General features: G+C 42.8%; 2 protein-coding genes across 3 annotated transcripts; both read right to left on the reverse strand.

Annotated features, from left to right (window-relative positions):
- Positions 1-27,215: 27,215 nt before the first annotated feature.
- On the reverse strand, positions 27,216-73,272 carry cpz (carboxypeptidase Z). Of its 2 annotated transcripts, none has more exons than XM_055645255.1 (11): positions 73,141-73,272; positions 52,149-52,172; positions 49,997-50,365; positions 48,279-48,476; positions 45,235-45,431; positions 39,763-39,924; positions 33,018-33,176; positions 32,800-32,935; positions 31,029-31,168; positions 28,919-29,018; positions 27,216-27,878 (listed from the first exon to the last, which is right to left on the reverse strand). In XM_055645255.1, the coding sequence occupies exons 1-11, from the start codon at positions 73,226-73,228 to the stop codon at positions 27,541-27,543; spliced, it is 1,911 nt and encodes a 636-aa protein (XP_055501230.1). In that variant the 5' UTR covers positions 73,229-73,272; the 3' UTR covers positions 27,216-27,540. The 2 variants fall into 2 exon arrangements, with proteins under 2 accessions (XP_055501230.1, XP_055501224.1); XM_055645249.1 differs by having other exon boundaries at positions 48,279-48,482.
- A 988-nt stretch (positions 73,273-74,260) lies between these two features.
- Positions 74,261-86,258, reverse strand: LOC129703072 (G-protein coupled receptor 26-like). Its single transcript, XM_055645266.1, has 3 exons — positions 85,255-86,258; positions 83,904-84,017; positions 74,261-74,500 (listed from the first exon to the last, which is right to left on the reverse strand). Exons 1-3 carry the CDS (start codon positions 85,920-85,922, stop codon positions 74,266-74,268), a joined length of 1,017 nt encoding a protein of 338 aa, XP_055501241.1. The 5' UTR covers positions 85,923-86,258; the 3' UTR covers positions 74,261-74,265.
- Positions 86,259-144,179: the final 57,921 nt, after the last annotated feature.

Raw genomic sequence — 144,179 nt, forward strand, 5'->3', positions numbered from 1 at the left:
TAGTTGTTGAAACCCAGGCAACATTCTAGTAAATCTCCTCTGTACTCTCTCTATTTTGTTGCCATCCTTCCTATAATTGGGCAACCAAAATTGTACACCATACTCCAGATTTGGTCTCACCAATGCCTTGTACAATTTTAACATTACATCCCAGCTTCTATACTCAATGCTCTGATTTATAAAGGCTAGCATACCAAAAGCTTTCTTTACCACCCTATCTATATGAGATTCCACCTTCAAGGAACTATGCACGGTTATTCCCAGATCCCTCTGTTCAACTGCATTCTTCAATTCCCTACCATTTACCATGTAGCACCTCACATTTATCAGCATTAAACTCCATCTGCCATCTTTCAGCCCATTCTTCCAAATGGCCTAAATCACTCTGTAGACTTTGGAAATCCTCCTCATTATCCACAACACCCTCTATCTTGGTATCATCTGCATACTTACTAATCCAATTTACCACACCTTCATCCAGATCATTGGTGTACATGACAAACAACAAAGGAACCAACACAGATCCCTGAGGCACCCCACTAGTCATCTGCCTCCAACCCGACAAACAGCCATCCACCATTACCCTCTGGCGACTCCCATTCAGCCACTGTTGAATCCATCTTGCTACTCCTGCATTTATACCCAACAGTTGAACCTTCTTAACCAACCTTCCATGAGGAACCTTGTTAAAGGCCTTACTAAAGTCCATATAGACAACATCCACTGCTTTACCCTCGTCAATTTCCCTAGTAACCTCTTCAAAAAATTCAAGAAGATTAGTCAAACATGACCTTCCAGGCACAAATCCATGTTATGTTTCATTCGCAAGAAGAAGTTGTAGATGACACTCAAATAGGCATTATCGCACACAGTCTTCTTCTTTCGTGTCATCTTCTATGTTTCAAATGTTGACATCGCTGTCATCGTCCGTCCTGAAAAGGACGCAAGCTTCTGACGACAATCAATGGGAGCCATCACTTGTTGCAATAGGTGATAGCAGAATTAGCTCGGGATACTTCCAGTTTCCAGCCCCGCGATGTGGATGCTTCTGCTATGGGCCAGCGTACACAGTGAAGATGGTTATTAAGAATTCCAGCAAGATCTTCATCAGCAGGACAAGTGGGCTGAAGAATGGCATATGGAGTTTAATTCTGATAAGTATGGGATGTCACATTTTGGAAGTCAAACCTGGACATTGCCTTCAATGGTGATCAGTGGGGCCCTGGCTGATATTGTAGAGTAGAAGGACCTAGGAGTATAATTACATAGTTACCTGAAAATGGTATTATGGGTAGATAGGGCAGTGAAGAACACTTGCCTGCAACAGTCAGGGAAAATGAGTATTTAGGTTAGAACGTTATGTTACAGTTGTACAAGACTTTGGTAAAACCACAGGAAACTAATACCCTGCCTTGCCTCTCTCTTTCCCAAGCTCCCCACACCCACTGCAGTGTGCTCCTATTGCCCCCACCTTGATCGTTTCCCCTTACTCATACACTCATCTCGCATATCTTCATGTTACAGTTGGTAACATAATGTTGGTGAGGCTTCACTTGGAGTATTGTGTTCAGTTTTAGTCACTGTACTACATGAAAGGCGCTATTGAGCAAGAAAGAGTGCAGAGAAAATTTATGAGGATGCCACCAGGACTCGAGGGCCTGATGAATTCTTTGGGGCACAGGAGGATGAGGGGTGATCTTATAGAGGTGCATAAAATCATGAGGGAAATGGATAAGGTGAATGCACAGTCTTTTTCCTGTGTATGGAAATAACAAGGATTAAGGTGAGAGTGAAAAGGTTTATTTAGGAAACTGAGTGGCAACCTTTTCACACAGAAGGTGGTGGGTAATTGGAATGAGCAAATGAAGTAATTGAAGCAATAACAACATTTTAAAGATATTTGGACAGATACATGAATAGGAAATGTTTAGAGGGATGTGCTTAGAGGGTTGGACAGTCTAGATGCAGGAAGATTATTCCCGATGTTGGGGAAGTCCAGAACAAGGGGTCACAGTTTAAGGATAAGAGGGAAGTCTTTTAGGACCGAGATGAGAAAATCATTTTTTACACAGAGAGTGGTGAATCTGTGGAATTCTCTGCCACAGAAGGTAGTTGAGGCCAGTTCATTCGCTATATTTAAGAGGGAGTTAGATGTTGCCCTTGTGGCTAAAGGGATCAGGGGGTATGGAGAGAAGGCAGGTATGGGATACTCAGTTGGATGATCAGCCATGATCATATTGAATGGCGGTGCAGGCTCGAAGTGCCGAATGGCCTACTCCTGCACCTATTTTCTATGTTTCTATGTTTCTATGCACCAAATGCAGGTAGGTGGGACTAGCATACATAGGACGAGTTGGTTGGAGTGGAAGAGTTGGGCCGATCGGCCTTTTTCCACTCTGTATGAGTCTCTGACTAACAGGAAAAGCTTAGAGGGATATGGACCAAATGCATGTAAGTGGAACTATCTAATGCAGGGATCTTGATGGACATCTATAAGTTAGACTGATGGTCCTGTTTCCTAGACTCTCATGTTGGAGGCTGTGAGGGGAGACCTTCTGAAGTGATGTGATCTGTGGTTGTCTGGGAAGACAGTGCTCTGATGCTCGAGGTCATCGTCCAGGGAGAGGTATGAGGAAATATAGAAAATAGGTGCAGGAGTAGGCCATCGGCCCTTCGAGCCAGCATCCAAAATCAGTACCCCATTCCTGCTTTTTCCCCATATCCCTTGATTCTATTAGCCCCAAGAGCTAATTCCAACTCTCTTGAAAACATCCAGTGAATTTGCCTCCACTGCCTCCTGTGCCAGAGAATTCACAACTCTCTGGGTGAAAAGGAGATGTCTGCCATCTCGTCTGGCCCATGTAAGCTTTGGTTCCATGATACTGAGTTTGTACATAGTCAATGATTGCTCCTGATGGTTTCAAAATATAAAGTTTTAACAATATTAACGTTTTATGGTTTGACCAATGCCAATCAGGGATATCTACAATTGGTTGGGTCATTATAGTATTGCATCACCTTTACAACATTTCTGGAGGAAATTGGAGTGGACTGGGTAAATGTTGTGCATCCTGCAAAACAACATTTCTGGCGAGAACTGGGGGCATTATCTTTGGAGGGCAGAACTGGCAAGTTTCTGCCATTATCTTTGGAGGGCAGAACTGGCAAGTTTCTGCCATTATCTTTGGAGGGCAGTACTTGCGCAAAGCAGATGTAGTGGTCCGCACATCAACGGTGGTGCTTTTGCTTGACTACTTCAGAGGCTCAAGGACACATCAAGAATAATTAACCATTGAGAGATTAAACAGGTGCATTGCATGATATTCATTGATGGAGCAAGCTTGATTGGTGTTTGCTTAAGGAAAATAGTTCTTAGGAATAAGATGGACCAGCATACAGTGAAGAAAGAAGTATGGACTTCCCTCATGATGTACATTAAATGTTGCAAACAGCTGCAGGCTCTCTCGGTGAGTGATCCTGTTTGTTTTTCATGCAATTGCAGTGTGTTTACAGGATGGGGCTGTTATTATCCATTCCTGATAGCCTTGACCTGAGGAGGCAATTAAATGGGCCTGGTGTTAGTAATATGGCAGACCAGGTATAGATAATATGGCAGACCAGCCATAGAGACATGAAGTCATAAGGCGCAGAAACAGACCGTTCAGCCCAACTCACCAATACCGACCAAGGATGCTTCATCGAATGGAATCGTTGGTCCTTTTTGGCTGATATCCCTCTAAACCTTTCCAGTCCATCTATCTGTCCATGTGTCTTTCAAATGTTGTTATAGCACTCATTTCAGCTACCTCCTCAGGCACCTTGTCCCATATATCCACCAACCTGTGAGTGAAATAGTTGCCCCTCAGGTTCCTATTGAATCTTTCCTGATCTCCTTAAAACTATGAATTCAATTCTGTACCCAGTCAGCTAGCTCTCCCTGGATCTCAGGAAATCTAATCTTCCAGAGTTGCCTACCATACGGAATATTATCAAAGGCCCTGCAGATGTCCATGTAGAGACAAAGTCTATGACCTTCCCTCATCAAACGATGCAGTCATATATTTTTCTCTAAAAGTACGTGAACTATTTGAATTTTAATAGGAACCCAGAAATGTCATGGGTAACAATATTTATAATGGACTTACTTTTAAAATTCCAGATTAATTTAATTACTTGAATTCAACAGCTGCTATGTTGGAATTTACCACCCTGGGTCAAGAGTTCAGAGTTTGGGCTGTAGTCTGGTAAATTTACCATTACATTGCCATAACCACCATTTGAAATTGGTTTCCATTTTCAGTCTGAAGAAGGGTCCCGACCCAAAATGTCATTTACCCATGTCATCCAGAGCTGCTGCCTTATGCCATGAGGTCCTCCAGCACCTTGGATCTTTTTTCTCCATTTTCATCTCTTCATGGAAGTGCTGTCAAATAGTTCAGTACATTCCTTAGTGGAAAACAAAGGTTACTTAGTACCTTGTGGTAGATGTGGAAGACGTATGGGGTGCTTGCCTTTTATCAGTCGGGACATCGAGTCATGAAATATTGTTGCAACTCTATAGGACTTTGGTTAGGCCGCATTTGGGAGTATTATGCACAATTCTGGCCTCCCCATTTTAGGAAAGTGTGCAGACTTTGGAGAGAGTGAAGAAAAGGTTCACTAGATGCAGTTTGGATTAGAATGTTTTACCTGTAAGAAGATGTTGGGCAAACTTGGATAGTTTCCTCTGGAACTTCAGAGGTTGAGGAAAGACCTCATAGAAGTGTATACAATTGTGAGTAGCATTGATAGGGTAGACAGTCAGAACCTTTTTCACAGGCTGGAAAAGTCAAAGACTTGAAAGCATACCTTGCGGTGAGAGGGGCAAGGCTTAACGAAGATGTGCGCGGGTGTTGGTGGGTGCCTGGGACATGCTGCCTGGAGTAATGATGGATGCAAAGAATGGGGAGATATGGATCATATAAGCAGAGGAGATTATTTTAATTTATGCTCAGCGTGGACATTGGGGGCCAAATAGCCTGTTTCTGTGCTGGACTGTTCTATGTTCTATGTCTATGGCATATGTTATGGCACAATTGTTAAATGTTCGAACAACTACAATTTTCAAAACAATTAATACTTAACATTCAATGGAGCAATAGATGAATATTTTCATAATTGCTGGAGGGATATTTCTAAGACCAGAGAAAAGCATTTTTTTCCCAGGGTTTTCTTGAGACAGCTTTTCTTTAAAAAAAAACAAATGGCATTCAACTGTAACATTTTTGCTTGAGGCACTGGAACAGATGATCAATGCTATTTGTAATATGATGGAACCTTGAATACCATGCTGATCCTGCCAGTTCTACTTTACTACTCCAATAAAGCATTAAGAACCCAACAAGAGCACAAAAAATTCAAGGACATAGAGGTCACTTGGCTTATTAAAGATATACTCACCGCCTCCTTAAAACACTAGTCTGGCATCCAACAAGCTGCCATAACACTAAACTTTCCCTCACCCAATCGACTTTAAGTGAATGTATTTACATATAAACATAGAAACATAGAAAATAGGTGCAGGAGGAGGCCATTCGCCCCTTCGCACCACACCGGCATTCATTGTGATCATGGCTGATAGTCCCCAATCAATAACCCGTGCCTGCCTTCTCCACATATCCCTTGATTCCACCAGGACCTAGAGCTCTATCTAACTCTCTTAAATCCATCCAGTGACTTGGCCTCCACTGCCCTCTGTGGTAGGGATTTCCACAAATTCACAACTCTCTGGGTGAAAAAGTTTTTTCTCACCTCAGTCGTAAATGGCCTCCCCCTTATTCTAAGACTGTGGCCCCTTGTTCTGGACTCGCCCAACATTGGGAACATTTTTCCTGCACCTAGCTTGTTCAGTCCTTTTATAATTTGATATGTTTCTATAAGAAACCCCCTCATCCTTCTAAACTCCAGTGAATACAATACAATACAATACAATTTATTTGTTGTCATTTGAACCCAGAGGTTCAAACAAAATTTGGTTTCTGCAGTCACACAAACAAGAAGAAGAACCAAGACACAACACAATTTACACGAACATCCATCACAGTGAATCTCCTCCACACTGTGAGGGAAGGCAAAGTCTTATCTCTCCCCTGCACTCCTTGTTCTCCTCCCGATGTCAGAGTCAAAGCCCCCGGCGGGGGATGGTAAATAAGTCACGCGGCAATTATCAAACCGCGCCGGGTGATGCAAGGCCGCGCTCTGGGTCTTGGTGTTGGAGCCCCCGGCGTGCACTAACAAGTCCCGCGGCCATTTAAAGCCGCGCCGGGTGATGTAAGGCCCCGCTCCAGGTCATCCTCAACCCCGCAACTCGGGCGGGAGAAGTCGCCGTTGCGGAAGCCCCGAAAAGCGGTCTCCCAGCAGGGACCCGCGGGCTCCCGGTGTCACCGTCCACCGGGCCGGCGGCTGGAGCCTCCGAATCTCCTGGGTCGGGCCGCAGCAGCGCGCCACCACAGCTCCTCCCGCTCCGAACTCGGCCAGTGATGGTGAGTAGTCCACAGCTCCACGGCTGGAGCCCCAGGTCGTTCCGGTTGGAGGCCGCTCCACGGTGCTCGGCCCCAACGACAACGGAGACCCGACAGAGAAAAGGTCGGGTTCTCCGTGCAGGGGAAAGATTTTAAAAAGTTTCCCCACCCACCCCCCACCCCCCGCCCCCCACACACATACCCAGTTTAAAAAAATAAAATAAAAACTACATACAAACGAGACAAAAAATGTAAAAAACGACAGACGGACTGCAGAGGCCGCTGCGACGTGAGTCGTGCCGCCCACCTGAATCTCAAGCCTAGACTTTTCAATCTTTCCTCATAAGACAGTCCCGCCATCCCAGGGATCAATCTCATAAACCTATGCTGCACTGCCTCAATCACAAGGATGCCCTTCCTCAAATTAGGAGACCTAAACTGTACACAATACTCCAGATGCGGTCTTACCAGAGCCCTATACAACTGCCAAAGAACCTCTCTACTATACTGAAATCCTCTTGTTATGAAGGCCAACATTCCATTAGCTTTCTTCACTGCCTGGTGTACCTGCATGCCAACTTTCAGTGACCGGTGTACAAGGATACCCAGCTCTCGCTGTATCTCCTCCTTACCTATCCTAACCCCATTGAGATAATAATCTGCCCCTTTGTTTTGGCCATCAAAGTGGATAACCTCACATTTATATATACTATACTGCATCTGCCACGCATCTGCCCACTCACTCAACCTGTCCAGGTCACCCTGCAAACTCCTAACATCCTCTTCACAGTTCACACTGCCACCCAGCTTTGTGTCATATGCAAAATTGTTAGTGTTGCTCCTAATTCCCTCTTCCAAATCATTAATATATACTAGACCAGCAACACACGGGAGGGCTGGTCACCCAACGCAATATTCCACCTCTCCAGCTATTCCTATATTGTTGGCCAGTGGGAGGGGCTTTCTGTTGCGCTAGTATGGGTGTTGTGGGCTGAAGGTACTGGTTTCCAGAGGGCTAGTATAGACATTGTGGGCCGAATGGATTCTTGGGCTGGCAGCTCAGTCACTGAGGCCTGGCAGTACAGTCACTTGGATCTGGCAGACTGGATGCTGTAAAGCTGCCAGAAATTCTGCCCAAAACAGGTTGCGGACTGTGAGAGAGAAGGGGGAGAGGGTGGGCTGAATGGATTATGGGCTGACAGTTCAGTTACTTACGGCTGGTGGGCTGGCAGTTCATTTACTCATGGCTCGTGGGCTCGCAGTGCAGTCACTCACACCTGGTACGCTGGCAGTTCACTCAGTCACCCCTCCTCCCTTCACCCCTCCCCCCCTCCACTCTGCTCCAGAAGTAACTTCAGAACGTGTTGAATATACAGTGTGTAAAACGATTGTTTAAAGCCTCCTGTAGAGGCTGCTGGTGCTGAAGCAAAAACATGCTTTAAATAACATCCAACAAACACACACACTATCGACAGGGCAGATCTCCTGAATTATTCAACGGCGCCTGCACTCGGTGCCATCTTGACGTCACACTCTGAGTGAGCCATCACATTTCCGGGTTTTATAGTCCCACCCCCCTGCCGCCAGCGGGGGCAGCAGGGAAAATGGCATTTAAAAAAAAATGTATATCTCTCTGATTTTTCATCAATGGGAAAAATCCCCCAGTCCAGTCCGGCGGTGGGGGGCTCTGAGCGAGGTGGCCAAAAATGATAGCCATAAGTGTCCCTGTTCTCTTGGAAATCACATCACAGTGAGTCAAAAGTGGTCAAGATCTTACTTTTAGTAATATAGATGGTAAACAGTTGCGGCCCCAACACCAAGCCGTGCAGCACTCCACTCGCCACTGGCTGCCATTCTGAAAAGGACCTGTTCACTCCTACTCTTTGCTTCCTGTCTGCCAACCAATTTTCTATCCATGTCAACACCCTACTCCCAATACCATGTGCTCTAATTTTAGTCACCAGTCTCCCATGCGGGACATTATCAAAGGCTTTCTGAAAGTCTAGATACACTACGTCCACAGGCTCCCCTTCATCCATTTTGCTTGTCACATCCTCAAAAAATTACAGAAGATCAGTTAAGCATGATTTTCCTTTCATAAATCCATGCTGATTTGGACCAATTATTTTATTGCTATCCAAAAGCCCATTTATTACCTCTTTAATGATTGACTCCAGCATCTTTCCCTCCACCAAAGTCAGGCTAACTTGTCTGTAATTCCCCGTTTTCTCTCCCACTCCTTTCTTGAAAAGTGGGATAACATTAGCTATCCTCAAATCCAGAGGAACTGATCCTGAATCTATTGAACATTGGAAAATGATCACCAGTGCGTCCGATAGTTTACCTAATTTACCTCATAGTTTTAACATTATTGTTCAACGTTGGGGATGATCAGCCATGATCACATTGATTGGCGGTGCTGGCTCGAAGGGCCGACTCCTGCACCTATTGTCTATTCTCAATTCTTATCTACAAATTAACTGCTCGACTCAGTTATGTATGGATGGGAAGGGAATGGAGGGTTATGGTCTGAGTGCAGGTATATGGGACTAGGGGAGATTATGTGTTCAGCACGGACTAGAAGGGTCGAGATGGCCTGTTTCCGTGCTGTAATTGTTATATGGTTATTATATGGTATCTTCCAATTTAACCGTCATGGAAACCGAGTTCCTGGAGGCTTTAGCACAGATGGTGCTCATTTGGTGCTCAGATGGTGCACATTTGCCCCTCTGGAGAATATGGGGGTCAAACTGCACAAAGTCTGCAAAAGACTGGTGCTTGGTCTTCCCCTGCTCTGTTGTATACAAGGGCTTAGGCAGGCCTACCGATACAACAAGCAATTCATTGTACCTAGCCATCAATATTATACTCTGCCCTCATTTGTCCTCTTCAAATTCTCAACAGCAGAACCCAAATGGCATTTTGCCTTCCTCCAAGTATGGATATGGGCTACACTTTTCCTGGCCTTACTACTGGGCATTTGTGCCCAGTGATCTGGTAATGCTTTTTCCACCCCCAACAAGACTTCTACTGCATCTTTTTCTCTATTTGAGCTGTTGGCCAATGGCCTTAGGTCAGGTGCCTTCTACTTTCTCTCTAGCTGATCAGCCATCACTTGGCCTGGCCACAATAGCTATGGTGTCTGCATGATACATGCAGCTAATGAAAAGCAGTTAGGGCTGACTGCTCACTAAAATCAAATCACGTGGCTCCACCAAGTTAACTCGCTCACTGGAGGCATTCAGGAATGGAAGTCTGAGTTAGGTGGGTTGCATTGACAAGCCTCTTGGTATTGTGAATAGTTATCTGTGCAATTATATAGTCATAGAATCTTACAGCATGGAACAGGCCCTTCGGCCCAACTTGCCCACATGGGCCAACATGTCCAAACAACACTATATCCCTCCAAATATGTCCATTCCATGAACCTGCCTAAATGTTTGTTAAACATTTTGATAGTACCTGCCTCAACTACCTCCTCTGGCAGCTTGCTCCATAGGTTCCTATTAAATCTATGCCCCCTCCCCAATGGTTCTCGATTCCCCTACTCTGGGCACAAGACTCTGTGTGTCTACCAGAAGATAGGCACAAAATGCTGGAGTAACTCAGCGGGTCAGGCAGCATCTCTGGAGAAAAGATATAGGTGATGTTTTGAGTCGAGACCGATCTTCAGATATCTCCAGACTTTCAGTCTGAAGAAGAGCCTCGACCCGAAATGTTACCTTTTCCTTTTCTCCAGAGATGCTGCCTGACCCGCTGAGTTACTCGGGCTTTTTGTGTCTATCTTCAGCTTATAGTGTACCAGCTTGTGCAGTTCCATTCTACACACACAATGTTTTATGAAGATGCGTCATAACCTCACTACACGTATATTTCATGACCCAGCTAATATCCTGTATGCCTTATTTTACCATCTTATCTATGTATGCTACCACCTTCAGTTATATTTGGATGTTGTACAACAAGGTTATTCCTCTATGCACCCTTGCCTCCTACCATTCATTGTGGATGTCCTATCTTTATTAGTCAATCCTAAAATTGTATCACCAACTATCTGAGAATTAATTTCCATCTGTCATATTCTGTCCATATTACCATTGATCATCGTCACCCTCTAATCTGCGTCTATCCTCACTATCAACAGCACAAACCATTTGGCTTCTGAAAATTGTGTTTTATTTAAGTTGAAATTGGGAAGCAAAGTGTTGGAGTAACTCCATGGGTCAGACAGCATCTGCAGAAGGAATGGATAGGCGACGTTTTGAGTTGGGACCCTTCCTCAGTCTGATCCTTCTTCAGACAAATGAGACCTGAAACGTCATCTATCCATTCCTTCCACATATGCTGCCTGACCCATTGAGTTACTCCAGCACTTTGTGATTTGCTCAAGCATCCAGAAACTGCAGTTGCTTGTACTTTCAACGTGAATAAAGCTAACTTTATTGACCTAATCTATATTTCTGCTTCACAATCTCTCCTTCTATCATGACTCAAATGTTACTTGCTTGAATAAAAAAAAACTATTTTGTACTTCTAGTGGTAATTTTTCCAGATTCTTTGAATTAAAACAACAAAGTCTGTTGAAGATCTGCTTAAACTCTCTAAAATTGTCCATTTATAATTTGAACATGCATACGATAAACCCAATACAAAGAAATATTTTTTCTTCGGTTGGAGAATTTCTGATGGTTTCTAGATTCAGTGCCACTTTGATTATATTTACATTATTTCTTTAATTCTTATCTATTTAATTCCGTTACTAGCTTTGGCTAAACATACATTCTCTATAGTTCAGATAAATTGCTTTGTTACACTTGAAGTAACTAAAGCGATTATCAGCACAATCTATGGAAGAGTGGAAATAATGTTACCATGATGTGCCTTTTGCTCTCGGCTCTTTACAGGGGGATGTTCATGATTTATTCTACCAAGCCCTATTACAACTCATTTTGCATTTCATTCGGGTTTCCTCAATTAGATATCCTGGTTTTGACTGTCGTGATTGAGAAGAGTACATTATGGCTTATGTTTTTGCAAACATCAACAGTTCAAATATACCCCATGGCAAAGAGATATCTGACTAATGTGGCTTCAGCAGTGAGTTATGGGTGGCATAACAGCTAAAATAAGCAGTTTCCCAAGCTGTAAATCATGATTAATCCGCATGAGTAATTATTATTCTAATTCCAACTGGTTTCATCGGGATTCACAATTAGGTGCTCGAATTTTGCTTCTTGTCAGCTGATCTTAAAATGATGGCGGAATAGGAGTTTTCTGATTCAGTCCATGTGAAATTTTATTTAATTGACGTCAGAAACACGAAGAAGGCTGATACATTAGAATAGAGATACAATCCATAAAAACAATATATCAAGGAGAGCTTTGACTTTGACTTCTTAATGCTGTCTCATTACTAAATTGCAATTGACAGGTCATTTACAAAATTACATCTTCTTTCTTCTCACTGGTCCCAGCAAGTGTATTTTATCCCAGATTTAAAATAAGATTCAAAAGGGCAATGTTGTAGCGAAACCAATAATTATTGTTGTCTTCCCACACCACAAAGAGAATGCATTCCCCAGAAACTCATGATCTTCTTCTTGAGGGAGAAAGACCTCAGGAAGGACACAATGATCACCTCCCTTGATCCAAACTTCGAAGATATTAGTAGCAATTTCCAGGAGAGGTTCCAGAGTTAAACGTGCATTTGGAGCATTGTAAGCAGGTTTGGGCCCCATTTCCGAGGAGGGATGTGGTAGCATTTGAAAGGGTTCAGAAGAGGTTTACGAGAATGATCCCAGGAATTATTTGGTTAATATATGATAAGCATTTGATGGCACTGGGGCTGTACTCGCTGGAGTTTAAAAGGATGAGGAGACACCTCATTAAAACTTACTGAATAGTGAAAGGCCTCGATAGAGTAGTGGAGAGGATGTTTGCACTAGTGAGAGAGTCTAGGACCAGAACACAAAGCCTCAGAATAAAAGGACGTACCTTTAGAAATGAGATGAGGAGGAATTTATTTAGTCAGAGGGTGGTGACCCTGTGGAATTCATTGCCACAGACGGCGGTGGAGGTCAAGTCAATGGGTATTTTTAAAGTGCACATTGACAGTTACTTGATTAGTGTGTGTATCAGGGATTATGAGGAGAACGCAGGTGAATGGGGTTGAAAGGGAAAGATAGATCGGCCATGACTGAATGGTGGAGTAGACTTGATGGGTCAATTGTGCTCCTAAGTTACAAACCTAAGAACTTGTTATCCATTCGTTTTCCTGTGGGCTTGAAATGGCATCTGTATAAATCTGAGACCTAAATGGAAATCAGATTGCACGAGAAATCTCTATTCACTCTGATTCCCAACTGAACCTGACCCGACCCAAGCCAACCAACTCTATTGGAATTCTTGCATCATGAGCAGCGCCCTTGCTCACCATTCTGTTGGATCTCCTCAATAGACTCTTCCATCTGACGCAGTGGGTGGACTGTTGTCCGATCATTCAATTAAGCTGGCAGGAGGCCTCAGGTGAAAAGTCATGTCAAGGAAGCCTAAACTGTTAAGATATTTCACTTGGCTACTGCTGCAATTCGGCATTAAGGGCAATGACGGTTTAATCTGTCACTTGGATATATTCTAGTTCACACATTGAAAGGCCTTTGATAGACATTGATATCATGTTTCCAACTATTTACAGCAATTCTTTAAATATATATTTTTGACATAAGAACAAATTAATAATGCACTGAAATATTTAGAAACATAAAACAAATATACAAGTAGGCACTTTATAGCTTTATATGGAATCATTTCATTTTGCATGTTGATCTCTCAGTAATGGCAACTCAATTATTTGATATAATATGAACAATTAATATAATTACCATCATTTCATTCACTGACATCATTTCCACTTAGGTCGCAATTAGGTTTTGAAATCTACCCCAATTGTACTATCTCCTGGAAAAAAAGTACTGGTGAAGTTTATTGTGTGCATTCAAATGAGTGAGAGAATTCGTCAGTAAATTCTTCATTTTGCCATGCTGTTGCTTGGATTTTCAGAAGAGACAGATGGAAAACAAGTCATGGGTCCCAGGTCATTTTCTTCAAAGCAGGAAACCCTATGCCAACCGAGACTGACCCAATTAAATCTGGTTACAGACCACCCTGACTGAATCTTTGCACTTTAATCAGTAGCAAGCATTTTGTCCAGTATCATGTTCACACCTACCCTGTGTGTGTCCTTGATGCCGTTTCCAGATGCTGCAAAAGACATGTTTAATTCTGAAGTAGTTCGCTTCAACGTGATGCCACGGCATGCTTAGCAGGTACAAGAAATTGAGATAGTAAAACGTGTTTTTAAAACTCCAGTAAGTAGAAGAGAATTACAAATACCAAAAGCATTCTTAGAGCTAATGTGTGAACCTTGATTCTCGTTTTCCACTTGAAAATCCTAACCAGACATAGTCAGTGAACAATTTTTTTGTGTCCTAATATTATAATACACTACAGCTGTTGATCTACTAGTTCTTTGTCTAGGAGGCATTTTAGGCCCTGATTGCTTTATTAAGTAGTCAATTGTAAGTAATTAACTGTGGCACAGCATCAGTACATTTTACTGCTGCAATGAGCTTGTGAAGTCAACATCTTGACTCTTTATTGCATCCGATGTTTTCCAATTAACATAATTTCATCCTGAAGTAATCATGTCAAAGGATGATTAAATTCAAAGCATAAAGTTGTTTAAAAAAAATGGTAATAAATGTTGAATATTCCACACTAATGTGATAAAAAGAAATAAAAACAATTTGTTACTGCTGATTATATATTATATAGATCTTTCCAATTGTTCAAAAATGATTTAATGATGGCCCCAGGCACACAAGGAAACTGCATGATGACCATACCTTATCTCCCAACCCAGAAGAATGTGCTACAATTATTAATCCTCTCTTGTCGCTGAACGATAATATTACATTGGCCAGAGGGTGAATATCATGCTTCACTGATCTTAAGGCACAGCCCAGGCACTGTCATGTTTCTGCACTGCACCATCAGCAAACCCAGCTCCAGTCATTTCCATCCACAGAGCGAGCTTTCATCATGACCAAGTGGAACGGTGGTCTTGACTGAACGGTGAGCATGATGGTAAAAAATGGGAGCGGGCAGGATTAGACCAATCTTCATCTCGCACATGAGCTGCCATTCGATAAGATCAAAACAAATCCAATCATGGCCTCAACCCCACATCTCTGCTCGCTCCTCATACATCTTGACCCCCTGCTCCCTGCCTTTTACATTTCTGACAGTCTTCATCTTGAATATATTTAGTGACACCACCTCCACATTTCTCTGGCGTAAAGAATTTCAACACTTGTGAAAAAATAAATTACTTCTCATGACCATCAGAACGAGTCAATACCTTGTGGTGCTTCAAGGTCCTTGGAGTAAATATCATTTGCTACCTGTACTGGACTGGCCATATCAAAGCAATGGACAAGAAAGCACACCAATGTCTCTACTCCCTTGGAAGACCTAAGAGGTCCAACAACTCTCACCAGCTTCTTCAGATGCACCCTAGAAATAATTTTATTGGGATGCATCACAACATGTTTGGGAACAGCTCTATCCAAGACCGCAAGAAATTGCAGAGAATTGCAGATGTAGCCCATACCATCACACAAACTAACCGGCCTTCCATTGACTCCAACTACACTTACGCTGTCTCAGCAAGACCACCAGTTTAATCAAGGATGAGATTCACGCAGGTCACTCACTCTTCTCCCCTCTCCCATCATGCAAAAGTTACAGAAATGTGAAAATGCACACCTCCAGATTCAGCCACAGTTTCTTCCCAGCAGTCACAAGGCAACTGAACCATCCTATTAACAACTAAAGAGCAGTCCTAAGCTACCATCTACCTCATTGGAGACCCTCGGACTATTTTTAATTGGACTTTACTGGACTTTATCTTGCACTATACATTATTCCCTATACCATGTAACAGTACACAGTGGACAGCTCGATTGTAATCAAGAATAATATTTTCGCAGTCTGGTAAGCACGCAACAGTAAGCTTTTCAATGTACCTCGGTACATGTCAGAATGAACTAAAGTAAAGTAAACTAAACTAAATAGGTGAACGTTTATTCCGAAACTATACCCCCAGAGGAAACATCCAGTCAGCATTCAGACTGAAACAATCAAATCACTTGTTAAGCGGAGCTCCCGGTGACCGCTGTGCAGCTGTGCTGGAGCGGACCCGGCCACCAGTGTGGAACCATGCCAGAGTGGACATGGTGGCCAGCTTGGAGCCGGTGAAGTGCCGCAAACAAGTCCGAGGCTGAAGTGACCACTGAGGACATGTTTGAACCCAGCGCCCAAAGTGACCAGCAAGAACAAGGACAAGCTGGACTAGGACGGACAAGAACCGCTGAGAGCAAGGTGGTTGCCGAGAACAAAGACCCAACGGCCACATGTAGGGGGAAGCTCAGCGGTGACGAACTTTAGGAGTGGGCCGGTAAGAGAAGGACCGGGTTAATGACTCCAGTACCTTCAAGGTCAGCTGCAGGAGGAGTCCCCTGGACAATAGAGGCCGTCGGCAGAGGAGACGGTTGTCGGCTCAGGCTCACATAGGCTTATCTGGATTGGGGGACCTCCAGAGCCTCCAACACATGGGTTGGACTTCGGACTGTTGTGTTTATTTTTAATAGTTGTGCTTATACATTTGTGGTTGTGCTAAATAATTTTCACCGTGCTGTGCGTGCATGACAATAAAGAACCATTGAATTTATTTTCAGCCATTTGTAAAACATTGGCAGTGGAGCTTACTCCTGTGTCAGCCCGATCAAGGGACCAAATGAGGTTATTCGCACTGATACAGGAGTAAGCTCCACCGCCCGCTGTCCTGTTATCCATCGCCCGCTGACCCGCTCTTGAGCTGGTCCCCTCACTGTCCGGTCTACATTGAAAGACACGGACCGGGCAGTGAATACCGTGCAGCGTCACCCAGGGCAGCAAATGAGGCCATGGCCTGCTCCCGGCGGCAGTCGGAATTTAAGGATTTGCAGGAAGGGGCTGACATGAGCGAGGCCGGCGAGCGTCAGGTGAGAGATGTTCAGACTGAGAGCACTGCCAGAGGTGAGCGTGCCAGCAGAAGGCGCTGAGGTGGCGGCCAGTTCCGCTGACCGGTCCCGGTGGCTGCTAGCAGCCACGCGAGCTACTTCTATCCCCGGCTACAATGCGGTGGCTCTGCACCCAGAGCTCCGTGGCAGCGGTAAGTGAGTGAGTTACTGACATGATCCCTGATCCCCTCCTTCTCAACGCTCCTGCCCTCCCCGCAACTTTAGCCCTGGCCAGACTCCCCACACACTGTGAAAGGAGCTCTCCCCACAATTGGTCCCTTGAACTAGTATTGTCATTGATTAAGATCACAACAGATTCTACTTGTCCCGGTGTGCTCCCGTTTTTCCCACCATTTCTCCACCTGCTGTCAACCTCCACCCCCCACCCATTTAGTAATTCAGAATGAAGGAGATTTGGAAGCCTTTGGCAAATTGAATTGTTACTTTCTTTCTTTTCATTTATTTTTTATTTTTTTGAGTGTGAGAAATTCAATGTCCCGCCAGCCATCTTTCAAAATTTAGCAACTCAAAATGTGGGTGTGTCTTCGACGCAGGTGTGTCTTCATTGCAGGAAAATATGGTACTTTATTAAGAGATATGGCTTTTGAAGACTTTATAAAAGTTGACTGACAGCTTATGGAGAGGAGAACAGTCTGCGCATGCGCGGTTTAAGAATTGTAAAAGGCCGACTGACTGCCTACCCTGAGTAATTACTGACGGCACGTGCTGGCAGGTGTGTGCCTTTCCAAATCATGTCCAAAATCATAATCAATGGAAACAGGATGAACCTGCTCAATTTTGAGTTAAATAGCAAAGGGTCTGAATACTAATGTAAATGTGATATTTCAGTTATTTATTTTCAATTACTTTGCAAAAATTTTGAAACATCTGTTTTTGCTTTTTTATTCTGGGGTATTGTGTGTAGAATGATAATAAAAAAAAATTCATCCATTTTAAAATAAGGCTGTAACGTAACAAAATATGGAGAGACAGAGACGGAGAGGGAGAGGGAGAGTGAGAGGGAAGGAGGGATTATTAGGAATAATTTGAGAGAGAGAGAGAGAGGGAGAGGGAGAGAGGGAGAGGGAGAGAGGGAGAGGGAGGGAGGGAGGGAGGGGGGGAGAGAGAGAGAGATAGAGAGAGGAGAGGGAGGGAGAGAGAGAGAGAGAGGAGAGAGGGAGAGAGGGAGAGAGGGAGAGAGGGAGAGAGAAGGAGAGGGAGGGAGAGAGGAGAGGAGAGGGGGAGGGAGGGGGGGGGGGGGGGGGGGAGAGGGAGAGGAAATATTGGAGGACCACAGAAACAGAGAAGCATAGACAATAGGTGCAGGAGTAGGCCATTCGGCCCTTTGAGCCAGCACCGATATTCAATGTAATCATGGCTGATCATCCACAATCAGTAACCCGTTCCTGCCTCCCCCCATATCAATTGACTACGTTATCTTTAAAGATCATGGCATTTGGCGAGAGCAGTATGACTGTGTGATGTGAACTTGAGAAGCAGTGCAAACAAGATATAGCTGTAACTATGAACATGCACCATTATAATTAAGAACGCTCTAGTCTGATAAGTTAAATTATATGTCCACGCGTAGTATTTGAATCCAAGCCATGGGCCTTGTGAAATAGTATATAAAACAATAAGCTGGAACTATGTGAAGTTACTTGAAGTATGCATGCTCAAGTATCTCAAGTGCTAATAAAAATTAAGTTGCATTAAACCTTGGGGTATAGTTTTTGTTCGACGTGTCATTCGATACCTTATCAGAGGTAATGGGGCTAACATCAGCAAATTTGAGAAGTGAAAACCACTTTCTGTTCCCCTTGTGTAAGAAGGAACTGCAGATACTGGTTTAAACCAAAGATAGACACAAAATGTTGGCGTAACTCAACGGCACAGGCAGCATCTCTGGAGAAAATGTCTTCTCTCCAGAGATGCTGCCTGACCCGCTGCGTTGCTCCAGCACTTTGTGTCTTTCTTTGTGGTCCCCTTGTCAGCTTTGCCTGAAATTCATCACATAACTGATGAGAACACAAATTTTTGTTCATATCCCCTGAAATTTAGTGTATAATTAATTCACATGTCTGAAAAAAGCCAATTCAAACCTTCAACCCTCTACTTTTTGTCATTAAGTAAGTTGCTGACTTGTTAGAAAAGTCGACCAAACCCTTCCACTATTTGTCCTATCAGCCAGCACATGTTCAGGAAGAACACAATTACGGGGGATTATTTAAAAAAAAAAATCTACAGCTCATCAAACTGCAGGTAATGGACAAAACTTTGACCTTTCTAGCATTTTGCTTTGCATCTTTCAACAAATTATCCATTGCCATCTGAACATAAAAGGTCTCTTGGTCAATTAAATTGCTATGTTAATCTACTCAAAGAATAGATGCGAGAGTGGCGTTTAAGAGCCTTTTAGATAGCCATTTGATTTGCAGTGAATTGAGGTAAATGGAGCACTTCCATGCAGATAAAATCTGTTCATCTTGACCTCATGTTTGGTACAGACATTGTGGCCTGAAGAACCTGTTCCTGTGCTGTTTTATTTTATTAAAATAATTTATCAATGGCATCCGTTGCACCATCTACAGTATGGTCAGATGTATGGCATCAGGGCCATACATCTGGCCTTTCGGTGATGTGAACACCTATCACCTTTCCAGAACACTAATGGTGCAGTGCTATGAGTGTCACAGGATTGACTTGGTGTGAGTGAATGAGCAAGAGATGCTTCCAAATTAGCCTGTAGCTGAGAACTGATGGTGCCAAACATGCCCAACGAATGACATATCTCTGGTGGCCCAATTATTGCAATTTTTTAATTCAATTTTAGTTTCATTTTTTAGTTTTAGAGATACAGTGCGAAACAGGCCTTTGGCCCACCGAGTCTGTGCCGTCCAGCGATCCCCGAACATTAACACTATCCGACACACACTGGGGACGATTAGCCCCGGCATTCCCTCGTTCTCTATCCCTCGCCCACCCAAGTCGCACAAGCTACTTATTTTCACCCGACAAACAGCTAACAAGGGCCTTTCCTTTATAATGTTACTTTTTTGCATATCTTTCATTCATTGTTCTTTATCTCTCCACATCTCTGTCGATATCTCCTGTTTCCCTTATCCCTTACCAGTCTGAAGAAGCATCATCCATTCCTTTTCTACAGAGATGCTGCCTGGCCCATCGAGTTTCTCCAGCTTTTTGTGTCTACCCTAGGGCCAATTTACACTTACTCCAAGCCAATTGTTCTACAAACCTGTACGTCTTTAGAGTGTGGTAGGAAACCAAAGATCTCGGAGAAATCTCACGCTGGTCACGGGGAGAAAGTACAAACTCTGCACAGATAACACCCATAGTTAGGATCGTACCCGGGTCACTGGCGCTGTAGGTCAGTAGCTCTACCGCTGCGCAACCACGCCACCCTTCGTAGCTCACCAGTAAGATACCGAGAACTGTCACCACAGCGTGGAAACAAGCCGTTCGGCGCAGACTTGGTGGGCCAAATGGTTTGTTTCCACGCTGTATCTTTAAACTCAATCTCTTTCATCATCTACTTTTCAGAAAATTACCACAATTTTCATGCCAGTTTGATACTGGCTGAAGTTTCATGTTTTGAGGTTGAAAGGAAAGGCATCAGAACCCTAACTCTGACTGCATTCAATCAAGAAAATATAAAACATTCCTTTTATAGAAGCAGAGTACACAGTTTCTGTCAGCATTGGAAGCTGCGTTGGTGAAATGTTTTCCTCAAACAGTTAATCTATGTTTTCAAAGTGGAGCAACAGAGACATTTCCAACTCTTAGCACTTCAATCGAACATTCTTGCAACTTTGAGCAAATCGCAAACTGCTGGAGTAACTCAGCGGGTCAGGCTGCATCGCAGGAGGACATTGGCCGGCAATGTTTCTGGTCGGGACACTTATCCATGTCAACCAGAGATGCTGCTTGACCAGCTGAGTTACTCCAGAACTATGCGTTTTGCTCAAGATTTAAGCATCTGCCGGTCCTTGTTTCCCACTTTGTTTTTCCCGCAGCCTTGATTGCTTTGGTGAATGAGATCCATTTAAAAATTACTTGAAGACATTGTTCATAAGTTCATAACTGATAGCAGCAGAACTAGGATATTTGGCTGATCAGGTCTACTGGCACTGTTAAATCATGGTTGATCTATCTCTCCCACCTAACCCCATTCACCTGCCTTCTCCCCATAACCCATGACAGCCATATTAATCAAGTATTTATCTGTCTCTGCATTATAAAATATCCATTGACTTGGCCTCCACAGCCTTGTGAATTAGACAGATTCACCACCCTCTGACTAAAGAAATTCCTCCTCGAAATTAAAGAAAGTCCTTTAATTCGGTGGCATGACCTCTGGTCCTAGACTCTCCCACTTGTGGAAATATCCTCTCCACGCCCACTCTATCCAGGCCATTTACTATTTGTGTATATTTTGTAAATCCTTTTGAGATTTCTATCTATTTTGTGACCGAACACAATTATTTATTTATTTGTCTTTCAAGCGATGTATTAGTTATTCCAGGTTACCTTCCACATTGCTGTAGAATACTGAAGGTTAACTCCGAGGGAAGCAAAGGTTCTAACTGAACTAAATTGGACCTACACTGCAAGGTTTCATTTAAACCCGTATTAGAGCAAAGATTATGTGGCCTTGCTCAGAAATGCAGGCATCCTTAATACATGCTTTGAACTTACACGCAACAGTTCTGCGATACAGTGTTCATTCCACATAGCAGTTAATACTATCTCAAGCAGAACATATACTTTGCAACTGAAGATAGAGACAAAAAGCTGGAGTAACAGCGGGACAGGCAGCATCTCTGGAGAGAAGGAATGGGTGCAGAGGTCCCAGCACTGATCCCTGCAGAACTCCACGGGTCACGGACCTTCAATCTGAACATTATCCTTCCACCACTAAACTAAGCCAGTTCTGAATCCATTCGACCGAGTCACTGTTAATTCAGATAACTTTAATCTTCTGGATCAACCTACCATGGGAGACTTTATCAAACGTCATACTAAAATCCAGGTAAACAACATTTACCGCCTTTTCCTCATCGATCACCTTTGTCACCTCCTCAAAAAACCGAATCAAGTCGGGAAGACACAACCTGCTGCATCCAAAACCATGTTGGCACATTCCCTCCAATTGCCTCCCGACCACTAACATGAGACTCACTGGCCTATAGTTCCCTGGATTCTCCCTACTTCTCTTCTTAACAAAGGAATATGTGAGACGCCTCTGGGTAGAGAAGAAATAAACTCATCAAGGCTCCTGCAATCTCCTCTCTTGCCTCTTGCAATAACCTGGGATAGGTCCCATCAATCCCTGGGGATTTATCCTGCTTAATGCTCATCAAGAGCCCCAACACACCCTCCTCCTTGATTTCAAACATCCCTTGCATATTAGATTCTCCACACTGATCTCACTGTCTTTTATCTCTTTCACTTCGGTGAAAACAGAAGCAAAGTATTAATTTAGTACCTCGCCTACATCCCCAGATTCCAAGCACAAATTCTCTCCATTATTCTTTAGCAGTCCTATCTTCTCCCTGGTCACCGTCTTGCTTTCAATGGAAGTATAAAAAGCCTTGGGATCTTCTTGAATCACACCAATGACATTGTGTGGCCCCTTATATGGGCCTTCTAATTCCCTGCTTGTGTTATTTTTCCTTTCTTTATATTTTTCAAAGGCCTTGTCTGATTTTATCGTCAAACCCTGCACGTGCTTCCTTTATCTTTTTGATCAAATTTATAACTTTTTTTGGTCATCCGAGTCACTTTACCATCCTTATCCCACCTGGAATGTGCTGGTCCTGAACTTGGATCAACTGACCTTGGATCAACGACTCCCACATGTCAGATGCAGACTTCCCCAGTAACAACTTGACTTACTCCAATTTAGTAATTTCCCACAATGTCCAGCCTTCTCCCTATTCAAAACACTGTCCCCCAAATGCTCTTCCACATGGTTGTAAGCATATCTTTGAGATGTGGGGGAATCCCACATAGAAAGTACATGCATGTTTCACACAGACAGCGCCCAAGGTCAGGATTGAACCTATGTCCCCGTCAGTTGTGAAGCGGAATTACTGACTGCTGTTCTTCCATGTTACTGGGACACTGTTGTGTAATATGGGAAAGATCAGTGCAACTTGACTTAAAATGATGCAGAACATAGTCATTTTCTGTTCCACATGAATCAGTTCTCTTTATGCAACGGTTTCATCCATCATGATGCATTCTTCAATAACAACTTCAATAACTTCAGCAGATATTTACCATGAAAATTCAGATGACTGCATTTTTTTTCTTACAGGGCTCTCCAATAAATACTGTCATCTTGACCTTGTACAGATGTGTACAAGTGCTAGGACACCATTCCACAACCAAGTTTAGTTTAGTTTAGAGATACAGCAGGGAAACAGGCCCTTCGGCCCACCGAGCCCGCGTCGATAAGCGATCCCCGCACATTAACACTATCCTACACGCACTAGGGACAATTTACATTTATGCGAAGTACACAAACCCAAGCCAATTAACCTACAAACCGGTATGTCTTTGGAGTGTGGGAGGAAACTGAACATCTCTGAGAAAACCCAGGCGGTCACGGGGAGAAGGTACAAACTCCGTACAGACACCCACCCGTAGTCAGGATCGAACCCGTGTCACGGGTGCTGCAAGCGCTGTAAGGCAGCAACTCTACCGCTGTGCCACCGTGTCATCCAAGTTCTTGGCTTTAAGTTAGAAATACTTGAGAACTCACTAAGGATGAGATTTTGTTCACTCTCCTCATGGAGTAATAGAGTGATACAGTGTGGAAACAGTCTCTTTGGCCCTACTTGCCCACACCGGCCAACATGTCCCAGCTACACTAGTCCCATCCATCCACGTTTGGCCCATATCCCTCCAAACCTGTCCTAACCATGTACCTTCTAACTATTTCGTAAACATTGGGCTAGTCCCAGCCTCAACTATCTCCTCTGGCAGCTTGTTCCATACACCCACCACCCTTTGTGTGTTAAAAGTTACCTCTTCTGTGTGCCTTCCCTTGGATGCCTAGAGATATTTAACTAACTTCCCAGACAATTGCTGCAAGAAGCACTAGAGGAAGAAGAAAAAGGAAGAAGGTAGAAGAAAAGGAGGAGGAAAGGGGAGAAAATATTGTGTTTCCTTCCAGTTGTTGCAAGTTTGAGGAAGACTGAGACACTGGGGCAAACCTGGCTCCATCAGCACCACCATATTATCCAGACTAGACTGCCAGGAAGAAGCCTTAGACGCCTATAGCATCCAGACAAGAAGCCTTTGAAGAATGCTTCAACCCGAGGCCAGGGCAAGCCTGAGATACTAGTGCCCCTTTTTGCCCATGAACAATAACAGACTGCATCCACACACACAGAGGCAAAGACTGAGTCATAAGGATAATCCAGAAACTGCCATTGCCACATCTTCAAGCCACACATCTGAGTCACCAGGATATGCCTGGGACCACCAGTGCCTTCGCTCGAGGCAAAGGTGCAGTGAGAAGCCTGAGTTCACTATGCCTCCTCCTTAAGACAAGCATTAAGCTGCCAGGACAAACCCGAGATTGCCAGCGTCACCAGATATGCACCCTGACGATGAGGAGAGAGTCCTCATGCGGTCTTGGGCTCTCTTGTCACTGTAAGTAAAAGATATCATGTGAGTTCAAACTGCATGTGTTGGTGTGGTCACAATGGCAGGCGAGTGCCACACCTGTCTATAACGCAAGGCTCAGTGCTGGTGCCCCAGCCCAAGTTACAATAACTGTCTCAGATCTGGGAGGGAAATGCAGGCAATATCTCCAATTTTACGTAAATGACACTAAGCTTTAGGGGAGGGGATGTTACATAGGCTTGGAAGGAGGATAACTTTGAGTACTGCAAGGTGAATTTATTTAAATAAAGCACATTCCACGAGACTCAGGGAGTTCTGCCCTTCTGTTATCAGACGTCTGAATGGCTCACCCACAAGGTGAGGTTATCCATTTTGGTGGCAAAAACGGGAAAGCAGACTATTATCTAAATGGTGGCTGATTGGGAAAGGGGGAGATGCAGCGAGACCTGGGTGTCATGGTACACCTGGTCATTGACCGGGTAGGCAATGCTTGATTGCATTCATCCAGTAAATTATCGGATGGTATGTTGGATAGCATTGCAGAAACACTTTCCACTGCGTCGTGTTACACATGACAAAAATAAACCAATACCAATTTTCTTTCCTCAATTTAATGCAGCAAAGCCCCACCAATTATAAATATTATATTGAAACAAGAATGAGCTACAATTCCTGACTGAACCAAGGGCAAATGTGGAGGTAAGGGCTGTGGCGGGGACTCTAAGATGCGGATGGTTTTGGTTTTGGTTTTAGTTGTGACCTTACCTTCTTTCTTTCTGCTCCATGTTCTGCCCTGGTTGGAGGACATGTGGCACTAAGGACTTAAGCCTTGTGATATTAAACTGGTAATTTGGAGAAGGCAAGGCAATGATGAGGTGGTCATCAGAAGCAATTTAAAAAAACACGTGGAAAATCTACTGCTGCATTATAGTATTTGTTCCTGTGGTAAAGAGATGATGCAGGAAGACGTGGTCCCCTGCTTCAGCAATGCATTGCCAACTGGGGTAAATTGGTGATGCTGCATTCAAAATCAAGAATGGATAAATGCAAAGTGCCAAATCCTTTGTAAATTGCAACTAGTGTATAGATGAGTTGTAGAATTGACTATGGACTCGTGCATCATGATATTAAATTGGTGATTTGGAGAAGGCAGGGCAATGATGAAATGGTCATTGTATAGAATGGGTGTTTGATGGTCAGTTCAGAGTCAGTGGGCCAAACAGCCTGATTTCATCTCAATAACTCAGACTCTGTGAGAAATGCTCATTGAATCACAACTAAGAATACCCTCTAGGTAGCGTCTTTAACTCCCTCTTCTCACCTCTAGCCCAAAAGGTTTCTATGTTTCTATGTCTGAGAGAAAAATATCGTCAAGGCAACATAACAGCAATGTAACAACATATCATGTGAGTTCATCCTACTGCATGTGTTGGTGTGGTCACCACCATCATCGTATTGAATCTAATCAATCATTTTTATCAGTGACATGAATGTATGGTGCCACGTGCCACCGCCCAAGTCAAGCATAACTGTCTCAGTCGGGCTCCAAAGCATTCTACCTTCCACAATTTTACAGTAAATGAACACTACTTCTGAACTTTAGGGGAGGGGAAGTTACATAGGCTTGGAAGAAGGATAAAATTTGAGGTATTCCTGTTGGAAATTAGTATAATTTATTTAAATAAAGCACATTCCACGAGACTCAGGGAGTTCTGCCCTTCTGTTATCAGACATCTGAATGGCTCACCCACAAGGTAAGGTCTAGTCCCAATCTAACCTCCCCAAACAATGCGGAAATCCTGGTCTTTACATCTCACCCCTGTCATGTTACAATGGTGGAAAAGTATACCTTCTGCATCCTGGTGATTTAGCATCTTGTCAGAGACCGGTTGTATTTTTCCAATTGCTTGATTGTATTCATGCTGCCTATGCATTCTCCAGTTGTTATTTTCGAGCATGCAGATCTGCAACTTTCTTAAACCTTTAGTAACTTGTTCCACACATGACAGCAAGAACGCCATAGGAGATTTTTCTTCCTTGTGGCTATTAAACTGCACCACTCCTCCCCCTTCTGTTATGGGGTAGACTGATTGAAACAAGAATGAGCTACAATCTTCCTGACTTAATCACCAAGGGCAACTCGTGGAGGTAAGGGTTGTGGCGGGGATCCTAAAGATGCGGATGGTTTTGGTTTTGGTTTTAGTTGTGACCTTACCTTCTTTCTTTCTGCTCCATGTTCTGCCCTTGTTGGAGGCCATGTGGCACTAAGGACTTAAGCCTTATGATATTAAACTAGTAATTTGGACATAAACACTGAGTAGCAATAGAGTTGTGACAAAAATTGTTCGAAATAAGGAAATCAACATTATTAAGATGTTTGTGGTCTTTGCCTTTTCTGCAGGAAAACGAATGACCAAACACTCATGAAGCTTGATTCCTGCAGCCAGCTTTCTGTCACTTTATGAACCAGCATAGTGCCTAAGCTTTACATCTTTCTTTTAAAAATCACATGATAACAAAAGAATTATTGCTTATATTGTGGTCTCATTATTTCTAATTCTGTCTATAGTTGGTTGAAGTAGTGTCTCTGCAATTCCCTTTTTTAATCAGTTACTACAAACTAAATGGAGACACAGGAACTGAAGATGTGTAGGAAAGAACTGCCGATGCTGGTTTAAATCAAAGATGGACACTAAATGCTGGAGTAACTCAGAGGGCCAAGCAACATTTTTGGAGAGAAGGAACGGGTGACATTTTGGGTAGAGACCCTTCGTCAGACTGAAGATGCAGATCTACAGATTAAAAAAAAGTGTTGAATTATTCCAGCATCTTGTGTTTATTTTTCTTTTTATAATGAAGTTCCACTATTGTGAAATTATGCTATAGGAACAAGATGATCTATTTTGCTAGATTAATAAAATGCACTGTAGGGTAAAGGTTTTGAGAGAAAATATATTTTAATTAAAAAAATCATACATGAAGTATCTCCCCAATCCCCTTCACTTGATTCAGGCAACATGTGCTATAATATGCAAGCATACATTGGACATTATGAGTTAGTGTTTATTACATACTACTGTGATCTATGATGCCCTCTTGTGTTAAGGGCACATAATTGCATTTGGCTCCTCCAGACTAAAAGATTAAAGAATATATTGTATCCCAGATTATTAGACGATATACTAAAGTAGAAATCACTGATGTACTGGTTAATGCAAACTTGCTGATGTATCCTCCATTTAATTTGATACACACAGCAACAATTACATGGTTCTTAAAAGCCAGTCTGGCATACTCTGTCCCATATTTGCAAAGAAGGACCACCACCAAGGCTTTTCTTCATGTGAATATTCATCTTCATCTTCGTATCTCCCCTCAATCCTCTCGTGATGCTCGATCAGATCTATTTCATCCATTCCATCATCCAAGGGCTCAGTTTCAATATCAGGTTGCAGGCGACGCAGAATGAAGTCCACACGACCAGCCCCTTCCATCTTGACAGGTAAATAGATTTTCTTCAAAACCCGTGTGTGGCCATGTGCAAATGCGCTGACATAGTATGTGCCTGATGGCAGCAGTCTCCAATACTCCCCATTAGCAACTGAAGCCAAAATGAAGAAAACAAACATATGAATGAAGTAAAATGCATTAACATGTCACAGAGTCATAGGGTACCACAGCACGGAAACAGCTCTTCACTCCAACTCGTCCGTTTTAACTTCTTGTCCCATTTACCTGTGCTTGGCCCATATCCTTATTAACCTTTTTCTATCCATGTACCTGTCCAAGTGTCTTTTGAATGATGTTATAGTACCTGCTTTCGTTGTCTAAATGCATTTCGTTGTCTGTACTGTACACTGACAATGACAATTAAAATTGAATCTGAATCTGAATCTGAATCTGCTTCAACTTCCTACTCTGGGAGCTCATTCCATATGCCCACCACCCTCTGAGTGAAAATGTTACCCCCCAAGGTTCCTATTAAATCTTTCTTCTCTAACCTAAAACCTATGTCCTATAATTCTTGATTCCCCTACACTGGGAAAAAGACTCTGTGCCTTCACTTTATCTATTCCCCTCACAATTTTATACATGTCTAAAATATCACCCCTCAGCTCCTGTGCATCATAGCCTGCCCAACCTTTCCCTATAACTCAGGCACTCGAGTCCTGATAACATCTTTGTAAAACCTCGGTACTCTTTCCAGCTTAATGGTGTTCTATGGCAAGGTGACTAAAATGTGAATACAATCCTCCAAATGCGGCCTTGCCAATGTCTGGCACAACTGTAACATAATGTTCAACCTCTATGCTCAGTCCCCTGCCTAATGAAAGCCAATGAATCAAAAGCCTTCTTTACCACCCTATTTACCTGTGGCACCACTTTCAGGGAACGATGCCTATACTCTGCTCCACAATACCACTCTCATTGCCACTGTACGGGGTCTCAACATTTTGGATCAAATTGGGTTTTAATTGTGAAGATGTTAGTATTGCAACCCTGTAAAAAATATGCCTATTTTCTTTGTTAACATTAAGTGTGGGCATCACACCATTGGTAGCAGGCAGTGCCCAACATTACTGTCTATGGCAACTAAAGGAACGCCTTTCTTCAAAACTTGGCCCACTTTTTGATTTTTACCTGAAAATATGTCATGTCGGATCCCTCTAACTTTGATTTGTGCTCCTTTAATTGTTCTTCCTCTGTCATCCAATACAACGCCTTTTATTCCTCGGTGCACCTGCAAGATCAACATAGTTGTGTAAGTTAGTTCCAGCCCAATAAGAATAATTCGCAAGTTTCTGGAGGTTCTATGGAGGAGTTTTAATTGGGAACTCACCACCAAATGTTTCATTGATACACTGGTTCAATATTTTCTTTATTGTCCATGTGTACCAGGTAGAGTGAAATACACTTTATTTCCATACAGCTCAGCAAGACTGTTCCTGTACATGAGCATCAATCCTTGGTCAGCACAGTATGCACAGAACAGCCCACTGAATCCACATGCAAGAGGCACCATTTTGGCGTTTTTTAGTGCCAGTTGCAGCTGGCCACAAAGACCCGTTGCAGCCATCGCCGCTATTTTGGTCATCCCGTGAACCGATGTCCCTCTCCGCTCCTGGCCCTCTTCAGCCCTTGTTCCCCAGGGACCGCTGCCCCAGGATGCGGCAGGTAAGCCCCATGGTTCTCAATGGGCTCCTTGTCCAGCATTTGTCGCCATCGCCGTCTCTTTCCACCTCCTCTCCAATTCCTGGTCCAAGGGGCGAACAGCGGCCGGGCTTGGTGCCCTACATTCTCTGGATGAGCCGTGCCTGCAGTTGGGATACAGCCGTGGCTCGCCGGACCCCTGTGCCCAGTCCCAGGTTGCTGCTGGACCTCCACCGTCTCCTGCTACCATTCTGCTTACCGGCACTCTGTCTCTCCCCTCTCCGGTTCATGGGGTGAGCAGAGGCCGGGCTCGGCGGCAACTTCTCCGCTAGCCAGGCCTGTTGTCAGGCATGGCTGCGTCCATACCCGTCGGGAGCAACCTTCAAGTGGCCACTGGGGTCTAGGCCATTGGAAATCCAGGACATGGTCTTACATGCTCACTTCACATACCAGGGCCTAACTGAGAAATCCTGGACCCTACTGCAATTAATGATCCATTTCTCAGTTTATGAGAGTCTTCAGATTTCCACCTGTGCCTTGGTCATTTTGATAGGTCGGGTGATGTTTTGAGCAGGCTGCTGAAGTTCGTTGTACTTTCTCATCAACATATCTGAGATTGCATGAGAATTTATGGGTGGCAAGGTCATCACTAAGTGCCCTTGAAAGGCTGGAGGTCTTGAATCACGGAATAACTTTTGGTCGGGGTTCTGCCACAGTGCTGTTGGGTATGCAGTTATTGGATTTGGACCCGATGATAACGAAGGATCAGTGATCAGTTTGGTATTTGGTAGCAATCTGAAGAAGAATTCCAACCCGTAACATCACCCATCCTTTTTCCCCAGAGATGCTGAATTATTCCAGCACTTTGTGTCTATCCTTGGCATGACTGCCAACGTAGGATGGTATGTGACATGGGGAGAGAAGTACAAGTGGTGTGTTCCCATGCTGCTGCACTTGTTGGTGCAGATGACAGAGGTTTGGGCAGTGTTATCAGTGTAACAACTCCCAAGTTGGCGATATGCAGTGTACTGCCCTGCCGACTACAAATTCAGAAGGTTCACGTTCAGAAGGTAAGTTTGATGAGTATTGTAGTATGCGGGTATTAAGAAAATAAATGGTTATGGTGGCGGATAGAATACTAATTGAGTGGGCTGCATTGTTCTGACAATGTTGAGTCATATGAACATTGTTGGAATTGCAATTTTTCTAGAAAGTGATTGATATTACATATAACTTAATGGTATGTACAATGAATCTTCATATTTTCCACGGTTACCGTGTGACATGTGATAAAAACTCAAAATGATCAGTTTTCCAACAACATTCCCACAAAAACAAGAATAAAAGACAATAATAATAGATATACTTATTATATTCATACCACAGATAAAGTGAAGGTAAATAAGGTGATTTCACAGCAGATTATGAAAAGGTTATAACAAAAACATATATTTAAAAAAATAACTCGTTTGTAGCAGCAGGTCGAGATTCGAAGTAAATAAAAGGTTTGCATTAACATTGATATTAATAAACTATTTTTTTTGCCCATCAATTCCTCTGCCTTCTTTCAGGGTTCATTAATGAAACCTTTAAAAATTACCATTTCCATGTAGGTCAAGAGGGCTTCTTTATTTTCTTGCCAGGCTGGTTGGAGATCGTCATCACCAGGATATTTGTCACAGCTGAGCTCCAATGTTATCTCAAAACAGTTTGTGTGTAGATAGTTAAAGTCCTGCATTCCTGAAATTGCAAAATGAACAACGGTGTCTCTTATTGACGATTATCTGCTGTAACTGAGTAAGGAATTATCATTGTATGTAGTTGAAACAAAGAACTATTCAAAAGGACAAAAAAGTGCTGAAGTAACTCAGGGGTCAGGCAGCATCTCTGGAGAACATGGATGGCATCCGGACCCCTTTTCAGATTGATTCAGCCTGCATACTCCAGCACTTTGAGTAGTTTGTGCTTAAAACTAGGCGCCGATGCTGCTGGTCTGAACCAGTGAGCTGTTATTCACTGGTTGACACGGCTTCACCGTTGTGGCGGCTCGCGTTGTCGCCCCCGACAGGACATTTTCCTCAGGCCATCACTACTGATAGGACACCCATAGTAACTGTGGGAGTGTACAAAGTGACGTGAGAAGAAGGAGGGGGAGGCGGTGGAGGGGGAGAGAGACCAAGTGGACCAAGCGATGGCCAACAGAAAGAAGCCTTAGCTGGAGAGAGGGGAGAGAGCCGGACGGTGACCGAGCGCATCCTGTCGTTGGCAGCGGCCTGAAGAAAGCGCTGTCCCCAGGGGCTACAACGTGAGCCGCAACAGCAGCCCAATCAACTGGACCGTGCAGTGGGTGAAGAAGGGCTCGCTGGAGCACCTCGTAAGCCAGGGGGGGATGGCCTCGAAGCTGATGTAAAATTATCCGTTATAAAAATCTGTTAAAAGCAGGGTCTACAGTATATAATATTATGAGATGCAAAGGTAGGCCAGACAGTCAGAACTTTTTCCCAAGGATGGAAATATAAAAAATTAAAGGGCATAGCTTTATGGTGAGAGGGGGAAAGTCGAAAGGAGATGCGTGAGGCAATTTTTTTTTAATACAGAGGGTTAAGTGCCTGGAACACACTGCCACGGGTAGTGGAGGAGGCAGATATAATAGTGGCTTTTAAAAATATTTTAGTTAGGCACATGGATATGGCGGGATATGTTTTGTGTGCTGGCAGATAAGAATTGGTCTTGGTATTAGGTGCCGCACAGACAAGGTGGGCCGAAGGGTCTGTTCTTGTGCTGCACTGTCCTAGATTGGATGTAGTGCTCCATGTATTTATCTTGAAGCTGTCGTGCAATGAAGATCATGCACACTGGGTCTACGGATGGATTCAAGGCATGGCTCGACGGCTACTGGGGAAGATGGTTGTTGTGCGAACATAAAAAACTCTGCAGATGCTGAATATCCAAAATAAATGCCATGACAGTGTCCATGTAACCTAGCAACTTATTGTATAAATACATAATGAAATATGCATAAAACTTGCACATCCATTTTTTTTACATGGACCTATGGAACTGTTCTACCATAGTTTAGTTTAGTTTAGACTTACAGCGCAGAAACAGGCCCTTCGGCCCATGAGTCCGTGCCAACTAGTGATCACTCCGTACTATCACAATAGCACTATCCTACACACCAGTGACATACTAGGACAATTTTACAATTTTACCAAAGTCCATCAATTAACCTACAAACCCGCACATCTTGGAGATGTGGGAGGAAACCATGGGGAGAACGTACAAACACCGAACAGACAGCACCTGCAGTCAGGATTGAACCTGAGTCTCTGGCGCTATAAGGCAGCAACTCTACCGCTGCGCCACCATACCTCCAGCAAAACTATACCACTGTGCTCCATTTATGATGCCCCCATCTTCAGCAAACGACCCTCCGCATCTTTCCGTTAACGTGTCCGACATGACAGGATGTGCATCAGCATAGGTCCTAGCCAACAACTTGAACATCTGGAATCATAAATGCAACAATTAATATGTCAACCAATTTACTTCAGAGCAAAGAACTATGCAGACATGGTGAGTAAAGTACCTGCTCATCTGGAGTGGGTGAAAAATACTTGTCTTCTGTTGGAAGTCTTGATAAATCAAAAGGATAACTTGCCACTAAATCTCCACCATGTATGCTTGCAGAAAGAACAAAAGGTATTTTCTTCAACCATTTTATCACTGCCCGTGTCTCCGGTGCTACCTATAAATATTGCAAAAGAAATAGAACATAATGAAAGTTAATGTCACGTTTAAATACTCCATAAACAATCACAACAATGTATATTTTCAGCAGATTAACTTTCAGCCAGGGGGAAGCAGCAAAAGCCTGGATCTTAGAGTCATGGACTCATCAAGCAGGGCATCTTTGGTCCACTATTCATTAAGTATCCACCTATACAAATCCCATTGAACAAAACTTGGTCTTTTACTCTCAATGTCTTGGTGTTTTAAGTGCAGATTCACATACGTCTCAAAAGTTGTTAGACTATTTGCCTCTATTACTCTCTGAGGCAGTGCATTACAAACTCTAAGCCCCCCCGGGAGAACAAAATCTTCTTTACACTGCCTCTAAACTACCAGCCTGTTCATATTCCGTTCAGAATACATAGAACAGTACAATACAGAACTAATCATGATGCCAATTTAAACATGATCAATATCCCTTCATTTCCAGTATATCATAGAAACATAGAAACATAGAAATTAGGTGCAGGAGTAGGCCATTCGGCCCTTCGAGCCTGCACCGCCATTCAATATGATCATGGCTGATCATCCAACTCAGTATCCCGTACCTGCCTTCTCTCCATACCCACAAGGGCCACATCTAACTCCCTCTTAAATATAGCCAATGAACTGGCCTCAACTACCCTCTGTGGCAGAGAGTTCCAGAGATTCACCACTCTCTATGGCAATAATGTCCTTCCTCAGATTGGGAAATCAAAACTGTACGCAATACTCCAGGTGTGGTCTCACCAAGACCCTGTACAACTGCAATATAACCTCCCTGCTCCTATACTCAAATCCTTTTGCTATGAAAGCCAACATGCCATTTGCTTTCTTTACTGCCTGCTGCACCAGCATGCCTACCTTCAATGACTGGTGTACCATGACACCCAGGTCTCGCTGCATCTCCCCCTTTTCCAATCGGCCACCATTTAGATAATACTCTGCTTTCCCGTTTTTGCCACCAAAATGGATAACCTCACATTTATCCACATTATACTGCATCTGCCAAACATTTTCCCACTCACCCAGCCTATCCAAGTCACCTTGCAGTCTCCTAGCATCCTCCTCACAGCTAACACTGCCCCCCAGCTTAGTGTCATCCGCAAACTTGGAGAGATTGCCTTCAATACCCTCATCCAGATCATTAATATATATTGTAAATAGCTGGGGTCCCAGCACTGAGCCTTGTGGTACCCCACTAGTCACTGCCTGCCATTGTGAAAAGGACCCGTTTACTCCTACGCTTTGCTTCCTGTTTGCCAGCCAGTTCTCTATCCATATCAATACTGAACCCCCAATGCTGTGTGCTTTAAGTTTGTATACTAATCTCTTATGTGGGACCTTGTCGAAAGCCTTCTGGAAGTCCAGATACACCACATCCACTGGTTCTCCCCTATCCACGCTACTAGTTTACCTTTCGTAAATCCATGCTGACTTTGTCCAATGATTTCACCACTTTCCAAATGTGCTGCTATCCCATCTTTAATAACTGACTCTAGCAGTTTCCACACTACCGATGTTAGACTAACTGGTCTGTAATTCCCCGTTTTCTCTCTCCCTCCCTTCTTAAAAAGTGGGGTTACGTTTGCTACCCGCCAATCGTCTGGAACTACTCCAGAATCTAAAGAGTTTTGAAAGATTATTACTAATGCATCCACTATTTCTGGAGCTACTTCCTTAAGTACTCTGAGATGCAGCCTATCTGGCCCTGGGGATTTATCGGCCTTTAATCCATTCAATTTACCCAACACCACTTCCCGACTAACCTGGATTTCACTCAGTTCCTCCAACTCCTTTGACCCGCAGTCCCCTGCTATTTCCGACAGATTATTTATGTCTTCCTTTGTGAAGACGGAACCAAAGTAGTTATTCAATTGGTCCACCACATCCTTGTTCCCCATGATCAACTCACCTGTTTCTGACTGCAAGGGACCGACATTTGTTTTAACTAATCTCTTTCTTTTCACATATCTATAAAAACTTTTGCAGTCAGTTTTTATGTTCCCTGCCAGTTTTCTTTCATAACCCATTTTTCCTTTCCTAATTAAGCCCTTTGTCCTCCTCTGCTGGTCTCTGAACTTCTCCCAGTTCTCCGGTATGCTGCTTTTTCTGGCTAATTTGTACGCATCATCCTTCGCTTTGATACTATCCCTGATTTCCCTTGTTATCCACGAATGCACTACCTTCCCTGATTTATTATTTTGCCAAACTGGGATGAACAATTTTTGTAGTTCATCCATGCAGTCTTTAAATGTCTTCCATTGCATATCCACCCTTTTAGAATTAATTGCCAGTCAATCTTGGCCAATTCACGTCTCGTACCCTCAAAGTTACCTTTCTTTAAGTTCAAAACCATTGTTTCTGAATTAACAATGTCACTCTCCATCCTAATGAAGAACGCAACCATATTATGGTCACTCTTGCCCAAGGGGCCACGCACAACAAGACTGCTAACTAACCCTTCCTCATTACTCAATACCCAGTCTAAAATAGCCTGCTCTCTCGTTGGTTCCTATACATGTTGATTTAGATAACTATCCCACATACATTCCAAGAAATCCTCTTCCTCAGCACCCCTGCCAATTTGATTCACCCAATCCATATGTAGATTGAAGTCACCCATTATAACTGCTTTGCCTTTGTCGCACGCATTTCTACTTTCCTGTTTGATACCATCTCCAACCATATCCATGTGCCTATTCAAAAACCTCTTAAACACTATGCCACAAATCACCACATCTGGAGGCGTGTTCCAGGGATCCACCACTATCTGTATAAAAAAAACCCTGCACATCTCTTTAAACTTTTTCCCTCTCACCTGAAAGCTATGCCATCTAATCCACGCAGGTCTTTGGTTAGGCTGCATTTGGAGCATTGCATGCAGTTCTTGTTGCCCCATGACAGGAAATGTGTGGAGGCAAATACCATAGTGGCATTTAAGAGGCTTCTGGATAGATACATGGATATGCAAGGAATGGGGGAAAGGGATGATGGGATAGGGATAAGGATGCAGGCAGATCAGTTGGTCTACACATCATTTTGTCACAGACATTGTGGGCCGTAGGGCCTGCTCCTGTGTTGTACTGTTGTCTGTTCTATGTTCATTTATATTTCCACCCTAGGAAAAAGGTTATGAATGGCTACCATCCCTACATCTCTGATGATTTTATAAACTTCTATCAGGTCTTCCCTCAACCTCCAATGTTGCAGAGAAAGCAATCCAAGTCTGCCCACCATTTCCTGATGTGTAATGCCTTCTAATCCAAGCAGCATTCTGTTAACCTCTTCTGTACCCTCACCAAAGCCTCCACATCCTTCCTATAATGGAGTGACCAGAACTGCACACTATATTCCAAGCGTGGCCTAAACAAAGTCCTATAAGGCTGCAACATGACTTCCTGGCTCTTGTATTAATGCCCTCACCAATGAAGGCCAGCGTATGATACAACTTCTTTACTACTCTATCTACTTGTGTTGCCACCAATACCACAAAATTTTGTGCCTTCGGTAAATTTACAAACGGTGGCTTGCATCCCCAAAGTATAGGTCAAAACCTAACTGCAGCCCCAGAGGATGAACTATTCATTGTTCTCTAGTCAACCATTCACCACAAACTCCTGCCATCTGTTTATTACCCAACCTTGTAAGAATAATATGTACCTTTTGTATTACAGGCCCCAACTTCATCCTTTCCAACCAAATCTGGTGAAACCTTTCTGCATTATGTCCTTGACAACTATTCCCTAAATGGAAAATACAGCCTGCCCTACTTAGCTTTCTGGCATTTTCCATTTTCTAGTTTGTTTTTTAATGCTCCTGGACAGGACAGATTTGCGAGGGATATGGACCAATCGTGGGCAGGTGGGACTAGTGTAGCTGGGACATGTTGGCCGGTGTTGTCAAGTTGGGCCGAAGGGTATGTTTCCACACTGTATCATGCTATGACCCTATGACTCTATGACTCTGTCTTAGACTGCTGGGTAATTCCTAACACCTTACCAGGGTGCAAGGTGGTGCGGTGGTAGAGTTGTTACCTTACAGAACTTGCAGCGTTGGAGACCCGGGTTCGATCCCAACTACGGGTGCTGTCTGTATGGAGTTTGTACGTTCTCCACAAGACCATGTGGGTTTTCTCCGAGAACTTCAGTTTCCTCCCACACTCCAAAGACATACAGGTATCTAGGTTCATTGGCTTGGTGTATGTGTAAATTGTCCCTAGTGTGTGTAGGATAGTGTTGGTGTGACGGGGTCGCTGGTCGATGCAGACTCAGTTGGCCAAAGGGCCTGTATGCGTGCTGTATCTCTAAACTATACTAAACCACAGCATTAACAACAAATAATTTTCAAGTAGGTTGATGTGTTGATAACTGTTGCCATTAAGCCATATCAAATCAATCTATCATCCTTTTGGTCTCCAACCACCGCCACCTTCCAATTTCCTTCCAACTGCAAACCCAGTGCTCATGAAGTGTTGCAGGCCCATAATATTGATGGAATTTCTTTCCATTGATGCTGCCTGACCTGTTGAGTTTTTCCCAGCACTTTTTGCATTCATTTCCATTATCTTCATCTTCTTGCACACGGCGTGCACAGCCTAAAGTTGTCGGAAAACTTGTTCTTTTTAATCTTATTTGATTGTGCACGCCGGGTTGATTGTATTTATCGAAACAGGGTGGACCGCATGAAGGTTTCAATCTCTCACTCCATTCCCATTCTCCATTCCCTGTCACTTTATCTCCAGCCATTGTAATATATTACTAACGTATTCAACACCCTTTTATTTGAAACTTTATGGAACATCATTTGGAAAGCCAAATACGCAAATCCCTTTTATATATCTTCAAAGTTCTCTAGCAAATGTGTTAAGCTCTTTTCCCATAAAAAATAGTTATTTTTGAAACTTCCTAATACTATGTGGGTTTTCTAAATGCCCTTCTATTTCTTTCAAAATTATGAACTCCAGCGTCTACTCAATGACAAATGTTAAGATAACTAGCCAGTATGCTCCCGGTTTTCAAACTTCCAACAAATTAAAAACTCTTGATTTTTGACGAAAGTAAAAGATGAAAAATAGTAGCCCCTGCAGTCTTAACAAGCAACTTAGCAGCAGTAAATGAAACCAGTATCTAGCAGTATCTGGTTAGGGACCATCTTTGGGAGCTTCGACTGCCCCGAGGTGGGGGCTTCGATCGCCAGCTACGGGAGATTCGATCGCCCTGACTGCACATGGTAGGTATGTTACAAAACCTACCTGAATCGTGGCTGAGCATCTGCCCTACCCCGTGTGCGCGATTTTGGCGCTGTTTAGAGGGGGTGGGTTTAAAACGCGATTTTTACTAGGCTGTTGCAATCGAAAATGTTCAGCCTAGTAAATCATTAACGGAAAATCGCTGAAAGACCCCGTCGCAAAAGGTATTATTAGTTTTTATGGCCTTGTATAATAGTTATAGTTGTTTAAAAATCACTCTCTATACTCGCAACCTCTCGCAGCCCCAGGATTTTATAAAGCAAACAATTAAAGGTATGTACCTTATTTTTACATTAAATGGGGCTTCTTAAGAACCCTGTATATAAAGTTTTCTATAGAGAGTAGTTCATTTTGGGCTCTTTATATCCCGCAGTATTTTTCTGGGCACTTGAGGGAACAAATCCAGCGCAATGTGAACGTTCTAAACCAACGCGTTCAATGGAACCCACTAGAAAGCTGATTTAAATGGACTTTAATTTACTGCAATTGAACACTAAATTCCTTCCATTTGGCCTATACATTGATGTAAATGAGATTTAAAAATCATGTTTTATTGTGAATTATTTGTGAATATTATTTGGACACTTGGGCTATTTAAAAATGTTAATCATTTATTAAGAAATGGATAGATGTTTAGATCTAGTAATTGAAGTTTGAAATTAGCTACAATTGGGTAACTAACTAATTATATGCTTTAATTTCAGATCATCCAAGTAAGATTATTTTATATTTGTATCAGAATGCTTCAATCTATGATAACTGAAAATTTCATTCAGTTCTCTTAATTTTTAAGAAGGTTATGGGCTTTTGACTGTCCACGATCACAGCTTTTTTGTTATGTCCATAGAAAATCAATAGGGAACAAGATGCTAATTTCCGAGTATGAAAATGGCCATAACTTTTTTATTACTTGAGACATGAAAGTGAATTAGGTGTCAAATTAAATTTATTGTTATGCTTTATCTGATGGGATAAATTGCAGACTTGATTTTTTAAATCTCAAAATTTTGTAACATTGCTACTCATGGTTCGACTGCCCCGTCCGGGGGAGAATAAAGAGTGAAGAACATTAGACTTTATTGCCTTCCATCACAGTGAAGAATGTGGGGAACCCGTTGTGGTTTATGTTAACTTTTATGTAGTTGTGTTTCTTAGTGCTTTTTTTAGTATGGCTGTATGGTAAATTTAGTATCACTGTACCTTAATTGGTACACGTGACACGCTTTGAACCTTAGATTTTGTCCAATGAATGAAAATACAATTCATCATTAGATGTAACAGAATAGGTCTATTTTTTGTTAACAGCTCATACCTTACCATTCCAGTATGACCTTGGAATTGGGATATGATCAATACGACTTCCCCTTCTTCTTCTATCTCGATAAAACTGTGTTGTTAGATCGGGAAAATTTCTGTTCAGGTCAAGGCCTTGAATATTCGTTCTTCCAGTAGTCCATCCATTGTACCCAGGTTCCTGCATTATTGGAAAAAAGAAACATAAATATTTGCTTGGGCATATTTGCTTGGGCTAGAGATAAATAAGTTTCATTAATTGTAATGTGTAGGAAGGAACTGTAGATGATGGTTTAAACCGAAGATAGACACAAAATGCTGGAGTAACTCAGTGGGACAGGCAGAAAGAATGGGTGACTTATTGGGTCGAGACCCTTCTTCAGATTGAGAGTCATAAACGATGATGTGGAGAGATATAGAACAAATGAATGAAAGATATGTAAAAAAGTATCAATGATAAAAAAAAACAGGCCGTTGTTAGCTGTTTGTTGGGTGAGAACAGGAACCTGGTGCAACTTGGGTGGGGGAGGGATGGAGAGAGAGTGAGTGCAGAGTTTACATAAAGTTAAGAGTAATCAATATTCATACCCTTGGGTTGTAAGGTGCCCATGCAAAATATGAGATGCTGTTCCTCGAATTTGCATTTGGCCTGACTGACAATGGAGGAGGCCTAGGACAGAAAGGTCTGTTTGGAATGGGTGGGGGAGTTAAAAGTGTTTAACAACCAGGTGATCACATAGGCCCAGGCGGACTGAGCGAAGGTGTTCAGCAAAACAATCAATTTGGAAATGCGAAGGGGAATTGGAATTAATATTCATTGAACCATGTTATTCACTGAAGTGTTCCACTGATTGTTCTTTTCCTTCCCTGTCCTCCATAAATTTCTGGTCATACAAAATACCGTGCCTTAAATCCAAGCTAAATCCTGCCTAGACTTTTTCCAGTTGTCCCTGGCCTCCACTTTTCCATCCTTTGTCTCCTCATTCAAGTATAAAATTCTTATTCATGTCATCATTTAAAAAAAAATGCTCCTTGAACATTATCCATCCCTCTTGATGGAATTATGGACTTTGCCAGAATTGGAAAGCTCACAGCAGCAGTAGTTCATTATAGTTTTAATATAAAAATAAAAGCATCTAATTATTAATATAAAATATTAATATAAAATATAATATCAAAAACAGAATGCATAATAAAATGCAAATCCTTTTCAACCAATTTATTGTTGTTATCAATATGATTATTCCATCCTAAATTGGTAAATTCCATTTGCTATAAAGGCTCATGTTAAATTTATTAAAGTCCATTAAAGTCAACATTAACATGTCTCTCACTTTGGGTTAACACTGCACAATTGCACTACACCATCCATTACTAAAAACACTTCTAGTAAATGTTTAACGCCTCATAATGTGATGTTCTGTTTTTATGTATTCTGTGTTATCTATATAAAAACAATGGTGAGATTGAGAAATGGACATAACGAGGTTGTCCTTAAATATGGCAATAATTCCATCGTGCCACCAAACCTTTATTTGGTCAAACTAATTGCTTACTTCAAAACACAAAGTGCTGGAGGAATTCAATGGGTCAGGCAGCATCTTTGGAGGTAATGAACTGGCAACATTTTGAATCGGGACCCTTGTTCAGACTGATTCATCACCTGTCCATTCCCACAGACCCTACCCGAATCTCTGAGTTCCTCCAGCACTTTGTGTTTTGCTGAAGATTCCAGCAACTGCAGTTCCTCATGTCACAAGATGCTCATATCTCTATGATGGTACAGGTATTATTCACATCATTTTTAAAAATTCCACTGGCAGCATTTCAGTTATAAAATGATAAACTTTATAGATTGTTTCTATTCAGGTCTGCTTACTGTTTCAAGGTGTTAGATGTTATGGCCTTGGCAGATGCTGTTGAAGAGGGGCTGGTGAATAGTTCCTGTGCATTTTCTAGATGGTAACCAATGTAACAACATTGCATCCGTGGTGGTATGTATGAATATTCAACAAAGTGATTAGAAATTGTGAGTTTATTGATTGTTGTTAGCATTGCACTCGTTAAGTTAAGTGGAAAGTGTTTTAAGTGGCAGATAGACTTTAGGAATCTTGATATGCAACCTCCACCCTGCTTTCATGGTTATGTGACCATCCAGATAATAATATTGTCAATATAACATGACCTCATGGTGAGCAATTAGGTGATGATAGGTCCACCAAATGGAATATGGAATAATTAAATATGGACAATGGAAAACTAATTCATTAAACTCCCTTGCTCAATGGTTATAGTCACTTTTGCAGCATGAATCTTAACAGTGACTTAAATTCCCATTCCTGAATTATACACAGGTGTTGCAATATACAAGCATGGACTGCTTTATTATTAGTAGAGTTGCAAATGGAATTGCATATAAGCAGTTAGTGACCATCTCTACTTCTGTCCATGGGATGCCACGAGTAATACCGATGAGGTTGGTAAATGCCCTTGTCAATGCCATGAAAAATTAATCCCCCCCAAGGTAAAGAGAATTGGTCTGCAACAAGATAAGCATCCATCTTTATGCTGTGTATGACTGCTTCCAGTGGATTCCTTTCTCATCGATTCCAACTGAATACAATTTTAACAGGATGCCTGATGTTACATTTAGTTCCATAGTCACAATATTGAGGAAAGCCATTCTTACTACCCCCTCTAGAATTCAGACATTTGGTTGACATTTGAACCAATCTCCCAAACCTCCATTGAGCCAAAAGTATATTTATTTAATCTTATTTATCCTATTCCAGTTTGCAAGTGACTCAGATAATAATCCAGACTCAGATAATAATCTAGTGATTATCATCTGGGTGGTATTGGTTTTCAGTTTTGTTCCAGGTTGTCCATGATTCTTCTGCAGAACTTCCTATCTAATCTTATCTTTGTCATTAGTGTTTACATGGACCACAACAACTGGATACTCCCTTTCCATTTTGTTCTCCATAAACCCAGAAGAAATGTCCTTATCCCCAGGTTACACAGACATGACTCCTAGTCTTTCCTGCAGAGGTCAAGCATCTGTTCCCCAACTACACTATGTTCTATGACCACCACATGGATGATAGTGGGCTGGATGTGGATGGTGGCGTGAGTCCGAGACTGATGAGTGACTATGAAAACCTGTTGCATGCAGCAATCTGAAAGTAGCTGGCTGGCTGCAGCTATTCCCCCTACAGCCTTGTGCCCACTCTGGTGAGGCCAGCTGCTATAAATGCAAGTGCAGTTTCAGCTCACCATACTGTGGCATTCACTGTTACACAAGTGAAGTCAACATGAGCAATACACACTTACTGATACCACTGCTCAAGCCCATGGGGCACATACAAAGTAATCAAATAATATTCAAATGCAAAATCGAAAACATGCGGTGAAATTAAATTTTATATCATCCTTCATATTTGCATTTGCAGGGTAGACATTCAACTTCTTAATGCAACTCTAAGGGCAGAACACAATGATTGCAGGTGCATGTAAAATCTAATACAGATATAAATTGTTACACATTGTTGAAAGAATGTACAAAAATTACAAAACATTCAAAACAGTCTATGGTTCATATTATTTGGTCTGGTCTGTCAGTATATTTTGTGACTCACAAAACTGATTGAGAGTTTTGAAGATGTGATGAAAATGTTTGATGAGGGCAGAGTTTTGTTCAGACATTTGTATTGCCAAAAACTCAGAATTATGTTCTACACAGCTAACATGTTACATAAGCAGCCAACTTACAATAATTATACTAGTAAACATATTATCCACAGTAATATATCAATCATAAATAATACTAGCAAATATATCATATTCATTCCATTATGTGTGGATGTTTTGCTATCACTGGGGGTTATTACAGTGGGATAACATTTAAAGGAAGAAGTAATAAAAAAAATGTATGCAGAGGGAACAAAACAGAATTACCAATTAGCTCATCGGCAAATATAGAAGAGATGGTTAAATGGCATTGCAATTGGCAAAGCTTGCAAGGAAATGCACATTGCTGTAATTGTAGGTAATGAGATACATGGCAACAAAGCATGAAAACCTGGCGGATAGTTCACTGGTTCTGAGATGAAAGAAAGAGCAGGTCAACACCAAAAGTGCAGTGTACCAGTGCAGGAAAGAACTGCAGATGTCTGAAGAAGGGTCTCGCCCCAAAACGTCACCCATTCCTTCTCTCCAGTGATGCTGCCTGTCCCGCTGAGTTACTCCAGCATTTTATGTCCAGCTTCTGTGTGGTGTATCAAGTCAACACACTGCTCCCACAGAGGACTGTTGCACAAAACACCAACACTTGCAAAACTTAAGAAGCATTCAGATAGGTTCATGGATAGGACAGGTTTAGTGGGATATGGGAGAAATGCAGGCAGGTGGGACAAGTGCAGATGTGGCACGTTGGTCGGTGTGGGCAAGTTGGGCTGAAGGACCTGGTTCCAAGATGTATGACTCAATGACTCTACGATTCTATGACCCCAACTCCATCTACCACTCCCTCTCCGCTCCCGAGCAGCAAACCCATCCCATTCCACCACATCACCGTCACTCACTGCCAAGAGAGAATAGTATCTATAGTTAGACTGGATATTATTAATACAAAAAGTAGAGACAGCAATTTGATTGCTAGGCTCCCTGGGTTTGTCTTAAAGTTTACAGAAATTAAAACGTTGATCTTCCCGTGATTCCCATGAAGTCCACTTTGACCCACCTACACTAATTCTACTTGTTGAATACGTGTATCAGGAAAAGAAAGCGGGAGTTATTGGTTTGCAGCAAAAATTAATTAATCTATGCGACAGACACAACGAGCTTTTGTATTGTTTACTTTAGGAGTTAAACCAGAGAGGTGGGAGGGTAGAGAAATAAGGACGCATTGAACTATTGCTTGAAAACTCATTGAGAGGCAACAGGTCATTTGGAGAGAATGTGGAGTGGGAGTGTACATCAGAGGGAAGAGGAGATGGTTAGGGGTATACATTTAGAATGTGTTGTGAGATGAAATCAGAAGACATCCTGGCATAAGTGAGACACAAGGAAGTGTTGGTTTACAAAACAAAACAAAGTGCTGGAATAACACAATAGATCAGGCAGCATCATTGGAGGACATAGATAGGTAACGTTACAGTTTGGGTCTGAAGAAAGATCATGGCCCGTACTATTGCCTCTCTGTGTCTTCCAGAGAAGCTGCCTGACCTGCTAAGTTACTCCAGCACTTTGTGTTTTCCAGATGTAAGTATGGGAAGCTGCTGTGAGGTGGTGTTGGGAGACAGGGAGGAATTAATTCAAGATAAAGATAGTTACATTTAATAGAACAGTGCGAGGATTGGTGCAACAAGAGACACCATCAGACATGCTTTTAACAGTATAATCTGCTCCACATGATATAATCAATTTCTGAGCAATTCCACAATATATCGATTGGTATTTGTGTTACTAGGAGCCTACAAAATAACCATACCTCTTCAGATGCTATTTCATATCCATCAGGATTCATAGAAGGTAGAAGATGGATTCTGGTGTTATTGATTAAAGTCTGAACCCTTTGGTTTCCACTTAAATACTCAGAACACAAATACTGTGCGAGATAGATCAGCATCTCTCTTCCCAATGCTTCATTGCCATGCATATTTGCAATGTATTTAAATTCTGGCTCAACTGAAAAATAAAATGAGTTTTATAGTTAATACACCACTTACAGGGTTAGTAAGATTTATTTTGTGAATGAAAGAGGCGACAGTACGGGCCAGTATCTTTCTTCAGACCCAAACTGTAACGTTACCTATCTATGTCCTCCAATGATTGAAATTGAAAGGAACAGTCTGGACTCATATTTGCACCCAAAGTCAAAGGAAAAGGAAAATCTGTGCCTGTCCCACTTAGGCGACTTTTTAGGCAACTGCAGGAGACTATGCAGTCGCCACATGGTCGCCACATGTTCGCGGGTGGTTGCCTGGGAGTCGCCTTCATGGTCATGAGGAGTTCCAGCATTCTGGGAACTAGTCACGGCCTCATTATGGTCACCACAAATTTTTCACCATGTTGATAAATTAACGGCGACTAGAATGAAACCGCCATGGAGAGTAGCGAGAATTCTTGTGTGGTAGGTGGGTCGGCAGGAGGTCCTAGTGGTTTGCCAGGAGGTCGAAGGTTCTCGTAGGTGCTCATAGGTTGTAGTCGGTGTTGATCGGTGAATTTCATTGGCTCATTGGGAAAAACATGTTAGCAGTAGTTTTCAGAACCAAGGATAACCGACCGGTAATGTTAATGTCCGCCAAGCTTTATAGCCGTGTATCTCTGGCTTCTTAAAAGTTGTTTCCACACCTTCTCCCCCCTATCACCCCCTTCTCCCCCTTCTCCCTCCTCTTTTAAAGGACTTGCCGTACACTGTGCTTTTTAGCTTCTTTTAATTACAGTGCCAACCTTCCTGTTCATCACGGTGTGTGTCTGTATCACATTGGCTTTGCACCGTGTGAATTTTACTCAGGCAGTGCTCCCTCCGCTTGCCAAGTCCCCTGCCCGCATAATGGGCTGGTGAAGGAAGTGATGTGTGTGTGTTCCACTCTGACAGTCGCCGCTCCACTTGCCGGTTTTTCAGGCGACTGCCAGCAACTTGACAGTCACCAGCAGTCGCCTGAAAAATCACCTAAGTGGGACAGGCCCATTACTCCATTGGTTTTCTGCCAAGCAGGTAGATTAACTTTGAACAAAGAGATTTCAGTTTGGTTTAGTTCAGAGCTATAGCATGGGAACAGATCCTGTGGCCTGCCAAGTCCATGCCAACCAGCGAACACTCCTACAATAGTTCTTTTCTACACACTAAGCACAATTTGCAGAAACCAATAAATCTACAAACCTGCGCATCTTTGGGATGTGGGCGGAAACACTTATGTGATTCCTCCTAATGGATAAATCAGACCAATTCATAACGAGTTGGTCTCCATTCGTCGTTTTTTTGGAATCATATGGTGCAACAATATTGTAAAAAATAACTGTTTCAGGACTGGACGAGGGTTGGTCAAGATTATAAATAATGATCTCCTTTTCTTTTTTATTTTCTTTTCTTTTCACTATTCTCTCTCTCAACTTTCTTCATTTACTCGTTTTCTTTCTTCACACACTATATATTTCACATCTTTCTATCCTTTACTATCTAACTTCTTTTTCTTATTCTCATCTTTTTTCAATGTAACAAAAAAAAAAAAAAGTTGTACATAAAATGTATTATGAAAAAATATATTAGGCACTTTGGTGCCATATGACTGTACTTACTTCTAATAAAATAAAATATAAAAAAAAAAAAAAAAATCTTTGGGATGTGGGCGGAAACCGAAGCACCTGGCAAATACCCACACGGTCACAGGGAGAATGTACAAACTTAGTTAAAATGGCACCTGTAGTCAGGATTGAAGCCACGTTTTTGGCGCTGTAATGCAGTAATTCTACCGCTGCACAACTGTGCTGCCACTGTACCATCAGATCTGAATAATTTTGTTTTCTATTTAGCTTAAATAATTTAATGTAAAATTGCACTCTGATTTTAAGCTCCCCTTCGTACGCCCCTGGAATAGGGTTTTAAAAATTCCACTTCCAGGCTCCAGGAGATCAAAGGGGGACACGGTGTGGGGGAGGGGCACTCTAGTTTAGAATCCTCTGGCCAGGGGATAAGTCTGTGTTTGTTTGTTTGTTCGTTCGTTCCGGTGAAGGCGCTGTGCCCACAGCAGTCAGACAACACTCGCTTGTCTTTTTCTTTTATTTCACTTTTAATTTAATTTTAATTTCAAGTCTTCGTGTACCTTGCTGTATGTTATGACTGTGGGCAGACCAATTTCCCTCCGGGGATGAATAAAGTTCTATCGTAGCGTATCTTAAATCGCTATTTCCCAGGCCATTTAATTATTACTTTCCCCAGGTGCACCCCTTGAAAGCCTCATTCAAAAAACAGGTAGATGCATAACTCAACTCCACAACAGGGGAAGTCCCTCTGGCAACTGCCATAGCTGATACAAGTCAGGTTAATTGAGTATCAAAGATCAGCACCTGGAGAACTTGTTGCAGGCTGGAGGCTTTAGGGATGTCCATGCCAGAGACCTTGAGGGCCCAACCATCCCTGGCCACCCATCCCTGCCCACCCATCCATGGGCACCCCTCTGATCCTGCTGGAACCCCTAAACTCTCGAGACTCTTTTCATTAGTTCTTAGCCATGGTCTGCTGTTTTTATTTTGTACTCCAAGTCTTCCTTGTTGTGAATATAAGTTAATTAAGAAGTTATTTAAATGGTGCCATGCTTCTGCAATGCTGTTGAATATGGCATTGGGTTTCGTAAGGCAAATGCTAAATCCTCAGATCAATTTGAATAAAATCCACTATGGTCAAATAACAGTGACAACAATATGTAATTTACTTTTCCCCAGGTTTGAGTAAAATTACTCCACAGAATAAAGAAAGACGCTGAAAGGAAGGCTGAGAGAAGAAGCAGCAAAAATAATAAATGAGCTACTCACACATTTCATGCTGCCCAGGATTGTTTGAGAATTCAATTACAAAAAGTTCTTTGCCTTCAAAACTGCGGCCAATACTGTACAAAACTGAGATATCTGCACACAACGAGGCTGTCTGCTTCAACAGCTTTGACATCTCCATGTAATCGTGGTGTCTGAATTCTAAGGTGAAAGCTGGCTCATCAAGATCATCTGTCAAGCCTGTATCTGTCAAAAGAAAATTTATATTCCAAACTCCAGTATGTATAATTTTGACAGATTAACCAAATTGTTTGTAAATGTACAACAAGTCTGATGTGTTCTATTCTACCCTGCTCGATTAATTTTCCTTTTAGGCATTGGTCAGTTTTGCACATGGATTTAGCGAGTGAGAAAATATCCCCCTTATTTCTTACAAATCAAAAATCTGGAGATCTGTACAGTAGCGTCTGATCTGACATTGTCCTACTTACAGCTTGACACTAGTTCGGATAAACCACAAGTGTTTTCAGACCACGTGGCTGATAGGAACACGAGCTACTGTAGATAAATTGGCAGCTTGACTTGCTACAGTAATTCTGCTCAAATGCAAACCAGCTAGCTTCCTCTACTGACTAAAAGAATTTGGGGGAAGGGGGAGCAAAGTGCCAACTCAGTTACCTGTAGGCCAGAAAGAAACAGTTTTCAAGACCCACAGATAAATACTTATATGTGAACAATTCATATTACGAGCGTACATTCATAGGAAATTTACATTTGGCTTGATCTTTCTTGATAGCAGTGTTTTATGAACAGTGATCAGGCCTGCAACAGTACAATACATTTAACAATGATTTCATGGGCACTACTCAGGATCATGCTGCCATATCAATAGTATTGGGCAGCCATAATGAGCTCATAACCAGGTAACTGTTCGGTTAACTGCTGATACTGAATTTGAGAGACTATTCAATGCAGGGTAAAAATGTACAAATTGTTTATCAAACTGTATAGTGTGTGCAGCATTTAAAAGTTTACAATCGTTGTTTTAAAGAGTTGTGCAGGCATGTTTATTTTTACACAGACTCCAAGTGCTTGGAATGCTTTGCCAGGGGTGATGTTGGATGCAGATTTAATACTGGCAGATTTGATTGGAGGCTTTAAGATAGGCACATGGAAATGCAGAGAATAAAGGGATATGGACCACACGGTGGCAGAGATAACTTCAACCTGGTATCATGTTTGGCATGAACATTGTGAGCATCTCTTACATGTCACCTTTGCCTGACGCATGTTCGTTCTGATGCTGCCTGACTTGATTAGCAAGTCTAGGGTTTTCTGCATGAAGTTTAAATTTGCAATATGTTTCTTTGTTTAAGAGAAAGAGCATGGAAAACAGGTCCTTCAGCGTACCGATTCCATGCTAACCATTGATTAGCCATTCACACTGATTCTATGTTAACCCACTTTCACATCCACTCCCTACACGTTAGGGGTAGTTTACAGAAGCAAATTAACTTACAAACTCCCATGTTATTTGGATGTGGGAGGAAACTGGGGCACCTGGAGGAAACGCACGCGGTCACGAGGAGAATGTGCAAACTCCACATAGACAGCACCTGAGGCCAGGGTCAAATCTGATTCTCTGGCACGGTGAGGTAGCGGCACTACCAGTTGTGCCTTTGTGCTGCTGCTATGTGGAAGCTGGTAAACAAATGCTATTTTACAATAATCTATCCCTTGTTAATTGAATATATACCTACCCGAGTATTTCCCCACAGGGTCGTAGCATCCCTCTTCTTCACTTACAAAGAACCGGTCGCAGTCCAGGAAATATGGCCAAGCCATTTTTATCATTTCAAATGCATGCTGGCAGTCTCTTTTAAGTGCCTCGCAGGAATATCTGCAGGGTTTCAGAAGCACATTGTTTTCACATCGTGGCGCTAAGATGGAACAGCCCAACAACTTGAGGTCGAAAGTGCATTCCCCATTCAGCAAGTTGTCCAGGACACTAATGAGTGCGTACTCTGCACTCGTCTCAACTTCTGCTCTTGACAGTTGACCAATTAGGTTGGGAAACAAAACGGTTGGGTAGGACGCACAGTAGTTTAGATGGTTGGTCACGCATTGTGCTGAGGAAACATAAAATGCATTAAGCGGCTTAGGTAAATAATGCAAAGAGTTTCACTTAAATCAGGTTTGATGATATTATTTAAATGAATATACACCAGACATTGCAGGAATTTTAAAAAGAAAATCATAATAAGCAGAAGTGCCTTTGGTTTTGTGATGTGTTTGATTAGTTCACATTTAGACACCATCCATTTCAAAGGCAGGCACAGGATTTTCAATTTAGTTTGCAAACTTTGGAAGTAGCATGCACCTTCCTCTGTAGACATGGGGCAAGGTGTGCACACGCATTCACAGCTTTAGGCGGTATATCTCTCCCCCTTCCCCTCTCCCTCTCCATATATCTAATTATAATCATAATCGCAATTTATCTATATCGATATCTGTATATCTATATCAATTGTTCTCAATGTTGAGAGGTGGGACTCCACTTGCTAGCTCCCTCTCCCCATCTTTATGTACCTTTTACTGTTGATTTGATAGAACGATGGAACTGGTAATGAAAAGCACCATTCAGGAATTAAATACTTGTCACCATTTTACAACACCAGATTTACATCACCAATATTGTGGTACCATGGTATTTTGTTCTGGACTTTAGTATTTTTGTTTAGAGATACTGTATGGAAACACACATTTGCCCCTCCCGCCTTGAGTCCACACTGAACATCACAGTGGTTCAATGTTATCCCCATATCCGCAACCACTGCAATTTTGCAGAGGTCAAATAACCTGCAAACCTGCATGACTTTGGGATGTGGGAGGAAACTGGAGCACCCAGAAGATGCCCATGTGCTTGCAGGGAGAATGTGCAAAATCCACACTGACAGTATCCAAAGTTAGGTTTGAACCCGGGTCTCTGAAAGCTACTCTACCAGCTACGCCACTGTGGCACTTAAAGTGAAGCAGGCTTAAGTGAGGGCATGATTTTTTGAAATGAAATACATTTATTGTCATTGCACAACAACTGTACAACAAAATTCCATTGCATCTCCTTCGGTGTGTACATAGAAGACACAGGATAAAAGATTTAAAAAGAACAAAACACAACAGCCATTGACTCACATATACACCAGATCAGTAAAGAAAAATAATAAATAGGTATTAAAAATATTTTAAAAGAATATTGCGCATTATCTTGCACCCCGAATTATATTGTGCTTCCCCCAGTGTTCTCTGTTAGAGTTAAGTTATTTTATCGCACCTGGGTATAAACTATTTTTTAGTCTACAGGGACCTGTTTCAGAGACCTGTTTCACCTCCCAGAGGGTAGCAGAGTGAAAAGGTGGTTGGCAGGGTGGGATGTGTCCTGCTTGATGTTTGTGGCCTGGCGCAAGCATCGGGCCCTGTATATGTCATCCAGGGAGGGCAGTTGAGCGTTTGTGATGCTCTGTGCAGTTTTAATAACTCTCTGCAGCGCCCTCCTCTCAGCCACAGTGCAGCTAGCAAACCACACCAGGATGCCATAGGAGAGGATACTTTCCACGGCACACCGGTAGAAGGACAGCAGCAGCGGCTGTGAGACGTTTGCTCTCCGCAGAGACCTCAGGAAATACAGCCGCTGCTGTGACTTCTTCACGAAAGTGACGGTGTTCATTGTCCATTTGAGGTCCTGGGAGATGTACATTCCCAGGGACTTAAAGTCAGTGACTGTCTCCACCATGTCTCCTTTGATGTAGAGAGGAGCAGGTTCCTCTCTCCTCCTCCTGAAGTCAATAACAACAGCCTAGACATGTGACATATATTTCACCAAAAAATTTCAAAGCTAAAAACATGTGCCCTTACCTGTCTCAGCAGACTGACATCGACCTGAAAGAAATAAGAGTAGTGTATAATATAAATGGATAAAACCCACAGGAGGGGAGACCATCCATGGGAAAGAAATCCATGGGAAAGAAATGTAGGAAAGACACATAACATAGATACATAGATGCATAAACAATAGGTGCAGGAGTAGGCCATTTGGCCCTTCAAGCCAACACCGCCATTCAATGTGATCAAGGCTGATCATCCCCAATCAGTACCCCGTTCCTATTTTCTCCCCATATCTCTTGATTCCGCTAACCCTAAGAGCTCTATCTAACTCTCTTTTGAATGCATCCAGTGAATCAGCCGCCACTGCCTTCTGAGGCAGAGAATTCCACAGATTCACAACTCTCTGGGTGAAAAGGTTTTTCCTCATTTCAGTTCTAAATAGCCTACCCCTTATTCTTAAACTGTGGCTCCTGGTTCTGGACTCCCCCTACATCGGGAACATTTTTCCTGCATCTAGTCTGTCCAATCCCTTAATATTTTTATATGTTTCTATAGGATCCCCACCCATCCTTCTAAATTCCAGTGAATACAAGCCCAGTCGACCCATTCTTTCATCATATGGCAGTTCCGCCACCCTGGGAATTAACCTGGTGAACCTGTGCTGCATTCCCTCAATACGAAGAATGTCCTTCCTCAAGTAACAAATAAATAAAATTCACCCAAAGTTAAAGTATATCCAAGCAATTTAATTAATGTCCTGTATTTCATTGTTGAACATCATGTGCTATTTATGAACGAATATTTGCTTTCGGAAGCCATAAACTGGCAATATGTAATTCAGCTCCCACCTCTGCTCTTTCCTCAGTTCAGGCAAAGCAGGTACTGCATCTGTAAATGTAATCCAAACTTATGGGTCAGACTGAACTACCTCACAGACTGCCACCCATCTGGCCCCTCATGGGCACTTTGTCTTCAGATTCTACTTTGTTGCATTGATGCAGCCCCCAGCAAGCAGTGACCATGATGGAAACACAAGATGCTGCAATCTGGAGCTAAATAAGTCAAATGCTGGAGGAACTCATCGAGTCGAGCAGCAACGTTTGAGGCAAAGAGATAGTCAACCTTTTTCGGACAGGACTCTCCATCAAGACTGAGCGCAGAGGGAAGATAGCCAATATATATATAGAAATGAGATGGAGTGGTGAAACGCCAGCAGGAACCAGGCAACAGATGGAAACAGATAAGGGTGGTACGAGTTGATGGGCTGATGGAGCAGGTGGGAGAGAGATAGAGGTTGATAGGTGGGAACTTACGAAAATAGAAAAAATAAAAAAGATATTCGGGAAGGGGAAGGGGAAGGGGAAGGGGGAGAGAGGGAGAGAGGGAGGCTGGCAGGTGAAAGGTGGAAAACGTTGTGCAGATGGAACCACATGAGGGAGGTTCATGTGGTTCCATCAACCTAACCACATCAACCTAACCACATCATTAGGTTGATGAGTTTAGATAACGGGAGAGCGAATAGAAAACGTGAACACAGGGAGAGAAGGAGAGTTTAGGTGGACTGTTGGGAGTGGGAAAATAACATACATGGTGTGGGAAATCTGAAATTGGATAATTTGATGTTCATACTATTAGGTTGTTGGCTGCCCAAGTGGAATATGAGGTACTATGCTAATTTGCATTTGGTTCCCCATGGCAGTGGAAAAAGCTGAAGTCAAACAGGCTAGCATGGGAATGGGAAGGGGACTTGAGAAGACTTACAATTAGAACCTCAAGGTGGAGGTGCTCTGCAATCTGTTCCACTCTGAGGGACCTAACCACATCAACCTAACCACATCATTAGGTCACCTGGAGGGACCGTTTAGATAACCCTGGAGAGCTAAGGGATAAATGTTGAACCCTAGTTGCAGCAGGAAGTAACAGAATGTGAAGCTATGTAGGTGGCAGCTGCAGTTGGGAGTGGAAAATAAAAGTACAGTTTCGCTCTTGGTTTTGGTTTTGATGTACCCATCTTTATTTTGTCAAATATATGTTATTCATAAACCACAATTTAAGAGTTTTGGAGGGATATAGATCTGCAGGTAGAGATAAATTGGTCTTGCATCATGTTTGACACATAAATTGTTTAATATATTAGGTTAGTTTTAGAAATAAACATGGAAACAGGCCCTTTGTCTCCCCAAGTCCTTGCCAACCAGTGAACCCCGCACATTAACACTACCCTAGACACACGCGGGATAATTGTTACATTTATACCAAGCCAATTAACCTACAAACCTGTACGTCTTTGGAGTGTGGGAGGAAACCGAAGATCTTGGAGAAAACCCACGCAGGTCATGTGGAGAACGTACAAACTCCGTACAGACATGCACCCGTTGTCGGGATCGAACCAGGGTCCTCTGGCGCTGTAAAGCAGCAGCTCGACCACATTGCCACCGTGCCGCCGTGCACTTGCTCCTGTGCCATTTTCTAGGTGCTAATTAAATGTGGTACCCTTTTATTGTCAAAAATTGTTGTTATTATTTTAATCAATAGTTTTTTAACTGCCTCTGAGAAAACTATGAATGATTCCTTTGACTACAGTGAGCTGAGGTTTCCGCTACCCGAGGCCTTGTTAGTGCTGGCGGCCCATTCTGCTTCACACAGTGGCCATGGAAGAGGCTTCCAGCATGCCCTTCTTGTTGGGGCTGCAGCAGAGTGGTGCACAATGGACCTGGCTAGATTGGTGGGAGAATGATTTGCTGCAATGGCACACTCATGAACGGCCAACAACGCCATCATCTTTAATTAAAGTGAACATATACCTATTCACCAGTCAAATAGTGTCCTAATTAGTGGTGTATTAATTTAAATTTGTTTATTTAGGCAGGACACATTGAACTCAGATTTTGTAGATATATGTGCATGCGCATCCATTATTATCCCATTTATTGATACTAGGGTAGATTTTTGGTAACCTGCGCGGAAAGCAGTCTTTATATGTTTTTAGTTTAGAGATACAGAGTGGAAACAGACCCATCAGCCCACCAATCGCCACACATTAACAGTATCCTACACACACTAGGGACAATTTATATTTCTACCAAGCAAATTAACCTACAAACCTGTACGTCTTTGCAGCGTTGGAGGAAACTGAAGATCTTGGAGAAATCCCATGCAGTCACGGGGAGAACGTACAAACTCTGTACATACAACACCCGTAGTCATGATTGAACTCTGGTCTCTGGCGCTGTAAGTGCTGCAAGGCAGCAACTCTACCACTGTGCCACCGTGCCACCCTTACTTTCCTTTTTGTTCATGCTGGGTTATTTTAATGTTGGGAGATTCAATAATTAGTCTTGGTTCCCCAGAGCTACAGAGGAGATTATTGGCAGATGCATCAATCCTTGGTAAATATTCACGAGGCTGGATACAGGCTGGGATCACAGAGCCAGGTATCACTTGAGCACCCATTGATAATAGGGAGTCAGGCAAACTCATGGATCTGGAATTCTTCCTGATTTTAATGCCTCATTTAAGTGAAGCTGTGTGGTATGTTCAGCACTGACAGGCAGGCTTTTGCATTGGGACAAGAATTTAGCTGTGGGAAGCGCCCACGAACGTTGCTCAAAGATGTCAGAGCAGCAAGAGGAAGGCTAAAGGCATGATGGTGATAGGAAGAGCTGAATGGGATTAGCTGAAATGTGAGGGTAGAAAGCTTAGAGATTTTCATTGGCGAGATGATGGAGGTGGGTAAGATTGCTGCACACCTTGCCTGTTGTTGGTCCATGAGGAGATTAGAGATATGCATAATTGTAAAATTCAAGTGATCTAATTTAAGCTAATGACTGAGTTATACAACATTGAAACAGATCTTAGGTCCAACTGAATCTTCTTCTTCTTCTTCTGAGCTTATAGTCGGCAGGGCAGTACTCTGCATCTCGCCAACTTTTATGGGCCTGGCCCGCTTAGGTGATTTTTCAGGCGATTGCAGGTTGCTGAAAAACCGGCAACTGGAACGGTGATTGGAACAGCGACTGTCAGAGTGGAACACACACACACACACACACACACTGCTTCCTTCACCAGCCAGTTATGCAGGCGGGGGACAGGGCAGGCGGGGGGAACGCTGTCTGAGTGAAATTCACACGGTGTAAAGCCAATGTGATACAGACACACAACGCAATGAACAGGAAGGTTGGCGCTGTACCTAAGATGGTGAAAGCACAGTGCACGGGAAGGGTCACGTAAGTCCTTTAAAAGAGGGGGGGAGAGGGGGGAGAAGGGGGGGAGAAGGAGTTGAGACAAATTTTACGAAGCCAGAGATACACGGCCGTGAAGCTCAGCGGACATTAACATTATCGGTCGTTTAACCTTGATTCTGAAAATATTGTTTATGGTTTTTTTTCCCAATGAGCCAAAGAAATTCACCAGTCAGCACCGGCAAAAACATATGACAACCAGTGACAACCTTCGACCTCCTGGCAACCCACTCCCACTACGGCACGAGAATTCTCGTTACTCTCCATGTCGGCCTCAATCTGGTCTGGTCTGGTCTCGAAGGAGGAGGCGTGGTGAACTCAGGCTCTTCCTGCAGTTCACCCTTTTCTCAAGAGGAGGCGCTGGTGGTCTCAGGCTTATCCTGGTGACCAACCGAGTCCACGTCGACCTGCAATCCCCTTACACTGACGCTATCCGACTTACACTGGTGTCAATTTACAATTATGCCAAGCCAATTAGCCTACAAACCTGTATGTCTTTGGAGTGTAGGAGGAAACCAGAGATGCCAGAGTAAACCCACACTGGTCATGGGCAGAACGTACAATCTCCACACAGACAGCACCCGTAGTCAGGATTGAACCCGGGTCTTTGACGCTGTAAGGCAGCAAGTCTACTGCTGCCCCACCACAACGTCCAAAGTAGGAGAGTCTAAGAACAGAGGGCAACCTCAGAATAAAAGGATGTTCCTTTAGAATGGAGATGAGGATTAATGTATTTAGTCAGAAGGTGGTGAATCTGTGGAATTCATTGTCACAGACGGATGTAGAGACCAGGTCAGTGTATATTTTTAAAGCGGAGATTAATAGATTCTTGGTCAAAGGTTACAGGGAGAAGGCAGGAGAATGGGGTTGAGAGTGAAAGGTAGATCAGCCATGATTGAATGGTGGAAAAGACTCGATGGGCTAAGTGGCCTAATTCTGTTTCTATGATTTATGAACAGCAATACTTCAAAGCCAATGTGTTTTCAACTGCAGAAATGTCTATATTTCAGAAATATCCTATTGGTTGTTACACATTCTAGGATGTCCTGGGATTGTGAAAGGTGGAATCATGACACAGTGACAGAGGATAGCACTACTGCTGCCTGCATGGAATAGTTACATTCTCCCTGCAACACTGAAGCTTTCCCTTGGATACTGATGCTTCCAAACACTGGCAGGTAGGCCCTTTTTCTCCAGTTTGATTGAAAGATACAGCTTTGAAACATGCCCTTTTGCCCAATGTGTCCACGCCAATCATCGATCATCAGTTTTCGCTAGTTCTATTCTAGAAAGTAATTTCTCATCCAATCTTTACAAGTTAAGGGCCTGTCCCACTTGGCCATCATTTGCGCGCATGGTGGGTGATGACATAGGCAGTGACGTGCAGCTGCGCACAGCGTCGCAGGATTTTGTGATGTACAAAATCTTCCTGCGCCATCTGCGTGACACGCAAATGACGGTCAAGTGGGACAGGCCCTTTAGGGGCAATTTACAGGGAGCCAATTAACCGACAAAACTGCATATCTTCGGGGCATGGGAGGAAACCAAAGCACCCAGAGGAAACCCACGCAGTCACAGGGAAAATGTGCAAACTCCACGCAGGAAGCATCTGAGGACAAGATCGATTCCCGGTCTTTGGCGCTGTGAGGCAGAAGTTCAACCGCTGTGAAACAGTGTAGAAAAATCAGATGTGAGTTGGGAATGGGCTGGTAAATTATAGTCATAAATTGATACAGTGTGGAAGCAGGCCCTTCAGTCCAACTTGCCCACACTGGCCAACATGTCCTAGCTACAGTAGTCCCAGCTGCCTGCGCTTGGTCCATATCCCTCCAAACTTGTCCTATCGATGTACCTGTCTAACTGTTTCTTATACGTTGGGATAGTCAAAGCCTCAACTACCTCCTCTGGCAGCTTGTTTCATACACCCACCACTCTTTGTGTAAAAATGTTACCCCTCAAATTCCTATTAAATCTTTTCCCCTTCACCTTGAACCTATGCCCTCTGGTCCTCGATTCACCTACTCTGGGCAAGAAATTCTATGCATCTACCCGATCTATTCCTCTCATGATTTTATACTCCTCTATCCTCCTGCACTCCAAGGAATAGAGACCCAGCCTACTCAACCTCTCCCTATAACTCCGACACTCTAGTCCTGGCAACATCCTTGTAAATCTTCTCTGGACCATTTCAAGCTTGACAATATCTTTCCTATAACATGGTGCCCAGAACTGAACACAAGACTCTAAATGAGGTGTCACCAACATCTTATACAACTGCAACAAGACCTCACAACATCTATACTCAAATTGATAAAGATGTGACAGGAAAATATATTGTATGGATTATTGTGGATGGGTGCTTGATGATTGGTGTGGACATGATGTGTCGAAGGCCAGTTTCCTTGCAGTATGACTCTTTAAATAGAAATATTTCCTTTTTCTTCCAAATCAGAAAACTAACGTATAATAGGCTCCTTCAAGAACATCCCAAGGGTGACTGTAAAATTGGGCATGATTGTTAGATTAAATATTCAAAGAATTAAATACCTCAAATCTACTGGGAAGGTGATAAAATATAGGCAGTTGAAGACAAATATCCTTTTCATAACCCATTACATTTGGTACAGATGTACTAATAATAGCTATGATAAATTATTGTCACTAATTTGATTGTGATTAGCCTTTACATTGCATAGACTTACCAGTGGTAATGAAAACCTATGCTGAGTGTACTTTAATGTGAATTCCCTGAACTTGTAGTCTAATTACAAATTTCAATATTTCAATATGACATGGAACAAGGCCATTTTAGCCCATTGAGTCTGTAACAGAGTAATTCCATTTTCAAGCAATTTTCTCATAACTTATTCTCTCTAATTTCCCACCAACTCTCTCCAGATTCTCCCACTCAACTATGCACCAGGGAAATTGTACAGTGGACAATAAGCAGACCAACCTGCATGTCTTTGCGATGTGGGAGGAAATCCAAATGGTCACTGACAGAGCACGCAATCACCAAACGCAAAGACGCCAGTAGATCGGCGACATCAAACGCAGACCACGTGATCGTTTAGCTGAATACCTTGACTCAGTCTGCCTGGGTCGATGCAATCTCCTAGTTGCTAAACATTTTAACACCCCCTCACATTCCCACACTGTCCTTTTTTTGTCCTGGGCCTCCTTCGCTGTCAGAGTGAAGCCATTGGAGGAACAGCACCTCATATTTCGCTTGAACAGCTTACAACCCAGCAGTACGAATATTGATTTCTCTAACTTCAGTGAATATTTATGAGGCAGAGATAGATAGATTTTTGATTAGTACAGGTGTCAGAGGTTGCGGGGAGAAGGCAGGAGAATGGGGTTAAGAGGGAGAGATAGATCAGCCACGATTGAATGACAGAGTAGACTTGATGGGCCTAATGGCCAATTCTACTCCTATCACTTATGACCTTATGACTTTATGACCACCGAATAAACAGGCTACTAAATGCATCTTGTTTATAACTGCTGTCTTTGTGTGACAAAGACATGAATCAGTCCTGAGTCTGCTTTTCCAGTCTGAAATCCACTATTTTGTTCATTCATGTCTTCAGCAGATGACTCACAAATTGCCACTTTCAAACGCTCTCTATTTTGCTTCAGGGTTCCAGTGACACACAGAAGGCAAGTAAAACAATTTGTTTATGCCAAGAGCCATGCCATCTTTTGTTTCTCAATCAGAACACACTTGAATGCAACAATCCTTCAAAATATATATTTTTAAAAGAGCCACATGTTCTTTTGTAAGAACAGTACTGTATCCATGGCATTTGAGTGTAAATCTGCCGTTCACGGTTTCATACAAGTCATAAATGTGTGGATTCAGGTGCCACATGAAGTCGATCCTGTCAACACAATGCAGTAAAGTGAATGCAGGAATCAATGCTGCTATTACGGAAAGCATGTCTATAATTGAGGAGGTGACAAATGAATTAACAGCAACATTCCAGAAGTAACTGGAAATCACGAATTGGAAAGTAATGCCCCTGTCCCACTTAGGAAACCCGAACGGAAACCTCTGGAGACTTTGTGCCCCACCAAAGGTTTCCGTGCGGTTCCCGGAGGTTCCCAGAGGTTTTTGTCAGTCTCCCTACCTGCTTCCACTACCTGCAACCTCCGGCAACCACCTGCAACCTCCAGGAACCGCACGGAAAGCTTGAGTGGGGCGCAAAGTCTCCAGAGGTTTCCGTTTAGGTTTCCTAAGCGGGACAGGGGCATTAGAGAGGAACTCAAGAATTACAATTACCAGGGCAGACTGATACTGAGGAGCTCTGATTATCTGATTTGACTTGTCTCTGGGCCCTGATGGACTTTAACACAGGACCTTAACAGAAGCGGCCTGTGAGAAAGCCGATGTAATGCTTGTAGACTTTAGATTTTAGACACACAGCGCGGAAACAGGCCCTTCGGCCCACCGGGTCTGCGTCAACCAGTGATTACCCCAAACATTAACACTATTCTGTGGGTTTTTCCAGATGCATTGCTTTCCTCCCACAATCCAAAGACATACAGGTTTGTAAAAATTGGAAATTGTTCCTAGTGTGTAGGGCAGTGTTAGTGTACAGGGTGATCGCTGGTCAGCGTGGACTCAGTGGGCTGAAGGGCCTGTTTCCACGCTGTATCACTAAAGTTTAAAGCCGCTGCCTCACAGCGTCAGAGACCAGGGGCCGATCCTGATCTTGGGTGCTGTCTGTGTGGATTCTGCATGTTCTCACTGTGACCGTGTGGGATTTCCTTTTGGTGCTCTGGATTCCTCCCACATCCCAAAGATGAGTGGGGTCGTAGATTATTTGGCCTCTGTAAATTGTCCCTAGTGTGAACTGGTGATCGGTGGTCGGTATGGGCTTGGTAGGCTGAATGGCCTGTTCCTATGGTGTATCTTTCAATCAATCAATTGGAGGTTGACTGGCCAATATGAAACAAAGATCTCACAGGATATAGTGCACCATAGGAATCAGTGGTGGGGACTCATTTTATATTACAATTTACATAAATTACGTGGCAGAGGGCACAAGGGGTGTATGCTCAATTTGCGAATGTCTCAAAGACTTAGATAGGTAAATTGTGAAGAGGATGTTAGGGGTAGTCAAAGATTCATTGAGTTAAACAGCAGGGAAACTGGTCCTTTGGCCCGTTTTGCCTTGGCTGACCAGGATGCAAATCTAAGCTAATTCCATTGGCCTATGTTTTGCCAATATCCCACAAAGCTTTCTTTTCTATCTATTACATTATTCCCTTTATCAAGTGTCTGTACACCATGAGTGGCTCGATTGTAATCATGTATTGTCTTTCCGCTGACTGGTTAGCGCACAACAAAAGCTTTTCACTGTACCTCAGTAAAAGTGACAATAAACTATTTGTTAAAGTATGGTAATTGTACCTGTCTCGACTTGCCATTGCCACCTCGTTTGGCAGATTGTTTAATATACCCATCACCCTATGTGTGAAACATTTTCTCCCTCAGATTCTCTTTAAATCTCTCTCCTGTGAACGCTAACCTCTGCCCAGTAGGTTTATGCTAGGGAAAGGACTGTGGCTTGTTGGGGAATATTCAGGAGTTAGAGAAATATGTGGATATGAGATACATATTAAAATAACAACCAAAATGCCAAAATAACCTGTTTGCAAGTTAACGTGTAATAATAATTTAAGCCTCTCCACACCACTTGTTGGGTGAGGGACATTTTGATCAGTGTCATTGAAGACAATGGATGAATGCACGTGGCAATTAGCCCTCATTGAAACCTCCATGATGATGAGATCAAGGAAAGCATTAAGTTGCCCTGTTGAACATTAACGCACTGTTAAAAGCATTTCCCTGTTTATGTGGTCATTTAATAGTTTGATGTTTGTGTATCTAAGGAGCCATCCATCAACACTGTTACAAAGGAGGTCTGAAGAAGGCTCTCTACCCGAAATGTCATTTATTCATTTTCTCCAGAGATGCTGCATGACCCACTGAGTTACTCCAGCATTGTGTGTCTATCCTTGGTGTAAACCAGCATCTATAGTTCCATCCTACACGTATTTTGGGTGTCCGGGATCTGTCCACAGATGCTTCCAGACCATCCATATGAATTACTTTGTCCCAGCAATTGAGTGTGAATATTCAGAGGTGTTTTTGCAGTTCTAGTAGGCAACCAGAGTAAACATGTATTTCTGCAAAGTTACCTGCAACATTCAAATTGTTAAAGCTATGTAGATATTAATAGCCATTAAAACTGTAATTAATCATTTATTGAGTAGGAAATAGACAATAGACAATGGACAATAGGTGCAGGAGTAGGCCATTTGGCCCTTCGAGCCAGCACCGCCATTCAATGTGATCATAGCTGATCATCCCCAATCAGTACCCCGTTCCTGCCTTCTCCCCATATCCCCTGATTCCGCTATTTTTAAGAGCCCTATCTAATTCTCTCTTGAAAGCATCCAGAGAGCCTGCCTCCACTGCCCTCTGAGGCAGAGAATTCCACAGACTCACCACTCTCCGTGAGAAAAAGTATTTCTTCGTCTCTGTTCTAAATGGCTTACTCCTTATTCTTAAAATGTGGCCCCTGGTACTGGACTCTTAAACTGTGGCCCTTGGAACGAACTGCAGATGCCGGTTTAATTCAAAGATAGACACCAAATGCTGGAGTAACTCAGCAGAACAGGCAGCATCTCTGGTTAAAAGGAATGGGTGATATTTTGGGTCAAGACCCTTCTCCAGATCTGATCTAAATGATGTTAATCATTTATTGTTGTCTTTGTGTTTAACAAAAATATAAAAATGTGATGTACTTTGAGTTTAGAGATTACATCGAGAGGATCTCCATGAGAATTGTGGTTTGGCTTGATGAACAAAAGGTTTTCATAACATCCAGCTTCAGTCTCTGGGTGGTTTCGTCCATGTTTACTCCCACGCCTTTATAAACATCTATAAGGTGACTCTTCAATCTCCTTTGCTCTCAGAAAAAGAATCCCAGTTTATCTGGTCTATCCTTACATCTCAAGCCTTCTGGTCCATATAGACAGTTAATGTGAGTGGAAATGATTCTGGCAAATGGAGAAATGTAAGAAATGTGAAATTAGCCATTTTGGCAAAAAGACAATCGATTTTAAAAATATTGTGAAAGATTTAATACTTTGGAGATGCAAAGTATTTGGGGGTCCAATTGCACAATTGGCAAAAGGTTGTATTTTCAATGTTCTGGCCATAGCTTTTATTCATATCAAATAGTAAATGATGTTCAAAACTTGGCACTTAAAATCAAAGCTGGTTCATTTTTAATATGGTCTAAATGAACTTAGATCTTGTTTCCTTTTCAGTGGTATTGTCCACTGCAGACACATTGCAGATACCATTGGCAACAGTAGCAAAGGTAACCTCAATTTAAGGCACACCCAGAGAAACAGATGGAAGTGTGCAGGTTGAAAGATAAACAAAGGACTTGACATTAACTGTTTTTTATGTAATCGCAGTGTTTGACCAAGTGAGTCATTAAGGCACAATAGTAAAACTGGTCAATGGACAATAATGGGGAAACCCTTCCAACATTTGGTGTCATAACTTGCACAAAGGAAGCTGACGACACAGTTTTTTTGTTGTATTTCCAACTCCTCAGCAAATGAACCAGCACATAGCTAGACACAGCAAGTCTTTGACTCCAGTCAGGCAAGAGCTGTTAGCTGGAAAATTAGATTCACCCCACCAAAATTCCAGGAAATGACCATCTCTACCAAAGACAAATCTAATCTCACACACTTGGCCATTGACTATACAGTACCTGGTGCTTCACCAATGACTAAAAAATGTACTGGACTAAAAAGAGAAGTAGGCCAACAGCACCTCCCAAACTGGGAGGTCTACTATGAAGAAAGGCAAGAGTAATAAGTGTATGGAAAGAGTGTTACCTGCAGATTCCCCTTCCCGTTGTGCATGATCCTATTTGGTAATTAACCTTTTACACATACTCACTTCCATGAATCTCAGGACATGGGGAGAAGTGTCAACCAATACACATACTGAATATTTATTTGGTTGAATAATGATTCAACCAGTATGATTTATTAATAAATAATTTGACTTCCTTGAAAGCCAGTTCAATTAGTTCAAAAATTCAGATAATATTTTGATGGATGCTTTTGTTCAGAACATTTTCTACATTTATTGTGGGCTATAATATTATTTGGCTTTGCATTTGTCAGTCATGTGATAATGGTCAATATTGCACCATTATTTTCAGGGTCATTATGTTAATGCATTTTTTTTAATTCAACTATTATTTCAAATAACTTCAGTGAAATGTCCCTTTATGACTTAAAATAATCCTGACATCCTGTTCTGAGAGCAAAATATGAATGGTGCAAAAATGACAGTTTAATCCATAAAGAACTTGTAGCGATTGGAAAGGTTGATTTTCTCTGGCACTTAGAAATTGCTGAATTGTTGACCTGTGTCATGCTTATAAATAGCACACCTGACAAGTAGAAGTTGAGTTCCATTAATATTTTATACAGTGTGTAAATGCTGACTTTTTTTGGGAAGTCTTTATTGAGGATGCTTCAACCATCATGGTTTGAAACAAACTTGATGGAATAGCTGACCTTTTCACTTTTGTCTGCTCTCGAACTCTAGGGTAAAAAAAAAATCAAATCAAACAAAAACAAAAAATCAGCAAAACTCTGCAAAGTATTGCCAAGAAATGAGCCAACAGCATGATCCTTTTGAGAGAACTAAGATAAATAAAAAGTTATTACATTGTGAAATATTGAATATAAACATGATCATTAATATGTACACAGCATAAAATACAGCAGGAAAGCTAAGAGATAAACATATTGATTCCAGAATAAATAACACTCTGTTTGCAATCGTGATAATGCAAAAATGCATGGAAAAGCCGAGAAGCGAATTGTCCCTTGCCTTAAAATAATAATCAAAAGTCAAAAGTACATTCTAATCGTATTTATTTTGTGTACGGGTGGTATCCTCACAAAATTGCTCAATGTGAGTCTTGGGGCTGTATTGTGATCGTATATATAATAAGGCCCCAGAGATTGGAACATTAATTAAGTTGGCAAACGTATTAAAGGGAAAGTCATAGAGTACAATGGGAAGGTCTAGAAGATCACAAAAACAGTAGTAGAACCACCCTCAAAATATTTACATACTACAATAGTTGCAAAGTGGCATTCCTGTAAAATAGTTTAAAAGATTCATGAAAATTCATTTCAGTTTGAGTGAGACATTTTGTTCTTGGAGGATTTTAAATGTAGAAAAATATATATTTTTTTGTCCTGGCAGGAAACTTTTTTTTTTTTTGGTCCTGGCAAGAAACATATTTTTGTTATCAATATAAATCACATCAGGCTGAAATGAATGACTAATTGAGCAGACCTACATTATTATTCAAATGACAAATTGGCGGACTATAATTCCCAGTATTTACCTCTAACTGTTTGATATACAACAAAGATCAGTTACCAACAGGTAGCATTATAGATTCATAAGCAAGGAAACAGTGTCTTCGGCTCAACCAATATCCCCCATCTATGCCAATGCCATCTGCCCTCATGTGACCCATATTCATCTAAACTTTTCCTGTCCGTGTACTTTTCCAAATGTCTTTGAAATGTTCTTATTCTACCTGCCTTAACTACTTCCCCTGGCAGCTCATTCCATATACCCACTACCCTCTGTGTAAGATAAGATAAGATAAGATACATTTATTGTCATTTGGACCCCTTGAGGTCCAAACGAAATGCCGTTTCTGCAGCCATACGTACAAACACATAGACCCAAGACACAACATAATTTACATAAACATCCATCACATCGCTGTGATGGAAGGCCAAATAAACTTATCTCTCCACTGCACTCCCCCCCCCCCCGATGCCAGAGTCAAAGTCAAAGCCCCCGGCTGGCGATGGTGATTGTCCCGCGGCCATTAAAGCCACGCCGGGTGGTGCGAGGTCGCACACCGGGTTCTTGATGTTAGAGCCCCCGGCGTGCGCTCGCAGAGTCCCGCGGCCATTCCAAGCCGCGCGGGGCAGTGATGTAGGCCCCGCTCCAGGAGCTCTTCAACCCTGCAACTCGGGCGGGGGAAGTCGCCGTTGCGAGAGCCCTGAAAAGCGGTCTCCCTCCAGGGAGCCGCGGGCTCCCGGTGCCGCCGTCCACAGACCTGTCGTTTGAGCCTCCGACTCTCCGGTCGGGCCGCAGCAGCAGCAGCAGCAGCAGCAGCAGCAGCGCTCCTCCACCGCTCCACCCGCTCCGGACTCGGCCAGCCCCGCGACGGCAACGGTGAGTCGTCGGCACCAGAGTCCCCGGCTTCTTCCTGTTGTAGGCCGCTCCTCCCACCCCACCCCCCACCCCCCCACACACTCACCCCAACAAAAAATAACAAAAACTACATTAAAACACAGACAGAAAAAAATAAAACGCGGACAGACTGCAGAGGCCGCTGCTGGCCAGAGCCGCGCCGCCCACCGGTAAGAGAGTGTCCCCTCAGGTTCCTATTAAAATGTTTCCCTCTTGAACGTATGCCCTTGAGCTCTAGATTCCCCAAACCTAGTAAAGGTTTATGTGCATTCTCCTCCTGATACACATCTGTAAGATCACACCTAAGCCTCCTGTGTTCCAAGGGAGAAGTCCTAGCTTGCTCAATTGCTTCCAAAAGCACACATATTCGAGTGCCAGTAATATCCTCATGTCTTTTCTGCACTTTTTCCAGTTTAATGGCATATTTTCTGCATTAATGGCATCTTTTCTTGACCAAAACTGAACACAATACTCCAATGTGGCATCACCAGCATCTTGTACAACTGCAACATAACATACCAACATCTGTACTCAATTGCCTGACTGAAGGCCAGGAAACTGTGTACTTGCACACTTTGATCCTTCTGCTCTATTAACACTTAACAGAGACCTACCATTCACCATGAAGTCCTGCCCTGGTTTGACTTCCCAATATACCACACCTCGCACTCACCTGAATTAAACTCCATGAGCCATTCCTTGGGCAAGTTGGCCAGCTGATCAAAGTCCAACCTTAGTTCTCGATAATCAACGCCACTGTCTATGATATAATTTCAGTGCACCTATTTTAGCTAGTTTAGCTTCAAGATACAGGCAGGTGTACAACGTAAACTGAATATGATAGAGAGCAGAAATGTTGTAATTGTTTTTTATCATATGTAATTAAAGATGTAATTTTCTTTATTTACCATCAGTATCTTCTATGGTTTTACCACATTATATAATTTAAATAGAAATATATATTTAATTCAGTCATAATCAAATTGGTGGTTTCTGCAAAACAAAATATGATGGCAACTACTTCAGATGGTTGCAAAGAAAAGATTTAAGTGGATGGGGATCTTTCTGATTTCATTATTCTCAGCAAAGCAGCTTAATTTATAGTTCCCTAATGTTATACAGCCATTCAGTCCAATTCACCCATGTTAATATAGATGCTTATCTACACTAATCCCATCTGCATGCTTTTGGCCAAGATACCACTATTCCTATCCAACCAATGTACCTATTTGTTTGAGAAGATTAAAAACATTTAAGATTGTTTTTAATGTGGAAAATACAATTGAAATATTATGGTATTCAGATTTAAAGAATAATGTTCCAGGTATGCACAGGTTTTAGAGATATGGGATTTTCCATTATACAAACCAAGTTCATGCCAGAATATTGAAATCCAATTCATTGTCCACCAAGGCCCATAATCAGATGAATATTTTGGCAATTTGGGCCCAAACTTATAATGATGATACAAACTTCTTATATTCAATGGTAACTGATACTGAAGGGAAAATATATGAAGGAACAGAAACTTTGTACTGAAGGTGATTTGGTTTGTTGTATTGTTTAGGTAACAGAATGTTACATTAGGCCTGGTTACATTAGAGCCCCTTTGTACAAATACAGGAGGTGGAATTTAATTCCTAAAAGCAAGTTTCATTTAAACTTTAAAAAAAACAAAACTGAAAAGTTTCATAATTTTGTTGGAACTACCAATAATTTTTCCTTGATGAGGAAATAAACTAAGGGAAAGGGAAAATGGAGTCCAAAGTATTTATATGTTGTAAGAAATTATAAGAGAAATATATATATATATTTGGATCTTTATATCTCATAAATGTATTCAACGAAGATATTTCAGACTTTTTGAAGAACCAACTTCAAGGTCGACTCCATCAACAGTGGCTTCATATTTTGCTTCCCTTCAAAGGCAACCTTGTACTTTCTCCAATGCTAAAGTTCCCTTCAAGAAGCTCAATTTTCACTTATTTTTCAGCATGACAATGTGTATCTTCATTTCAATCTGAACTCAGTCTAAGACTTCAATAACATCTCATATCTAAGAAAGCCATTTTACCAATTCTTTTGTACTCTTGTATCAATTATAAGCAGAAAGAATCAAATAGGACCCTACTGTACTTTTCTACTATGCTGTTGTTCCATTCATTCCCTTTCAACTATAAAGCCTTGCATCCAATTTATGTTAATTTTATCTCAGATGTGTTGCTTGCTTCTCAAATGTCTTCCTTCCCAACACCTCAAATATTAAAGTTATTCATGTTCAATCATTTTGCCTTTATAATTGGACTGACTTTTATAGCAAGTGACAACTTGTTTTTATTTAACATTTTAACATTGTGCAACAATGTGCACACTGTTTCTGTGCATGAATATTAATCACCGGAATTTTACACTTCCCACATCAAACATTAAAGTGTCAGACTACTTCATAGCAATACAGTTTAGAGGTAAGGAGGAAAGACTGGTATTTCTTACTGCATTTTGTAACTTGAAGGATTCTCCAATTGGCCCCAGAATATCCAAATACAAGAATAAACATGTTGCCTTAAAAGGATACAATGCGGAGAACTATTCTGCACTCTGTATCTTCATCTTTGCTCTCCCTATAGCACTAATTCTTCAATAATCAGGAACAACGGGTGGCGCCGCAAGACGGAAGCCTTGCCAGCAGCTGTTCGTCCTTTCCACTTTTTTGTTGTTTTTAGTAAAAGTGTGTTTAAGTGTGTTGGTGTGGGTGTGGGGGGGGTGGGGGGTAGGGGGGGGGGTTTGGGGGGGTGTTTTCCAGTCACTTTCGGTGGGATGCGACTTTTCTCCAAGTTGCATTTCGCCCTCCCTCGTGGCCTAACAGCTTGGATTGGTGCGGCCTCTCCCGGAGTCAGGCCCAGAGCTTCAGCAGCGGGCTCAGCGCGGACTTTCCATTGCGGAGCCGGGCGATCCCTTGCCAGGGGTTGCCAGAAAAAGTGCTCGGATCGCTGGCCCGCGGACTATAACATCCTGAAGCTGCGGTCTGCGGAGCTTCTAGCCACGGGCGCGGTGTGGACTTTCCATCAAAGAGCCTGGGATCCCTTGCCGGGGATTGCCAGAGAAGAGCTGCGACCGTCAGCCTGCAGCCTGTAACATCATGAAGCCCCGGTCTCTGGTAGGAAGCGGCCAATTCGGGAACTCCAAGCCGCAGAGTGTCCATCCGTCCCAACGTGGGAGTTTCAAGCATCCTGACGAGAGGGCCTGTACATCGGGTCTCCATAGCGATGACTGCAGTGGGTTCATGGTCCCGACCACGGATACAATACAATACAATACAATACCGTTTATTTGTCATTTGAACCTCACATGAAGTTCAAACGAAATTTGGTTTCTGCAGTCATGCAAGAAAAGAACCAAGACATACACCAACACAATTTACACAAACATCCATCACAGTGAATCTCCTCCTCACTGTGATGGAAGGCAAAGTCTTGTCTCTCCCCTGCTCTCCATTCCTCTCCCGAAGTCAAAATCAAAGCCCCCGGCAGGCGCTAGCAAGTCCCACGGCCACTTAAAGCCGCGCCGGGCGATGTCAGGCCCTGCTCCGGGTCCCGATGTCGGAGCCCCCGGCGGGCGCTAGCAAGTCCGCGGCCATTTAAAGCCGCGCCGGGCGATGTAAGGCCCCGCTCCAGGTCACTCTCAACCCCGCATTTCGGGCGGGAGAAATCGCCGTTGCCGTTGCCCGCAAAGCAGTCTCCCACCAAGGACCCATGAGCTCCCGGTGTCACCATCCACCGTAGTCGGGTCGCAGCTGCGCGCCACCGCAGCTCTCCATGCTCCGAAGCTGGCCAGCTCCACGATGGTAGGTCCGCAGCTCCACAGGCTCCGTGACTTGAGCTGTCGTTCCGGTTGGAGGCCGCTCCACGGTGCTAGGCCCCAACGGCAACGGAGACCCGACAGGGAAAAGGTCGGGTCCCCATACAGGGAAGAGATCTAAAAGTTTCCCTCACCCCCCCCCCACACACACATACAGTCAAAAACCCACCACAAACTGTACACTCAACAGGACAATAAAATGAAAAGAGACAGACGGACTGCAGATGCCACTGCGACATCGGTCGCGCCACCAACCCACTCGACCTATGTACAAAGGAGGAGGACTGACAGAAAGATATTGCCTTCCACCATAGTGAAGAATGTTGATTCCACTGTGTTGGATGTTCATGTTATATTCTATTGTGTATTGTACTCTCTTGTTTGTATGGCTGCATGGGAAGTCAAATTCCACTGTACCTCAATTGGTGCATGTGGCAATGAATGTGAACTTGAACTTTAACTTGAACTATACTTGGGTTGGCTTGATTGTAGTTATGTATAGTATTATCTGATTTGAAGATAGACACAAAATGCTGGAATAACTCAGCGGGCCAGGCAGCATCTCTGGAGAGAAGGAATGGGTGAAGTTTTGGGTTGAGGCCTATCTGAAGAAGGGTCTCAACCTGAAACGTCACCCATTCCTTCTCTCCAGAGATGCTGCTTGTCCCGCTGAGTTACTCCAGCGTTTTGTGTCTATCTTCAGTTTAAACCAGCATTTGCAGTTCCTTCCTAAGTATTATCTGATTTGATTGGATAGCATGTAAAACAAAGCTTTGCAATGTATCTCAGAACACTAAACCTAATCCTTTCTATCTTGGGAGCAGAGGAATCAGATTCAGATTCAGATTCAGATTCAGATTCAATTTTAATTGTCATTGTCAGTGTACAGTACAGAGACAACGAAATGCAATACTCCATTGCCATTTAGTACACCCCGGACGTGATGGGACTGCTACATTTCAGTTATTATCACACCTCATCAAAATTAGTTGGCGATCTCAAGTCCAGATTCGTAAATGTGACCTAAAGCTGGCTGAAATGAAGGAGGTACAGGATCGGTTGTAACACTGGATGGTAGAACAATGTAATCTGTCTGTCCGGCATCTGTTCTTGTATAGAGTCTCACATCCGAGCAGTTTACAAGTTATACAATAGGCGCCAGGTGGCAGCAGAGACAAGGCCCGTTTTGAAAAAATAAAACTGGCAAATTAATAAAGGAGACAACTAAAAATAACCTCGTGAACAGTGGATGGAACTTTATGGGGCTGCAGTATTTAGTGATCAAAGCGAGGCAACGCGTTTAATATATTGATTGATGAGGAGAGTGGATTCAAGTGCCTCGGTATGCCATCTGGTCGCTTCGTTTTCTTCCATTTAAAAATCATCCCTCAGCCTTTGAAAAGACGAGGAAACTAGCATCTGCTGGACAATAAAAATGAGTCCGCACGGGACCTTTTGGAAGTATTTATGGTCACCCAGATGAAAACGTGCGCTTGGACTGTGTGCAATTAATTCGAAAATAAGTTCAAATCAAAAGCAATCGAGAAATGATATTCCTCAGAAGATGGATACAACATGCTGGAGTCACTCAGCGGGAGAGGCAGCGGCTCTGGAGAGAAGGAATGGGTAACGTTTCGGTTCGAGACCCTTCTTCTTTCTCAGAAACGTCACCCATTCCTTCTCTCCAGAGACGCTGCCTGTCCCGCTGAGTTACTCCAGCATGTTGTGACTGTCTTCAGTGTAAACCAACATATACAGTTCCTTCCTACACAATGATATTCCTCGGTCTTTAGTAAGGATATAACACAATCAGTTCTGCCGTTCTCAGCAGATTGCCAAGCACTGCTAATTGAATCATGAAGGCACTTTCAAGCCGTTGATGTTCAGCGCAGACTGAAGGAACCTCCATTAGTTCACTAACATCTGCTAGCAGCAACTATGGGGCGCAGTCTTTCTAAAATTCCCTCGGTTGGATTTGGAAAGGCTCCCGCAAGATATGGTTACTGAGTGACCCCGGCTTAGACATTTATCCCGTATTCAGAATTATTAAAAGGTTAAAAACTAAGAGCTCCACATTCTGCTAACGTGATCAGACCACTCACTCACTCACTCACTGCCACATCGCCCTAGTAATATGGGAGGCAAATGCTTTACTCTTTTTGCAACTTGTTTCATTTTGATTTTTGTGCAAACCGCACGAATGTTTTTTTGTTTAAGTTTTCAAACCAATATATCAGATGTGCGCAAAGCTGTGTGATTTGATGGTCGTCCTATAATTTCCCAATAGTTTCCCTGGGAGGGAAGAAGCTGTTCGCCTTCCTTCGTTGTTTTTGAATGATGAGAACAATGATTGCCTGAGATTACACGCCGTGGTTCGGCGGGACAGCATCTAGTTAAACTATCAGAACATGAACCAAAGTTATATAAATACGCCTCGAATATTTTCTATTCAAAAAGACACACACGTTCGGCATTATGACAGTGGTATCGAGGCGCATGGTGGCACGTTTGATGGCTAGTTTTTTACTCCCGGAATGCGGCGCTATATCAGACATGTATATATACAGTCGTTTCTCTTGCTTACCTAGTGCTTGATCGGCGGGCTCGCACCTTGGAGCACAATGTACTATCGTGACAAACAGGACGTGCAGAACAAACGGGACCAGGTTCATTTTTGCTCCGTTTGTCTGCACTGCTCTTTGATAACGCCGATAGACCACAGGCTTCTATAATGTGTACGTACAGCTTTGCGAAATAGGGACCTGAAAGGCAATGTGCATGTTTTATAAGAAATACGGCGGAATATCATGTTACCGTATTGCCACGTGGAAGTCCAATTACAATAGTGAATATTATAAGGGTGGGCGGGGATGCAGTAGATGGGAAGGCTAGTAATTGCAAACATTCGTCTCCTGACCAATGTATAAACACTCCGACCAATGTATAAACAGTCGTATCTGTAGTCGTATTCACGTGACACTATTGAATTGCGGTCAATTACTTTCATCAAACGACACACTCGCGTTTAAATAAAATTCTGTTCGACACAGTGTACTCATGAAAATTTATTGTTGCTTGGATAATCTGTCGTGAAGCTTACATAGAATGTAAACACCATAAACACATTGAGTATTAACTCTACACCTCCACCAAACCCTCACGCACCCATTCATCATTAAATATTGTCTCAAACAACTTTGACTCTACATTTGCGGACGCGTTTCAACCCAAGTGTTTGGTGGAGTTGCCCTGATCTATGACAAATATATATATATTTTTTTGTAGTTTTAGTTATAAACAGGAGGAACACGGTTTTACCCTTTGGCACAGGACCTGGACAGTTAATGAACATTTTCTCCTGCAGTAAATTTATTAATCCCGTAACAGCTCGATTGAAAGCTTTTTAATGGTTTAAGTGATACAGTGCAAACAGATAATTTCAATTCACAACTCCCCTTCTCAATGTACAAATACTCAAAGCTTGATAATAATTTGCACAAAACTGCGAAAATACAAATATTTACGGAAAAAGACAGAGATTTCACCATATTACATTCTTTCATAAAATATTTACCATAAAAAGACGCTTGCCTTTGGCTCTTTTAATTTTCCCCGTAACACTGGAATGATCAAAAAGTGCATGTAGTCTCCGTGTGGCCAAATTTCACTTACACTGGGTGAAAGGGTCACTACACAGCTGAGATGGCTCTCAGCTTCTCTGCAGGCAGTAGTCGTTCTCGGTATCCAGAGAACTGTTGTGTCCGGAGGACGGGTACAAATCTCTTTTGAATGTCCGGTTGACAATGTTGACCAGAGCCTTCTTGTACTGTTGGCGAAGCAGCGAGTAGACGAAGGGGTCGGCAGCTGCTTTGCAGTAGGCGAGGCACTTACTCACAACTCCCCAGTGATAGTTCATAGACACGAAGGACAATAGCTCTAACAACCTGGGGGGTGGGGGGGGGGGGGGGGGGGGGGGGGGGGGGGGCAAAATGGTACACGTTTTATTAGTATTTTGGACGCTCTGTCATTTACTTGCAGTTCAAAACAGAAACAGGTCATTGTGATGGAAACAAAGAACTGCAGATGCTGGTTAATACACAAGAACGCAAAGTGCCACAGTTGCTCAGCGGGTCAGGCAGCATGTCTGGAGAACATGTTCTGACCCGCTCGAGTTACTCCGGCAATTTTGGTCATTATGATGCCGTATTCTCATCGCGTAAACATTGCCACAAAGTATCAGCCCGTTCGGCCCACATTAAACGCTCCACACAAATTGCCACCCATTCTACTCTTTATCAGCCTCTCACTATGTATTTTTCGGCTGAAGGACCGAGTAGCGTTTTCAATTCTGTCTGGTATGCACAAGCACGCTAGAGATAAATGCATTCAATGTGTTGAATAGTTTCCACATGATTTGACCCGATGCATCATAAAGGGCTAACGCAATGCTAGATGATTAGAATGAACAAAAGCAGGAACATAATGCTGAGGCTCTAAAAAGGTGCTGGTCAGACCGCATTTGGAGTACAGTGAGCAGTTTTGGGTCCCATAATCTGGAGAAGGTCCAGAGGAAGTTTACCAGAATTAACCTAGGAATGGGTATGTTAACATATGATGGCATTGGGTCTCTAGTTTAGTTTAGTTTAGTTTAGTTTAGTTTAGTTTAGTTTAGAGATACAGCGCGGAGTCCGCGCCGACCAGCGATTCCCGCACATTAACGCTACCCTACACACACTAGGGACTATACACATAAGGATATCGACCCGATACGTCACCCATCCCTTCTCTCCAGAGATGCTGCCTTTTTGTGTCTACCTTCGATTTAAACAAGCATCAGCAGTTCTTTCCTAGACAGGGACAACTTACACTTACCAAGAGCCTGTACGTTCTTTGGAGTGTGGAACCGAACTGAAGATCTTGGAGAAAACCGACGCGGTCACGGGGAGGAGGTACAAACTCCGTGCAGACAGCACCCGCAGTCGGGATCTACCGCTGCGCCACCTTGGCCGCCCATGAATGGTCGGGTAGTGAATCTCTACTCGCTGTAGTTTAGAAGGACCTCATTAAAACTTGCCGAGTAGTAAAAGGCCCAGAGAGAGTGGATTTGCAGAGAATGTATCCACTTGTGGGAGGTCATCTGAGAATTAAAGGACGTTCCTTTAGGAAGGATACAAGGAGGCATTTCTTTAGTCAGAGGGTGGTGAATCTGTGGAATTCATTGCCACAGAAGGCTGTGGAGGCCGTCAATCGATATATGTAAGGCATAGATAGATTCTTGGTTCGTACAAGGTACACAAAAATGCTGGAGAAACTCAGCGGGTGCAGCAGCATCTATGAAGCGAAGGAAATAGGCAACGTTTCGGGCAGAAACCCTTCTTCAGACTCCCTCCAACTCTTGGTTAGTACAGCTGTCAGAGGTTATGGGGAGAGGACAGGAGAACGGGGTTATGACGGAGAGGTTGATCAACCATAATTGAATGGCGGAGTAGACTCGACGGGCCGAATAGCCTAATTCTGTTCCTATCACATTTGCTTGCTAATTCGTAGCTGAATTGTTCTTGCTTTGAGATGAGATGCACCACTTCCGCCTCTCTTCGTGTGCATCAGTTAAGTCTACCTTGTTCTGCTCTGAAACAAACTATCTGGTTTTCTACTACGCGGCCTCCAGCAACTTTTTCCAGCTGTTTCATACTATTCACTTTACAAAGGCAAGGCTTGGTTCGTGCCCACAGACCGTGGAGTTGCAACCTTGAGCACATGGCCTACATAAATATCAACACGAACCATTGTTATAATATTTGCATATGTTTCTCTCATCCCAAATACCAACCCAGCCCTCGATAGCAACAAGTTTTGTTTTAAATGGAATAAATCTGTTTTTAATACTGGGGATGGGGGAGGGTCATTTTTCCTATTTCAGTACCCCTAGTTAAGGCTAGGAAGAGTTTGAGAGTGAAGTGAATTCATTGGTGAAGAGAATAATGAGCTACCCTCCCTAATAATCTGCAAAAAGCGTGTCAAGATATATATAGAATCATAGAAAATAGTTGCAGGAGTAGGCCATTCGATCCTTCGAGCCAGCACCATTATTCAATATGATCATGGATGTTCCTGCTTTCTCCCCCATATCCCTTGATTCCGTTTTCCCTAAGCGCTAAATATAACTCTCCCTTGAAAACAAAGAGGCCTCCACTGCCTTCTGTGGCAGATAATTCCACTGATTCACAACTCTCTGGGTGAAACAGTTTTTCCTCATCTCAGTTCTAAATGATCTATCCGTTATTCTTAAATTGTGACCCGTGGTTCTGGACTCCCCCAACATTGGGAACATTTTTGCCTATGTCTAGCCTGTCCAATCCCTTAAAATTTTAATATGGTTCTACAAAATCCCCTCTCATCCTAAATTCCATTGAATATAAGCCCAGTCGATCCATTCTTTCATCATGTGTCAGTCCAGCCATTACGGGAATGAACCTGGTGAACCTACGCTGCAGTCCATCAATAGCAATAATGTCCTTCCTCAAATTAGGAGACCAAAACTGCAAACAATATTCCAGATGTGGCCTCACCAGGGCCCTGTACGACTGCAGTAGGACCACCTTGCTCCTATACTCAAATCCTCTTGTTATGAAGGCCAACATGCCATTTACTTTCTTCACTGCCTGCTGTACCTGCATGCTTGCTTTCAGTGACTGATGTACTGTGACACCAAGGTATTGTTGCACCTCCCTGTTTCCTAATCTGACACAATTCAGATCATAATCTGCCTTCTTGTTCTTGCCACCAGTGAATAACCTCACATTTATCCACTTTATACTGCATTTGCCATGCATCTGCCCACTCGCCCAACCATTCCAAGTCACCCTGCAGCCTCATCGCATCATCCTCACAGCTCACACTACCACCCAGCTTTGTGTCAACTTGGAGATGTTACATGTAATTCCTTCGTCTAAATCGTTAATTTATATTTTCAATAACTGGGGTCCCAGCACTGAGCCTCGACGCACATTACTAGTCACTGTTTGTCATTCTGAAAAGGACCTGTTAATTCCTACTCTTTGCTTCCTGTCTGCCAGTTCTATATCAAGCAAAAATGGCATTGTCCTATCTGGGACACATGACAATAAACTCCCTTGACTTGACGTGACTTGTATCCTGCTAACCAGTTCTCTATCCATGTGTATAATATCCATTTCACACCAATAGCAGTCAAATTTATATTCTAGTTCACGCCCATCTGATCGCGGCGAAGTTATGAAGTTTCACCAGATGAACGCCGTTATAACCGTAGGTTATAACTATAGGTATATTACAAGTAGCCTTTATGACTAAAGAGAATATTTTCTCTGCGTTCAGGATTTAAGAAAAAAATATGGACCGGTAAGTTCCGTGGGACAACTGGAGAGTTAACTGAATTTCTCCTGCCGTGGAACATTAGCCAGAACAAAGCATGTGAACCACAAAGTACATGGATAGTTCAGATAAAATGTCAAGGATATTTTGCTTTGGTTTAAAAAAAACGGGCGGAAACCCCTCCCACCTCATCCCGTTTCCAATACACCCTCCACTGCTTTCAATTGAATTAGCCGCCATTGAGAGTTCCCAGTTAAATCACACATCTATGAGCCTGCGAGGTGTTTCCGGAGTTTCTTTTTACGTGGATGTCCCCCATTACCAAAATATCTAACTTATTAAGAATCTAACATGTGTGCTGTAAATGGCTTCATATATGTTCATGTTTACGTCAAACTTCCATTTGCAATGAATATAATGCATTTTTGAAAGATGCCCGTTTTCAACCGCGTGCAGATTGGCTAAGGTAAGGAGTACTTCAAAAATAAGCGTGCGTGGTGGATACATTGAGCTGATTGAAGATTATGGTCGCATTTCTAATTTGCAATATACAATTGCGTTGGAGCGGAAACCTGAAAAAAGCGTTTCATTCACAAAATGTATTATTTTTTCAAGTACAAGTTGTATTTGGTTTCGGCCCGAAACTTTGCCTTTTTCCTTCGCTCCATAGATGCTGCTGCACCCGCTGAGTTTCTCCAGCTTTTTTGTGTACCTTCGATTTTCCAGCATCTGCAGTTCCTTCTTAAACACTTTGCCCATGAGTGTTGCCTGGCCTGCTGTGCATTCCCATTATTTTCTGATTTTATGTTACGCTGTTCTGCCTGTACAGTCAGAAAATCCCCCCACTATGTGTCTCATCTAAAGCAATATATGAAAAACAATGCATTTAAAGAGGTAGAGAGGCAGAAATGATTTAGGATAGGATTTTAAAGGTAAAGCCCTGCCAACTGAAAGATTGATGTCACAGTGCTGCCGGTTCACACAGAGGATAGTTGGGAAACTTAATAGAGCTGCCAGAGGAATAATATTGGAAGGAACTGCAGACGCTGCAGATTTAAACCGAGGATAGACACAACAAGTTGGAGTAACTCAACGGGACAGGCTGCATCTCTCGAGAGAGGGAATGTGCGTGGTTTCCGGATCCAAAACGTCACCCATTCCTTCTCTCCAGAGATGCTGCCTTTCCCGCTGAGTTACTGCAGCTTTTTGTGCCAGAGGAAGTTGAGGCAGGTACAATAACAACTTTGCAAATATATTTGGACAAGTGCAATGATAGGTAAGGTTTAGAGGAATATAGGCCGAACGAGGGCAAATTGGACACTGTCTCAATGACTTGCCTTCCCGCTATGAAAGTTGATATGATGTTGTTCTGAGGCTTCCTTCTAGTTCTAGTCTGTGAGATTGTACCGGAGGTACCACATTGCCAGCGTCCTTGTGTGACCATGACAATCAGCTAAGCATTCACACCGCTTCACTCTGTTAGACGCACGATCTTTCAAAAACGGTGGATCCCCGAATTCCTACCTATCCTACTCATCCCAAACTATTCCCTCTGCTCAAATTCAATCTGCCATCTCACTTTTCAAATCTATCTGCTTTAATCATTGAATAGCTCGGGTTACAGAGGTTATGGGGGAAAGGCAGGAGATATCTATTTCTCACTCCTATCTGATCTAGGAGGGAGAGACAGATCTGCCATGATTGAATGACGGAGTAGACTTGGTGGGCCGAGTGGCCTAATTCTGCTCATATCACTTAGGATCAATCATGAGCAAAACGCAAAGTGCAGGAGGAAAACAATGACTCGGGAAGCATTTTCTTCCAGGAATGCTGCCTGGTTGACTCAGCTCCTGGTTGACTCAGCTCCTCCCAGTACTTTACATTTTGATACTGTGATTATTGCTGCTCCTGCCAAACCTCGCTCCTGCTCGCTATTTCAGGGTAGGTACATAATGAAAACTGGTGAGGCCAAAGAACTGTTGTTTTCCTTTACTCCCTAAGCGTGGTCAACCTGGTGAGGTGGAGCTCTAGGTACCACGGGATAATAATAGTGTCCCCCTGAGTACTTCCATTACACATTTTTTTGACTGAAATTTAACGATGATCAGGAAATTCGTTCCCGAATCACAGTGAGATTCTCATTTGTTTATCAAATCGGTGGAGCTGTGCAGAGTGGAGAACCTGAACACTTGAGCAAGGCACAAATTTGATGGAATAACTTGGCGGGTCAGGTAGCATCCGCGTAGGGAGTGGACAGACGACGTAATATTCCGTGTCCATTCCCTCCCTAGATGATACCTGTCCAGCTAAGTTCCACCAGCACTTTGCTTTGCTCAAGATTCCAGCATTGTAATTCCTTTTGTCTCCAAATCTGAACTCTTAGCAGGCCATTAGGGAGTAGGACGAGCGAGGACCAGAGTCTGGTTCTCTACTAATCAGCATTCTGACAGGGTGGGAAATGATTTGTTGGTAATATCAATTTCTAAGTCTTAGCATTGAATTCATGGGTTTGCCATCCAAGCCTTGCCATTTCATTGTCCCAATTATTTCAAATGATTTCAATCAGGGGGGAATGGTATTTGCCATTTAAAACTGGAGGGCTCATGTGCCGACACATTTCCTTCTGTACCAAAAAACTTTAAGCGCCTAGATTAAGTCCGTCTTAAGCAAACTGATCTCCCGGTGTCCCAGCACTTCAATCTCCCCTCTCATTCCCAATCTGACCTTTCTGTCCTGGGCCCGCTCCATTGTCAGAGTGAGGCCCAGCAAACATTAGAGGAACAGCACCTCATATTGGAGAAGTCAACGTATGAACGTTGACTTCTCCAATGTCAGACAGCCCTTGCTCTCTCTCTCTCTCTCTCTCTCTCTCTCTCTCTCTCTCTCTCTCTCTCTCTATCCCCTCCCCTTCCCAGTTCTCCCACTAGTCCCAATGTCTACGCCTACTGTCTTCTTTTGCCGTACCCCCTCCCCTGACATCAGTCTGAAGAAGGGTCTCGACCCAAAAGTTACTTCTTCCTTCTCTCCAGAGATGCTGCCTCACCCGCTGAGTTTCTCCAGCATTTTGTATCTACCTTAGATAAAAACGGATCCTTTTAATGAGCTTTGCATTGAGAATACTTCCAAATATTCTATTTAGTTGAAATAGACTAGTATTTGCAGGCCAGAAATGACTGCCTAAGAATATAACTTCCAGTAGCTTCATTGTTAAAATGGGTTTTGCGACTGGAAACTCGTGTTACAGTTACACCTTCGTTTTTTCACTGTTACGATCCTTCCACAAATCCACAAACGAATTGTGCTCAACAGTAACGCAGAGGAGCATGATCACCTTAGTGATCCCCGCACATTAGTTTTAGTTTTAGAGATACCTGTACCGACCAGCGATCCCCGCACATTAACACAAGCAGGGACAATTTACACACATACCAAGTATACAAACCCAGGCCAAATTAACCTTCAAGGAGTGTTGGAGGAATGCGAAGATCTCGGAGAAAACCCACGCAGGTCACGGGGAGAACGCACAAACTCCATACAGACAGTACCAGTGGTCAGGATCGAACCCAGGTCCCTGGTGCTGCAAGCGTTGTAAGGCAGCAACTCTACCGCTGCGCCACCGTGCCGCTCATATTATAGATTCGACTCTCGCAAGTTGGCAGAAGTCAAATAACCAACCCGAGATGTGTCTTAATTTTTGTAGCGAAATGGTAAGATATTCACCTGTGAAATTGCGTTAGAAATAACGTTGAATATTTTTTTTAGGATTTGGAACACTTTCAAAACAGGGGATGTGATTAGGAAGGAGCGGTTTCTATAAATGGATACAGAACAGGTGACCCAAGAGCTTGAGAAGTTTGCTCCAAGCGTCCAGTCTACCACCTTCCCCGACGTTTACTTGACCAAAACACAAAGTGCTGGAGGAACTCATCTGAGGTAGACAAAAAAATGCTGGAGAAACTCAGCGAGTTAGGCAGCATCAATGGAGAGAAGGAATAGGCGACGTTCGGGTCGGGACCCTTCTTCAGACTCCAGCATTTTACTTGAGCAAAACACAAACTGCTGGAGGAACTCATCTAAGGTAGACAAAAAATGCTGGAGAAATTCATCTGGTCGGGCAGCATCTGTGGATGTAATGGACAGGCGACATTTCGGGTTCTGACCTTTCTCAATTCCCGACCTGTCCATTCACCCCACTGATGCTGCCTAACCCACTGAGTTCTTCCAGCACGTTATGTTATGCTCAAGATTCCAGCATCTGCAAATCCCTGTGTCCCCAACGCTGACTAGTTATTTTAAGCGCGGGTCTGCTTATTTTTTACTGGACTGGCATATCAGTTTTGTTTATCAGTTGAGTGTTTACTGTGTGTGTATGTGTGTGTGTGTGTGTGTGTGAGACGGGTGCGGGCGTGATGTTAACAGGACTGTGGTGGATCAAAATACATGACGAAGCACATCAATAAATAGCTCGGCCTTTTCCGTTAGGATGTCATCACTAAGTCTATAGGATATGATGGTCCACGATGCGATGTGGAGTAGACCTGCGTAAAATGCCGCCGCGTTCAATGTTTCTCGGTTCTGGGAGCACCCCAATTGCACATTCATTTTCATTGCACTACCATTTTGCGGAGAATTTTCCAACGCATTTCCCCCCGTTTAGGAGATGGCAGGAGATGCCTATGATGTGAATCTGCTGTCCCTTTCCCGACAACCGTTTCATTTTAATGTGGGACAAAATTCGAATTTGTCTATTTGCACCCGTATGGAAAATATATGGAGAATCCATCGTGTTTTACACGGGACTTCAATGGGTAGACTGTAAAGGAAGGAAACCAGGTTTGGCGAGTTATACTTTTTAGTTTTTGGAGATATAGCCTGGTAACAGGCCCTTCGGCCCACCAGGATCCGCACATACCAGCGATCCCCGCACATTAACACTATCCCACACACATGCCAATTAACCTCCAAACCTGCCATTAACCTGTAACAGGTTATATGTTAATGTACGTCTTTAGACTGTGAGTGGAAACCGAAGATCTCGGAGAATGTACAAACTCCGGACAGACAGCACCCGCAGTCGGGGTCGAACCCGGGTCTCTTGGACTGCAAACGCTGTAATTAGGTAGCAACTCTAGCGCTGCGCCACCGTGCCGCCCTTAGTTGCTAACATAGACCAGCACGAGAACAGGCCCTTCGGCCAACTATGTCTGTATCAAACATGATGCCAAATTAAACTAATATCATTTAACCCATGTAGGAAGGAGATGCAACAAGCGATTGATGAGGCAGTCTGCCAGGATTTATAGTCCAAACATCCCCTTGGACAGCACCGAAGGCAGAAAAATCACCCACATAATTTAAAAAAAAAAGACACAAAGTGCCGGAGTAACTCAGCGAGTCCGGCAGAATCTCTGGGGAACATGGATAGGCGACGTTAAGGGTTCGGACCCTTCTTCAGATTCCTTGTCTTCAAATTCAAATGCTAATGCAATGTTTCACCATTGCATTACAGTGGCGTGGTAAATATGAAGGGTGCCGCCTTCAGATTAATGTGTGGGAGGATGGGGCACAATTGACGCGTGGTTAACATTCAGAGATAATGACTGACTAACTCACACCCGAGACTCAATGACACGAATCTTGCGACCAGATGTGAAATCATATTGCACTTAAACCGCATGCACGTTAATATGGGGGGGGGGGGGGGGGGGGGGGGGGCATGTGGAAATGTCAGGCAATCCTAAATTTGAGCAACAGCTGTGGTTACTGCTTTGTGACCGCGTTCTTTCAGTGGAAGGTCTTCTAGTATCACACTTAGCAATGCAAACTCCAATGCAAACTAAGAGTATTTATATAAAACACCACTATCCTCTGATTTTATTTTAACATTGTTAATCGGCGGTATTATTGCACCTTCGTCCACTTATTGAGATACAAATGAAGCCCAACTTGAATACTATTGAAACCGACAGAAGCTGAATGTTTGGGGTACTTTACCTGGTAATAACATAAGGACCAAAGCAGACAATAAACGATCCTATAAAAATGCTGATCTTCTTGGTTGCACGCTGTCTTCTGGTCTTTTGCTCTGCGATGCAACGCTGTTTCACACTGAAATGAGAAATCCGACACTTAATTCCATGGCATAGCCATGGTAGTATGTCTGACCAACTTATCAGCCAGGAACACAATTACTGAGTGAAAATCACTGAAACATGTTATCTAAGAGGATAGATGGAAGTATTCTGAATAAAACGGAAGCGTCTGAGGTGAAACTTAATTAAGCTGCATAAAATTTTGGAGGGATTGAAAGAAACGTGAAGGGCCAAGAAACAGGGAGCATATATTTAACATATCTGATAAAATTATTGAATGTCTGGTGAGTTTTTTTTGTGTACAGCGCACCGACTAAACTCACTGTTTGAAACATAATTTTCACCATCATAAAAATATGTCTGGATGTCTACTTGAAGATAAGTGACGTGGAAGACTATTGTAGATTGCTGGGGAAATGGATGGTGTAGGTGTTCTTCGTCACCTGTACGGACATGATGGACCGAGTGGCCTGCCTTCGGCATAAAACACGGAACAGTACAGTACATTAACATATCTTTCAGCCACGTTATCTGTGCCATACATGAAACCAAGTTAAACGAATCTCCTCTACCTGCATGTTATCCACATCCATCCCCTGCCTGTAATATCCATGTGCCTATTTAATAACATTTTAAATGGCCCTATCGCATCTGCTTCCACTACCCGCCCCCCCACCCCGTCAAACGTTTAACTACTTAATTTATTCAATAATAATGTAACACAAAAAAATTTAAGAAACGTAAATAGTTTAATTCAACTTTTCACCCCCAATGCATTAATGTAATATGTCAGTGATTTTGTTTAAAAGGGTCAGTTTGGAAGGTAAAACTGCCCATGAAACAACTTGATAACTGTCCGTAACCTTTCACTTTGTTCCACTTTTCTAAGCAGAACTTATGATCTTCGAAGCTAAACTTTATGAAAACACCATGCGAGTGAAATAAACCAATGCACTGGCTGTAACCCGCAGATATTACAAGTCTATGGCATTAATTCCATACAACGTAGTGCTGTACAGCACAACAGCATGCCCTTCGGCCCACAATGTCTGTGCCGAGTATGATGCTAGCATGAACTAATCTCACCAGCCTGCACATGATCCACATGCTTCCATTCCTTGCATATCCATGTACCTATCCCAAACTGTTCTCAGTAGCATTTATAACATGTATTGGCAATGTGTGCCATTTCATAGGACAGTGACATGACTTACAGTTAAACCAGTTGCAGCGAACTTAAAACATGACTTTACCTGGGGTGGATATCTACCAGTAAAACCAAAGTCTGCATGGTGATAATGTCTATTCGTTTGCAATGAGAACGGGCAACCTTCAAAACCTTCAGGTATGTAAAGCACAGTATAACAAGCGAGAGCATGAAGCTGGTGGAGTGAAAGACGACGGTGAATATTGTGAACTGTCTTCTCGCCGTCTCTTCTTGTAGGTGCAAAGTGCATGATGCGTAAATGTTATTGAAACCGAACCAGGTGAAAAACATTGCGACGGCGGGGAAAGAGAGAGAATGAAGCCAAGTGTAGCTCATCATCAACACGGCGTCCTTGTGTCTCATCTTGCTGACATAACTTAAGGGGAACACCACGGCGATCCACTTGTCTATACTTAACGCTGCCATGCTCAGCATAGTGTTCGTGGCGAGAAAGGTTTCCAAAAATCCAACGGTTTGGCAGATGCAATCGCCAAATGGCTGTTGCTTTTTGACGACTCCCAGCACAGTCGCTGGCATGTTCACAACCGTGATGAGCAGGTTGCAGAAAGACAAGTTAACTATAAATATGCCCGGCACCTGCTTGCGGATGTCGGAACTGTAGACGAAGCATATTAACACCAACAAGTTGGAGAGCAAGGACACCATCAGCACCACCGCGATGAACAGCACCAGAAGTACTTCTGCCAAGTCCATCTCTCAAAGAGTAGATTTATAACAATAGGTCAGAGCCCATCCTTTTCCCTGGCGAAAGATTCCGTGGAAACATCAGCTCTGGCGGTGATAATCTACCTTGCTGCCTTTTTCTCTTCTTCCCAGCGATCCGGAGTCCGAGAAAGCTTAACCCAAAGCGGAGCTGTCCAAAGACCCGGAGCCGACTCGGAGAGGGGAATTGGAAGTTGAAGAGTTGCTGGAATAAAGCGGCGTCCACCTCACTCACCCACTGAGCACCGGAGCTGTCGGCTTCCTTGAATAATGGCTCCGGCACTGCGGGACCGAACAGCCTCCCCTTCTGCACTAGCACCCCCACCTCCTCCCAAACCCCTGCCGTCAGCGGCGCTCAACCAAGCCCGACGGGCAACGCCGGATCTCTCTCTGAAATAGACACCGTTTGTCACCTCCTCAGCACCAGCTCCATCCAACAACAGCGGCCGAGTCATGCGCACAGCCAACCTCGGCAGAAATACATGAACACACTCTACGGCATGATAGAGGGATAAAGGAGGCAGTGGGCGAGTGCTTGTGGACACCTCTCCGACTTGTGGAGGCAGTGATCTGGAAACCCAGGCGTCGGTTCTGCTTTACCTACTCGTTGTTTAACATCCTTGCCATCTATAACGATCCACACCTGTCGAATTTGCAAATGGTTTACATCCTCAAAGCAGTTCGGGTTTCAGCCCGGGACTGCGAGGCGAGTTCATCAGACAGAGCGCTGTTCAACACAAGCCGAGTTGAGGCTGGCAGCCTGCTCTAAAAGTTATAAACACCCACAATGGATAGCAGAGTAAAAGAGAAAGAAACGCAAGCTTATAGTGCCCACCTGCTTCAATTGCCTCTGAACCGGCGAAGGGAGATGAAGTGTGAGCTACTCTATAACTGAAAGCAGTCTACATTCTCACAACACACCCTGACATATGTGCTTCCACCTAATTGACTGTAACGCGGTTGCTGCCTTAAAACATTCCAAATTAAAGCTGCTTCGCAGAGAGGCATTCCATTTATCCGACCCCCGGTTATTTATACACCCAGGAAAATATACTACTTTGTATTACAGTACAATATCGATTTCATTTGAGTACAGAAGGAAACAAAGCGGGCAATACGGGCTGAAAATATGAAGTACGAGGGGAAGCTGGCTAGGAATATAAAGAAGGACAGTAAAAGCTTCTTTAGATATGTTAAGGGAAAAAGAGTAGCAAAGTCAAATGTGGGTCCCTTGAAGGCAGACACTGGTGAAATTATTATGGGCAACAAGGAAATGGCAGAAGAGTTGAATAGGTACTTCGGATCTGTCTTCACTAAGGAAGACACAAACAATCCCCCAGATGTACTGGAGGACAGAGGATCTAAGGGGGTAGAGGAACTGAAAGAAATTTTCATTTGGCGAGAAATAGTATTGGGTAGGCTAAGGATGATAAATCCCCTGGGCCTGATGGTCTGCTTCCCAGGGTCCTCAGGGAGGTGGCTCTAGAAATAGTGGACACATTGATGATCATTTTCCAATGTTCAATAGATTCAGGATCACTTCCTGTGGATTTGTCACCTCCTCAGCACCAGCTCCATCCAACAACAGCGGCCGATAGCTAATGTTATCCCACTTTTCAAGAAAGGAGCGAGAGAGAAAACGGGGAATTACAGACCAGTTAGCCTGACTTCGGTGGTGGGAAAGATGCTGGAGTCAATTATTAAAGAGGTAATAATGGGGCATTTGGTTAGCAGTAAAAGGATTAGTCCAAGCCAACATGGATTTAAGAAAGGGAAATCATGCTTGACTAATCTTCTGGAATTTTTTGAGGATGTGGCAAGTAAAATGGATGAAGGGATGCCAGTGGATGTAGTGTATCTACACTTTCAGAAAGCCTGTGATAAGGTCCCGCACAGAAGACTGGTGACTAAAATTAGAGCACATGGTATTGGGGTGTTGACATGGATAGAAAATTGGTTGGCAGACTGGAAGCAAAGAGTGAACGGGTCCTTTTCAGAATGACAGGCAGTGGCGAATGGAGTGCGGCAAGGCTTGGTGTTGGGGCCGCAACTGTTTACCATATATATTAATGATTTGGAAGAGGGAATTAGGTGCAACACTAGCAAGTTTGCGGATGACACAAAGCTGGGTGGCAGTTTGAACTGTGAAGAGGATGTTAGGAGGTTGCAGGGTGACCTGGACAGGTTGAGTGAGTGGGCAGATGTGTGGCAGATGCAGTATAATATAGATAAATGTGAGGTTATCCACTTTGGTGGCAAAAACAAGGGGACAGATTTTTATCTCAATGGGGTTATGTTAGGTAAGTGGGAGGTGCAGCGAGACTTGGGTGTCCTTATACATCGGTCACTGAAAGTTGGTATGCAGGTACAGCAGGCAGTGAAGAAAGCTAATGGAATGTTGGCCTTCATAACAAGAGGATTTCAGTATAGGAGTAAAGAGGTTCTTCTGCAGTTGTATAGGGCTCTGGTGAGACCGCACCTGGAGTATTGTGTACAGCTTTGGTCTCCTAATTTGAGGAAGGACATCCTTGTGATTGAGGCTGTGCAGCGTAGGTTCACGAGATTGATCCCTGCGATGGTGGGACTGTCATATGAGGAAAGATTGAAAAGACTATGCTTGTATTCACTGGAGTTTAGGATGAGGGGGGATCTTATAGAAACATATAAAATTATAAAAGGACTGGACAAGCAAGATGCAGGAAAAATGTTCCCAATGTTGGGTGATTCCAGAACCAGGGGTCACAGTCTTAGAATAAAGGGGAGGTCATTTAAGACTGAGGTGAGCAAAAACCTTTTCACCCAGATAGTTGTGAATTTATGGAATTCCCTGCCACAGGGGGTAGTGGAGGCCAAATCACTGGATGGATTTAAGAGAGAGTTAGATAGAGCTCCAGGGGCTAGTGGAGTCAAGGGATATGGGGAGAAGGTAGGCATGGGTTATTGATAGGGGATGATCAGCCATGATCACAAGGAATGGTGGTGCAGGCTCGAAGGGCCGAATGGCCTCCTCCTGCACCTATTTTCTATGTTTCTATATTTCTATGTTTCCACACTGTTATACTACGGGATTAATGGTCCTGTTTAGGGCCCAACGAGTGGTTGGTTAAGTAGTCGGAGAGCCGGAACTAGGGGTCATTGCCTCAGAATTAAAGGTCTTCTTTTAGGTAGATGAGGAGGAATTTCTTTAGTCAGAGGGTGGTGAATCTGTGGTATTATTTGCCACCAAAGGCTGTGGAGGCCAAGTCAGTTGTGGGGAGAAGGCAGGAGAATGGAGTTAGGAGGGAGAGATAGATCAGCCATGATTGAATGGTGGAGTAGACTTGATGGGCTGTATGGCCTAATTCTACTCCTATTCCTAATGACTTTATGGCCTTAATCTGAAATGCAGAGCAAGGTCATGCCAGAATGATTGGCTGCACCACTTAATGCCAAATTACAAGGGAACCATTGTATTGGGACCAAAATATATTTTCCTTTTGCCCAAACTTCTAAAATGTAGTGCATATTTCCAAGTAAGTTAGTTGTTCCAACTTGGTATCTTTGCCAGTAAATGGGGTAAAACTGTATGTGTGAAGGGCAAAATTACCAATTGAATTATATGCGGTAGAAAGTACAATTCAATTGATATTTAATGGGAAAAAAACTAATTGGGATGAGCAAGTTTACTGAACAAATTAACATCTGCAGAAAATGTAAATAAGGAAGTGGGGAATTCGTCCATTTGGCCCATTAAGTCTGCTCCACCATTCAATTAATGGTAAGTTTCAGCGAGATTGTTTTCATTAACGTTTCCGCTGTCGTGGATACAGTTTCTGAATTAACGAAGGGGAGGCAAAATCAAGATTGGTCACAATTAATACATTCATAAGGTCATAAGTGACAGGAGCAGAATTAGGCCATTTGGCCCATCAAGTCTGCTCCACCATTCAATCATGGCCGATCTATCTCTCCCTCTTCATCCCATTCTCCTGCCTTCTCCCCATAACTACTGACACCTATACTAATCAAGAATCCATCTATCTCTGCCTTAAAAATATCCATTGACCTGGCCACCACAGCCTTCTGTGTCAAAGAATTCCACAGATTCACCACCCTCTGACTAAAGAAATTCCTCCTCATATTTCCTAAAGGAACGTCCTTTAATTCTGAGGCTATGACCTCTGGTCCTAGACTCTCCCACTAATGGAAACATCTCTCCACATCCACTCTATCCAAGCCTTTCACTATTTGCTAAGTTTCAATTAGGTCCCCCTCAATATGAGAGTAATAACAATATTCAAGCCAGTGAAATCATTTTTAAAGAATTACATTTTTCTCATTTTGTTTGGATGGATGACTCCAAATTGATCCCTTGAACGGTTTAAATACAGAGAGAAAAAAATAATTTTGTGTAAAATGTTTGTAATAGGTAGGTTTACAATACATTTTAAAATATTGTTGCCAGTATGTCTAGTTAGCCATCTGCAATCTACCTAAGATAAATACTAAAAGCTGGAGCAATTCTGTGGGTCAGACAGCATCACTTGAGAAAAGGAATACATGATGTTTTGGGTTGAGACCCTTTCGTCTGTCTGTCTGTCTGTCTGTCTGTCTGTCTGTCTGTCTGTCTGTCTGTCTGTCTGTCTGTCTGTCTGTCTGTCTGTCTGTCTATGTGCATCATTCTGTCTATGGTAAGAACAACTTTAATTAGCACTAAGGTTAACATAATAAAATGTCCCTCCAGGAGTATTATCAGACAGAATACTTCACTGAGTCACATAACAAGATATCAGAAACGATAAACAGAAGTCTATTCAAAAGCATGAGTTTTCATGATCACCTACTTCCACCTGGCAGTGCGTTCCGTGCATCTATCACCTTCTGTGTTAAAAAAAATGGCTTATACATCTCCTTTAAACTTTACAACTCTTCCCTTAAAGCTATACCTACTAGCATTTCACATTTCCATCTTAGGAAACAAGATTCAAACTGTCTTTAAAATCTATGCCTCTATATACTTCTATCAGGTCTCTCAACAACCTGCAATGCTCCAGCAAAATACAATCCAATTTGGCTCAATATGTCGGAAGGAACTGCAGATGCTGGTTCTTATATTGGGAAATGAGGCTGACCAGGCAACCAATGTTTCAGTGGAGGAACATTTTGGGAATGGAGATCACAACTTCATAGGTTATATCTGAAGATGGTCACAAAATGTTGGAGCAACTCTGCCCGCACCCAAGTTGAACCAGCTTCTCGTTCTCACCTAGCAAACAGCTAACATATATCTGATTAGCGTAGCGGGTGCGTGAGAGAGAGCCCGGAATGAAGGCGAGAAGCCAGGAAAATTCTGTAGAGGCTTTAATGAGCACAGCACACTGCTCTCCGCTTCAGTGAGAGACTGAAAACTGGTCTCGCGCCAAATATCCCTGCTCTTATCTTCGTAGCTGGAAGCAGCCCCTGGACCTGTCCATCAAGTGCCGAGAGGGATGAACCAGGGAGTGGCTTACTCCCCAGGAGCCGCCACAGGACCCCCCTCCCCCAAGAACCGGAGGCACAAAACGGACAGGGGGACGTACGAGACAACCAGCCCGTGTGCGCACCACACTACCAGGGAAGGTGGCTGCGTGGGCGCTTGGGGAAAGGGCAGGTACGGAGTAGGGAACTCCTTAGGAACTGCCACATTAATTTCCTTTATCATCGTTATTATTTTGCACATCTTTCATTCATTTGTCCTATATCTCTCTACTTCACCGTCTATATTTCTCGTTTCCCTTTCCCTTGACTCTAGTCTGAAGAAGGGTCTTGACCCTTCTCTCCGGAGACATTTTCTATCCAACAGTGTTATTCCAGCATTTTGTGTCTATCTCCAATTTGGCTCAAACTCTCTGTACAACTAATACCTTCAAACCCAGGTAGCATCCTGGTAAACATCTCCTGTGCCTTCTCCAAAGCCTCTGCACCTATCTTGTAACTGTACTCCAAATGTGGCCTAACCAAACTGCTATAAAACTGCAACATGACTTCCTGACTCCTATACTCAATACCCTAGCTATTGAAGGCAAGCATACCATATGCCTTCTTTGCCACTACAGCGATTTAAGTTGCCACTTTCAGGGAACTTTGACTTGAACCACAAGATCCCTCTGTAAAGCAATGTGGTCCCTCACATTTGCCTGGATTAAACTCCAACTTCCATTTCTCCACCCATATTTGTAACTGATCCATATACTCCTTCATCCTTTGACACTATAACCTCCAAACAAGCTCCATCTACATATACTTGGGGGCATTGGTTTTGTGTTTTTGCACTATTATTGTTTATTTGTTTGTTGTTATACTGAAAACATGTTCAGTATAGATATATAAACAATGTACATTTTTTAAATTTATTGCATATTAACCTATTCTGTTGTTCTGACTGGGACATATGAAAATAAAACTCTCTTCACTCGTGAACTCCATCGAATTTTTGTGTTGTCTGCAAACTTAATGTCCAAGCACCTGCATTTTCATCTAGGTAGTTTATCTATATCACAAGTAACAGAGGTCCCAGCACTGAATACTACTAGTCACAAACCTTCAATCAGAATAGCATTGTTAGATCACAGCCCTCTGTATTCTATCGGTAAGCCAGTTCTGAGTTGAAACTACCATGCCACCATGAATCTCATGCATCTTAACCTTCTGGACCAGTCTATCATGAGGGGCTTTGTCAAATCCTTTACTGACAATAATGTAGACCACATCCACTGTCCTACCCTCAACAATTAGCTTTGTCACTTCTCAAAAATCACAATCAGGTTTGTAAGACATGACCTGCTTCAGACAAACCTATGCTCATTTTGCTTAATTAGCCGATTCTCTTCTAAAAGCAAGTAAATTCTGTCCCTATAATTTCTGTCCACTAGCTTCACTATCACTGATGTGAGGGTCGACAGTCTATAATTTCCTGGATGATCCATATTTCCCCTTTTAAACAAAGCAATAATATTGGCTAATATCCAGTCCTCCAGGACCTTGCCTGTGGTTAGAGAGGATATAAACATATTTGACAAACGCCCAGCAACCTCCTCTCTTGCCCTCTCAATAAACTGTGATAGATCCCATTAGTCCCAAGGGAACCTATCCAGGTTAATGCTCTTCATGAGACCACTCCCTTCTTGATTTCAAAATATTCTTGCATTTTAGTATACTCTTCATGGATCTCACTGTCCTTCAAGGGGTGGCACAGTGACACAGAGGTAGAGTTGCTGCCTCAAGGAACTTGCAGCGCCGGAGACCCGGGTTCGATCCCGACTATGGGTGCTGACTTTAGAGAGTTTGTATGTTCTCCCCATGACCGCATGGGTTTTCGCCAAGATCTTCGGTTTCCTCCCACATTCCAAAGATGTACAGGTATTTAGCTTCATTGGCTTGAGGTAGGTGTAAATTATCCCTCATGTGTGTAGGATAATGTCAATGTGCGGGGATCGCTGGTCAGCATGGGCTCGGTGAGCCAAAGGGCCTTTTTCTGCGCTGTATCTCTGTATCTGTATCTGTATGTCCTTTGTTGAATATTGAAGTAAAGTACTGGTTCAGCCCACATCCACTGATTCCAGCATGGATTCCCTCCTTTATCCTTGAATTGTCCAACACTCACCCTAGTTATCCCGTTGTTTTTTTTTTTAAATGTTTTTATGTATGCCATAGAATTTTTAAAAATCCTATTTGCTAGGGATATCTCATGGCCATTTCTGATCCTCCTAATTCCATGCTTGAGATCTTTCCCACATCTTTTAAATTCCTCAAAGTGTCTGTCTGATTCCTGTTCCTTAACCTCCTCTGGTCTTTGACCACATTTACATTCTCTCTCATTTAACGTACCCATGCCTTGCCATCCTTAACCTTCCTTCTTACTGAAACAAGCCAGTCCTGATAAACTGATCTTTATATGGCTCCCAAATGTCAGATGTGGATTTACAGCAGCTCCCGATTTACTCTTCTTAATTCCTGCCTAGAAAAAATGCTATTTTCTCTTCCCCACTTTGGCACTTTCCCCCCAAGATCCAGATTTATTTACACCTATCTGAAGAAACATCACCCGTTCCTTCTCTCCAGAGATTTTGCCTGTCCCGCTGAGTTACTGCAGTATTTTGTGTCTATCTTCCGTTAAAACCTATTAAGTTGTGATCTCCATTCCCAAACTGTTCCTCCACTGAAGCACTGGTTGCCTGGTCAGGCTCATTTCCCAATATATGGACCCACATGGTCCCTCTCCTAGTTGGACTGGCTAGTTATTGTTTCCAGAATCCTTATTGGATATACATAACATTTTCTGCCCCATCTAAGCCTATTGCACTAATTATGTTCCAGTCAATATTGGGGACATTAAAGTCACCAACTTTAAACAATTCACCGCTTATACATCTTTCCATAATCTGTCAACATACAGCACGTGTTCCTTTATATTCTGCTGGCCTTTGAGCGGCACAAAGTCTAATCCCATCAGAGGAATAGTGTCATTCTTATTTTTGAACTCTCCCCAAATTGCCTCAGTGATGACCTCTGGCAGTGCATCTGTGATATCCTCCCTGCTTAATAACACAACTCCTCCACCTCTTTTATTTCCTTCTCCATCACATCGGAAATATTGAAACCTTGGAACGTTAAGCTTCCCGTACTGTCACTGGTACAAATCAACTCTTCGTAAATGGCCACAACATCATAGTTCCATGCACATCCATTCTCTTAGTTCATCATCCATAATATCCCTTGTTTTGACATAAACACAGTCCAGTCCAATGGTCGCACCATGTTCATTAATCTGTCCTCGCATGTCCTTCATTTCAGGCATACTTATCATAACTTTTATCTTTGCATAAATCCCTGCTGACTTGCTGCTCCGGTTTCGTGACCCCCAGCCACTTAAATTTAAATCCTGCTGTATAGGGCCCGTCCCACTTACGCGACCTTGGCTCACAAATTACGCAACCTCGTGGTTGCTTGAGGCGTATGGGCACCATTGGCCGCGCGGGGCCGGTCCCACTTAGAAGCGCGGAGTTGTGCAGGGCTGGTCACAGTTTAAGGATTAAGAGGGAAGTCTTTTAGGACCGAGATGAGAAAATCATTTTTTACACAGAGAGTGGTGAATCTGTGGAACTCTCTGCCACAGAAGGTAGTTGAGGCCAGTTCATTGGCTGTATTTAAGAGGGAGTTAGATGTGGCCCTTGTAGCTAAAGGGATCAGGGGATATGGAGAGAAGGCAGGGATGGGATGCTGAGTTGGATGATCAGCCATGATCATATCGAATGGTGGTGCAGGCTCGAAGGGCCGAATGGCCTGCGCTTGCACCTATTTTCTATTTTTCTATGTTTCTGTGTTTCTATGGTTCCGAGATCGCGCGGGGCTCCGAAATTCTTGCAGTGGCCGAAATCTTTGTGCGCCAACGGCCTGTTGGCACGCAGGCGCATTGCGGTCGTACGCAGCATCTTGAGGTCGTACGCAGCGTCTTGATGGCATACGCCTAGCTCGTGGCGTTGCATGATGACGTCACCGCCCGGCGTGGTGTTGCGTGATGATGTCACCACCCGATGCCGTGCGACGACCAAATTCAGTCGGCCTGCCTCCTGCCCAGCTAATTGGTAAGCATGACGGAAATGACCTCACGCACGAACTTAGCACGTACTTAGCGTGAACTTAGCGCGAACTTCATGTGAACTCCGCTTCTGGTTGGTCATGCCAAACGCACGCAATCACATGCAAGTGGGACAGGCCCTTATCATTGGCAAACATCCCCACAAGGATAGACACAAAAAGCTGGAGTAACTCAGCGGGACAGGCAGCATCTCTGGAGAGAAGGAATGGGTGACGTTTTGGGTCAAGACCTTTCTTCAGGCCACTCTAACCCATCCCCCACCAGGAAGGCCTTAAAGCCCTCTGTTTCTTTTCAACCGCGGAACCATCCAATTTCCCTCTACCAACACTTTACTCCATCTAGCGGAGCTGGTCCTCACCCGTAACAACTTCTCCTTCGACTCCTCCCACTTCACAAATTTTTTTTGCGTGAAATCTCCCCACAAGGATATTGGTTCTCCTCCAGTCCATACTGGTTGATATCTGGAACACTGCCAGAGAAGGTGAAGGGGTCAGATACAATTACTATGCTTAAGAGGCATTTAGATACACGTTTAAAAAAGTAAGGTCTAGAAAGGTATAGACCTAGGGTGGGCAAAGGAGCTTACAGTAATGGGCAAACAAGTTGTCATGAATGTGGTGGACCAAAGCACCTGTTTCTGTGCTGAATGTCTCTGCGACTCTCTGTCAAGGCCAGTCAGTCTCACTTTACCCTTGGAATTCAGCATTTTTTGTGTATGTTTGGAGTAAGGTTGCAAGAAGGTCTGCAGTTAAGAATACTCTGCCTTGAACATGAATGAACATGTTATTGACATTTAATAGCACTGACAACAAAACTTCCAATGATTTTGTGATGATTCAGTTATGCTTCATGGGGAGTACATTTTTACTGCATTTATCCTGCTTTTTCTGGACAAGATACAGCTGGACAATTTTCCACATTGCTACGTAGATTCTAACATTGATACTGCACTTGAACCGTTTAGCTACCAGTTTGTTTAATTCTGAATCAAAAATTCTTGTGTACCTTAGCACTACATTAAATACAATTACACATTACAGTTCATATTTATAATCACCCAAAATGAAATATCCATTGAGATAAATTAATATATTTTTTATATAACTTTTCACTACCTTTAATTTTTTTCTCACGAAATTAAATCCTTTAACTCCTGTATTGGAGTGCAGCAAAACAATTTCAAAATGCATATTCCATATTCCATAATTAACATTACATATAATTCATGTTAGAAATATTTAAATGTTAGAAACATGTGTTATGTTAGATTATGCCATGTTATGGTATTATGTTAGAAACATATAATTTATGTTATAAATATATATTTCTAAAAATAAATTAAAAAAATATTAATGATGTTAGAAATATTAAGGCATATAAGATAGCATATAGTGCCAACATTCTCAAATTGTAGAAACCAACGGGTTATTCAGTTCAGAGATAGGTGTTAGCCGAGAGAAAGATAGAGATGATTAGGATTGTGTGAAAAATGCTTCTCTCAAGCAAATTTGAAAAATGTCTTTGCATTGTTCTGTAAAAAATTGAATAATCCAGATTGTCCCAAGCATTTCAGACAAGATAAAACATGTTTTCCAGAGGTATTTTGGCCGTTTTATGCTGTGTTGATATGGAGGTGTATAATGGAGACTGGCCTAAAAGGCAATGAGTGAGAGAGGTAGATGTTAAAATGTTTAATGTTTATTTATTTTGAAACCAATTATTATTTATACAAATATTTGGATGTAGGTGTCTAGCTGCTACGAAATAGAACTTGATTGAATTGACTCTGGGCCAAAGCCTGAGTTAATTATTTCTAAAATCATCCACCAATAATATGCTTCCGTGCCCATAATTATTAACAAGGCAACAGCTTTCTCTTTGTGGAGTTTCATGGGGGCAATCACACTAATGCATCCTGTAGAATTTCTGATTATTAGAACAAAACATGTCTCCTGTATTTTGGTGCCTGCAAAAATAGGATTCATTTATTCCCAAATACTGATAATTCCTTTGGTACTACTGGTATGATTTCTTACTGTCTTTTTTCAGAGCTTTCAGTTGCACCAGATTGTTATTTTAGTGTGTCAGATTTTTCTCACCTCCTTCGTAACCAAACACCCTCCCACACACAAAAACACATACACACATGCATACATATAAGTGCACATGATTTTGAGTGCACATATGAGCAAATTAAAATCCAGGCACACACATGCAACATGGTGCCACATGGTGACATTGACACAGGCACATATGTAAGAAAACATACACACATGCAAGGGGCATACATAAAGTATGTGTGTACATAAGCACATATGTGTACACACAAGCACATGATGTGTACGAAGGAACTGGAGATGCTGGTTTAATTTGAAGTTAGACACAAAAAGCTGGAGTAACTCAGTGGGTCAGTCAGCATCTCTGGAGAAAAGTAATAGTAGGTATGTTACAATCCTTACCTTCAGCGGCGCTGCTGTTCTGCCACTGGCCGTGTGCGCTATTTTGACGCCGGGGGGGGGGGGGGGGGGGGGGGGGGGGGGGGGGGGGGGTGGGGGGTGAGCTGGGTTAAAACGCGGTTTTCTCCCACCTGTCCTGGATTATATTTTGTTGGAGCGCAAGCTTTTGCTGAAGAATTGTTCCGACGGCCGTTCTGTGTATTTTTTTTTTTTAAATCGCCTGACAAGTTCAGCGCTGGAGTAATTTTAAAATCAGCTTCTAAAGCCGTCAACGCCAACAACGGGGACGAATTTCACGTACGGGACAGGTAAAGGAAAGCCGTTTATTTTATGTATAAAAGTGCTCCTTAAGATGCCTTTAATTCACATTTTATGTTGCGAAACGGTGATTTCTTTCCCCATACGAATCAACAGTATTTTTCCTGCCGATATAGGGTTTAAATTCATTGCAACTGCAACGTTCCAAATGATCGCGTTCCAGAAAAACCCACTCGCACGATAATTTAAATGGTCATTAATTTACAGGTATTAAACATTAAATTCCTTCAATTTGGCCTATAAATCCATGATAATGAGATTTAAAAATTATGTTATATTGTGAATTCTTGTGTCAATGTTATTTGGACACTTAGGCTATTTAAAAATGTTAATCTATTCTTAAGAAATTGATAGATGTTTAGATCTAGTAATTGAATTTTGTAATTAGCTACAATTAGGTAACTAACTAATTATATGCTTTAATTTCAAGTCATCTAAGTAAGATTGTTTCCTATTTGTTTCAGAATGCTTCAATCTATAATAACTGAAATTTTCTTTCAGTTCTCTTAATTTTTATGAAAGTTATGGGCTTTGACTGTCCTCGATCACAGCTTTTGAGTAGTAAATGGAAAAGCAATAGGGAACAAGATGCTAATTTCCGAGTATGAAAATGGCCATAACCTTTTTTAATACTGAAGATATGAAAGTGAATTTGGTGTCAAATTAAACTTATTTTTATGCTTTATCTGATGGGATAAACTACAGACTTGATTTTTAAAATCGCAAAATTTTGTAACATTGCTAGTAATAGGTGACATTTCGGGGCAAGACGAAGAAGGGTTTAGACCCGAAATGTCACCTATTCCTTTTCTCCAGAGATGCTGTCTGACCCACTGCGTTACTTCAGTTTTTCACGTCTATCTTCAACATAAGCACATATGTTTCTTCATTAGTATGCGTGCCAGAAGTTATGGGGAGAAGGCAGGAGAATGGGGTTAGGATGGAGAGGTAGATCAGCCATGATTGAATGGTAGTGTAGACTTGATGGGCCGAATTGCCTAATTCTGCTTTTACCACACATGATCTTATATATACTTGCACACACACAAATTCACATAAATACATAACAAATATATTACCAATGCTTAAAATTTCCTTTGTATATTATTGTTAATGGAAGTATCCTCCTTGCAACCCAAACCAAAGCTGGAGATTTTTCATAATCCTAAACTTTAGGACTTGCACCAAAGCAAGTTAATGTATTAAAAGACATCAAAGTTTGCATATTTGAAGTTATTAAAAAAACTCAGTTAACATTGACTAACAGTGTTATAAAGAAAAAAGATTCTAAACTGTATCTCTAAACTGTAGGCGTATCCTACATTTAATGGATTAGTCTTGCTTTCCTGTAGACATCTTCTGCAGATAAATTAAAAGTACAGAATGCAGAAGCAAATGATTTTAGTGCAAATAAAGACCCCATTCAAGTCTTTTCTGATTAAATTGACAGGATTATTGAATATATTTCTAAAACATATATTCAGAATACTGCAGATAGACACAACATTCAGGAGTATCTCAACGGGACAGGCAGCATCTCGGGATAGAAGGAATGGGTGATGTTTTGAGTTGAGACCCTTCTTCAGACTAATGTCAGTGTAGAGGGAGATATATAGATAAGTAAGTGCAAGGTGTGAAAATAGGACAAAGGGAACAGAGATCAAAGAAACTGTAGAATTGATCGTTGTTAGCTGGGGAAGCTAACAACAAAGCAAAAAGAGATAAAATGTAGTCAGAGACAGTAAAGGCCTGTATCACTTCGCAATTTTTTTTCACTGACTACCGGCGTCATATCAGTGTCGCCAAAAGATTTTGAACATTTCAAAATCCAGCGGCGACAAATAAATGTTGCGACACTTGGAAAAATATCGTGCGTCAATACGTCGTCACGGCATGTCACTGCTGAATCACGCCGCATCACGCCGCATCACGCCACAACTTTTTCGGTGACCTGATACGTTAATCAATGATGCCGGCAGTCGCCGAAAAAATCCCCAAGTTGGCCAGGCCCTTAAAACTGATCGGAGAACTGGGAAAGGAGAGGGATGGAGAGAGAGGGAAAGCAAGGGTTACTTGAAGTTAGAGAAGACAATGTTCATACCGCTGGGGTGTAAGCTGCCCAAGCGAAATATGAATTCTATATTACTGTAGTGCAGATAGACACAACATCCTGGAGTAACTCAGTGGGACAGGCAGCATCTCTGGAGAGAAGGAATAGGTGACTTTTTGGGTCGAGACCCTTCTTCTAACTGAATACTGCAAAATGCTATCTTAAGTTTAAATCATCATAGGTCAGTTATATTTGTGCTACATTTGTATAACATTATAAAAGACCCATGTAAAAGTGAGTCCACCAACATTAAATAAGCAATACCAAAGATGGGCAATCCCAGCAAATGACAACTAAATGTTACAAGCAGCAAAAAGGATTAATAAAATGAAAAATAATAAGTCATTACAATTGTTGCCACTGCAAAAGAAAAAGTATAATCAATATAGATTCTTAAAATACGTTTTTACAAAATCCCTATGGCTGCATGCACTATTTTCTTGGTAACTAAAATCACTACAAATAAGATTTGCAACATAAATAAACATTAAAAATCTATATTCACCCAATGGATTAATTACACTTGTTGTTAATATATTTTGTGTCTGTGTGTGTGTGGAGACTGAAGCAGCATTCATTTCAGGCCCTGGCAGCTGATGCCGTTTAACAAAATCTCAGCAAACATCTGTTTCCAACATTCCCAATATTTCACAGCCTGAATGTCTGCACTGTGGGGTAATTCTCAGCATGCATCGGTTTCATTTTCAGCAGCTAAATTGTGCCATGGCACTGGGAGTCTGACACTTTAGCAGTGATACAAAATGTGTTTGTTTTTAGCATCCACAAGCATAAACTTTGAATCGATTGAAATACACAGTATGGAAACAGGCCCTTTAGCTCACTGAGTCAAACATCAATCACCCATACACACTCGTTCCATGTTGCCCTACTTTCACCTTCACTCCGTGTACATTGGGGGCTAAGCAACCTACAAACCTGCACATCAGTAGGATATTGGAGAAAACCAGAGCATATGGAAAATACCCATGCGGTCATCGGGAGAACATGCAAACTCCAAACAGACAGTGTGCAAGAACAGGTACAAACCCAGGTCTCTGTCTCTGCAAGAGAGTGACGTTATTAACTTTATAAAGGCAAGTTTTAAGAGCAAAATATATTTTGAAGAATATATTTTTAACTTTTGACAGACCTATTCAGTCAGTAAATATGAAGAGAGATGGAAAAAGTAGGTGATTATCACACTTGGTGACAAGAGGCAGCAGTGAGCAGTGGGGCAAACCAATAGCAAAGCCAAGAAATGTGGTCAACCAGGAATGGTGCAATCACAAAAGTGGAAGCTCCATTATTTTCTGGTGCTTCACTGGAGATCTTGGAGGAGCGGGAGAGAATGACACGAACACGATTTCTCCTTTGGTGCCAGGATTGCAGTTGGCAAGACATTTTGTGGATCTGGATTCCTTTTAAGAGCTTCATTCATTCCAGCAATGTGCCATTCAAATAATTGCGAGGATTGCTAGGATGTGCTTCAGTGGAACATGAATCTAATGACCATCCTGAGATTAACAATTACAGTGGTGCCCTTGCTCAGGTCTGCCAGCTACCAACACTGAATGCTGGCCTTAAAGCCAATAAACTATGGTTTAATGTCAGGGCAGCGCAGTGGCATGGTGGTAGAGTTGATGCGTTACAGTGCCAGAGGCCCAGGTTCAATCCTGACTACGGGTGCTATGTGTATACAGATTGTACATTCTCTTTGTTTCTTCTTCTTTCTTGTGTCTGGCGTGCACAGCCTAAAGTTGTAAGTCAAGGGTAGACATCCAGGCCAGGACAGCATCAGTTCTGGGTGCATGGCTTTGATGCCACCAGGGAAAAGCCTCAGTGGGCAGTGATAAATGATGTGTGGGATGGTCTGGGCTGGATGTCCGCAGTCACAAGCAGGGCTGTTTGTCATCCCCCACTTATGCAGATGATGAGCTGTTCTTGCATGATTGTGTTCAGGGTTAGCCATTGCTTGCGATGGAGGTCAAAACCCACCGGTTTCACTATGGGGTCTGTTGTTGGTGTTGGCATCTTTCCAGACTCTGCGCCACTCAGTTTTGGAGTCAAAGTCTTCCAGGGATTTAATGGAAGACCAGAAGTGTTTGCGGGACTTCATGTTGGGCAGATTGTTCAAGAGAGAGGACAGGGAACCGCCTCAAAGGTGTGGGAGATTGCAACCTTCACATGGTCCACCCTGTTTCGACCAATGCAATGAACCCAACGTGCACAAACAAATTCTCCCTGTTACCACATGGGTAATCGGCAGGTGCTCCGATTGCCTCCCACATCCAAACATGTGTAAATTACTTAGCTTCTGTAAAGTGTGAATTATCCCTTGTGTGAAGCATCACGCTCGTGTACGAGGTGATCCCTGGTTGGCGTGGACACGGTACACTCAGCTAGTGTACATACTAACTGTATGCCTAAAGTCTAAAGTAAAGTCTACAGTCTAAAGTTAGATCTTCTAGGTTCTAGGTGGATTGGTATCCACTTTCATGGTTATCAGATTATAAGTATCCACCTGCCATGACCTTGGAGCAACAGAATGCAGATGACAACTGCTGTGGAAATGCTTGAGGGTTATTCATTAATGTTTGTATGCTATTTGCCACACCATGATCAACCACATTACTTTGATTTGTCTGAACATACATAGACCATTGAACAGTACAACTTATACAACAGTTGGGCCCATTAACCTCCTCTGCCCGCATGTGATCCATATCTCTCCGTTCCCTGCATAGCCATGTGGCTAACCTAAAGTGGCTTCAGGGCCTGTCCCACTGCGGCGACATAATCTGCGAGTTTAGAAGAGTTTGCCCTTGACTCAAACTCGCAGCATGGTCGACACGTGGTCCTAGGAGGTCCTATGAGGTCACTGGAACTCTCCTTCATGCTCAAACTTTTTACCCAAAATGTACCCAAAATTTCACCCATTTCTTCTCTCCAGAGATGCTGCCTGTTACTCCAGCATTGTGTGTCTACTCATAATATTTAAACCTATTGTTTGACCAAATCTCAACTTTTTTTTTATTTTTAATTTTATTTTATTAGAAGTAAGTACAATCATATGGCACCAAAATGCCTAATATATATTTTCATAATACATTTTATGTACAGCTTCCTTTTTTTATATTAAAGAAAAGATTAGAATAAGAAAAAGGGATTAGATAGTAAGGGATAGAAAGACGTGATATATACAGTGTGTGAAGAAAAAAAAAGACGGATGAGTGAAGAGAGTTGAGAAAAAGAAAATAGAAAAAAGAGAATAAAACATTATAAAAAAAAAAATAATAAATAAAAAAAAGTAAAGAGATCATTGTTTATAATCTTGACCAACCCTCGTCCAGTCCATCATTGTTTATAATCTTGACCAACCCTCGTCCAGTCCTGAAACAGTTATTTTTTACAATTGTGTTGCACCATATGATTCCAAAAAGACGACAAATGGAGGCCAACTCGTTATGAATTGGTCTGATTTATCCATTAGGAGGAAACGCATTTCCTCAAGATGTGCGGTGTCCAATATACTTGCAATCCACATTTTAAGCGTTGGTATTGATGTATTTTTCCGAAATTTAAGTATTAATAATTTTGCTATTATTAAACCATAGTTAAAAAATAAATTTTGAGATGTGTTCAATTTATTCCCATCTTCCATTACGCCAAATATAATCATTTCAGTATTAGGTTCCATTCTTATCTTAAATAATTTTGTAAATATTTCGAAAATATTACTCCAAAATCTATAAAGTTTTATGCAGGAAACTAAGGAGTGTGTTATAGTTGAATTTTGGGATAGACATTTATCACAAATGGCGGATATATTTGGATAAAATTTGTTCAATCTTGTTTTTGAATAATATAATCTATGTAAAATTTTAAATTGAATTACATTATGTCTTACATTAATCAAACATTTGTGAATATATATCAAGTACTTTTCCCATGTAACCTTCGTAATTTTTATCATTAGTTCCCGTTCCCACTCTTCTCTAAGTACCTCTGTCAATGGTAGGTCTATATTTAAAATACTATCATCTAGACATGATATTAATTTTTGTGAGTCAGCTTCAATATTCATTGCTTCTTCCAATAATTCAGGAGTTATTTTTTGACATTCTTGTATATATTTTTTCATGAAATCGCAAATCTGAAGATATTTAAAATATTGGTTGTTTTTCAGTTTAAATTTTAATTGTAATTGTTGGAATGATAGTAGGTTTCCCATTTCATACATATCCCCGATCCTTCTAATTCCGAGACTTTCCCATTGGTTATATGTCTTATCAATAAGAGATGGTTTAAATAAAGGGTTATTCGCAATTGGCATTAACAATGATACATTTCTTAATTTTAAAGATAATTTTATATGTTTCCAAATTCTTATTGTACCATATATAATTGGGTTCTTATATATTATGTTATTCAGTTTTTTCGGGAGAAGAGGATCGTTCCTATATTACAAGGATGACAATCCTCTTTCTCCATTTTTATCCATTCTGTCTGTTGGGTACAAATCTCAACTTTAATAGGAGAATTGTCATTAGGTTGAAAATGTTTAGACTGAGAAATGCAACAAACAGATTCAAACATTATCCTGGTCCCTGCTCAGTCCAGCTGCTATAGAATCTTCACACAAGCCTTTGTTATATCCAAATGTGATGAACCTCCATTGCCTCATATTTCCAAACTTTCCCAAACTCTGGTCTGTGTCCTAACTATCCTCAAATCCCCTTCACATTTAATTATTGTGCTTGCGAAAATACACAGGCTCTTGGTTTAGAACAAGATTTTACCATTTTCCCTTTTCACCATGGAACCCCATTGAGTGACAATAAACAAACCTTGAAACCTTGTACCATTGAACCATTGAACCAATCTTGGATCACGGGCACTAATATTCTCTGTAACCTATTTCTATCAGCACTATAATTTTCTACCACTCACCTATGCACTGAGAACAATTTGCAACCTACCAAGTATCTCAGATTAATGCTTTATTCTCCTTTTTTGAATATTTGCATACTTTGCTCCTTCAATCACACAGTCTTTCAGCTCTACTACCTCTTAGCTATCTACAATCCTCCAATGTTGTCCTTTTGAGTAGTTCTGATTTTAATTGCCGTCCTTCAAGTGCTGAGTTTACAAAAAAATATTGTCTACCTATCTGTCCGTTTTTCAGGCGTTTCTTAAAACCCACCTTCTGGATGAGGGCCATCACCCCATCGTATGACTTTATTGATAAATTTGGTTTGATAATGCATCAATGAAACACCTTGTGATGTTCTACTCCACTAAAAATGTTACTCATATACAAATTATTATGGAATCACAGAGATGTACAGCATAGAATCAGGCATTCAGCCCAATGTTTTCATGCTCACCATCATGCCCAGCTGTACCCATCCCACTTGCTTGCATTAATTTCATTCTGCTCGATATCTTGCTCATTAAAGTACTTGTCCCATGTACCTCTTAAATGTTGTTATTATTCCTGTCTCCACCACCTCATCCAGCACTTCATTCCAGGTACCAACTACTTTTTAAACATCCACACTCATGCCTGAAACCACTCTGCTCTAGTTTTAGACACCCTACCAATGGAACTGGGCCCTATTTAAACATCCCATCATTTTATATAACACTATCCTGTCACCTTTCAGCACTCCTTCACTCCAAGGAAAACAGACCTAGTTAATCGAATCTCCTCGAATTACTCAAGTCCTCCAATCCAGACAACACCATTCTAAATCCTTCCTGGACCCCGCTGTTGCTGCTACAATGCTTGCAGCTGCTCTTGCCTAAATGTTTAAAGCAAAGGGCAAGAGGGAAAGGAGGGAAAGGAGTGAATGATTAGGGCAGGCAGATGATCAGAATGGAACCATTGGTCAAAAGGTATAGAAGTATAAAAACGCACACCTCTAGGTTCAGGGACAGTTTCTTCCCAGCTGTTATCAGGCAACTGAACTATCCTATCAATGACTCGAGAGCAATCCTGAGATACTATCTACCTCATTGGAGACCCTCGGACTAACTATGATCAGACTTCACTGCACTGTATCTTGCACTAAACATTATTCATGTTATTCCCTTTTTCACGTATCATGTGGACAGCTCGATTGCAATCAGGTATTGTCTTTCTGCTGACTGGTAAGCATGTAACAAAAGCTTTTCACTGTACTTCGGTACATGTGACAATAAACTAAACTCAAACTCAAGTGTAGATAATCATGTGAGAAGAATGGGAAATGATGACAAATGAGGGGACTGGGTGCGGGTGTGGTGAGAGGTTGGCTGCTAGGATAGCCCATAAATAGAACATAGAAGCACAGCACAGGAAAAGGCCCCACGGCTCTGAATGCCCATGCCGAATGATGCCTACTCTTGCCTGCACATGATCCATATCCCTCCATTATCTGTATATCTGTCTGCCTTTCCGAAACCCTTTTAAATGTCACTACTATGTCTGCCTTCAGCACCTCCACAGGCAGCAAATTCCAAGCCTTGCATATCTCCTTTAAACTTTGCCCCTCTCACCTTCATGTCACCCTCTAATCCTTGACATGAGCATCTACAGCAACTTATAGTGGAGCATAGGATGCAGTGGCCCTTGTGGTGCTGTAAGTAATCTGTTTGTTCCAGTTATGCATTCTGTTAATCAAATGTGAATGCCTTTAATCTGGACCTAGTTTCCTGAATGCAGTCATTATTTGGATACATCAGGGTAAATTAATAAAATAGGCATGAAGCAAACCTTATTTTTCACCAAAACAAATCATGTCCATATTTGAGGAAGGATGTGCTGGCTCTGGAGAGGGTCCAGAGGAGGTTTACAAGAATGATCCCAGGAATGGGTAGGTTAACATATATATTGAGCGTTCGACGGTACTGGGCCTGTACTCGCTGGCGTTTAGAAGAATGAGGGGGAACCTCATTGAAATGTACAGTATAGTGAAAGGCTTGGATAGAGTGGATGTGGTGAGGATGTTTCCACTAGTGGGAAGTCTTGGACTAGAGGTCATAGCCTCAGAATTGAAGGACGTTCTTTTAGGAAGGAAATGGGGAGGAATTTTTCTTTAGTCAGAGGGTGGTGGTGGAATTATTTGCCACAGAAGACTGTGGAGGCAAAGTCAGAAGATATATTTACGGCATAGATAGATTCATGATTAATATGGGCGTCAGAGGTTACGGGGAGAAGGCAGGAGAATGGGGTTAGGAGGGAGAGATAGATCAGCCATATTTGAATGGCAGAGTAGAGATGATGGGCCAATTGGCCTCATTTAACTCCTATCTCATGATCTTATGATCTTATGATCTTATGATCTTATGAACAAGTTTTGGGCTGGCATTCTCTCCCCTTTGGCAATATTAATTATTAAGACATGTAGACTTGGACAGGAGTGGCTGCCCTGAGCCTTACATTTTAACCTATTGACGTTATTTGTTGTCATCCCTTATTATTCTTTCCCGCTGAAACCAATCTTTACCTTCAACATTTAGGGGTTAATGCATCACTTTAAAAAGAGTGTTCAGTGCATTTGAAGTTACCAGAGATCAGTAATCATCACAGCATTTTGAAAGGTCACTCTATCTGAGTGTCCAGATCGTTAAATGTTAGATTTGTGTGTGTGGGCAGTTCTACCGGAAATAGGAGGAGTTCTGAGAACTGTGAAATTCAGTTATGAGTAAAACTTAAATGTGAAGCTTTAAAAATATTGTTGGTAGTGTAATGTATCTGTTGATGTGAAAGCTACAGAAGTTATTTATGGCATCACTTCAGGGTTGAAGATCAGAAATGTGCATCTCAGTGACTTGCATATTATTGTGCAATTTGTACAATATGCAGATTATCTGAAATGTCACAGGCCTTGAGGTAAAAATATTACTACTTAAAAATAACAGTTGTACCAGCGCTGGGAATTATTTTATGCAAATAAATCTAAAGTGCACCGTGTTTGCTAAATTATGCTTCTTGCATTAATTCAGATAAAAAAACTTTGTGATGGAAGTAATATCAGAATCTATGGTAACATTTATATCTAGGTTCACATTTTTACTTATACATAACAATATAGTCATCATTTATTATTTTTAAGTTGCAACATTTAATATTTAAACTATCTATATGTAGACTAGAATCTACACCTAAACCTAAAATAATCAGTCACCTATATCACCCGCTATTGAATTTTCATCTTGGACTTTGTTTCCTTCTTTGCAATGTTGCTTAAAAGGCATCTCGATGACCAACTAGGCAGTTGTTAGTTTAGTTTCGAGATACAGTGTGGAAACAGGCCCTTCGGCCCACTGAGTCTGCAGCGACCAGCGATCCCCGCACATGAACACTATCCTACACACACTAGGGAAAATGGACACTTATACCAAGCCAACTACCCTACAAACCTGTAAGTCTTTGGAATGTGGGAGGAAACTGAAGATCTCAGAGTAAACCCACGTGATCACGGGGAGAACATACAAAATCCGTACCAAAAGCATCAGTAGTCAGGATCGAACCCCAATGTAAGGCAGCAACTCTACCACTGCGCCACCGTGCCACACAATTACGTTACCATATGGCCTATTGTCCCACTTTGTTGAATCATGTTTCTGATGACACAATGAAATATCGTGTGTTTACTGCATTAAAGGTGCTCTATAAATCCAAGTACTATTCTCAGTAAGGGCAATGTGATGGATAAGTAACTCAATGCTACATCTACAATACCTTTTCAACGGTTCACTGGTTCAATGGATCAATGGTCCTTTAATGTCACGTGTACCATTTAAGGTACAGTGAAATTTGATTTACCATACAGTCATACCAGAAAAAAGCACCAAGCCACACAACTACAGTACGTAAAGGTTAACATAAACATCTACTACAGTGGTTACCCCATACTCCTCACTGTGATGGAAGGCAGTAAAGTCTTACCTTCTTTCCTCCTTATTCTCCCGCAGATGGGGCAGTTGAACCATCCGTAGTCGGGGTGATCGAAGTTCCCATGATCAGGGCGATTGAAGCTCCTGGAGTTGGAGCTCCTGAAGTCGGTCCAAAACCAAGGGATCATGAGCTCCATGATGTTAAGTCCGCAGGCTCCCGTGGTTGGAGCTCCCAAAGTCGATCCCCAGCAAGAATCCGCCAAATCCTCGGTTATGCCACAGCGCGGGTAGAGATACGATATGGAACAAAATCGCATCTCTGTCGAGGAAATAGATTTTAAAAAGTTTCCTCCACCACCCCCTACATAACACGATGGGGGGTGGGGGGGGTTCCATACACCACCCCCCACATAAAAGCGAAAGATACACTAAAACATTTAACAACTTGCTAAAACCAACAAAGAAGGAAAAGGACAAGACAGACTGTTGGCCAGGCTGCCATTGTATGGCAAATTAAATAGTGAATGAAAACAGTAATATTTGCAATATTGGATGAAGCAGTCCTTCACTTAATTATCTATTTTTCTTTCACAATACAATGATTGGCAGTGTGCAAATCAAGAATTAATAACAAACAGCAGCACGACACTGTCCTTGCTTCTGTCCTTAATGCCCTTGTCCCACTTAGGAAACCTGAATGGAAACCTCTCGAGTGGTTCCCAGAGGTTGCAGGTGGTTGCCGGAGGTTGCAGGTAGTGGAAGCAGGTAGAGAGACTGAAAAAACCTCCGGGAACCGAACGGAAACCTTGGGTGGGGCGCAAAGTCTCCAGAGCTTTCCGTTCAGATTTCCTAAGTGGGACAGGGGCATTAAGCAGCAGTGAGCTTGTGCATACTTGGTGTGTGCTAAGGTCAAGCCTTTAAGAAGTATTGGCCAGGGCTAAAATAGTTGTTAATATTTTTCAGAACTTACCATGAGCTGATATTAGACTTCAGTTCTCGTACCAGTGAGGAATTTGAGAGGAGCTCCGGCTGCAAAACAGCTGCAAGATTTCATTTCACATCAAATTTAGCTGCAAAAGTAAAATTACTCCAGTCAAGACTGTTTTGGAGGATTGGAGGGATTATAGGTTTAGACAAAGAGTAACATGGAGCTTTTATGATGTCTCTGAAGCTGCAAATGTTATGGTGAAACTATACTCTTTGTCTACACACTTCCTGTGCTTCCCTGCCCTGCCAGTAACACTGCCGGGTATTTCGATCATCAGCCACTTTGTTTGAAGGATGAACAGTTGTTGAGCAATTGAAAGCTGGATGGGGAAGGGGCACTTCAATCATCCTACTCATGTCAAAGGCATAATAGCAACCTTCAGGTTGGCCTATCCTCTGCTGGCAAGAGGCTCATAAATGGGAAAATTTGATTTGACAATTACAATTTTCAGCCGTGAATCATATTGTCAACACTTTGCTCACTTGAACAGGATTGTGACTGAGCCCAAATCCTTAAAACGACCAATGGAGATTGCTCAATAAGCAGACTGAAACAAGTTTAACATATTTATTTGTTCTGCAGTATTATACAATGCACTTGAACACTTTCAACCACAGTCCTGCAACCCTCTGCAACCACTTGAGGATCACACTTGTGTATAAAATCATTAGAAGAACAGATCGGGTAGATGCACTGCCGTCTCTTGCAGAGAGTAGGTGAAACGAGGACCAGAGGGCATTGGTTTAAGGTGAAGGGGAAAAGATTTAGGAGGAATTTGATGGGTAACCTTTTCACACAAAGGGTGGTGGGTGTATGGAACAAGATGCATGAGGAGGCAGTTGAGGCTGGAACTATCCCAACATTTAAGAAACAGTTGGACAGGTACGCGGATAGGACAGATTTGGAGTAATATGGACCACGTGTGGGCAGGTGGGACTAGTGCGGCTGGGGCATGTTGGCCGGTGTGAGCAAGTTGGGCCGATGTGCCTGTTTCCACGCTGTATCACTCTATGACTCTATGACATTGCCTCCACATCCCAAGGCTTGAGCTGCCATCTGGTTCAATATTGGATTTGGTTGGTTTTAGTTAAGTTTAGTTTAGCGAAACAGCACAGAAACAGGCCCTTCGGCCCACCAAGTCCCCACTGACCAGTGCAGCGGGGCTCGGAGCTGAGGCTGCGGGACTCGGAGCTGAGGCTGTGGGACTTGGAGCTGAGGCTGCGGGTCTCGGAGCTGAGGCTGTGGCGGGCCGACTCGGAGCGGAGACGGCGTTCCGGCTTTCGGCAGCAGCGACATCACCACGGAGGTCCGCTGGACTGGAGAGCGGCATCTTCGGCCTGGATCGATCGCCTCAGCGCAGAGGGAGAACAAGGAGGGAAGAGACAGAGACTAAGACTTTTGCCTCCATCACAGTGAGGAGGTGCTTGGTGAACTCACTGTGGTGGATGTCAATTTGTGTTTATTGTATTTGTTATTTATTGTTACTGTGTATGACTGCAGGCAACGTAATTTCTAAAGGGCAATAAAGGAATCAAATCAAATCAAATCAAATCCCCACTCATCCCACACACATTAGGGACAATTTACACAGATACCAAGCCAATTAACATACAAACCTGTATATCTTTGGAGTGTGGGAGGAAATCAAAGATCTTGGAGAAAACCCACGCGGTCACGGGGATAATGTACAAACTCCGTACAGACAGCACCCAAAGTCGGGATTGAACCCAGGGCTCTGGCTCTGTAAGGCAGCAATTCTACCGCTGCACTGCCGTGCTGCCCCATGTTTTCATGTCTCATCTTATCTTGCACATAACTACATAGAAGGAAACCCTTTGGCCCATTGGGTCCATGCCATCACTATGGAAGTGATACCAGTAGTCCCATTCCTCCTCTTATATCCCAGTACCCTTGTATCCTGTTCCCTCTCACATCTATCCATCAATTTTATCTTAGATTCTTTAATTAGTTAATAAGTAACATACACCAGATAGTTAATTTACTGGCACGACTTCAGGACGTGGCAGGGAACAGGAGGACCTGGAGGAGACTCATGAAGACATGAAGCGAAAGTACAAATTCAACACAAGCTACATCCAAGATCAGGGTCCAACTAGAGTGGTGAGGCAGCAGTACTAAATGCCGCAGCAATGTGCTGCACCCTCTCACACCAACATGGAACCTACAGTTTACCAGTAGCACCTCGGGCAGACAAATCATAAGTGGCTTGGGCCTCACATGTCCACTTTGCTAGCCACTCATAAGATCATAAGTTGAAGGAGCAGAATTAGGCCAAGTCTACTCCGCCATTCAATCATTGCTGATCTATCTCTCCGTCCTAACCCAATAGTTCTGTCTTCTTCCCATAACCTCTGACCACCCATACTAATCAAGAATCTATCTATCTCTGCCTTAAATATATCCACTGACTTTGCCTCCACAGCCTTCTGTGGCAAATAATTCCACAGATTCACCACCCACCCTCTGACTAAAGAAATTCCTCCGCTTTGCTCAAGCACCATTGCTTTCCTCCAATTTTAAAGGGAACCAATGGTGATCTCCATATCACCTAACATAATATCTTTGCCCTATGGGGTGCCTTTATTACACAATACGATAACAATTAAAGAGATAGAATGTACCTTCAAAAAAAGTACAGGTATGTTCCATCCAGTTTTCAGTATCCTGGTGGTGATAGTGGAGAGGTTGGTGCAGCGGCCCATAATGGCAGCGACCGATACACAATGACGGACCACGTGGGAGGGAGGACGCCGCTGGTGGGGGAAGGAACAAAGGAGGACCAGGCGTGTGGGAGGCAGGGGGGGGGGAGAACATGAAGGACATGGTGCAAGGTACTTTGTAACTTTGTAAGCGCCCTTTCTGTGGCCACTATTTGCATACCTTGGGTATGCAGGCAAAGAATTTCACTGTGACAGAGTATGAATTCATGCATTCATTCATTCATGCATTCATTCATTCATCCATTCATTCATGCATTCAGTCATTCATTCATACATGCATTCATTTAATTCTCAACATTGTATTCCTATAACACACAGTATCAGTATTCCCCTTTTCATTCTGTTCTCCATCTTTATGATCCTATTGTTTATTCTGGAGCTGGAAAATAATTTTTCCCATGAAAACACCAGAACTTTATTGTAACAGAAGAGCAAGGGATAGAATTGGGCACAAAACATGGCTACACTGGTCACTATCTCTTGGCCACCTGTCAAATTCTCCATTTCTCTAATGCCCACCCACATATGGGTGAATATATCCTGTTTGCACACAAGTGAGGAATATTCAACTCACTATTTGAAACCAGAAAAAGTTTTATGTTATTTTATTTAAAGGTACAGCATGGAAACAGGCCCTTCAGCCAAACGAGTCCATGCTGGGCATTGATCACCCATTTGTTCTATGTTATACCACGTTTGCATCCACTCTTAAACATTCTGGGGAAATTACAGAGACCGATTAACCTACAAGCATGGGAGATGGGAGTAAACCAGGGCACCTGGAGGAAACCCACGCAGTCAGAGAGAGAATGCACAAACTCCACACAGGCAGCGCTCGAGGTTAGGATCAAACCTCGTTCTCCAGCGCTGTGAGGCAGCAACTCTACCAGCTGTGCCACTGTGCTGCCCTTACTGCTCAGTGCTGTAGTAATTGTACCTTTCAGCTAAATTTGATGTGTGTAATAGGATCTTTTCAGCTGTTTTGCAGCCTGAGCCCCTCTCAGATTCCTCACAACTGAACTCTAATATCGGCAGATATATATTTTAGCTCTTCGGCCAATACATTTTAATTGTTTGGCCTTGACATTTATGAGTGCTTGACATGTATATGTGCAATACCAACCTAAAGCTGTGCTGTTATTTATTATTTTGGTTTGCACATTGTTAATCATTGCATTGGGATGAAGAGAAAGGAAACAAAAGATTAAAAGCGATGGTGTAAATTATCTGAAGTTGTTCATAACCATATATTTCCATATTGATTTTGCAAACCTTTTTTGGCATCTGTTCATTCTTAATTAAATTTTACATAATAGCTTAGATGTCCTGCGCTGAATTGTTCATATGTCATAGTACATCCTTTGAGATCAAAAGACAAAGGAAGCAAGAGTAATGTTACTTCCAAAGAACAATTGCCAGGCTAATTGCCCTATGCTGAATTGTCAGCCTTGGCACTTTGTGGCAGTCAGTCAGTTGTGCCTTCCCAGCTGATAAGTGCTCTGTCACTGAGTGTTATAAAGTATGAAGTATTGCCTTTTTCAATGAGCGGTTAAACCTTTTCTCTCAGGTGAAATTTAAAGATTGTATAATAGAATTTGAAGCAATGGTTAAAGGTTAGCCCCGGTAGCTGGATTAACTCAGCGGGACAGGCAGCATCTCTGGAGAGAAGGAATGGGTGACATTTAGGGTCGAGACCCTTCTTCAGACTGATGTCAGGGAAGAGGGAGATACAGAGATAAGGATGTAAAGATGTGAAAATAGGACAAAAGGGATGGAGATCAAGGAAAATGTACAATTGATCATTGTTAGCTGAGAGAAGATAGCCTTTCTGTCCTAGGTCTTCTCCATTATCAGAGTAAAGGGGCTGTCCCACTTGGGTGACCTAATTGGCAAGTTTAGAAGAGTTTGAAAAAATGACATGTTGAAGACCTCCTTCGACTATGTAGAAGACCTCCTTCGACCTCCTTTGACTGTGTTGAGGACCAGCTTCAACTAGCTATGACTAGCTATGACTAACTTCGGGAAAATTGGACGCCGAATATTGGAGAGTGAAGACAACCTCCTTCGATCTCCTTTGACCTCCCTTCGACTATGATGAATTACCTTTAACTACCCTTGATTACCTATGATTAACATGCCGACCTACTACGATCTACTATGACAGCACCCGTAGTCAGGATCGAACCCGGGTCTCTGGCGCTGCAAGCGCTGTAAGGCAGAACCTACCGCTGCACCACCATGCCTCCCTTGTGTTATAGTGTTGTAGTTAGCTGTGGGGTTAAATCGCAGCACAAGCCTCTGCTTCAACACAGACACAATTAGAATGAATAATTCTTTCTATCTGACTGGAACACACTTCCAAAGTCTGTTCATCACCCGTCTGAGACCCGCAAGGTTAATAACTTCTGCTCTTCTATTGATGAACATGTATCTAAATTTTAAAACAGTGATCTGTGTAATACTAATCTGAATACTAGCCATTAGAATGTGAAAGGAAGGAGTTTCTTAAACAGGGACTGGCTTATGTATATTACACGAGAACAAAAACAATCACTCAATTTCACAGCGGGATCTTAAATGACAGGCCATATCGAAATTATTTTCATGAATCTTTTTGAATGCAACAAATTTGAGACTGGTGATTATTTTAACAATAAGGTCCTAGAATTTTACAGATGATCTCTTTTAATCATGTTCTTCAGGGCCGGCCTTAAGCTGATTGGACGGATTGCTCCCAATTGGGCCCAGCACCTAAGGGGGGGCCATGCACTAATGTTCCGTATTTCGTACGGAAATACGAATTTGCTTTGTTAAATAAAGATTTAAAAAAAACCATTCTCCATCCGGTATTAAAAAAAATCCCAACATGGGTAACAACCGCTGCACAGCCATCAGACACAAATGATTTGTTAACTACTGCTGTTAGCACTTGTTAACAGCCAGTAGTTAACAAGTATTAATGACTCCGTGTTCCCTTGAGTAAAATTCAAGCGGCGTCAATAATACTTGTTCAAAACACAATTACATTTACTGAGGAATATAGATCGATGCATTGATGACACATGGGGAATTTCTTAAAACTCACCATCATGATTGAGGGCTCCGGACCGCGAGAAGGGGCTTCTTCTTGGTGTGCATGTTAGTCATTCACCTACTGACCCACGTTGTGTCTCTCTGTCTTTTGCTCTCTATCTCCCTCTCCCTCTCTCTCTCTCTAGCGCGCTTTCTCTCTCTCGCTCCCCATCTCGTCTCTCTCTAGCTCTCTCACACCCTCTCTCTCACCCTGTCACCTCGACATTCCCGGATTCATTGACATTTTGCGGTAGACAAAAATGCTGGACAAACTCAGCGGGTGAGGCAGCATCTATGGAGCGAAGGAAATAGTCAACTTTTTGGGCCGAAGCCCTTCTTCAGACCATTTACGGTGATGGCTTCATCTGTGGTTTCTTTCTGTTGGTGGAGGGAGAGAGAGAGTCCTGGCCCATGGCGGCTTCTGAGTCCGTTCCCTCCGCAGGTGCCACCTTACCCGCTGAGTTCCTCCAGCACTGTGTTTTTTGTTTGGCTCTGAACTTGAAGGTGGCTCAGCGGGACGGGCACGGGCTCCGGGGAGAGGGTTACATTTCTGGTCGAGACCCTTCTTCAGACAATCACAAGTACTCTCACCAACGAGAGTTCAGTTCAGTCTGAAGAAGGGTCTTCTCTCCAAAGTCGCTGCGCTGCCTGTGCTGCTGAGTTACTACAGCTTTATGTCTATCTTCAATTTCAGAGAAATAAAATTCCTCATGGGGGCTTATAGCATCTGAGTCACACCATTTAGTGAAGTCACCTAACAAAGGGTTGCTCTTTGGAGGCGAATAATCACTTCCTGACTAATGGTTACCCGTTTTCTATTGCACAAATGCATGAGTGAAGAGTCGAGTCAAGAATGTATAATTGTCATGTGTACCCACAACAGAACAATAAAATTCTTATTTGCAGCAGCATAACAGGCATGTACACACAATACTCTTAGATTGTATGAGAACGTATGAGAAACAACTAAATTCAATTACTTAACCCTAACACTAGTGCAAAAAAGCTCAGGGTGCCCCATCAAATCTTATCAATCGCTTGCTAAACGCATGACTGCTTCCAACTGCTGATCGTATTGCTAGATATGAACTGTTTTGGGAGAGAAAAATGCTCACGGCAGACCAAACGTGTTAAACAGAAATTAGTCTGAGCTTTACAAAGTGAGAAATCATGTGAAATAATCACTGAATTTTATTTTAAATGATGTCCCTGCATTTTATACTGTTTAGTTTGGAGATACAGCCTGATAGTCCACTAAGTTCGCACCGACCAGTGATTTTTGTATTCCTATTTGTCGATTCTTTTTGTGTCTGATTATTTGGTGGCCAATCAATCGCTGTCTCTAAGGTGGTTACATCCAATCACCAACCAGCTTGCCTTAAAATTCCCATCCAATCAACAAATAGGTCTCGTCCCAAGGGCATTGTGTCCAATCACATAATGCAGTTTAATGGTAATTAGCTGCTACGGTAAAGGTTGGAAGCCAGCGCAGGTGCTGATAGTCAAACGGGAGCAGGAAAGATTCAGACAGTGTATAATCCATAGCACCTAGTGTACAATTTAATAATATATACAGTACTAAATAATTGGGCTGACAGACCTTGGCTGGGAACCTGGGGCTCACCAAAATTGTTCCCAATTGGGCCCCGCACCCCCTAAGGCCGGCCCTGATGTTCTTCCTTGCTCCAGTTGGAAACCAGAGAGAAATGTGTGTCTTGATGCAGTCTAGACATGAAATGTTGACCATTCTATCTTCCTTCATTGATACTGCATGACTGGCTGAAGTAGTTTTAATTTGCTCCAGATTTCAGAATATATTTGTCTCCACAGAAATAAAAAGTGTGGCTAAAAATTGTGCAATGAGGAAACTGGGAGAATTCCAATGGAATTTTTGTGTTTGGAATTCTGGATGAGAATGCTACACAAAGGTTGATTTTACTTCGGAGTCACGTGAGTGACTACGTGAAGAAGGGCCGTCCGTCTGCGTGCGCGTCATTACGTCTGAAAGAAACACGCGCAACGAACTGGAAAGGCACTGCGTCCTCCAAGCCGTTGGGATTTTAAAAAAGGCGGCAGATAAGAAAAGTTGAACCACTTACCCTGCGCTTTCTGTTCGGGCTAAGGAATTATTTTTTTTTCAGAGCCTCAAAAAATGTCGAAGAGACGGTCCGCGGGGAAACCGGCTGCCGAAGACCGCAGCATTCCCGGTAGCGGACGACGGTCATTTTCGCCGACATTGCCGCCGGCATCAGAACCGGCAGCAGCAGACTTGGTGCAGGAGGAAAGCACCGTGGTGGTCCCGGCGGGACGTAAAGCCACCCATAAGTCTGCCAGACCCGTAGACTCGGATGAGTCCGGGGAAGAGGGATACCCTCCCTCATCAGGAAGTGTCCGAGGATGACTCTCCCACATGGAGCAGCTTGTGGAGAAGCTGCTCCACAATGATAAACTCTGGAGAAAGGAGCAATATCAGCACGAGTCCCTTCTACAGACCGTGCCAGCAGCCTCATACCCTGGGCAGCAATATGTCTTTCCCATGGAAGGGGGAATCAGGGTTTCGAAGCACAGGGGGGGAAACACTCCCAGGGGAGATTGGAGGAAGAAACCCTGAACAGGTACCCCCCACCATCTAACTGTGCTTCCCTCAAGGTTCAAGCGGTGAACCGTATAATTTGGGGGCAAATAGTAAATCAGTAACCAGGAACTGAAGTTCCAAAAAGCATTAAACCTGCTGGGGTCTGGAATTACTTTGTCTGCAGGAGGTGTGGAAGGTGGCCTCCTCACTGACCGGGAACAGGATACCATGGCACTGCTATGTAATGCCCGCTTCGAAATAAACTGCATTCTGAAAGAGGCAATAAAACCAGCAATAAATTTGAAGTTTGCAGCTCTTTGCAAAGCTAGCGACATCCAGCCCGCAAACTACCTGTTTGGGGAAGACCTGTCAAGATAGGTACGGGACCTGGATGACCAGGCAAAAACCGTGCGCCTCATAACAAGAGGTCAGGCCACACCCAGGGGTCCATTCACGAGATTCCACCCCTAGAGCTCTCGGCGTTTTACACCTAGAGAGCCAGGTGCCGGAGGAAGATTCACACCTGAGTCAAGGTCTTTTTTAGGGGCAGGCCCCAGCAGGCCGACAGCGAGGATGAGGAGAGAGCAACCACCAGCTCTGCTCCCCAAACCTCACGGACGAAAACCATCGCCACGCCGCCAGTAACAACAGAGGTAAGTCAAACCAGTTCCTCAGGGAACATACCAGACGAACCTCACTTACAGCTGGGGGGGGGAAGGTTAAAATACTTCTTAAAAGAATGGTGTTGGGTTACTAAGGATCAATTCATACTGCACAGTATAGAAGGATTCAAAATTGAGTTCAATTTGAATTCATCACCACCACCAACACATTCTAATATTCGCACATATGTCTTTTCCCAAAAAGAGACAATGAATATACAAAAAGAAATTGAAACGTTATCTGACAATGTGTTATTGAGAGGTCATACACAGATCCTCACCAATTTATATCCAATTTATTTCCAAAAGAGAAAAAAGATGGAGGGATCCGTATTATTTTGGATCTTATGGAACTCAATACATATGTGCAATATAAACACTTTAAAATGGACAATTTTGGAACAGCAACTCAGTTGGTTTCCAAAAATGGCTATATGGCATGCATCAACCTCAAAGATGCATACTATTCGGTGTCTATTCACAAAGAGTATAGGAGATATTTGAAGTTTACCTGGATGGGTCAATAATGGCAATACAAGGTTCTGCCAAATGGGTTGACATCAGCCCCTAGACTATTTACCAAATTATTGAAACCAATTCTGGGGCTGCTAAGATCTCAAAATCACATAGTCATGGCATATTTGGATGACATTTTAATCTTTGAAGTCACCAAAGAATTGGCAGAAGCAACAGTCAAGGCAACCAAAACCCTGTTTGAAAAACTTGGTTTCCTAATCCATCCAGTTAAATCAAAATTAACTCCTACCAATTGATTACCTAGGATTTACTATCAATACAGTAACCATGTTGGTGACTTTGCCTAAAGGCAAACAACAAGACTTGAGGAAAGCCTGCAATGATCTGATAGAAAAACACAAACCAACTATCAGACAAACAGCAAGTGTAATTGGCAAATTGGTAGCTGCCTTTCCTGCAGTATTACAAGCATTTACAGCGGGCAAAGGAACGAGCATTGAAATTGCATGCAGGTCAGTTTGGCAAATCAATGCGGTTACCAGCTGAAGCCATTATTAATAATAATAATAATAATAATAATAATAATTTTATTTATAGAGCACTTTAAAAACAAACATAGCTGCAACAAAGTGCTGTACATCACTAATCATTGACAAAAAAGTTAAAATTATTGAACTACAATGGTGGATGGCAAATATAAGACTCAGCTCAAGAAAAATCTTACTTGAGAGCCCATCAGCGTTTCTCCAAACCGACGCAAGCGGTTTAGGATGGGGAGCCACAAACACAGTCAGGAGCTGCGGAGGCAGATGGAATGAGCAAGAGTCTACTATACTCCAACTATATGGAATCAATTACCTAGAATTGTTGGGGGCACAATATGGGCTCAAGTCTCTCTGTAACAACATGCAACAAGTGCATGTTCAAATACAGATTGATAACACTACTGCGGTAGCATATATCAATCACATAGGTGGTGTACAATCTGTATCCTGTGACAGATTATCTAACCCCATTTGGCACTGGTGCATCGAGAGGAATATTTTGGGTCACGGCAGTATATCTACCAGGAAGATATAACACGGTGGCAGATGCAAGGTCACGAATGTTTAATGATAATATAGAATGGATGTTGAATCGTACGGTATTCAATGAAACAACTATACGATTTGGCACTCCAGATTTGGATCTGTTTGCATCTAGATTAAACCATCAATTACCCAGATATGTGTCCTGGGAGCTGGACCCAGGAGCAGAGTCAGTGGATGCTTTTTCTCTAAACTGGGGAGGAATGTATATTTATGCTTTCCCACCATTCTGCCTCATAAACCGGTGCTTGACTAAAATCAAGCAAGAAAAAGCCACAGGCTTTTTAGTAGTACCAGATTGGCCTACACAAGCCTGGTTCCTGAAAATATTGGGGATCATAGTCCAGCCATTAATGGTTGTACCTAAGAGGAGAGATCTCCTAGTAAACCCAGTTTCAGGGAGCAACCATCCACTTTCTGACAGGATTAATTGTTGGTTTTGCAGATTCTGAGGAGGCCATTTCAAGACATTGGACTATCCAAACGAACTGTGGATGTCATCACAAAGGCATGGAGGGACATGCCAAAAAACAGTACGCCACTCATATTAAGGTGGGAAGCTTTCTGCCATGCAAACAATATAACATACAACACAGTTCGGATAACAAATGTCTTGGTGTTCCTATCAGCCCTGTACTATGACTATAAATTAAGTTATAGCGCAATCAACAGTGCCAGATGTGCACTATCCTCCTATCTGACACTGGAGGCAGGGCACGGGCCGATAGGAACACACCCCTTCGTAATAAAATTCATGAAGGGAATTTACAATTCGATACCCCCAAGGCCTAGGAACACGGACACATGGGATGTGAGCATGGTACTGACCTTACTTCATCAGTGGGGACAGCCAATGGCCTTATCTTTGTCAAAACTAACATTGAAAGTGGTTATGCTGATAGCGCTAATAACAGCCCAAAGAGTCCAGACACTACAAAAACCATGACTGGACTACATGACCAGCAATACGAATAACATAACATTCGTTGTTAAGGACCTGATCAAACAGAGCAGGCCAGGAATGCCAGGGATGAAGATCCAGTTCCTAGCATATCCAGAGGACCAACGATTGTGTGTGGTAACACATTAAAACCACTACCTGAGAGTCATGGAGAACCTCAGAGGCTCAGAACAATCGGTCCTCATCAGCCACAAGAAACCACACCGAAAGGTGTCTTCACAAACTATCTCCAGATGGTCAAAGAAGGTAATGGTGGTAGCGGGAATAAAGACTCATATCTTTAAATCTCACTCCACCAGGGCTGCATCTACGTCGGCAGCAAGAACGATGGACATGCCCCTTGATGACATTCTAGTGGCTGCAGGATGGGTGAACGAAAGAACGTTCCAGCGGTTTTATAACAAACCCATTATCGGACCAGGGGTATTTGTTCGTGCCATCTTAAGTTCTGTTACCTAGTTTTCTCACAGGTTCGGAGGGGAAGCTAATAAAACATTTATTTTCTTTAGTTTAAAGCATCAGTGTCTTTACTAACTACGTTATGTCTGAATGCTTTAATAATACTCTCATCCATGGTCAATCCATTCAGTGTGTGACGCCTGGATTCGTAACCGGCGTGAAATCACAGAGTTTTGAAATCTTCACGTAGTCACACATGTGACTCCGAAGTAAAATAGTAAGATTAAACGAAAACTTACCAGTTTGAAGTTTGATCTTGATGTTATGAGGAGTTACGATGAGCGATTACGTGCCCACCGCTCCCACTCTCATATTATCAAGGTCATATGGAAGTTCTAGTTTTTCACAATCTTACTATTCTCAGGTCTTCTTTTTTATCTGTGATTTAACACCGCTGCTTTGAAGATTGACGCGCACGCAGACGGACGGCCCTTCTTCACGTAATCACTCATCGTAACTCCTCATAAAATCAAGATCAAACTTCAAACTGGTAAGTTCTCGTTTAATCTTACTATTAAAATGAGAAAGCAAATTATATAGATCTATTGTAATTATCTCAACAAACACCAATAATCAGCCGCCAATCCCAGGGATTACCTCTTAATGCTGTAAATGTACCAGTAAATGCTGCCAAAAGTGCAGATAAATTAGTTGAATAGATGAAACATTAAACACAGGACAGTACAGCATAGAAACAGGCCCCTTGGCTCACAATGTATGTGCCAAATAGGATGCCAAGATAAACCAATATCATCTGCCAGCACAGGATCATCTGCCAGCACATGGATATCCTTCATTCCCTGCATATCCATGTGCCTGTCCAAGTGCCTCTTAAACATCATATTGTATCTACCTGCAACACCACTTCTGGTAGCACGTTCCAGGCACCCACCTTTGTATAACAAACTTGCCCCACACATCTTCTTTCAACTTTGCCCGTCTCACCTTAAATTAATGTCCTTTGGCCTTCATTTCCATGCTAGGTTATTTCCACCCTAGGGAAAAAAAGGTGCTGACTATCATCTATCTATCTATCTATCTATCTATCTATCTATCTATCTATCTATCTATCTATCTATCTATCTATCTATAGATCTATCTATCTATCTATCTATCTATCTATCTATCTATCTATCTATCTATCTGTCTGTCTGTCTGTCTGTCTGTCTGTCTGTCTGTCTGTCTGTCTATCTATCTATCTATCTATCTATCTATCTATCATTTTTATATGCTTCTATCTGGTCTTCCCTCGACCTCCAGCATTCAAGGGAAAACAATCCAAGTCTGTCCAACCTACTGTGCTCGAAACAAGGACCAACTGAAATGAGATAGGTGGAACAGGAAGTTTATACTCAGAAAAAACAAAGAAATTGGAGCAAAATCCAGTTAATCAGCTTTCTGTCCCATTTCATTCATCCCCAAATCCCCATTTTCTGCTGGGGGAAGAATCACCATTTATCCCAGGTATTGAATGGTTATCCCTTTGGGTCCAAGCCAAGCCAACCTTCGCCAATTGAAACTAGTAAGCGTTTCTACCAAATACCTAGTTAAATGAAAAAAAAAAATTGCAAGACTAATTATAGAACATCTAGATATTCTGCAGGACTATATTGTTCATTAATAATTGAACCGAGGCAGAGGATCAACCCAATACATCCATTAATATTTTTGAGAAATGTTGTTGAACACTGTTGCGCTGCTCCAAATAGAATCTGTCTTTGAACAGCTCCAATCTCTAGCAATTTGTCTTCCCAGCATTGCCACATGGGCAAATGCACAGTGTAATTCTTCTCATACATATAGTCCAGTGCAGTATTTCCATACCCAAGCACATCCTCGATTAGTAAGTGTATCAGAATAGTCTACTGATCCCGCATGCACGAGGCGACATGTTTGGCACCACTTTGAAAGTCCAGTCTATGCACTAGATCTTCTGAGCAGTGCCCGATCCAGGCAAGCCCCGGCCTATTGCAGACCTCCATCCATTGCCCTCATTGAATGCAAAGTCCCTCGGAGACATGGTGGTGGGATTGGTGGTCAGTGTGTCTTTCCTGATCTGATGACATTTCCCAGCTGTTATCAGGGAAATTGAACCTTCGTACCGCAACCAGAGAGCAATCCTGAACGACTATTTACCTCATCGGGGACCCTCGGACTATCTTTGATCGGTCTTTACGGGCTTTACCTTGCACTAAACATGTTTCCCTCGTCATGGATCCGTACACTGTGAATGGCTCGATTGTAATGATGTATTGTCTTTCCGCTGACAGGTTAGCACGCAACAAAAGCTTTTCACTGTACCTCGGTACACCTGACAATTAACTAAACTGAATTGAACTGAACTTTACATGCATGGAATCAGAGTAGAAACAGCAAAACAGAAAAATAGGTGCAGTGCCAGCACCGCCATTCAATATGATCATGGCTGATCATCTAAAATCAGTACCCCGTTCCTGCTTTTTCCCCACATCCCTTGACTGCCTTAGCCCTAAATCTAACTCTCTCTTGAAAAACATCCAGTGAATTGGCCTCCACTGCCTTCTGTGGCAGAGAATTCCAAAGATTCACAACTCTCTGGGTGAAGAAGCTTTTCCTCATCTCAATCCTAAATGGCCTACACCTTATTCTTAAACTGTCACCCCTGGTTCTGGGCTCCCCCAACATTGGGAACCTTGTTCCTGCATCTAGCCTGTGGAATCCTTTAAGAATTTTATATGTTCTATAAACTAGCAGTTGGACCCTCCTAAATCCACAGGAAGGTTGGAGAATCTTGTTTTGCCTTTCCTTACCAAATAGTTTTTTTTTGGTTTAGTTTAGTTTCGAGACACAAATGGGTAACAGGCACTTCGGCCCACCGAGTTCGTACCGACCAGCGATCCCCGCACACTAAAAATATCCTACACACACATTAGGGACAATTTATCATTACACCAATCTAATTAGCCTACAAACCTGTACGCCTTTTGGCGTGTGGGAGGAAACCAGAGATTTAGGAGAAAACCCACGTGGGTCACAGGGAGAACATACAAACTCCGCACAGATAGCACCCTTAGTCGGGATCGAACCTGGGTCTCCGGCGCTGTGGAGGCTGCAAATCTACCACTGCGCTACCATGCTGCCCCAACTATTGAGGCTGTAGTGATTGTTGAGGAATGCTGAGTGACCAGGTCCAACACCAGCTTTGTTTTACTTTATCTGAACCTAACTGTGACTAGGTCCTCATTTATATAAATAAGGAAGCTGCTTTATGCTGAATGTTAGGTTAATCAGATGTTGTAAAATTATCCCTGAGTGGAATTACTAGGGAATTGCTGGGCATGTGAGGGAGAACAGGTCACAGGATATTACGTGGGAGACCAGGAACAATGAGATTGTTATGGAAGATGGCATTTACTTGATGAGCTGAACTGCTGCCTCTATCCTGTGAAATATGGACGGCACAGTGGCGCAGGGGTAGAGTTGCTGCCTTACAGCACCTGGAGCGCTGAAGACCCGGGTTCGATCCTGACTACAGGTGCTGTTTGTACGGAGTTTCTAAATTCTTCCCGTGACCGCCTGGGTTTTCTCTGTGATCTTCGGTTCCCAATCACATTCCAAGGACGTACAGGTTTGTAAGTTAATTGGCTAGGTATAAGTGTAAATTGTCCCTAGACAAAAATTCAAAAGTCAAAGTATCCTTTATTGTCATTCAGACCTTTCGGTCTGAACGAAATTTCGTGCCTTGCATCCATACATATAATAAAAATAACAAAAACACACAATAAACACAAATTTAACATCCACCACAGTGAGTTCACCAGGCACCTCCTCAACTGTGATGGAAGGCAAAAGTCTTAAAGTCTTTGTCTCTTCCCTCCTTGTTCTCCCTCTGCGCTGAGGCGATCCAGGCCGCCGATGTTGTGACCCGGGTGATGGTAAGTAAGTCAGTCATGCGGCTGAATCCGAGCTCCGTGAACGGGCCTGTTCAAACTCCGTGGCCCGGGGCGGTTGAAGCTGCCGAAACTGCCGCCCTCCAGACCAGCGGACGAAGCTGTTGGTGCGGGAGCTCCAGAAAAACAGGTCACCAACCTGTGACCTTCGAGCTCCCGACGATGTTGTCCACTGGGCCCGCGGCCGATCCTCCGAAGTCGGGCCACCGCTGCCGGAACGCTGCCACAGCCCCGAAGCCACGCCGCCGCCGGAACGCCGCAACAGCCCCGAAGTCGGGTCCGTCACCGGAACGCCGCCACAGCTCCGAGGCTGCCAGCTCCGCGAATAGGCCTCAGCGCAGACGGAGCCAGAGATGACAAGAAAAAGTTGCATCCTCCCGAAGGAAGATACTAAAACCATGTTCTCCACCTCCCCCCCCCCCCCCCCCCCCCCCCCCCCCCCCCCCCCCCCCCCCCCCCCCCCCCCCCCCCCCCCACACACACACACAGCGTACACAACCTAACAAAACTAAAATTTTCCGACAAAAGTGCAAAAAAAAAAAAAAACAGGGATCCCACCAGCGTTTTTAGTCCCCGTTTACCCCATGCAACTTTAATAGCACATAACAATATTTTTTAACTTATTTATGAACAACTGATGATGAACAGATACCGGTATACCAGAACTAAACACAGTCAGTTAATGATAAAACATATGTACAAATCCAGAACCAACAAATTTACCCCCCTGGGGTAAATTTACCTCAGTTTGGGAAACCTTGCCCTAGTGTGGGTTGGTAAGATAGTGTTAATGTGCGGGGATCGCTGGTCGATGCAGACTCGTGGGCCGAAGGGCCTGTTTCCACACTGTATCTCTATACTAAACTAAACTGTGAAATATGAATATGATCTGATACACTTCGGCAGAAGGAATAAGAGAGAAATCAGATTGAATGGTACAATTCCAAGGCGTGTGCAGGATCGCATAAGGTTAAGTGTATTTTTGCACAATAAAAACGATGGCCCACATTGAAACAATGATTTGTAAATCATATAGAATACTGAGATCCATAAATACAGACATTGCATAGTAAAGCAAAGTGGTTGGTGTTGATATGTGGAACATTTGAAGGACATGATTAAACCATAACTGAATAACAGGGTCCAATTTGTGTCATCTGACCTCACGTAGGATTTTAGGGTCTTGGGAGGGATTTGAGTGAGTGTATGGGTTGCAGCGTAGATTTGCTAGAATGATTCTGGGGATAAATGATTCAAAAATGAAGGTTAGACTTGAGAAGCCTGAGATGTTCTCCTTGAAGAAACAAGATCTGAGAGGACATTTAATAGAAATGTACAAGATCATAACAATGTAGATAGGACAAGTAAAGGAGATCTATTTTTAGCGGGCAGTTCAAGAATCAGGAGATGAGGATATAACATTTTGCAGAAGAGATAATAGGAAGATCTGAGGTAAAACTATTTTGCATGCTTTCCAAAAACTATGTTAAAAACTCTGAAAAATTTCCAGTGATACACAGTGGAGATTTGGAACCAACTAATTGCAGTAATAGGGCAAATGGAATCAGGCAGGAGTTTAAAAAATAAACTGCAAATGTAGCTAGCGGCACATTGGTATGCAAGTTATGCCCCTGTCCCACTTAGGAAACCTGAACGGAAACCTCTGGAGACTTTGCGCCCCACCCAAGGTTTCCGTGCGGTTCCTGGAGGTTGCAGGTGGTTGCCGGAGGTTGCAGGTAGTGGAAGCAAGTAGGGAAACTGACAAAAACCTCCGAGAACCGCACGGAAACCATGGGTGGGGCGCAAAGCCTCCAGAGGTTTCCGCTCAGGTTTCCTAAGTGGGACAAGGGCATTACTGTTGTTATTACATTAGTCCAAGGACCTGATATTAACACATTCTCCCAGTAACCACGTGGGTGTCTACCTATCCTTCTAGATTTCCACGACATCGTAAATCATGAAAGAATGCAGAGAAAGTGGGGAGGATGTTGCCAGGTCTTGAGGGCCTGAGCTATAGGGAGAAGTTGGAGAAGAAGGATTTTATTCCTTGGAGCGCAGGAGGATGAGAGTGATTTTATGGAGGCTTATAAGATCATGAGGGAATAGATACAGATGCACAGAATCTTTTACCCAATGTAGGTGAATCAAGACCCAGAGGACATCATTTTTAGATGAGAAGGGAAAGATTTAATAGGAAACCAGAGGGGCAACTTTTACAAGGAGAGGGTGGTGGGTGCATGGAAAAAGCTGCCAATGGAGATGGGTGAGGGAAGTACCATAACAACATCTAAACGTCATTTGAACAGGTCCATGGATTGGAAAGGTGAAGAGGGATATGGGCCAAATGCGGGCAGGTGGGACTAGTGTACTTGGACTGTCTTGATCAGCATGGGGCAGGTTGGGCCAAATGGCCTGTTTCCGTGCTGAATGACACTATGACTATCACTCACTGAAGACGTACAAATTATTTATCTACTGTAATTTGCTCCTGAGAGTAGGAAGTTGGCAAGAAAGAACCAAGGGCATTGCTGGGCATGTGAGTGAAATTAAAGCAACAGTGGAGTAAGTAGGAAGGCAATGGGACAGCAGTTGGTCAGTTGAAAGTCGATTTAGTTGAAAGATGGGCTAAATGGCCTCCATCTACACTATGTAAGAAAGAATTCGAGTGGGTATACTTTGGAATAATATGTAGACTAGAGGAAGTAGATTGTTTCTATTTGATGGGTTGAATAGCCTCCTGGACTGCAACAATCGTATGAATTTAATTGTTATTGCAATTATTAAATACACCAAATCAGCCATACCTGGGAGGAGAAAGAATGACCTGCTGTAAATAATCTTTGTAATATCTTAAATGTTTTACAACTTGCCTGGTGCTAACAGAACGTGATGACAACTGCAATATGTGAAATGCAGTAACCAATTTGAACGTTGTAAATTTCCATGATAGAATTTGTAACATCGGTTTAAACAACCACAGTGAAGCATGCCAAAAAATAAATAAAATTATGGATTAATGTGTAAGATAACAGGCTGCAGAGAGTATTTGAGTGCAGGTGCCTAGTCTTTGTTGTGAGTGTGTGATTCATCTTCATAGACCCAGCTATGCTCCCTTTTATTTTCGCTATTCACTTTGAACCTGGTTCTTTAAAGTTGATTTGATCATTCCTTCACTTTGAGAATTTTCTCTACGCTGTGATAACAGTCTCCTACCATTTTACAATCAAATTTATTCTGTTGCCTTGACCATTCGTTTTTTTTTTTTTTTACCTTTGTGGCTGCAAGAATCAGTTAATTAATAATCTGTGACATGAGAATAATAACCTTGCATGGTGCTCATCCACATTTCTGATTGCTTTTCTATGAAATTACGATTGTTTCATTTGTTCAGTTTTAGCACTTTTGAGGTATTGGAACCTTTCACCCCTTAAGTCTTAATATGAACTGAGCAGATTTTGTTCTTCATGCCGCCCTTTGTTATTTTATTTTGATGGATAGAATTTTATAGGACCGACAATTTATTTTAGAAAAATGACCTTGAGCATTGGCATTGAACTTTTCATTTCCGTCCAATAAATTATATGATTAAAGATATGGTGGTTAAATATTTCTGCCCTCAGGTAAACCATGTGCTAAAATGGCGATGCCCAGGGAACACGTGTCTTTTTATCCTAGAGCTGTTTCTATACAATTTTGTATGCATGATTTTTGCAATCGTTTTTTATATACCATCATGGTAATGATTCTCACATCAACCAACAATAACAATGAGTAATTGCCAATTTACATAGCTGAAAGCAATTTGTAGAAATACAAGACATACACACAGAATCTGCAGCTGGGTCCCACCTGAAACATTGCCCATTCATGGGCGACACGGTGGCGCAGCGATAGATTTGCTGTCTTAAAGTGTCTTCAGCGCCAGAGACCCGGGTTCGATCCTGACTATGAGTTCTATTTGTACAAAGTTATACGTTTTCCCCATGACCACGTAGGTTTTCGCTGAGATCTTCGGTTTCCTCCAACACTCTAAAGACGTACAGATTTGTAGGTTAATTGTTTTTTTGTAAATGTATAAATTGTCCCCAGTTTGTGGGATAGTGTTAATATGTGGGGATCGCTGGTCAGTGGAGACTCGGTGAGCTAAAGGGCCTGTTTCCGTGCAATATCTCTAAACTAAACTGAACTAAACATTCTCTCTACAGATACGTCCTGATCCATTGAGTTCCTCAAGCAGTTGGTGTTTTGCTGACAGTAATCTGGGTTGATTGAAATCATACCTGCACCTGCATTTCCTAATTCATTGCCACAACCACTGTTGGAAGTCACAATGCCACTTGCAAAGCAACAGGCAGAAGAATATCAATGCAGACATGTCCTGGGCGCCAACTGGACATTCTTATAATAAACAGGAACATCAAGGAAGAGGTCCTACACTCTCAGGAAACCCAGTAGAATAGCAGCCCGAAGGAGGAGATTCTAAAACAATACCTCTTGGAATGTGCCCCAGTGCATTGACATTTAATGATCTGACATATTTGACCAAGGTGAGTTAAATGTGATGCCAAATTCCAGTTGTTAATTACTCAATAAACCACACTCAAAGTCTGTTCCTGCACTGTATTTCAACCAACACTCCAACCCAGCTATCATATTCCTAACAGCTAGTCACTCTACCACTCCAACATTCACATTCACATGTCAACCCTTAAACGAATGTCCAGTATTCAGCCATAAAAGGCTTATCACGTTGCAGCAGATTATTAGAGAGCAAACATAATCACACAAAGGAAAGAGTCTTGCTATCACAGACCCATGGAAATTATGAGTGTCAAAGATGACGGTATGTTAATATCTAATCTGACTTTTTGCACATATCTTCCCGCTCATCACAGTCACCCTTCCCTTCCCTGCCCCATACTCTACAGGCATTTAAAATGCTGACGGTTCAATAGTACCTTTTTTATTTTCGCCTTCCATCACAGTGAGGAATGTGGAGGAGTCACTGTGGTGGATGTTTATGTTAAAATGTATTTTGTGTGTCCTGGTGCGTTTTATTGGTATGGCTGTATGGCAAATCAAATTCCTCGTATGTTGCAAAACATACTTGCCTAATAAAGCATGATTATGATTATGATATGATTATGATTCCCCTTCCTCCACCATGATCATACATACTCTCATTCTTCATTTCAGGTCGTCAGGAAATCGCAATTCTGGAGGCAGTGGCTTATGAACCAAGAGACCAGAAGAAAACTTGATGTGTAAGTTGATTTGATATGCACACCTATCAACTTTTATTAGTGCACTATATGCTGCGGAGATATGTTTAGCAAATTGGTGAGTTACAAGGAATGAATGGGCTGTAATCTGGTAAGAGAAAAGTTTCTTTCATGAGAGGACCAGATCAGTCAGCAGTCCTGCATTGGAAGACTGATGTGACCACAAAGATTCAGCTTGCAGTGGAAGGCTAATGCTCGTGTACATCAAGGTGTGCAAGGCTTTGCCTAGACCGCCTGATAAACAGCATATGGACGAATTTAGTTCCAACATCAGACATGACATCCTGCGGAGTCTTGAGCCGCTCCTTGCCAACATGGGAGTGGTGGGCAGCAAACCCGATGCTGGTGTATCACCTAAAACATATGGCCCTTTAAAGCTCTCTTAGCATGGCAGCATTTAAAAAATGACAACAATACTGGCGAAAAAGTGTAGTTGGACCCATACTCATTAGTAACGGTATCCGAGGCTATGGGGAGAAGGCAGGATAATGGGGTTAGGAAGGAGAGATAGATCAGCCACGATTGAATGGCGGAGTAGACTTGATGGGCCGAATGGCCTAATTCTACTATCGCTTATGGTCTTATGACCTTATGATATTATAACTGTCCTCATCTGGAAACATTTATTTGTGGACTTTTATAGTAAAGCTAGTGTTCGCTACCTTGAATTATCTTTGATAGTATGAGGGTAATCATACTTTCCTAAAAGGTTCGCATGAAGGGTATGTACATTCTAAAAAAAACGCTGATGTTAAATTTTTTATGTTTTTTAATTTTGTCTTTTCAATGCAAACATTCTAAATTGTAGCCCATGATCTTTGGCATAATCTGCCTAACTCTGTTTCTGAAAGCACTTTTATTTGTTAATTAGCTATGTTAAGAGGGGGTTCCAAGAATCAGATGGTTAAAAATCTTTTGGGTGTCAGAAGATGAGTCACTCACCACTGGGTACCTGGTTTACGACATGCTCATTTAGACATTGCAATTTTTATGGCGGGTCCAGTTGATCAACGGTGATCTCCACAATGTTGATGGTGGTGATTTAACGATGGCAAAGCCATTGGCTACCAAGAGTAGATTGCTAGGCTTTCATTTGTTACACCGGTCATTTGGCAATGATAATGCCATTGAATGTCAAGATACAGTAGGTAGTTAACTCTCTTGTTAGACTGGCACGACCCGAAACGTCACCCATTTCTTCTCTCCTGAGATGCTGCCTGTCCCGTTGAGTTACTCCAGCATTTTTGTACATCTTTGTCCCATAAGTTGTATTTGCTACATCAGCTTATCCCTGAATGTTGTTATATCTTGCCATCTGCAGACATGGACTTTTTCATCTACTGAGGATTGCAAATCCATTGATCATGGTTTAATCATCACTAAAAGTCCCCACTTCCGATCTTATGGTGGGAGGAAGATCTTTGATGAAGCAGCTCAGAATAATTGTACATAATACCCTGCTCTGAGGAACTCCTGCAGTAATGCTCTGGAACTGCAATGTAACCACACTCTCTTCCTTTCTGAACATCCTAAAACCCGATGTCCTTTCATGTTTTCCTTCATCAAACGCTGCCATGATATCACACGCTGTCACTCTCACCCCACCTCTGGAACTCAGTTCTCTGATCCATTCTTGGACGAAACTTTGATGTCTGTAGCTGAGCCATTCTTCACAAATATGAATCAGCGATCAGATTATCGATGAGTAAGTGCTACTGGACAGCCGCTGTTGATGACACCTTCCATACGTAGCCTTTTTGTGGACTTTGACAGGTAATCGTCAGCACCATAAACTGCAGTGGAGCAACTTGACGAGAGGTGTTCATTTCCAGCAGTGCAGGCGAGGTGTTACATGGTCCCATAGACTTTGCAGTGTCCAGTACTCTCAGCTGTTTCTCTGTGTCATATGGAGTAAAGAAGTGAATTGAATTGGTAGCAGTGGCTTCTATAATGTTATTGATCCCAGTGGGGAATTGAGATGGATGATCCACTTGACATTTAGTTTAGTTTAGAGTTACAGCCTGGAAACAGGCCCTTTGGCCCACCGGGTCCATGGCGACCAGCGATCCCTGCACATTAACACTATCCTACACACTCGAGGGACATTTTTTTCATTTACCAAGCCAATTTACTTACATACCTGTACGTCTTTGGAGTATCGGAGGAGACCAAAGATCTCAGAGAAAACCCACAAAGGTCACGGGGAGAATGTACAAACTTCATACAGACAGCAACTCTACCACTGCGCCACCGTGGTCACCCTTCTGGCTGAATATAGGCGCAAATGCTTTCATGTTGCCATTGATACTCACACACGGAGCCCGCCATTGTGGAGGATACCTATGTCACAGGGTCTTGAACTATATGTTGTCATGGTGCTTCATACCCACCAGGAGATCCTTCCTCCACCTCCCCCGTTCCTCAGCAGCCACTTCCCAGTTGTCAGTGCCATTGTTAAAATTTGTCATAACTCTCTTAATCGTATCCATGTAGCGAAGCTTTGGCCTTCCTCTTGGCCTCCGTGCATTGGCGACCTTCCTGTACAGCACATCATTGGGGAATACATCAATTTTCCATCCAGAGTACGTGTCCAGGCAGCAGAGATGCTGTTCCTTGAGGATTGCTGGATGCTGGGATGCTGGGCATGTTGTGCAGGGAGAGGAATGATTCATTAGTGATTTTGTACAGCCAAGAAACTTCCAGGACGGGACAAAGATTGCAGAAATGAAAATTGAATTGGCGGCGGAATTGGCATCTATAATGATATAACCAGTCTGAAGAAGGGGTCTTGACCCAAAAATGCTGCCTGACCCGCTGAGTTACTTCATCTGGCTTCCATAATATTGATCCCAGTGGGGGCTGGATGATCCCGCATTTCTGGCTGAGTGGTCGCCATGCTTTTTGTGTCTATTGGCGCTCACCATTGTGCTAGGGATTTTGTTCAAGCTTTATCTGGTAGTAATGTGCTCATTGACACAAAATGCTGGAGTAACTCAGCGGGACAAGATATCTCTGGAGAGAAGGTCCATCGTTTTTGGTCGAGGCCCTGAATTTTGTGTCTTTCAGTCTTTCATCATTGCAGTTCCTTCCCACACATTAATGTGCTTATGAGTTTCCTTTGCAGACATTATCTTGGTCAGCGTCCTGTTAGCCACCCGAATTTCCCCTTAATTGATCGGAGGTTCAAGAGAGATTTATGTGTCATGTGTTTCCAGATAGGACAATGAGATTCTTGCTTTGCTTTCAGCACACAACAGTGCCGTGACCCATGACAACATCCCAATTGCAGGTCATGAAATACCCATTCCACAGAAGATGCCGCCAGTCCCGCTGAATTACTCAGCTTTTTGTGTCTATTCTCAATGCTATAGTCCATTCATTGCAAGCATAAGATATCTGTCCATCTGCCCTGAAGTCTTTCTTCCATTGGGGCGATGAGTGCAGCATTATCAGCGTCCTGAATTTCCCCTATCAAGGTTCAAGAGAGTTTATTGTCATGTGTTCCAGATAGGACAATGAGATTCTTGCTTTGCTTTCAGCACAACAGAATATTGCAGGCATAAATAATACAGAACAGATCAGTGTATCCATGTACCATTGAATATATATATATACACGCATAAATAAACATATAAAGTGCAGTAGGCTAATTAAAGTTCAGATTTTGTTTTGAGTTGAGTTTAATAGTCTGATGGCTGTGGGGAAGCAGGTAATCGTGAACCTGGTTGTTGCAGATTTCAGGCTCCTGTACCTTCTACCTGAAGGCAGCAGAGAGATGAATGCGTGGCCAGGATGGTGTGGGTCCTTCATGATGCTGCCAGCCTTTTTGAGGCAGCGACTGTGGTAGTTCCCCTCGATGGTCGGGAGGTCAGAGCCGATGATGGACTTGGCAGTGTTTACAACTTTTTGCAGTCTTTTCTGCTCCTGGGTGCACAAGTTGCCGAACCAAGCCACAATGCAACCGGTCAGCATGCTCTCTACTGTGCACCAGTGGAAGTTCGCGAGAGTCCTCCTTGACATACCGACTCTCTGTAATCTTCTCGGGTAGTAGAGGTGCTGATGTGCTTTCTTTATGATTGCATCAGTGTTCTGGGACCAGGAGAGATCTTCGGAAATATGCACGCCCAGGAATTTAAAGCTCTTGACTTTTTCCACCATCGACCCGTTGATATAAACGGTACTGTGGGTCCCCATCCTACCCCTTCCAAAGTCCACAATCAGTTCCTTGGTTTTGCTGGTGTTGAGAGTCAGGTTATTGTGCTGGCACCATTTGGTCAGTCGGTCGAACTCACTTCTATACTCTGACTCCTCTCCATCAGTGATACGTCCCACAACAGTTGGCGAACTTAATGATGGAGTTTGCCCTATGTCCGGCTATGCAGTCATTAGTATAGAGTGAGTACGGCAGGGGGGCTGAGCACACAGCCTTGAGGTGCTCCCGTGCTGATTGTTATCGAGGCTTACACATTTCCACCAATGCGAACAGACTGTGGTCTGTCAATGAGGAAGTCGAGGATCTAATTGCAGAGGGATGCGCAGAGACCCAGTTCTGAGAGCTTGGTAACCTGCTTGGAGGGGATGATTGTATTAAATGACGAGCTGTAATCAATGGTGAGACCACACCTGGAGTATTGCGTACAGTTTTGGTCTCCAAATCTGAGGAAGGACATTATTGCCATAGAGGGAGTGCAGAGACGGTTCACCAGACTGATTCCTGGGATGTCAGGACTGTCTTATGAAGAAAGACTGGATAGACTTGGTTTATACTCTATAGAATTTAGGAGATTGAGAGGGGATCTTATAGAAACTTACAAAATTCTTAAGGGGTTGGACAGGCTAGATGCAGGAAGATTGTTCCCGATGTTAGGGAAGTCCAGGACAAGGGGTCACAGCTTAAGGATAAGGGGGAAATCCTTTAAAACCGAGATGAGAAGAACTTTTTTTTCACACAGAGAGTGGTGAATCTCTGGAACTCTCTGCCACAGAGGGTAGTTGAGGCCAGTTCATTGGCTATATTTAAGAGGGAGTTAGATGTGGCCCTTGTGACTAAGGGGATCAGAGGGTATGGAGAGAAGGCAGGTACGGGATACTGAGTTGGATGATCAGCCATGATCATATTGAATGGCGGTGCAGGCTCGAAGGGCCGAATGGCCTACTCCTGCACCTAATTTCTATGTTTCTATGTTTCTATATGAGTCTTTGCTGTCCAAGAGGTCCAGAGTGGAGTGGTGAGCCAGCAAGATCGCATCCACCGTTGATCTGTTGTGGCAGTAAGCGAACTGCAGAGGGTCCAGGTTTTTATCAAGGTATGAGTTGATTTGCGCCATAGATCAGCCTCTCAAAGCACTTCATCATTACAGACATTAGTGCCACTGGTTGATAGTCATTGAGGCACGTTACCTTGCTCTTCTTGGGCACTGGTATAATTGATGCCCTTTTAAAGCAGGTGGGGACCTCAGACCTCAGAAGTGAGAGGTTGAAATGTCCGTAAAAACTCCAGTCATTTGGTCTGCACAGGTTTTCAGAACACGACTGGGTATACCATCAGGTCCAGGCGCTTTCAGAGGGTTACCCCTCTGAAGGATTTTCTGACGTCGGCCTCTGTGACTGTGACTGAAATGCCATTCTCCTCCTTCTCCCCATAACCCTTGACACCCTCATCCTTACATTGGACCATTTTGCAGCATTCTCATGGCTACCTGCCTGGATCAATCGCATCAAGCTTTTTGCCATTTTTACTGCTATGGCACAATCAATGACAGTATTAGAATGAAAAGGCCTGATCTAATCTGTATTGGCATTTTATTTGGCAGGAAAGAAATTATCCCAGCAAGAATATAGAGGAAAATCTGGTCAAGCAGTGCAACTGCAGGAGGTTTCTGCGTATGGTCTTATCCTTTTTTTCTTCTACAGGTGCGCAACCTTTTATCCGAAGATCCAAATAACGAAAAGCTCCGAATAGCGGACATTTTTTCGGTCCTTGAAGAAAGGTCCTTGAAGACGTTCACCGAGGGCGGCCCGCAGAGGTGACAGCGGAACCTCCGGTCGGTCCTCGAAGAAAGGGGAACTAAATCCCCATTCATAAAAGAGAAGGTGAGGGTATATTGCGTGGGAGGGTTAATAATTGACAATCTGCTGCTGCCAGCCCGCTGAGTTAAAAAGTTCCCACGGGGGACTCACGATATACAGTGTATCGTGAGTCGTGCGTGGGAACTTTTTAACTCAGCGGGCAGGCAGCAGCAGAGTGTCGCTCCCTTCAGTTTCACCCCACCTACAGCCCTCTGCTTCCCGGCCATGTGTGTGACCACTTCCCTCCCCTCTCCAGCTCCCCGCCCATTGCACCGGCGTGGGGGTCTTTGCACTGTCTTCACATCGGCGATGCCAGCAGGTCAGTGCCAGTCACCAGAGACGTCAGGACCAACGGGACACCAACACCCAGGCCCACTGCAAGCACGGAGATCCCAGAGACACACAGCTAGCAGCAGCCCAGCCCCGTTCCAACTCCAGAGGAACACGCTCCCCGTAGGGACAGAAGCTGATTGTGTGCAAGGTACGTCTTGTTCTTGGGGTTGCGGATGAGGGGGCGCAACTCGGGCTGTGATGTCTCCGGCTGAGAATGAGACTGGGAACTGTGGGGTTGTTTGCAGTTGCAGAGGGAGGGGGCAAGGGCGGTACAGTTCCCAGTCTCAGCTCCAGTCCAGGGGGGTGGCCGGAGACGTCAGGACCAACGGGACACCGACTGCAAGCACGGAGATCTCAGAGACTCACAGCCAGCAGCAACTCTAGCCCAGCCCCGCTCCAACTACAGAGGAACCCGGGTTGCGGATGAGGGGGCGCAGCTTGGGCTGTGGGCGAACTGCCACTTGTCGCTGTAGCGGCCCATCCGGGAGCGGGTTCCTGTTGGTCCTGACGTCTCCGGCCACCCCCTCGACAGGAGCTGAGAGACATCAGGACCACCAGAAGCCGCTCCCCGATGGGCCGCTACGGCGACAAGTGGCAGTTCGCCCACAGCCCGAGCTGCGCCCCCTCATCGGGACACCGACCCCCAGGCCCACTGCAAGCACGGAGATCCCAGATCAGCAACTCCAGCCCAACCCCGCTCCAACTCCAGAGGAACATGCTCCCCGTAGGGGCAGAAGCTGATGGTGTGCAAGGTACATCTTGTTCTTGGGGTGGCGCAGCTCGGGCTGTGGGTGAACTGCCATTTGTCGCCATAGTGGCCCATCGGGGAGCGGATTCCTCTGGAGTTGGAGGGACAGGGAGACACAGCGGCTTTTGACAAAGGTGGGCAATCACTTCCAAAATTCTGCCCACACAATCTGTACACCTCTCCTACACTTGTCTCTCGCACTAAGATCATCTCGCAGCGAGTGATCCCAGCCTAACCCTCCCTATTCTCTCCTATTCTGCAAGAAAAAACTACATTGAAGACTCAAACTCGCGATCGAGTAACTGCCGGGATCGAGGCGCAAATTCGCGACCTTAGGGTTATGAGCCGAGCACTCTACCACTGAGCCAGCCGTTAAAACCTACGCTAAAAATCTTCCATTCCGATAGCAGAAAAATTCCGAATTACGAAAAGTGGCTGGTCGCAAGGCTTTTGGATAAAGGTTGTGCACCTGTATTATTGTGGATTTCAATTGGCAGAGCAAAGCTACTCCTCTATCCAATCAGTTTTTACAGCACAGTTTGAAGTTAACAAATGTGGCTTATAGGCACTTGTTACTTGGCCTTCTTTTTGCATGCGAGCTTTGACATCATTTATGAAATGGACCCTGATATAACTGGTGCAAAACACAATGTGCTGAATTAAATCAGTGGGTCAGGCAGCATCTCTGGAAGATAAGGATAGGCAACGTTTCAGATTGGGATCCTTCTTCAGCCCTTCTACTGCTGCCTTGCCTTACAAGTTTACATGTTCACATGTTATAGGAGTAGAATTAGGCCATTCGGCACATCGGGTCTACTCCACCATTCAATCATGGCTGATCTCTGCCTCCTAATCCCATTTTCCTGCCTTTTCCCGATAACACTTGACACCCATTCTAATCAAAAATTTGTCTATCTGTCTTAATAATATCCACTAACTTGGCCTCCACACCCCTCTGTTGCAATGAGTTTCACAGATTAGCTACCTTCTGACTAAAGAAGTTCCTCCTCACCTCCTTTGTAAAAGAGCATCCTTTAATTCTGATGCTATGACCTCTGGTCCTAGACTCTCCCACCAGTGGAAACATGCTTTCCACATCCACTCTATCTACGCCTTCCATTATTCGGTAAGTTTAAATGTGGTCCCCCCTCAACCATCTAAACACCAGCGGGTAGAGGCCCAGTGCCATCAAATGCTCATCATATGCTAACCCACTAATTTCTGGAGTAATTCTTATAAACCTCCTCTGGACCCTCTCCAGAGCCAGCATATCCTTCCTCAGATCTGGGGCCCAAATTTGCTCACTGTACTCCAACTGTGGCCTGACCAGTGCCTTATAGAGCCTCAGCATTACATCTCTGTTTTTGTATTCCAGTCCTCTTGATCTACAGTAAATGCTAGCATTGAATTTGCCTTCCTCACTACCGAAATGTCTCATGCCTTTCTCTCTGGCATCTCTTAATGATGACCCCTTCTCTCATCTCCTACGTCCATCCTCATCATGGGCTCCCCCTGCCGGCCTTCTACCTTTTCCGGACCTTTTTACTTCCTATTGCCGGCGCAATATTATTTTTGCTTCCTCGTTGATACAACTGGTGATATAAATGCAGCCTTCATCTATGCAATATCCTTGAATTTGAATTTTACTTTCTCATGAAAAAATAAATTCAAAATAGACAGTCCCTGAAGTTGGAAATTAGAAAGGAGACAGTCTAAAGCTGCAATAAATGGAGATATAGCAACAAATGTTCAAAAATAGGCATGTGCATGTGGTAATCCTCAGCAGGTGTGATTAATGGCAAGAAGTCATGCTGTAGTTCTATTATCTCTGTAAGCGTGCTGCCAATTTTTTAATCCACTTATGAAAGTATTTATTTAACAATATGTTAGCCTGACCTGTTTCAACAAAAAAAAAATGATGTGCAACATATTTAGCTCATGGTTAGTTTTAGAGCTCTTTGTCCTGCTTATATCAATGTGTGAAACCACAGTGACTTGTATTGATTTTGTCTGACTCTTGCAATAATGCTTCAGGCTGAATGAAACTGAAGGCAGTTTGTACATAAATGAAAACAACAACCTCTGGAAACACTCAGCATGTCAGGCCACATCTGTTAAAAGAAAAACAGTTAACACTTCAGCACAAAGACCGTTCATCAGAATGGACGTTTAATTCTCACAAAAATGGCCTGACTTGCTAATTATTTCCAGCATTTTGGAAATTTCGTTCAAACCTGGGTTTGAATGACAATAAATAGCATTCACTTCCATTCCATTTTCTGTTTTTTTTGTAAATTTTAGATTTTCAGCATCTCCAGTTATCCTGATTTGGATAAACTTTACCTACAGTTTGATCTTAAACTGTGCATCTAAATATAATTAATTTTCCATTATGAAGATTGGCAACTTTCATGTCCATTGCATTATCCAGCTTCTCCTCTGCCCCGAAACTTTAAACAGAGACCTGTGGACCAGTCAGAACGAAACTTCGTAAACTGCAATGAAACTTCATGGCATATCAAAGCGCCAAATTAGTTAACGATGATTCCTTAAATCACAAGCAGCGTAACTGACTTCTCCTTAATTGTTATCTAGGTGACCAAAGACATTTCCAGAGCATACAATTCCAATGAAGTATTACCCTGTATGCCCTGAATAGAACTGGCGGAAGGCTGGTGGTGGGAGTCCTTATGGTCCACTTACAGACCTTAAGATATTCTTGGCTGATAGCTACTGAGAGTTCAAACTTGTGATGCCCCATCTATGGACTGCTGCAATTTGTCCTTTTCAAATGTGACCAAGCTGATGCATTCATCTATAGAGTTACAGAGTCATTGCCATATGTTGTTACTGATATAGAGTTACTGCCATATGTCGTTCAGTTTTTGGCAGGATCTGTATTGGATGGCAAATTTGCAGTGGTCACGGCTCGTAGAGCTGGCAGAGGTGGGCGCGGGAGGTCTAACAGCAGCCGGGTGAGCCTGTTGAATGAGCGCAGCTTACAGCCAGAGCCAGCAGTGGAATGAGTTTTCGTTGTGGAAAGAGCCAGCAGCATCACGCTGGACAAGATCGACCCTTACTTCATCAATACAGTGTTGCTATGACACCGGGCATTAAAGTGAGAATGTGAGGAATTACATATCACCTCTCACAGAGGTAAATCCCTTCAGATACTTGAAAATTGCATTATGGTGCTGAGTTGCTTTTTATCCAGCTTACTCACTGATAACATCTGCACCTGTTACGTTGTTGTGTCTGAAGCTGACTATTGTAATCTTCACTTCCCATTTTCTTCGTAATAAACTTGAGCTCATACAAATATCTGCAGTCCTTATTTTAATTTAGACCAAACCCTTTCACGTAACATACCGTCACTCATAGACAAGTGTTTTTTGTTCTGCCAACACCACGACCACCACAAATTTGCCATCCAATACAGATCAAGGCCAAATGCTAACCAACATATGGCAGTATCACTACACACGTTTATTATACCATGCCATGGTATATGCCACAGGTCTAATATTTTCAGTCGTGCTTTGAAGTCCTACCCTGCTTGAGTAAAATCCTCCAGCCTGACTGGTCTTTGGAATTGTTGTGCCTCTCCTATTCTGGCTTATTATGTTTCCCAACTTTTAATACAGCTCTCTCTTCATCCATCTTTGACCTTATACCTTCCCCAAACCTTTCCACATCTCTATTTAACTCTCTTTCCTTGAGACACTCTTTGAAAGATATTGTCATGATCATTCACTTGCCCTGTTGTTCCCAATATGCTTGCTGTCTAAATTTACATAATTTACAAAAAGACTTTACTATTTCTTACAACATTGTACTGCACTAAAGGCAGCTTGGAAATGAAAGTGTGATTGTTGTTGCTATTGATGCTGAGGAGGAGGCGACTGGAGTATTTGGGATGAGCGTGTTTCAATAAATATCTAAGATGGGACGCAAATTTCTGGAGTGACTCAGCGGGACAGGCAGCATCTCTGGAGAGAAGGAAGGGGTGACGTTTCGGGTCGAGATACTTCTAAATATCTGCTGACTTTAACCGAAGCTGTGGTGGACAGATGATAATGACAGTTACCTGAATGATCAATCTGCAGGACAATTCACCCTTCAAACAGTAGTGTAACCCATTAATTAATATGGCCCAGGCCCATATTGACATTGACACAGGAGCTTGTTGTCTGCATGTGTCCCTATCCCATGACTGGACAAGCTAGATGCAAGAAACATGTTCCCAATGTTGGGGGAGTCCAGAACCAAGAGCCATAGGTTAAGAATAAGGAGTAGGTCATTTAGAACGGAGATGAGGAAAAACGTTTTTGCCCAGAGAGTTGTGAATCTGTGGAATTCTCTGCCTCAGGAAGCAGTGGAGGCCAATTCTCTGGATGCTTTCAAGAGAGAGATAGATAGAGCTATTAAAGATAGCAGAGTCAGGAAATATGGTGAGAAGGCAGGAACGGGGTACTGATAGTGTATGATCAGCCATGATCACAATGAATGGTGGTGCTGGCTCGAAGGGCCGAATGGCCTACTCCTGCACCTATTATCTATTGTTTAATCCCTGCCTTAAATTTAAACCTAAATTTATGCGCCCTTGTAATCTGACATTTTGATTTATCCTCAGTTCACGGAGGGTAGAATATTGAAATTGATTATGTTTTTCTCTGCATTTATTCAGACTTTCTCTGATTGGTTGTAGTTGGCCCCACATGCTGTGCTACAAGTTATTCTCTGCATCCTATTAAGAATTTATGTTAAGAGGATATAAATCAATTTAGTTTGCTGTCCGCAGGATTCCATAAAAGAGGAATAATAACTAAAAATGCCAGTTGCACACATTATTTGCAATGTTGTCAGATAAACACTGGGATGTCAAACAAATACTATTCAATTGTATTAAGTTTTTAAGTAATGCTATACAAATAAAGGTGGAAAGCTTACATATATTTCAAGAAAAAGGGATAATGTTGCCGATTTTGCTACACTCTGAAATACAAGATTCTTATTGCATTCTGACCTTTCACATTCGGTTGTCATTTAACATGAAAATCCAAAACAACATTGTGGTGCCACGGTTAATATTTTTTTAAATATCATGTACCACCTACTGATATGAATGTAAATGTCAGACTGACCGAAAACTCTTGTCATGTAAAGTCACAATTTATGACAGCTTTCTGCTGAATTTTTCTCAAGCTTTACCAATCATAATTTTATTCGCAAGATAATCCAATGGTTCTTTATTGTAACGTATGCACGGCACAGTAACATTATTTTACACAAAGAAAGATGCACAGTCGTCACAATGTTGCCGCGGTTTAAAATAAAATAAAACACAAACAGTCCAAGGTCCAGTCCACATATTGGAAGTCCTAGGGCGCTCTTGTTCCAGGAAGCCTGCTGGCCTGCTGCTCGATGTCCCTCTCCTCTGCGACTGCCCCAGTGTCCCGGGAGCCCCGGCTGCAGCTAACC

Source organism: Leucoraja erinacea, chromosome 1 (genome assembly GCF_028641065.1).
Source record: "Leucoraja erinacea ecotype New England chromosome 1, Leri_hhj_1, whole genome shotgun sequence".
NCBI lineage: Eukaryota > Metazoa > Chordata > Chondrichthyes > Rajiformes > Rajidae > Leucoraja > Leucoraja erinaceus.

Coding starts and splice junctions, on each gene's coding strand:
- cpz (XM_055645249.1), bottom strand. CDS start 73,228: ATGAACCTGGTCCCGTTTGTTCTGCACGTCCTGTTTGTCACGATAGTA. Junction 52,173..73,140: donor GCCCGCCGATCAAGCACTAG/GTAAGCAAGAGA, acceptor TATTTCTTTCAG/GTCGATGTCAGTCTGCTGAG. Junction 48,483..49,996: donor CCCTGTGGGGAAATACTCGG/GTAGGTATATAT, acceptor TTCTTTTGACAG/ATACAGGCTTGACAGATGAT.
- LOC129703072 (XM_055645266.1), bottom strand. CDS start 85,922: ATGGACTTGGCAGAAGTACTTCTGGTGCTGTTCATCGCGGTGGTGCTG. Junction 84,018..85,254: donor CTGGTAGATATCCACCCCAG/GTAAAGTCATGT, acceptor TTCTCATTTCAG/TGTGAAACAGCGTTGCATCG. Junction 74,501..83,903: donor GGTCCTTATGTTATTACCAG/GTAAAGTACCCC, acceptor CCCACCCCCCAG/GTTGTTAGAGCTATTGTCCT.